The 130,198-nt window shown below is 37.1% G+C and overlaps 7 protein-coding genes across 12 annotated transcripts; 3 read left to right on the top strand and 4 right to left on the bottom strand.

Moving 5' to 3' along the window:
- Positions 1-20,673: 20,673 nt before the first annotated feature.
- Positions 20,674-24,286, top strand: LOC149070481 (uncharacterized). Its single transcript, XM_089249047.1, has 2 exons — positions 20,674-21,284; positions 24,076-24,286. The coding sequence occupies exon 1, from the start codon at positions 20,837-20,839 to the stop codon at positions 21,281-21,283; it is 447 nt and encodes a 148-aa protein (XP_089105173.1). The 5' UTR covers positions 20,674-20,836; the 3' UTR covers position 21,284; positions 24,076-24,286.
- Positions 24,287-27,400: 3,114 nt separating this feature from the next.
- Positions 27,401-45,987, bottom strand: LOC149070480 (uncharacterized). 2 transcript variants are annotated; one of them, XM_089249016.1, is made up of 8 exons: positions 45,943-45,987; positions 44,382-44,566; positions 42,907-43,013; positions 41,209-41,329; positions 37,703-37,752; positions 35,901-35,991; positions 29,756-29,810; positions 27,401-27,571 (listed from the first exon to the last, which is right to left on the bottom strand). In XM_089249016.1, exons 4-8 carry the CDS (start codon positions 41,296-41,298, stop codon positions 27,483-27,485), a joined length of 375 nt encoding a protein of 124 aa, XP_089105142.1. In that variant the 5' UTR covers positions 41,299-41,329; positions 42,907-43,013; positions 44,382-44,566; positions 45,943-45,987; the 3' UTR covers positions 27,401-27,482. The 2 variants fall into 2 exon arrangements, with proteins under 2 accessions (XP_089105142.1, XP_089105143.1); XM_089249017.1 differs by lacking the exons at positions 44,382-44,566; positions 45,943-45,987 and adding an exon at positions 43,957-44,371 and having other exon boundaries at positions 27,422-27,571.
- Positions 44,580-49,169, bottom strand: Ppox (protoporphyrinogen oxidase). The gene is made up of 2 exons (XM_089249015.1): positions 47,670-49,169; positions 44,580-45,984 (listed from the first exon to the last, which is right to left on the bottom strand). Exon 1 carries the CDS (start codon positions 49,098-49,100, stop codon positions 47,670-47,672), a length of 1,431 nt encoding a protein of 476 aa, XP_089105141.1. The 5' UTR covers positions 49,101-49,169; the 3' UTR covers positions 44,580-45,984.
- A 9,173-nt stretch (positions 49,170-58,342) lies between these two features.
- On the top strand, positions 58,343-70,354 carry LOC149070478 (uncharacterized). Its single transcript, XM_089248936.1, has 4 exons — positions 58,343-58,890; positions 59,118-59,238; positions 60,760-60,929; positions 66,484-70,354. The coding sequence occupies exons 1-4, from the start codon at positions 58,807-58,809 to the stop codon at positions 70,093-70,095; spliced, it is 3,987 nt and encodes a 1,328-aa protein (XP_089105062.1). The 5' UTR covers positions 58,343-58,806; the 3' UTR covers positions 70,096-70,354.
- A 1,150-nt stretch (positions 70,355-71,504) lies between these two features.
- Ahcy (adenosylhomocysteinase) lies at positions 71,505-85,716 on the bottom strand. The gene is made up of 9 exons (XM_089248937.1): positions 85,598-85,716; positions 83,736-83,926; positions 81,793-81,921; positions 79,919-80,018; positions 79,519-79,631; positions 76,495-76,702; positions 75,003-75,208; positions 74,652-74,846; positions 71,505-71,751 (listed from the first exon to the last, which is right to left on the bottom strand). Exons 1-9 carry the CDS (start codon positions 85,623-85,625, stop codon positions 71,620-71,622), a joined length of 1,302 nt encoding a protein of 433 aa, XP_089105063.1. The 5' UTR covers positions 85,626-85,716; the 3' UTR covers positions 71,505-71,619.
- Positions 85,717-85,773: 57 nt separating this feature from the next.
- Positions 85,774-100,170, top strand: LOC149070476 (2-oxoglutarate and iron-dependent oxygenase domain-containing protein 2-like). Of its 2 annotated transcripts, XM_089248938.1 has the most exons (7): positions 85,774-86,185; positions 88,622-88,669; positions 90,277-90,387; positions 91,058-91,157; positions 92,949-93,073; positions 97,518-97,709; positions 99,790-100,169. In XM_089248938.1, the coding sequence occupies exons 1-7, from the start codon at positions 86,063-86,065 to the stop codon at positions 100,114-100,116; spliced, it is 1,026 nt and encodes a 341-aa protein (XP_089105064.1). In that variant the 5' UTR covers positions 85,774-86,062; the 3' UTR covers positions 100,117-100,169. The 2 variants fall into 2 exon arrangements, with proteins under 2 accessions (XP_089105064.1, XP_089105065.1); XM_089248939.1 differs by lacking the exon at positions 88,622-88,669 and having other exon boundaries at positions 85,946-86,185; positions 99,790-100,170.
- A 5,532-nt stretch (positions 100,171-105,702) lies between these two features.
- On the bottom strand, positions 105,703-121,717 carry LOC149070475 (uncharacterized). 4 transcript variants are annotated; one of them, XM_089248942.1, is made up of 9 exons: positions 121,484-121,650; positions 117,038-117,174; positions 114,412-114,751; positions 113,927-114,280; positions 111,951-112,183; positions 108,703-108,986; positions 108,323-108,563; positions 107,694-108,119; positions 105,703-107,411 (listed from the first exon to the last, which is right to left on the bottom strand). In XM_089248942.1, the coding sequence occupies exons 3-9, from the start codon at positions 114,731-114,733 to the stop codon at positions 106,701-106,703; spliced, it is 2,571 nt and encodes an 856-aa protein (XP_089105068.1). In that variant the 5' UTR covers positions 114,734-114,751; positions 117,038-117,174; positions 121,484-121,650; the 3' UTR covers positions 105,703-106,700. The 4 variants fall into 4 exon arrangements, with proteins under 4 accessions (XP_089105068.1, XP_089105070.1, XP_089105069.1 ...); XM_089248944.1 differs by having other exon boundaries at positions 106,636-107,411; positions 117,032-117,177; positions 121,484-121,717; XM_089248943.1 differs by having other exon boundaries at positions 106,636-107,411; positions 117,032-117,174.
- Positions 121,718-130,198: the final 8,481 nt, after the last annotated feature.

Here is a 130,198-nt window from a genome sequence, read left to right as displayed (position 1 = left end):
TGATATAAACTTTGAAAGTTCAAATTATTATAAGTTTATTTATTTCATATATAATAAAAATTTTTAATTAAATTGATACTTTTCTTAAAATCACATGTAAAAATCGCAAAATTCCTGATTGGGATTTCGTGAATCACTCAAATATAACGTTGCATTTGCGTTGTTCAACCTTAATTCCTAAGAAACAACTGCTTAATAAAAGGTAGGAATCAGCAACATTTTATGCCTGCAGTTATATGCTAGGTACTTGTACTATGCGTGATAATAATTATGTAGCCGTGTATATACGATTATATAATAATTACGTAATTATATGTATATATATATTCACAATTATATAATAATTACGTAATTATATATATATATATTCACAATTATATAATAATTACGTAATTATAAATATACACGATTATATAATAATTAAGTAATTATATATATACACGATTATATAATAATTATGTAATCGTATATCCCGATATACGATTGAAGGTTCCAGGCGTCATCATTTGCAGCGCTACTGCACAATATGTATACAGTATGTTTCCCAAGTTAGATGGAAATTGTATAAATGTAAGAAATAACTCTTGCCGGTGATTATGCACAATTCTCAAAGGTGTTGTATGTTTGATAAATATCGCTGAATTTATTCCTTTTGAAGGGTGTTTTTCATAGTTTCCGACATGTAGTTCTTTAGTATTGCAATAAATGGAGAGTAATTATCTTTTCAACTCCTGTGATAAAATGTCTTTAAGACAAATGTCTTTAAGACATTTTATTAAGACGTTTTGTAGATTTAAACAAATTTCAATAAAGTGAATTGAAATTCATGTTTGTGCATTTAAATGCAATATTACATACACAATCAAACTTTTTTTCCTAAAAAAAAATTGTAACATCAGAGAGAGAATGAGGTAATAAATATAAAGAATTTTTTATAATGTAACATCTCAATGTAATAATTAGATGTACAGAAACATCAAAAATATTTTTTTTTCTAAAAAAAAATATAGAATTCTCAATTGCTTATATATACAAACATAACAAAAACTGCCCCAACCCTCATTTCGTTGAGGACAGCATCTGAATTTCAGTGAATACAGTTGAAATCTAAAATTTCTTTTCTATTAAACTAACGGTTAAATTTTTTCAATGCAACAACAATGATAGGGCGATTCTCCTTGCTACATTTTACTGGCGAACCGCTGGTATTAGAGTTATACGGTGCTTCCATTTAGAAAAAATTATCCAAATAGCGTGTAGACTTCAGATACCTCATTCACGTTGCGATTAGTTGTATAGTTATTGAATTAAAAAAATTATGAACAGCCTGTGCTTAAAAATCCAATTAGAATGCTGATGACCAAAAAAACTTCCGCGTTTCCAAGTGAAATAAACACTGAGATATTTTAATTGAAATATCGGAGAAAAATTGGGAAAGAACAACATAAACTACCGGACAACGCTTCTTATCTAATCCTTTCTTTTGATATTACTATCTTTCCTGTTCTTTCCCAACTTTCCCCCGTTTTCTGAATTCAAGTGTCGTAGCGAATATTGCAAGCAGAAACGTGGATTTTTTTTTTTCGGTCCCAGGAGAGACAGGGCAACAACTTCCTAATTGTGTTTTTGAGCATAGGGTGTCCGTATAAAAAGTTAATTTTTTTTTATTTTAATAACTACACAAACCCTTACAACGTGAATGACGTATCTGAGATCTACACGTTATTTAGGTAATTTTTTCTAATTGGAAGTATACCTCTAGCATCGATGGTTCGCCAGTAAAATGCGGCAAGGGAAATTGCGGAATCACCCTGTATATCATGTTTAATCTATCATATAGTTTCGCTTTGGGCTATCACCAACGGAGTTCACTGAAAGCTAGAACAAGTTGCTTCACAAAGCAGGACATTCTAGCCAGTGACTCTGAATTCATGAGTCCATACGGACAGGGCCCGGAGGGAGGCCTCATGAGAATGAGATCTAGTTAAAGAGGAGAGAGTGATGTAAATTTGCAGCATGTAAGCATGCAATGTAGTGTAATAAGTAGCATGTAAATTTGCGGCCAGGCATTTCTAGCCTTGTATTGGCTTCAGAAAAACCACTTTGCCTGTGGGCTTATGATGCTCTGAAGCAGCGGTTCTCAACCGTTGCTCCGCGGAGCCCTAAAGGCTTCGTGTGAACTCCCAAGGGGCTCCGCGGCCACTCGAGGAAAATAAATAAAAAAAAACCAGTAAATTTGAAAAAAAATAATTATTAATATATTTAAATAATAAAAATAAGTCAGTAACTTTGATGAATAAATAGAAAATAGGCTTACGGGCTCCGCCATAGAAATTATATACCAGAAAGGGCTCCGTGGGTCAAAAAAGGTTGAGAACCGCTGCTCTAAATTAAGTCTTGATTCAAACAAGACCCTCTTTTTCTCAAACGTCCCTCTTTTTCCATTACACTTGTATAAAAACAGTCCGAAAACAGCTCTCGCAGGAAAAAACCACAACATCCATCTTGAAAATACTATTGTTTGTTTTCAGCGATAGCTAATGATGTACTCGCGCAAAGTCTGTACAGTTTTTTTTTTTCATCATATGCAGTATTATATTAAGATGCTTTGGCATAGAGCTCCTTGAAATAATAGGCTAACTCACCCGAGACCTTTAAGCAAGAGTGCGACGTGTTATTGGTCCAGCCCAGCAATTCCCAAATGGGGACCTGGATTCCCCAGGGGTCTGCAGCTTTTTTACTGAAGATCCACAGCCCAATTGTGGAATTACAAAATAAATTAATAACTAGTGAAAAAAATAAATAAATGACAGATAATTAAATTAAATTTAAATTAAACTTTAATAAATTACTTAAAATGAAAAGTTTCATTTAAATTTACGAGCAAATGGCACAGCTAAAACGTTAGCGGACTGCTGCAGTGATTTAGTTCGTTTGCAGTCTAGTAGATTGCATTGCTATTGCATCACATTTGCCACGTCAAAAGATAGTTTTCATGTTTTAAGTGAATTTTTTTGTCGACAAGCGGACTAGAGCCGCCTCTTTCACTGGACTTGTAACACCAGGAATTTTCTCTATGGGACTATCTCAGAATAATCTTTGAGAAAATACTTCAATAATCCATGCACGATTGATGAACTCAAGACTAACATCATTAGCTACTACTACTACTAAACTAGATATGCACCTCGTCCATATTCCTCTGCTGAACTTCTAACGAATTTTTACGTGTTGGAATGTGTGTGTACGTATAGTGAACCTTCCGTGAAGTTTGTTTCTGTGTAATGCTTGTTATGTGTCGTGCTGCCATCTGCAAAGAATTTTTTTAACTATGAGTTTTTTATCCACTCATAGTGAGTGAAGTGTAATGAATGAATAATTTTACCGCTGTAAGGCTGTTACTCTCTGCGGCGAGACTTGGAGGGGAACCCTCAAACCATGGAGGGGACAGATTCATGAAATAAAAAAGAATAGTTCAATTTTCAACCACCAGGTGAAAAGTGTATTGTTGTTTTTTTTATTACATTTTCCCAAGTTTCAATGAAATACATCTACCAGAACGGGCACTACATAAGTCCAAGTAATTTCTGTATACTGACACTGCTCAGTCGAATGTAGCGCCCGTTCTGGTGGATGTATTCCATTGAAACTTGGTTTATACTCTATATGGTCCACGAGAAAAAAAGGAATATTCAATGAAAAAGTGTCATTTTTTCACCTGGTGGTCACAAATTGAACTTTGCTTTTATTTTATAAATCCCTCTCCTATGGTCTCATTAAGATAGCCTAAAAATTCGGCAGTATTCAGATAAGATATTTTTGAGATAAACCACTCAGAGTACGGGAACTTTAATTATATTCACCCTGTATTTGGGAACGGCTAGTATAATCTGTCATTGTTCCTTGTCTTGATTCTTTTCTTTTTTTTTAAATTCTCGAAACATTACTTGGTGCGGCAAACCTGCTGTTCACTCAAAGATGGACAACGAGTTCTCTTTCTTTATAGGTGTTTTACTGTGAGCAATACCCATCGAAATTCGCAGAGGCAGGTCTGATACTATTTGTTCGTTAGCGATCAGACTTTCTTTTTGGTTTGGTACCTTTACTCATAATGTCTACCGAAATGCTTCTACCAAACCATACATGTAACTCGTAAACATTCCTCTGGGAAATTTCTAACGAACTGTTGCATACCGGTAAGCGTTGTGTGAAAATACGTAGCCCTAATACGTATTCGTGATGTTCGAGTTATGCGAGTTTCGTTTTATACTAGTGCTGCCATCTGCTGATTGCATTGGAAATGAGAGAGGCAGATGTCTGAATTTCATGTAAGTACCGTGTTGAAGGTCTGCCTGCTCTTCGTGGAAAGCCACAAATGCTATCAAAACGTCAAAATATGTTTCATTTCATAAACCATCGTAACATATTAATACAGTACTGTAGGATATTTAGTTCATCAATAAGAAAACAAAATGCAATCCAACCGAGGATTACAGACTGATTCACACAATTGCCAGACATTGTTACCATGCGGTAAGTCCAGTAGTCAGATACAGAAAATAGAATAGACATAGCATATTTTTGTTCGAAAATTGCTGTTGCTCTTGGTTTTCAATCAAGTTTATTGTTTTGGCCGCTGGCCTTTAACAATTGGTGGCAAAAAAAGGCTAGCCTATTGCATAACACGAAATTACATATGAAACACAACGTGAAGTAACTAAGAGAAAAAAAACAAAAGAACTAAAAGACAATTTAAACATGAAATGGAGAGAAAATATAAACAAAACATATGTGAAATCGAGATTATAGTTATTCACAAAGTTTAAGATCAAGGTTTAAGTTTAAGTATTCCTCCAAAACTATATTTGTTTTTAAGAGATACTAACCCCCGGCCCGGCAAACATAGTTCGCCATACGGGGTTCCCCGAAGGGAGCATTTATTTTCTCCACAAAAAAAAACACTATCAACTTTACATCTTGCCCCAGGGAGCAACCATTAACAACTCGCGAGCAGCAATTTAGTGTCCCTGGGGTTTATAATAATTGCTTCACTTAAGTATTATATTTTACATTGTAATTATCACACTGTAGATACACATTCACAAGTGCAGAAATAAGTTATTCTACAGATTATCTAAATAGGTATCAAATCAGTTAATCTGCAGACTAGCTAGGCAATGTGCACATTAACGGCTCTCGAGTTTTATAGCGGTGTGGTGTATATCTAGTGCGGCCTAGAAACAACAAATAGTAGATTGAAGGAGAGATGAATCTGGCAACACGAGGAGTTGGCACTTTTGGCTAGACCACGCTGTACTGATAGGACACTCTTCCATCGCTTTACTAAAAACATGTAATTGTTCTTATATTATGTTAAATTAAAAAAAAAGGTTATAGTAGATATATAATAAAAAGCTGACTTGAGTTCTTTTCCGACTCCGACAAACTCCCATAGCGGTAACATATATATATTTATATATATACATATATGTGCATATATGTTACCGCGATAAATTAACTATATAAATTAATATATATATATATATTACCGCTAAACCTGCCGTTGCTAGTTGGTGGGAAGTACCGAGATCTCGTCTTGTCTTCTCTACTTAGGTAGAGATATTGATCAGTCAATGGCAAAATGGTTGCTTAAAAAGAACCATCGGTGATTTTATTTTTCTTTTTTATATTATATATGACCCTTTATACATAAAATATTCTCACTACTACAAAACAATATCAGGAAACTGATTTACATTGTCAACAGTTTTCAGGGGTTAAAACGTCTTTTACCCCATCAGATTACACATACTTTCAAAAATAAATCTCGAAGATTGCGAATATATTCTCAATATCTACAATTCAGTTTCACTAAAGCTCGAAAGCCGTTAATGTGCACATTACCTAGCTAATCTGCAGATTAACTGATTTGATACCTAGATAATCTGTAGAATAACTGATTTCTGCACTTTAGCGGTAACATATATACTTAGAATCTGAGTTGTGCTCTTGATTTTGTCGTACTGGCAGCGCCATCTATTTAAAAAAAAAGATGAATGGTGTAGACAAAAAAACACGTGTGTGAGTCCGTAATTTAGAGTTGTTAAATCTAGTGATTTTGAATTTCTGGAATGAGGTGTGCATAACTTAAATTCATCTTCCTTGTTTAACAATCCATTGAATACTCAGAAAGGGTATAAGTTTTAAGTAATAAATTGAATAAATTTGTGTGTATTACCCGAGGTTAAATCGGGTGCTAATAAGATGTCAGTTAAATTCTTTCACACTGATGATTTTCGTAACTGTACGAAGCTCTTTAATGAGCTTGGTTTTGAGTATCATACTTTCCAGGTGGACGTTGAACGTCCACTAAGAGTGGTTATCAGAGGGCTTCCAGTAAACATGGAAGTTACTAGCATACAAACGGCTCTTATTAGTGAGGGTCATGATGTTGGGAAAGTAAGCCCAATGAGACACTTCAGAACCAAGAGATTCATGCCCCTGTTCATAATTGAAACGGGAAAAGGAAATAGTGGAATATATAAAATCAAGGAGTTGATGGGGCTTCCAGTCACAATTGAGAAACTTAGGGGTGGCCCTGGAAAATTAATGTGCAGAAAATGTCAGAGGTTTGGCCATTCGGCCCAGACCTGTTTTAATTCTGCAGTCTGTGGCATTTGCGCACAAAAACACAGGGTTCAAGATTGCCCCCAACACACGAACAAAGCGCATAAAAACAAGTGTTCTCGTTGTGGTCTGGAACACAGAAGCTCATTTCAAGGATGTCCGAAGTGGCCCTGGCCTAAACCTAAGACCCTCTCTTTCACTCCTTCGGGTGAAAACGCACCTCAAGTAGAAAAAGAGGTTAATCTCATAGACTTCCAAGATAAAAACAAGGAAACAAACACTCAGCCCAGGGTAAGTTTTTCCGATGTGGCTCAGCCTAAAAAGGTGGTTAACAAAATCCACAAATTTGTGGGAGCGCTGAAGAAACGTCCTATCCCTCATACTTTGAGTGGGGAACATGCTTCAACAATGACCTCAACAACGGAGGCCCAGGACCCACTGGTCCCATCACTGATCGATGTAGAATCACAAGGGCCGTCGAAAAAGGTTGTTGAGAGGAACGAGCACACTATTGAGCATGACGCAAATGACATTGCTACTGCTCTAACAACCATCACAAATACCACCTTCCAAAAGCTTAAGGATACCACTGAAGAGAAAGATAAGCTCGCAGTTATCTGGCAGAGCTTTATAGAGGTTATCCTATTGGCCAAGAAAATCTAATTCACTTATCACTTTCTGCTTTTTGCGAATATCAAACACTAATACGATAACAATTAGTAACACCACTTTTACAACGGCTCCTAAGCCTTTTAGAATCATCAGCTGGAATGCTGACGGAATCCATAATAACCGCCATGAATTGCGTGAAACTATTGATGAATTTGACCCGGATGCGGTTCTCATACAAGAATCGTGGCTTTCACCGGCACGCAACTTCAAAGTCCATAAATATGAATGCCATAGGCTTGACCGCCCCAACCTACCTGGAGGGGGTGTCCTTATTCTTATCAAGAGGAATTTTCATATTGAGACAGTTGATCTTCCTACATCCACAACTTGTGAGGCCATCGCTATTAGGGTACATCACCCAAATCAACAACCGATGGTAATCTGTTCCTTCTACAAGCCACCACGATATCGACTCGATATCACCTTAGTAAAAGCGATATTTAGAAGTAACGGTAATAAGCCCATATTTGTAGCTGGTGATTTCAACTCTAAAAGCCAACTTTTCAATAGCAACACAACAAATCAGGATGGTAGGATGCTCGCAAATTTTTGTCATTCAAATATGATTGATGTTCATGCGCCGCAATCATCTACACATTACCCCTACAACCTTCAGCATAGGCCAGACGTACTTGACTTTGGTTTGACAAAAAACCTTCTACACGGAGTCACCATTGAGGTACTCAGTGCTCTCGGATCTGACCATAATCCGGTACTATTCGAGATTGACAGTGGTATCACTTATGAAATTCCATACATGCTTCGTACAGATTGGACCAACGTCCGTACAACACTGGAAAATGAACCGGTCATTGAGATCAATAGTTTGACAAAAGAGAGCATTGATATAGCAGCAGAAAAAATTACTGAGGTAATTCAAAATGCCGTAAATAATTCGACAAGGCGTATTAAGCCTTTTAAAAATTATGGCATCCCTGAGGAGTTGAAGTGTAAAATTAACTTCAAAAATCAACTCCGAAGACGAGTGCAGCGTACGAGAGATCCCAATCTCCGTAACATGCTGAACCGTATATCCAGAGAAATAAGAAACAGCCTCAAGGAATATCACTCTCAGAAGTGGAATGATTTTCTTGATGAGGCTGATGTATCGGATGGGTCTCTCTGGAAATTAATTAGAATTTGTAAGCCCAGAGCCATCAACATCAACAGAATACATGGTACAAATGGTCTTGTATACACTGATGAAGAGATAGCGGAGTCATTCGCTAATACATATGAAGACCAGTTTTCACCAAATAGTAACCAACCGCCTATTGTAGAAACACACTTTGAACAGGTGGTTAACAACTTTCTACAAAACAACCAGCCACATAACATCGTGACGGCTGCTCCCACTGATCGTGAGGAGATCCTCGAGATAATTAAAGGACTTAAAGAAAAAAAGGCCCCTGGGTTTGATAATATTACTAACACAGCTTTGAAGATACTTCCATATAATATTATCACCACATTAGTAAACATCTTTAATGGTATGTTAAAAATTTGTCATTTTCCGTATAGCTGGAAACATGCCATTATTAAAGTCATTCCAAAAACTAGGGAGATAAGTCTATTTGCGAATGATTTTCGCCCGATCAGCTTGCTTCCGGGATTGTCCAAGATTTTTGAACGAGTTTTTAAGGCGAGATTATCTTTGTATCTCGAGGATAACAGCTTTATCCGAGATGAACAACATGCCTTTCGTAGCGGACATTCTTGTGTAACACAACTGGTCCGTGTTGTGGAGTACATACAGGATGCTTTCATCCACAAGGATTATGTAGCATGTTTTGATTCAGACATACAGAAGGCCTTCGATAAGGTTAAGCACTCAACACTGATTGCCATTATGATACTTAGAAGGTTTCCTTCCCACTTTATACATATGGTTCACAGCTACCTCAGGGATAGGACATTTCAGGTCCGTATCAAAAACGCCCTCTCCACCAGACGTCCACTAAAGGCATCTATTTGTCAAGGGTCGGTAATTGGCCCAATACTCTTCAATATTTTTATTAACGATTTTCCTGCTCCACAAAGAGGAATCTTAGCTTCTTATGCTGACGACTCGAAAATCCTTATGGCATCTAGGGACCCTCAGCAAGCTCTGAGGAACTTGCAAGAAATGGTCCGAAGGGTCGAGATCTGGTGTCAGCTACATGCAGTGGTCTTAAACGAGGGTAAATGCAACTTTATATGGTTTGCAAGGAGACAACTCCCTCCGAACACCACTATCACAGTGGGGCAGACCATATTACAACCCAAGTCTCAGACAAAATATCTTGGTGTTATTTTGGATAAAAAGCTCAGTTTCAAAGCTCACATTCATGAGGCAAAAGTTCGAGCCGCTAAGGCTGCAGGACTTCTAAACAGAGTCTGTTACACACGCTCTGCACTTAGCCTCAAAAACAAAACCATTATGTACAAGTCAGTCATTAGACCAATTATGTGCTATGCAGCACCATGCTTTTCCACAGCGAAACCCTCGGTCATCAAACAATTACAAGTGCAGCAAAATAAAATACTTCGGCGATATACCGGGGCACAATGGTATATCAGAAATCTTGACATAATGAAGGATTTGAACATTGAAACCATACATGACTACTTAGTCAAACTATGTAGAGGATATTTCGATAGAGCTGAAACATCAGAATATCAGCACATAAGAGACATCTCGCCTTATCCTGCGGTAGAGGTGTTGAGGTTTCTTCGACCTAAGAACATACTGGCCTGATATGGCCCAATGAATTGGTTTAGTTTTGTAAAAAGTGTAAATAGTTCTAATTCTCTCTTCATTGATTGGAAGCATAGTGTTGCATATATACTGAACGCCTACCAATATTTATCGCATTTAATCTTGTATCCACATGTAATCATATATATTGTATTCACGCCATTTATTAGAATGAACATATATATATATACTCTTTTGTAACCATTAGGTGCAGTATTCCACTTTTTTGTCAATTATTTGCTGAGATAATTGACTGATTTTGTAATTGTGTATAAAATGCGTTCTTGAATTTTGATACTTCACCTCCTTCGGACATAGCTCTACAAATTTCAAATTTCTGTGATAAGTAAGCCACAACTTACCGAATTCATTTTTTTCTAATATGATCTGAATTAATTTGACGTATACTGACTCTCTGAGTACAGCATGGACTGTAAATTTTATTATCTTTTATTGACACGCCTCTTATACACTTACACTCACACACTCAACTATCACATACAAACAGCTTCTTAACTTCTTCATCCAGCTCGTACGGAGCAGCATCAAACAGGGAAGCTTATGGGAGTCTTTAAGACTCGGTACGCCCTGAGAAAATGTATCTACCTCAGTCAGTCAGTCAGTTTGTGTGTATTAGTTAAACAGTGATGGTTTGGTTATTGTTGTTACTATGCTAAATCTGTGTCTCAGAGACACTGGTATAGGCAGTTATATATATAATATGCGGTGTTTATTTACTTAATTTTTAAGTTAATATTGTGGGGATTAAAATTGTCGTAATGCTGCTTAATACGGCATATTACTATATTAAGCGTCGCGGGCCACGATCGGAAAACTTACATGTAGTGTGATATATACCAAAGCCTCCTAGATGCTATAGTGTCTAGGAGGCTTTGTGTGTATCCCCCATACGGACTAAAATTGAAAAGTGTTTTCTCCATACTAGTTATCATGAAACACGGGTAATTTAGTCGAACTTTTACCTAGAGAGGGCTTTGAATTCCTCCCCTTCTTCATACACTTTTCTGGTTACGTTCTCAGGTAATTTTGATGCATTGTATCAAGCATTAAAAAAAATAGCAGCTTCTTCTACAAGTAATGTCATTCAATACATTTATAACTTGAATTTTGTTTTTCACAGACAAAACCAGATTCATTCTTTTCACGGGGGGGTGGGGGCGTCGGAAGTGTTTGGGACCTGTAAGTACTCGTCTGTGAACTTGTAGGAAATTTTGATTTATATGAATCAATTTTCGGCTTGCTCGGAACTACACATATCACACAGGTACATGAATTCAAGGACATATACAGTCAGTTCGTCAAGTCGAAGTTTTCACTCAGTCCCAGAACTTTTTCTGCATTTTTAATGTTAAAAGTTTCCCGTAACTTGAAGTTTTTTCCCTTTAAGTCGAAGTTTTCGGGAAGAGAGAAATTTAAAAAATAGTATTTCTATACATTTAGCGATAGAATTTAGCAGATTCATTTGTCCGCTGGCAAGAAGTAAATGACTTTCTCGCGAAAGAAGGTCAAAAAATGAGAGAGACAATCATTGCATTTTTGTGACGGAAAATAATCTTGTATATGTTATTGCTAAAGCCCAAAGTGCGACAAATTCGCGAAGGGGACGGACACCGCTCTTGGGCCAAGAGTTTTGGTCGAAGTCCAAATTACAGAAATGATTGAGACTTTGGCCGCCCATTTCGTGAAGTTGCCGCAGATCCCTGTCCAAAGCTCGATGTGGTGATGTAAGATTGTGGTGATGTAAGATTGTGGTGATGTAAGATGGCCCGGTAGGTGCAACATCCATTTTTTTAATTGCCAAGTCTTTATATACCAGCTGTGTTGGGTTAGCTCCATGTGACGAGAGAAAAAAAAGTGAAATTTCAGAGAAAACAATTGAATAAAAATATAGTTTTTCCTGCCAAATTTTAGAGATACACAGATAGATAGAGAACCGCTCACATACACACACAACCCCGGAACGATGCAAAGCACCTTACTTCCGTTACCTCAAAAGAGGCAGAGTTGTGTCGGAAAAGTTAGCAAAGATTAATAGGTGGCTCCCCTTGCCCCGTGCTCGCAAGTTTCGAATCACTCACGTCGTTCTCCCCATGAAGACAGCCATCAACTCGATGCAACGTACTAGCCATTTGACTAAAATGGATAGCTGAACCCAATGACTAGGGAGAAAAATTGCACGTGTTTCCCATGGGCGGAGTTACGGGGGGCGTGGGGGGGAGTCAAAGGAGGAGTCGATGGATCTAATGTATATAGTATATGAAATGACATCATCATCGTGCCCCCCACCCTGACTTCCAAGTCTATCTCCGCCTATGATGCTCCCAGTAGCAAGTAAGGGCCGGAGACCGCATCCTGGGATTTCAAAAGAAGTGCGGAAAAGACTTGTGGCAAGTAAGAAGAATAAGAAGCTGGCATGTTGAAGTGGGGCAGATTTGAGAATGGTGTAAATACACAATGTATATAAATTTATATACAGCGCCTAAACTGCGACGGGGAACGAAGAAACAAAGCCTCCGTCCACACAGTGCTGGGCAGTTCTGTTTCCCCCTTTCTTTTTTCTGGAATATGCAATATACACACACATGAAAACACACAGAGCTTCTACTGCGACGGGAATAATCAAAAAGAGCCTCCGTTGTCAGTGCTGAGTTGAATGACAGAGCACATTTAACATGCTCAAATGACAGTGCAAATTTGAATTACTTCAAATTATGAAGAGAGGAAAAAATTATTACCGCATCGTCTGCGGTTTGATGGGTTGCGATAACTAACATAGACATAATTATCACGAAAAATTATGGCAACTTGACAATGATCCCGAATCATATCTTTTGTTACCGGACTTTGGCTAGGGATAACCGGCCACTTCGTGAACTGTCCGCGGAAATTGGCCGGGTCAATAATTAACGAATTGGGGAAGTTCGCGAAGTGGCCGGCCCCGCGGTTTTCACTTTTTCGTTTGCCGCTGCATATGCGACTTACCGAGATTTGGCAAGACGTAAATTTTTTTTCATGAATGAATATGAGATGAGGGAGGAAAGATCACATAATATGATCTGACGAGTTCGCTCACATTGTGGCCAGGATTACACTACAAAAGTTTGATAAAAGATCTTTCACAAATCTTGAAGAAAAAAAAACTTATCATCCTGTTGCGTTCGTTACATTTGATCGAATGTAACCTCAATGCTTATTGGTTGTTTATTTCAAGTTTTGTTGGAGTTCTTTTATCAAACTTTATGGTGTAATCCCTACCTTTGAATAAGTGACCATATAAAAAATTTTTGGATCAATATTTTGATTAATTTTCGGCATGGGATGGGGGAAATGCAAGTAGATTCAACGAAAATGGATGATTTCAGTTTCAAATTGAGTTTGGTGAGAGTTCTAGAAGACAAGAGCCCAAACTTCATTGTCTCTACCATGAACTTGTAGTTTTTCGTATTCGTGGAAACACCAGCTCCTCTCAAGTACCATTTGGGAGGAGTTTCTGGGAAAAACAAGCAATATTATATGATCGAAAGTAGTTTCTCGAAATCAGTGAATATCCTAAAAAATAACCTATTTTTTAGATATTTTCAGGTTTTGACAAAATATGTTCAGCACCCTTTGTGTTCCAAGGTTGTTGTTTTTTTTTTTTTTCAGTACTTCGAGGGTACCGTTGTTTATAGCACCCCCCCCCCTCCCTGGATGGTGATGGTAGCTTTTCTCGTTTTTGAATAGCTTATCAAGTTCTGCTAAATAGTCAAAATCACTGGGCCCTTCATGTGATCGTAAGGGGGCTGTTGTAACAATATAGTATCGCTTTTCGTTCTGATGTCGATTTCACTTCGACGTAGCATTAATTTCTTAATTATTCCTGTATTTGTTCACATCTGGTAAGTACAGTTTAGCCATGAATATTCGAGTTTCCGGATAGTCGGAGACACGGAATTTTCGAATTTCCTCTCTCTCTCTCTCTCCTTCTTGAGATCCTCTTTTCTCGTTTTTTTTTCCTCTAAGAACTCAACTATTTTATTATTTTTTGCCAGTAGTACCTACGTACTGTACAGTAAATTCAATTTCAAAGGGACTAAGCAGTACCCAGCCCTATAATGAGTATAATTGGTATAATCGACTGCTTTTACAAGGGGACACCAGTATCGATTTGTAAGGGACAATTCTACTACTGCTACTACTTAACCGTACATGCAACTCGTACACATTCCTCTTCGGAATTTCTAACGAATCGGCACTACCCGGAATGTGTGGCCTTAACGTATCTATGTTGTAGAGATGCGCTTGTCTCGTGTTCATGCTGCCATCTGTCTTCCATTTTCTTAAGTAAAGATGAAAATGCTTGAATTTTCACGTTACGTCAGTATCGTGTTGTAGGTCTGCCTGTTCTCTGCGGAGAGACTTTTTTTAATGGGGGACCGGCTCACATTTGCGCCTCAAAGCTGAAAAACCACAGAAAACCAATTTCAGCCGACCACCACTGTGCCGTCAACGGGGTTCGAACCTGGATTTTCAGGACGATCATCCTGCACGATGCCCACGCGACCGCACAGCGGCTAACGGACAATTCTAGGTTGTGGTGTTGCAGGGAGTTTTTCTGTAAGAGGTTTGTTTATAAATGGAATAACTTACCCCCCCCCCACCTCCGGGGAGTAGTAAATTCTAACGCAATTGACACATAAATACGATAACATGTTTGGGTAAACCGAGAAGCTATATCCATACTTGGAATAAGACAACCATTCTTTATGGGCATTGTATAATACTTTATCATGTACAGTAGAATCCCGTTATAGTGAAAATCTCGTTTTAACGAGCTCTTTCCTAATTCGAGATGATTCGAGTTTTTCGATAATCCAAGGTGGCCTCAGTCCAATCCACCTCGGATTATCAAAGCTCTACTAGAGGCGGGTTTACAGTTTCGCCGTCTATGGGTTCACGAATTTTGAAGCCCTTCTTCCATTGTAGTATAACTTTCTATAAAAAAAAAATAGACTACTCTCTCCTCAAATTTGCCACCCTGTGCTATAACCCGCTTGGCCACGACCCTCACTCCTGCAGGTTCACCTGTGTCTTTAAAAGTCACTTTTTTTGGTAACTCCCATGCTCTCAAAGTCAGTCTTTTGGAGTCTCCCATGCTCTCACGCTCTCAAAAAAGTCACTCTTTTAGTCACTCACATGCTTACACACTTTTTTGGTCATTCACATGCTTGCACGCTGTTTAGGTCTTTATATGCTTGCTCGCTCTCGAAGTCACTCTTTCGCTCACTCATGTGCATTCAAAAACTCTGTATGTAAAAAGATTCTCTTACTATCTCGGAAGAGGCAGATTTATTTAATGTTATACAAATCGTGTGTGTGTCTGTGTGTGTGTGTGTGCGCGCGCGCGCGCGTGCGTGCGTGCGTTCGTGTGCCGCCCTTCTCCCATTCTAATAGTTTTTTCTGCCCACTCATTTTGCAAATCTGCCACTCCTCTGAACTTGCCGCCCTGGGTCGCTATATATAAACCGTCCCCCCCCCCCCATAAATACACCACTGGGCTCTACTGTAGGTGCGTGAAATGAATAAAATTTATTTTTTTAGAGCATCACAGAGAGAGAGTACTATACTATATTCGATTTAAATTCGATTCATCGATTAGAAAAATTATCATCAACCAGTTAAAAATTTTAATCGATTCCCAACCCCTAATTTTCATTGAATCGGAATCTCTCCCGTCAAAAAAAAAAAAAATTACCTAACATCTAAAAACTGAAAATTGCTTACATTATTTTGTCATAATTTTATTCATTGACTCAAAGTCCGCGAAAATTGTTGCTTTCGCTGTTTTATCAAGGAAGATTCATAGTACGCATCTGATTCCCGCACTTATTATTGGACCTTGACGTTGTCTTATCTAGTCAGAGAGTAGGAGTATATATTCTATTTTTAATGCGTCGCCGCAGACTGGATTTTTTGGCAAGCAAGGTCGACCAAAGAACGAAAATGAAAGTTTTTTGCCCTTGTCCAATCGCAACCTAATGTTGCGCCTCTTGCACGTGAAGTGCAGATGATATTTTTCTCTCTTTCTCTCACAGTATATACCAGGAAGAGAAGCTGAATAACTTCGTAATGGTTTACCAGAAATTGGCGACTTGTCTCTCTAAAAAAAGTATTCTCCTGCCCGGTTTTTATTTCAATCAATAATAATTCAACTGTATTCGAAAAGCTTATAATCTAGCCGCAGAATATTCTGAATAGTACGTGGCAAGGCCGTAACAGCGATTTATGTGTGTGCGTGTTTTTTTCCACACTAACTCCCTGTAAAACTCCATGAATTTCTAACTGTTTTTGTTCCTACATAAAATTTGCGGGGCAGTCATAGGCGTATATACGCAGAATTTTCTCAAGGTTCAATTTTTTTTTTCTTCTCAGGGGGGAGGGGTTAGGTTTTCAGAATTCTTTATTAAATAAAAATTTCACGTGATTGCACATTGAACAGGGCACATTCCGCTGAAAATCTGAGAGAGATATCGGAACATGATCGCACCACAAAACATTGAAATTCAATATTATTATGGTTAGTTCACACTGTACAGAGTTATGAGGTGTAAAAGATGATCAGGGCTCTCTGGGAATCGATTAAAATTTTTAATTTGGTTAATCAAAAATTTTAACTTGATTCATCTAATTTTAATGAAATATTTTCTCGAAGGCTAAAAATTTATTACAAAGGTAGTATTGGTAACTAAATAATATGAATTGATGCTGTCGATTAATCGGACCAGCCCAAATGCTGATTGAGGTAACGTCGCGTATAGAAATCGAAACTATATGGCTAATTTGTCTATATCACACTTTTTATTAAATATTAAATATTCAACTTGTACCTGTAATTTATTGTATCTTGAAAACCAAGTATTTTGCAGCAAATCTTTTCTTTCTTAATTTCGAAGGGCGAATGCGAGCCGATCTCCCCATTAAAATGTCTCGCCACAGAGAGCACACATCAGGTATACAACGGTACGAATGTTCAATCACTGCACTTCATTCATGATTCGAAAAATAGATTGTACCCCTATAACAATCATTACATAGAAACAAACTTTACGCTAGGTTCACAACACGTACACGCACATTCAAACATGTACCAATTCGTTAGAAGTTCCGCAGAGGAATGTGGACGAGGTGCATGTGTGGTTTAGTAGTAGCAGCAAACTTTTCTATCTAAAATGTAGGACGATTCAAATGCATCAATACTTAATCAATCAGTAGTCTGACCAGTGTATGTTATGAGGAGTTGAGGTAGTTTTATACAGAGTTATTTTTCGCATACATTCTGTAAATCTGCACTATTGTAAGGGGTGTGAAATTTTCAATATTTAGATGTAAATCAGTTTCTATAAGTTTAAATTAATGTTTTCTTTTCTTTTCCATTTTTGTAAATTTAATTTAAATTTAAAATCATTGCATAAAGCCATTTTTTAATCAATATCAAATCGTGATTAATATGATTCTTGAGCGTGTTAAGATTATCACATGAATACATTAATACAGAATCATCGGCATAAGCGATCATGGAACCGTAAAAAATTCTAATTCATGAATATATTTTCATGAACTATAATTCATGAATATCGTAAAAAGCAAAGGACCCTACACATATCTTTGTAGAACTCCTCTATTTATTTAGATACAATTATACTCAAGTTATTCTGTATATTTTGACTTTCTGTCCTCTATCTGATAAATATGAGGTAAATCAATTTAATTTGTGAACTCGAGCACCAGCCGAATCAAGTTTTTGAATGACAAAATCATGTTTCACTGCCAAAAGCCTTTTAAATATCTAAAAAAATTGAAATAGTAAATGCTCTTGTCAACTCCGTTGTGAATAAATTTACCAACGTTCAAAAGGGCATTATCAGTACCTCGTTCTTTTATAAAACCAAATTGGTTTTCAGCCTAAAAATTTGCTGAATACACAAATGATAATATTTCACAACATTCAGGGGAAAAAAATATCATTCATCACGTAACGTGTACATGCAAATTTTGCTCACCAATAATGAAATCTGTAGGAATTTAATGCGTTAGTTATTTACAAATACAAATACAAATACAACGCCACAACAGGCAAATTGCCCAACGAGGTGGCTGACTTAAGAACATCATGGATCCCCGAGCCATTTTTTGGAGGCCCCTACGTACTACTGCTACACCACACATGCACCCCCCCCCCGCCCGCGGAACCCCCCACCGAACCCCTAACGAATCGGTACATGCGGGAATGTGCGTGTACGTGAAGTGCAACCTGACGTAAAGTTTTTTGTTTCTGTGTAATGCTTGTTATGTGTAGTGCTGTCATCTGCCCCCAGTTTTTCTAACTATGAGTGAAGTGTTATGGTTGAATGATTTACCGTTGTAGGACTGTTGCTCTCTGTGGCGAGACTTTTTAACGGGGAGATCGGCTCGCATTTGCGCCTTGAAGTTGGGAACCACAGAAAACCAACTTCAGCCGACCACCACTGTGGGGTTCGAACCCGGATCCTCGCATCACGAGTCCGGCACTATAACCACTCGACCACCACAGCGGCTTTATTATTACAAGTATATTTTTGTAGGAGAAAAAAAATGTCGGTTTTCCTGCATATATCCGTACGCCATCTTAAGTTTTTTAGACAAATTATTTTTTTAACGAATTAAATTTAAAAATTATTCATTTCTACTCCGATCTTTAAGGGAAAGAAACTGCCGACTAATAAATTAGTGATATTCAATTCGCACTTAAAAATACCGGCGTTTTTTGGGGTTGTTTTTTTAATAATGTCCGTTGTTGCCCGAGGAAAATAATATTATGTAGTAAATACATAACAATGTAATGTGTTAGGGCTGTTTGAGCACACATCAGCAGCTACTTCTTTTTCCTTTCGACGGTGTTGTGACAACACAAGACAACAGTTGTGTGTCTCGTGTTTTATATCGAAGTTCACTCATCATTTCGCAGAGATTTGTAAACCAGGCATCTTTAACCCGTTGCTCGCGAGCACCACGATGCTCTCTGAAGCATCCAGAGTGCTTGTGTCCGATTTCGTGCTTGCGAGCACTTCGCCAATGTTTTTTATTTAAAAATATTGTACAAATTGCATTCCAAGACTGAAATCAATCTTGATTTCATGCATTCGTGTATCAAATTTGCTGTAAGAGTGTCCTTTTGTTGATGACTGGTACAGGCAGTGCTCGCGACTAGAAAAAGGTTGAAGGCCTCTGCTCTATACATACATACACTACACAACTTACACACATGCACATACTTGTCCATTTCCTTCGCATACTACCACTGATGATCGTCAGACAGCCTGCAAAGACTAGGAGACGACGGAAAAGTTCAATTCTGATTTTGTCTGGTACCAGGGCCGTAACTAGGATTTTTGCCACCCGGGTCAAACATTATTTTGCCACCCTCCCCACCATTAAAATTATATAATTTTGTAACGGTGTTCTTTGTTGCCACCTAAAACTACCACCCCCCTACATTTTGCCACACTGGGCAGTTGCCCCTTCTTCCCCCCCCCCCCCAGTTACGGCCCTGCATGGGTACAATAATAGAAATTCAGATATTTCGCGTAAACAATTTGCTCTTTCTTGAATATCTTATTTTGTACTCGTAAGTTCTCAAATTGAATCATTTTTAGCGACTATTTTTTGCTTGTAACCTGAATTACTCGCAAGTCGAGACAGTCGTAACTACTGTATTCCATTAATGCAGTGTTCCTAGAAAAAGCTGCGTGATCTGATGGGAAAAAAATCTAAAAAATTTCTGACTAAAACTGCTAATGAAAAGAAAAAAAATTCAAAATCTTAACCTTAAAGATATTTTTTAAGTTAAATTTTTTATCCAGAAAATTTTTCCCCGTCTTCTATTAAATATTTTCATATTCCCTTGAATAGCAAACATTTTAAATTTTTTTTCTGAGAATGTCCCTGACAATTTTTTTGTTTCCCTATTTTTCCTGGTCGTCAGGAGCCCTACAATGAGTCAATATTTTTAATAAATTTGGCATAATTTTTGTTTTGTCTTTGTATGTTTGAATATTATACATTTACACAGGATTGATTGACACCTGGCAGTAGAGTAGTTAGGCACATTACCTCCTATATACAGATCTAGAACCTCTAGGAGGTAATGTTAGAGAGCTAGCCTCTGACTGCGCAGGTCTGGGTTCGAACCCCGATTTGGGACATCGATATCTAATATTGCTAACAAATTCCCTGGACATATCTTTTGAGAATACGTGAGGATCACGTTATTTAAAAATAAAAATCGAAAGTGAATTTCCTTGAAATACCAATGCAAAAAAAAAAAACCTTCATGAATACGTACTCACAGTTAGCTTCACAATGTAAATTTCGGTCAACGTATGAGTGCGTAAATTAATTAATGTAATGCCCATTTCAGGACATAAAATCGAATTTTAAATAGTTTTTTCCTCGATTTTTCTTGGTTCTAAAATATAAGCTTTTGAAACGAGCTTGCCAAAAGCGCCAAATAGCGTCGATATCGACCTTGGAACCCAGCAGACACACGTCTTTTAATAGCTTGCGTGAGTATGGTAACCCCCAGCACAACACAAACACAGACAGTTCTCGGTGTTTGTATCGCATAAACGTAAACTTTAGGAAGCCAAAACACAGCGATTTCCGAAGTTACGATTTAGCTAAATCAAAATATACAACAACAGTTTGTTGAAAACTGAGAAAAGAAATTTTGTGCGAAATTGATATCGAATATTAACGGGAAGAATGATTTTTGCGAATTCTTCCAAATTTTTACCGGTGATTTGCCGTCTTAACGGCTTGACGATGTCCGTCCGTCACCAGTCCGCGAACAGCGAGCCGAGGACGTATACCTACTACACGGCAAAAGACATAGAATTCTGTCCAGGAAGAGCCAAGGATGTCATGCAGAACAATGTCGTGGAGACCTCCGAGCAAGGGAAGGCCGATGAACCTTTCTACCAGGGCAAGAAGTTCGAATTCGAAGATCACATGGCGGACCGTGACCATGCCGAACTCTACAAAACTGATGGATCCGTCAGCCTGTATTCTGTGATGCAGAGCAACGTGCCCGAGCCCTTTGTGTCCAGAGGCAAAGCCCCGATCCACATGAACATGCCCGGTGGAGGATGCAACAGAGATTACAAATACGTGGCTGAAAGATGCCAAATTGCTCATCAGGGCAAACACTAAGGTAAGGAAATTATTTGCAACATCTATAATAGTTTATTAACTTTTTTGTATCACGGACCCCCCCCCCCCCACCAGAGGCGTATTTACAGGCGGGGAGGCTTAGCGGGCTCTAGCCACGGCGGCAAATTCAAGGAATAGAGTGGTCAAGAAATTATACTAGAATGAAAGAAGGCTGCTAAGAATTCTATAGCTCACAGGCTGAAAACCATGAATGCCGAGGGACTAGGTCAGTGAGTGACGAAAAAAATTCACCTAGTGAATTCAGAAGCCTGTGAGTGACCCAGAGAATGAAGGAATGGGTCGTGAGCTGTCATAAGATCGACCAAGTAAGTCTACAGGCACGTCAGTGATCAAAAAAAAAAAAAACCTAGAGAGAGTGAGCATGGAGAGAGTAACCTGGAGAGAGTCGCTAAAAATGTCACCGTGAAAGTGCGCAAGCATGTGATTGCCTAAATAGTAACTTAGCGAAGGATCACGTCCGTGATAAACCAAAAGACTGATCTAGAGATCGAGGGACCAAGTAGGTGAATGACCAAAACGTTGATTTAGGATGTGAAAGCATGTAAGTGACAGACCAGGTCAGTGAGTGACTAAAACAGTGTCATATCACGTGATTGATCAAAAGAGTGACCTAGAGAGCAAAGGACCAGATCAGTGAACCTTACCAAATAAGTGATCAAGTAAGTGTGCAAGCATTTGTTACCAAAAGAGTCACTTAGAGACGGAGACATATTTACGACTAGCGAGGGCTAAGCGGGCGATAGCGTAGGACGGAAAATTTTGAAGAACGAGTGGTCAAGAAAATTAAACCAGAATGGTAGAAGGGTAACACAACCGTCTCTGAGCACCCCCCCCCCTGTAGTGAATGAAGTTCAATGCTCCGCGGACTCCCCAGTAGCGTATCATAAAAAAAAATTGAAGTAACTGAAATGCAATTCAGAGTGGCACTAAATGAGTGAGTCACTCACAAAATGAAAGTACTCACGGATCTCCGGGGTTCCGCGGAAGACAGGTTGCAAAACGCTGGTCTAGAATGTTCCATTAAAATTGCAATATTACGATTGCTATTCACAAACTGATAGAAGTTTTACGGCCTCGACGTAACTCGCTGGGCAAAAAGTTCGTAGAAACTTTAAAAATTAATAAAAACCGGAAAAATAACCGAAATAAAAAACTTTGCAGGGTTAGCATCACTAGGTCATGGGGATTTTTTTTAGACGGGGAAAACTCAAAAAGCAGCCGATAGGTGGCGCTGACGTACACAAGTCAGAAAATATACGCAAATAACGAACAGAACGCATCCAAATCGTTTATTACAGCAGTATATGTTCCACATGAACACCACCACCACACATTGCAGGCGAGTCACAAATCCAGCAATGGCAGAGTGCAGCAGGTCTACATACACGGTTTACAACGGTGAACTGCTGAATGCATTCACTCATACATAACGCAATGCAAAAGGCTTTAACTTGCGGTGTGAATTTCTCCCCAAATTCCATAGCGTCTGTCTTTTTCCTTCGAAATATGGAAAGCAGATGTCACGACGTGACTGTCGACAAAAATACGTTAGTATAGCGCATACACTTGGAATACACATGCCGGCATGTACTTGTTCGTTAGAAATTCTCCAAAGGGAATGTTTACGAGGTGTTGCATGTACAGTAAAATAGAATGTATATAAACCCTTTTTCTCTCTCCCACGTATGCAGTCTTCTACTTACTGTAAACAACTCTGGTGTAACGCCGCCGGGGCAATGTGCTATAACTTTACCTCAGAAAATGTGGCTGTGTCCAGAGGCACGGACATGAAGGAAACGATGGGGGGGGGGGGGTGAAAGTTGCTGGTCGTCCAGTATATCGTTTCTCAAGAGTGTACGCAGTAGAGGGAGGGCACATTGTTTTGGGTTGGGGAAGCTCAAATGACTTCGGCGCCTATGGCTGTGTCAGAATTATTTATTGTAAAATCTAACTTTGCATTTAATGCAAGTTCCGTGGATGGGGTTTCGTCGGAGGTCCTTAACCAGAGGTCCTTGGTGACTGTAACCGGCTCATAGGCCCGAGCTATCACCATCTATAGCAGAAAGCCTCCGCGCGAAGCTTGTGACGTCACTGAAGAGAGGCATCTAACCAATGGCCATTCTACAAAAAAAAGTAAAGATGCGCATGCGTCGGATGGTGCTGCCCCCGCCCCAACATTTACCACCATCTTAAGCATGTATTTCTGTAGGTTCTATTATGATACGTACTGCATATTATTCTGTAAAGGGGGAGGGGGGCGTTCATTTTATTGGTGTAATGTGTTCGTGGCCTCCATTTTCTCCGCATGGGGGTCCATGGACGTCATCTTATTGACACAAAGCGTTAAGAACCTCTGATACATGTGTTTGTGTGCTGCCATCCATCCTAAAGACAAAATTGGCAATGAATGAATATACATATGCGTGTAATTTAAACGTTAGACTACACAGGGAGAGTAAGAGATCTCGTATCAAAAATTTTCTCTACACGATTATAGATTCCAAAATCACACAAACTCTTTCCTTCCTTTTATTACGAATTTTTAACAAATTTCTAGCTATTTATGTATACCGTATTTTTAACGTATGTAAGGACCCCCCCCCCCACCACCATTTTTTGGGCTTAAAACTTAAAGAATATATTTCTATTCAATGTATGTGTATATAAGAAACCCCCCTCCAATTTTTGACAAAAAGGGGTTCCTTATACATATTCTATCCCATCGTTGCAATGTACTCATGCCTTGGTGGTGTTTTCTATTTCATTGGCAGGTTGCTCAAAAAGCTTCAAGCGTGTAATCAAGCTAGTAAGTGGTGATGTGTTCCTACTGTATATGTATTTATACGTATTTATTTACGAGCAATCATTAAAATGAGATGAGTTTCCCTTTCTGTGTGATCTCGTTAGAGATCAGCTAAATATCAATGCAAAATGGTGTTAATATTTTTTTAATTGTATTAATAAACTTTTTGTATATAAAAATCTTGTGAGTAGTAGGACTTTTTATTTCCTTTCAATGCAACACGTACAAGCTTATTAAAATTGGAAAAAACAATAAGCATTTTTTGGAATAACACACAAATATTTGAATGCTGAGTGTTAAAGTGAAACAAAAATTAGCTAGACCAGTGGTTCCCAACCGGAGGTGCGGGAGAGCATTTTTGGGGGTGTGAGACGGGAAAAAAAATACAAAATGTTGACTGATTATTTAGGAAAAGGATAAAAATTGAATTTTTCAATTTCTAAAAAAATATGGATCATACAAATATTTTTACGCCTCATCTTCTGACTTTTTCTCGCAGAAATGTGTTATACGAATTTTGCGTTGTAAAGGTTTCTTTTTGGATTAGCGATCTTTACTTGTTTTCCATTTCGGTTTAAGGGAAAAAATACCATTATTTACCTAAACTATTTCGTGGTTAGTTTACATTGGTACCTCGTGCTATTAGCATGTTGTGCTTACATTTGATATTGTCGTGTACACACGAGTCAGGAAAAACTTCAAAAAATGTTCAAAATTCAGATCAATGTTTCTTTTCCAGTCGCTAGCACTGCCTGTACCCACCATCAAAAGAAGAGCACCCTTACGACAAGTTTAACATACGAATGCATGAAATGACGATTTCAATCTCTGAATGCAATTCCTCCATTGTGTTCAATTGAAACGTTGACCAAGTGCTCGCGAGCACGAAATCGGACACGAGCATCGATCACTCTGGGTACTTTAGGGAGCACCGTGGTGCTCGCGAGCAACGGATTTAAAATGCCTGTTATAGTTGTTGCGGCTGGAATCAATGTGAAGAACTACGTGTTTACAAATCTTATAAAAAAAAAAAAAAGTGTTTTATAGTTTCGTTTTTGAATTAATTTTCAATTTTCCCTTTGGGGGTGCGGAAAGGAAAAAAAGGTTAGGAACCATTGAGCTAGACCATAGGAGTGCGCAAACGTTTTCACGCTATTTACACTATAAACGTTTTATAAAAGAACATTTCTAAAACGTTTATAGCGTAATGCCAGCCTAAAGCCGGGTTCTCCTAGGAGTAGAATTTCTGCGCAGCGTGAAAATGCGGGTTAAAAACCTGAAATTCAGGGTTTTTTTTACCAATCAGCGTTTTCACGCTGCGCGCACTGTAGAAGCCTGCTCCTAGGAAAACGAGGCTTAAGAGCTAAATTTTGATGAAAAACTCGTGAAATAAATTTCAATATGCTGCTTGGTGCAGAGACTGGCAGCTTAAGCGATAGGTTGGAAAGGGCGGCAACCTAGGCATTTGTTTAGACAAAAAAAATTTAATTTTGGAATAATAGAAATTCACAAGAAACCATGCGCTGTCACTCTTTTGAGCCGTGCCTAGATAACGAAGATGTTGAGGGAACAGACGGGGCACGGCTGACTCGACAAAAGGCCAACGGAGCTGGACATCACATGACTTTATCCGTCTGACCTGGGGAATATATCTTTACGAATATGAATATATTTTTTGAAAGCAGTCAAAATAAAGGCAAAGAAAGAATTCACAAATTCTCACTTGTCCAAAGCCTGGAGCGCACAACCACCTTGCACTCCTCTGGTTTCTGTTTCGAGAACCTTAGGGTGGGTATTTTGGCGTTAATGTTTAACTTTATCGTGGAAATGTGAGTTTAATTCAAAACATTCAATCCCCAAAAGAAAAGGAATTATAAATCATAAATAAGCGTTGTAAAGAGAGTAGAAAAAGGAGCAGCCGCTATTGGGAAGAGCAAGCAGGTATGGTGCCTTGGCGCGGATTAGAAAAGGCGGAAATTTCACCCTTCAACCTCTCCTGCAACATTGCAGAAGGTCGCCAGAATGCGTGCTTGCCCAGGCTGACCAAGCATCTAGTTGCGGTCGAGTACATTTTGCTGGGTAAACGATCAGAATTATCCCAGAGTCCCTCTGCACCCGGGCACATAGATGGAGATAGACTCTTGGGGGATAAGCACGATGATGTCAATTTATATATACACATATACATTAAATCAGTCGACTTTACCTTTGACGCTGAGGAGAGGGGGCATTGTACAAAGCATAGGTGGTGATACGGGGGAAGAGCTCCCGTTTCCAACGTCAAAGGATAGCCTTTATCATGTGTCAAATTTGGATGCAATGAAACAATTCTGAGTTGCTTTGGGAAACCAGATGAAATTTTTGAATAGGGTAGAATTTCTGCTCCTTCATTGTTTAGCAGGGTTTCCAGAAAGATCACAGCTTGATCATTTCCCTGACAAAAACTCCTGAAGAAATAAACAGGCAATAAAATTCAAAATCTTAACCTTCCGAATGTTTCTCAAGAGTTTTTTTTTCTCCCTTTTTGTAATTTTCTCTTTTTATGTATAAAATTTCTGCACACACATGCAATAGTTTCCATATTCCAAGGTAAACAGGACCAAGGCTACCTGAGATTACCGAAAACTCAATAGAAAAAAAATTAATAGAAATAGGCTTTCGGGTGTGGGGGGCCTTACAACCTATGTATTAGTACTTACTCCTAAGTTGCAGTTGCTGGAAGAATCAAAGAAAATTGAATGACACACGGTTTTGGTCTGGCAGAAAATAGAGAAAGGTTTAAAAGGAATTTTGAAAAAATCCCAGCACCTTTCCCCACCACTAGGATTATGTGAAATGTCAAACATTCAAAACTCGAATTAATGATACTTTACTGTACTTTCGTACTTTACCAAATATTTGACATTTTCCCTGGCGATTTTTCTGATTTTTCATGTCTCTGAGAAATCTGTTTAAATAAGAGCTTAACGAATTCCAGTTGTCAAGCCACGATGGTGACTAAAAAATTAGAACTAACACCCAAGATTTTGTATATGCCTGATTAATAAATTGGAACCTGAGGATAACACAAAATTTTCCGAATTTATGACGGTGTATTTACTAACAAGGGAAAATGTCACCAGGTCATGGAAAAGCAAAAAAAAGTTATTTTAGACTTTCCTCATAGGTATCCACAGCTAAGACAGGTTTTACTTGTATCACTACAATCCATAGTGGAATAAAACTTTCTGTAGTTCGTGAACAGTAATATCAAACCTGAATGAATAACAAAAACAATGAGATAACAAAAGTTGAAAAACATATAAATGTATAATTTTACTTTAAGAAAATGGTTATTTTTACAAGCATCACAATCCTTGCTGATTCATCCATTTCTCAAGTAGCAGGTACAATAACTATGCAGATGGGGAGTCTGTACAGGTAATATGCTCTCAGTATCGCAAGAATGCAGAGAAGAGATATGCCTGTGGGGGAAAAAAAGGACCTATTTTACATTTTATGCTTTTCAATATTTTGATGGTGAAGGTCAGGGGAGCATAGGTGTGCACCCCCCGCCCTTGCTAAGTCAACCGAAAATTCAATTTTTCAAGATTTTTATTAATAATAATAATAATAATATTGAAAGAAAATTTTTGGTAATTCAAAATTTCTTTGGCTGAAAATTTAATTCAAGAAATTCCTTGGGCTGCCCTTCACCCACCCCCAAATGGGGTTGATCCTGCCATACACTCCTGGTACAAGTGTTCCGAGATATAATTTGTCTGGGTTCAGCTGGATTAGGGTCAACAATACTGTAAAGCAAGTTAGATGAATCTCTCTAACCTTGATTAAGGGATTAATCAACCCTTACAGCAGTAATGACGTGCTATCTCACCTAACTTGATGCCTTGTATTTTGACAATTACGAGATATCTCACGTCTTTAGAACCAATGCATAGCCCAGCTACTGTGTTGTAGTCGTTTTTATGGTCAAACATGTTTTCGACCCCCGCAACTTGTCAGATCAACTGCTAGTGAGCTGCATGGCCCCCATGAGGGTGAGGCTGACAAGATGCCAGCCCTGGGACCGGGAACACACACAATTACCATAATTTTTTTTTTCAAGCTATAAATTCACTATAGAAGGGCCGTAAAAAGTCTGGCTTCGGGGACCTACCCTAGATGGTGCTGTGGTAAGATGCTCGTCTTCCACTATGAAGGTTAACATCAACGTCCACAGGTTCGAATTCGGGCAACAATACCAGAAACAAGTTTTTTGCTTACCTAGCCTAAGGTGACCACCAATAGATGGCACCTTCATATTCTACCCAACTCTACTGGTAGGAAATTGCCGTATGGTGATATATAACCGAAGTTAGATGTGGGTGCCATGGTGTGCAGAGCCAGCTTTTATTTGAAGTTCGATAACAGAAGTAGAGAGAAAATGTGTTTCTTTCCTTTGCTCCAGGGTAGTATAAAAATATGCATACAGTATAAATAATAGAAAAATATACTGTATTTTTCTCCCGTGTTTTTTCATTATTATTATTATTAATATTATTAGTGATGTTTGGAGGAAAGCACTTATCATCTGCACAAAATCAGATGGTTCAAAAAAAATGTGTGGCATTTTGCAGAGGGGGGCCTAGCACCCCCTCTTTCAATTGTGGCAGTTATAATGCGGATCAGGTAAATTTTAAAAAAACGCTTAATGGGTTAATCACTATGTGAGCCCATAGACCTTACAGAGCGAAATGAAGAATTATTCGTTTCTTTTTTGGTACATCGAGAATCTTTGTGAAACATTGATGCAAATTATTCAAGAGATAAGTGTTGAGGTATTGCAAGACCCCCCCCCCCCCCTAAAAAACTTGTCAGATCAAATGTGTGCTGTAATTCAAGCCAAAAGGATTTAAATAACCAAAGCCTTCACTAGTGGTTTACAGAAATTTCGCCCTGACATTTTGGCTACCCTGACTGTGGGAGTGTGACCAAATGAGTGGGTAGGTGAGTGACTGTATGACTAAGTGAATGAGTGAGCGACCATATTAATGAGTGACCAAGCAAGTTGCCACATCAGTGACCAAGTGACTGCATGAGTGACCGTTTTAGTGATCATGTGCGTAACTGTATGAATGACCAAGTGAAGTGACTATATGAGTGATCGAGTGGGTGGGACATTGCGCCCGGACATTTCAGCTGCAACATTTTGCCCTTCGTACAAATATGATGACACACTTGTTTGACCTACTTACTTGGTGATTCATTTACTACACACCATTTGAACATTCATATGGTCATTCACTCACCTATACGGTCACTCACACTCACTCATAAAGTCACTCACTCAGTCATATGGTCACTCATAGACTCACTTGGTTACTCATACAATCACTCAATTACACACTTTGTCACTCAAATGGTCAGGGCAGGTGAAATGTCAGAGGTGCAATTTCTGGATCCCTCACCAGTGTCAGTTGCAAAAAAAGATATACGCTTACACACCAAGAGTTTTGATAAGTTTTTGTTCAGAATTAAAGTACTGGGTGTAATTAGCAAGAGGTGATAAAATCATGAAATAATAAAACTGACGCAAGTTACAATAAATAATATATTTCAACTATTTTATTTCAGTTATTGTAATTAACAAGAAATTGTAATCTACTCACACACATAGCCAGCATACAACGAAACATAATCCTTGGTCATATGGTGCGTGAAGTTCTGCAAAATAACACAAAAGCTGTGAGACTCACAATTAATACATCATTATTGTATTACAAACATTTAAAATGTTACTCTGAGTAATTGTTATTCAGTTCATGTACATATTTATGAATTATAACTTGATTTAACCTTTCATTATGATGGTTAAAAACAATATATAAAAGATGATGAAATAAAAACTTTCACAGACAGCGATGCTTTCACAAGAAACTCTTTGAATTTCAATTCAGCACATTGAGAATATCTGTTTTCCTTTCTTTTTGATGACTTTGACAATAAAAACAAGAATTCTCATATGATTGACAGAAGTAGATTTAGGTTGTTGATGCCCCGAGCGCAGAAGAAAATACTGGGCCTTTCAAATTAGAAAAATGTGTAAAGTTGGGGTTTCTTGGGCCCTTCAGAAGTCTGGGCCCAGGAAGCATGCCCAGTACAACTATTGTTAAGACTGCCTCTGATGATTGGTCTATCATTATTCTATCTATTTAACAATAACTGAATTCCCAGAAAATATGGGTACTATACTGGGGGGTTTTTGTTATCATACATGGTAAATTTAAGTAACTGTGAACAGCCCCTGGTCTGTCATCATAAAAACACTTTTTGCTATCATTTTACCCTTTAAAGAAGTGACTATGTATGAATGAATTAAGGTGCTACTGTGTAGAAGCTTTTAAATAGAAGGCTCATGGTTCAGTAGTATAAGTGCACCTCTGTGAATTTGTGAGGGTATCGCAATGGCCTGTGGTGGTCAGCTAGAATATGTTTTCTGCAGTTTTCAAACTTGGAGGCACTAACATGAGACAGATGACAGCACTATTCAAACACATAATAAACATTCCATGGAAACAGATTTCATGTTAAGTACACAACCCATACACAGCACATTCCGAATTCAGAAGCAACATGGAATGTTATTTTACCTATTTCGTATTATGCCTTAATTTTAAATGTTATAAGTGAGATCGCTCTCTGTGGAGTTTTTTTATGGGTGATAGGCTTGCATTCACACCTCAAACTTGGAAAACTACAGAAAACCAACTTCAACTGACACCCACTCTGCCATCTCTAGGGTTTGAACCTGGATCCCCATGATGCGAGAGTCCATGATGATATCCACACGACTTCACAGCAGTGATATTGAAGTGCTGCCATCAAATTAGAAGTGAGAAACTAAGCAAACTGAGAGATTAATTTCCTGACTAAAATGTAAATGTTTTGAAGTCAGCTACTTGCTGTCATAAGATTTTTTCCAAAGTGGAGACTATCTTGCTTAATGAACTACAAGTACTTCTCAAGGGATTCTCAACTCAATTTGATCTGTGAATGTGTTACATCTCCAAGCTCTGTCTTCACGAAGGTGACACAAGTCCTATTTCCTTCAACTAAAATTTTTTGATTGAGAATGCAATTCTCTGCTCAGTGAAGTCTATATTTGTGATTTCTTTGCAATTCTCTGCTCAGTGAAGTCTATATTTGTGATTTCTTTCACGGTCAGCAGAGCAGTGTCACCAAAATTGATTTGATTTTTTGCTGAATATATTTTAATCATTCGGATATCTTAAAAAATGGAAAAAAAGTTACGGTTCTTTGTGAAACACTACTTTTATCCTGATAAAAATTTAAAAAATGGCTAATAAAAAGAATACCCTGAGGGTTTTGAAATTTTTTAACCTTGTCTTAACCACTTATACTGGTAAATTGACTGGAAAACAAATCGAAATTTTTTTTAAATATCAAGAAACGGTTTAGATCAATGGTTCTCAACATGGAGCTGTATGTGTCCTTTCTCCCCCCCCCCCTGTGGTTCTTAGATATTCTGAGGGAACCATGGGCAAAAAATAAAGTGGAAAGAGAGCCATGACAGATAGTCAAAGGAGCCACAGAGAACTGAGAAAAAAATTAATATGTGAATAAATAAATATACAATTGAACCCCGTTATAGTGAACCATGTGCGGACACAATAAAAGTTCACTATAACCCAAGGTTCAGTATATCTAAATTTGTTGAAACATTGATATTTCTTAGAATTGATAGTGATTTTGTTGGAAACATTAATGCTATGACACAAAATTTACTAATAAATTATTAATCCCTTAAATAGACAATCAAATATAAGAAAGGAAAATTTTTGAAGTTGCATTTCTTACTTTTATTCTTACATCCTATGAGGAAAAATTATTATTTTTGATTGAATATATTTCCATTTTACATAAGGCTCATCAATTTTCTTATCAACAATTACGAAAGCGTTTTCTTTTTTGTTTGTTTACGAAAAAGGTTTTTTTTGTGCACATTTCCCTGTAGGAAAAAAACATTCAGAATATTTGCAGCCGCTTTCACTACAGACCGACGTGGCTTCTTTGCTCCATCCAGATTTTTTCATGAGCAGCGATGATGATGCTGAGATTTTGCTAAATGTTGGAAACTGCAGATTACAATAAGAAAAATTCCTTGCATATTGAAGATTGCTAAATCCAGGGTATAACTAGACTGGGGCAACCAGAAACTGAGCCAAATGGGGGGGTCTCATAAAATATATACACTTACTTTGCATTATTTTTTCCATTTGTCTGCTCTGGGGGCCCTAAGAAGGTACGCTACAGCCCTGATTGGCTCCATCTTCAATACGTTTGATTATTTTTATTTTATCATCAATTGAAAATGCTTTCTTCTTTACGGAATTTGACACTTTTACCGATTTTTTTTAAAGATACTGCTGAGATGGCAAAATTGTGTCATATACGCATATGAAGATAGAAAGGAGGGGAGGACATCAGATGCCTCTAGGCTATTATAGAAACCTTGGCCTCTAGGTCTGTTTCACAGTTATCAAGGGGTGTTTCAAAAGAGTGGGATATTGAAAAAAGACAAGAGAGGATAAAAGACTGGATTTGACAAGGAAGTCAAGAAATGCTGTCTTTCAGGGTCCTAATATGTGTAAGCTTACCTTTGAAAAACTGGAAAAAAATCTGCGGAAGGGACATTTCAGTTCACTATAAGCAGACTTTCATTTTCTCAGCACAGTTCACTACAAGCATTTAAAATAACATTAGTTAAATAGGTGTTCAGTTGGGACCACTGAAAAAGTTCACTATAACCAAGAGGTCACTATAGCCTGGGTTCACTATAGCAAGATTCGACTGCATTGAGAAAAGTATGACTAACTTTCAGAATCTAGCAAGACTGTCTATACAACCACGGCTGTTCCAACGCACAACATGGGCTCATCTGGGCATGGCGCATGGTGTTTCAAGTCCATAGGGGACCTACATAATGGGAGCTAGTGTTATGATTTTTTAAAGTAAGTATATATAAATGTAAGCTTTTTAACTTTTAGCAAGATACAAGGGGTGATCAAATTAAAAGGTACGAAACGACGTAAAAACGTAACAGTTAAATATTGCATATTCCGCCATGGGAGAACGTAGCGAGACATCTCGGGATGCGATTGGAGTCTCTGACTGGGAAAGGAGCATGCGCGGGCGCCCGCATGAGCAGGAGAGAACAGAGGCTCTTATCAAAAGCGCCGTCCAAATGATGCGGCAGTCCGTATGAGGACAAAATGGCGTTCGTGTTGCAAAATTCGACGATTGAGGAGCAGCGAGGTGTTATCCGATTTCTGACAGCGGAAGGTAAGAAACCGGCAGCTATTCATCGCCGGATGGTGACAGTTTACGGGGAGAAATGTGTCTCTGTCAGAAAACGGAGTGCCCGTTTTCGTGCAGGCCGTGAGAGTGTGGGTGATGATCCGAGACCAGGCCAGGCAAACACTGTCATCACAAGCGATCTCATCGACAAGGTGGACGACCTAGTGAGAAGTGATCGGCGTGTCACATTGCGAATGTTGGCGGTGAAGGTGGATGTCAGCTATGGAACCGTGTGGACAATTGTTCACGACAGGTTGCGATATCGGAAGGTGTTTGTGCCGCTTGGGTTCCGAAGCAGCTCACCGACCAGCAAAAGGAACTGCATATGGGGCTAGCACTGCAACATCTGTTTCGGTATCAGGAAGATCCCGCTTTCATGGAGCAGATCATCACAGGTGATGAGACCTGGTGCCATCACTACGAGCCAGAGACAAAGCGGGACAGCATGCAGTGAAAGCATGCGTCGTCACCTCCCCCTAAAAAGTTCAAAGCCATGCCATCAGCAGGCAAGGTGTTGCTCTCCGTCTTTTTCGACGTTCAAGGTCTGCCACTTGTGGAATTCCTCAAGCACAGAAAAACCATTAATTCCGATGTGTACTGTGAGACACTCCTACACCTACGCAGGTCCATCAAGAACAAAAGACCGGGGCTGCTCACGAAGGGTGTGGTTCTGCTCCATGATAACTCGCGTCCACACGTTTCCAAAGTCACACACATGGAACTGGCCAAGTTCAAGTGGGAGCCGTTGGACCATCCGCCCTACAGTCCGGATATGTCGCCCTGCGATTTCCCTGTGTTTGGTCCACTGAAGAAACACATGAAAGGGAAGCGCTTCAACTCGGACGACGTACTCAAGGACGCTGTGAAGGACTGGGTCTCATCACGGCCACAGGAATTCTGGGAACAAGGAATCCTGCGGCTTGTTCATCAGTGAGATCATTGTGCTCAGGCCTATGGTGTATATTTTGAATAAAGTTTACATTTGTACCCCCCGTGTCGTTTCGTACCTTTTCATTTGATCACCCCTTATATGTTCCCCGTTCCAGAAAAGATCACTTCGCTAGGGGGCCCGTGATTTTAAGACAACTTTGCATACAACCAGAGCAAGAGGGAAGCTCTAGCCCAGGGGTCTGGAAATTGATATTATTTTATTCAAAAAATTCACTATAAATTTACTGAAAAAATAAATTTGAGAAATCCAAAGAGACTCGCTTCTGAATGAAGGGATGGAGCCTGTATAAGCCAGGGGTGAAAAATGTTGAGAAACACTGGTCTACATGATTTTCCATGGGTTGAGCCTTTCATAGCATTATCTCCTTCCAAGCAGGTTACCTGTACTTTATTTGTACGATTATAACACTTCTCAACACTGATATTGTTCTCAACCATATTTTAGTGATATTAGGATTTCGAATCTGGCATTGGTTTTGTCAGATTGGTTCTAGTTTTTAAGACAAAGTAGAAACTAAATTTTAATGGTGATAACCTAAGCAGCACAGAAATCACGTTGAGGCTGCATTATAAATAAATACAGTAAGTCATTGGCAAAGATACTTCAGTGATTTTCAGGATACATTAGGGCTGTTGATTTTAAAACTGGTGCTACTTCTGCCGAATCGACTCTAGTTTTTGAGATAAAATGAAAATTTCAATGGTAATATATAAGCAGCGTACAAATCACATTGAAACTGTGAATTATAAATAAATACAGTAAGTCATTGGGAAAGCTACTTCAGTGATTTTTGAGTCATTTTGGGGCATTGATTCGGAATATGGCATCGGTTTTGCCAAATTGGCTCTAGTTTTTGAGGTAATGCATACTCACAACAGTGTGATTTATATGCTGCTTATGTATTACTACTGAAATCTAATTTTCACTTCATCTCAAAAACGAAAGCCAACCTTAAAAAACCAATGCCAGGTTCGGAATCAGCACTTCAAAATGATTCTAAAAGTACTGAAATATCTTTGTAAATGATTTACTACATTTATTTTTAATGCACAATTTCAATGTGATTTGGACGCTGCTTATGTATTGAAAATTTTGCTTCATCTCAAAAATTAGAGCCAATTCAGCAAAGCCAACACCAGTTTCAAAATCAGTAGCCCCAACTATACCCTAAAACTATTAAAATTGCCTTAAGAACATGAAAAAAAAAATTGTTGAGCAGTGTAATTTTATATCTGTATGCCAAAAGGTAAAGAACACTATGTCCATTTGCATCAATATTAGTATAACGCTATTAATTTGCAATACTTTCATTACACTACATATAGATATAGGACTCCTATTCCAATAAATAACAGAGATATTCCCTTCATAAAACAAGTAAGCTACATAGAAAGACATACTATGCAAAATTTCACTTTTGTAACATGCCACCCTTTACCTTTAGCATACTGATATAAGTGCAAGAGGAAGATGGCAATACTCACTATAAAAAGAACTAAAATCAATAGAAGAAGAAGAAACAATAACAGGTGCCCGATTGCACAATATTTCATCCTTTCTCGAGAAGCCGCACATCTGAAAAAAAAAACACATACACCCATTTAAATAAATCAGGGTTACAGGTAGAAACAAAAATTTGGTTTTTTTTGCCCGGACAAGCGTTCATTTTTTTTTATTCTTCCCATAATTATTTATAATTATTATTAATATATGTTTGGTAATTAATATACTGTTTCAAAATATTCTCTCAAGAATAAGCAACAATGCTTGATTTTAAATTCAAATTGCATTACTCCACTGGGAAGAAAATTCCATTTAAATCAAGGGTGCTCAACCTTTCAAAAAGTGTAGGCCACTTCATTGGTTTGGAAACATTTCGTGGGCCATTTAAGTACTCTGGAAATGTGTCGCAAGCTGCTAAGTGATTCGAAACTGGAAATATGCCACTGGCAACTCAAGTGATTTAGAAATATGCCACATGCACTCAAGGTAACTTTAAATAGACTGCAGACAGCTTAGGTGATCTGAGCCACTTAAGCGCTCTGAAATTGCATTGCATTCTACTTGTGATCTGGGAAATGTGTCATTGGTAACTTAAATGATCTGTAAATATGCCAAGGACACAGCTTAGGTAATCTGAAAATGTGCCACTTGCCATGTGAGCGATCCGGGAATGTGGCGCTGGTAGTTTCGGCAATCTTCAAAATGTGCCACGAGCCATTCAAGTGATTTGGAAATGTGCTATGAAAAATAGTCATTGAGAAATTTGAAAATTCTCTCTCATTGAGCCCTCTTAAATACTTTAGGAAGCACCATGGTTCTTTCGAGCAATAGGCTTGTCTTAGTTATTTGTCTCGTCAGGAGTGGTCTAAATTCATTTTTCTAATTTACCTCCACTGAAAAAATTTATTTATATCTAGCTCCCTGGCTAAACCAACCCACCACAAGATCTCATCTTGCTTCTACGTTTCCCCTGATCCGCTACAGTGCCTTTCCCAAAGGGCAATATCACCCATTTCAAGAAACATTCGCCCATCTTCCATAACTCATGGAGCACTTTTACGTGCTGCAGTATTCTGTGAAACTGCAGTTCCCAACTTCGAGACACAAATGTGAGCCGATCTCCCCGTTAAAGTCTTGCCGCAGAGAGCAACAGCCTTACAACAGTACAATTATTCATTCATTACACTTCACTCACTATGAGTTGAGAAAAAAACTTATAGTTTAAAAAATTTATTGCAGATGGGAGCACTACACATAACAAGCATTACACAGAAACAACCTTCATGGAAGGTTATACAAATACAAATACAACAAATACATTCACTATATGTACACACACACATTCCAACAGGCCGCAACTAGGGGGAGCAGGTGAGTCTCTTACCCCGGGCACTAGACGAGAGGGGCAAAAATTTCATTCTGAAACCTCTCCTTCAACATTACAGGGGGGGGGGGCATCAAAATGCGCACTTGCACCGCAGGGCTGCATCTAGTTGCAGCCCTGCATTCCAACATGTACCAATTTGTTAGAAGTTCCACAGAGGAATACAGACGAGGTGCATGCCTGGTTTAGTAGTAGTAGTATTCTGTGAATGAGTTTGTTGTGCAATGCCTTTAGAAAATTATTTTACAGAACACAATTTTTAAAATGAATTTAAGAAAAGTTCGTCTGATAACCTGAAACGTAGTTAATTGAGGCTCAGATTATTGCAGTCCTACCGTGTTACAAAATGGAAAAAAAATGTTTTCAGTCCTATTTTTTCAATAAAGTTCTCAAACTCACCTTTTAGCACACAATGGGCACTTTGCAATTTTCTTATTTCTAACATCGAACTGAAAAATGTATAAGTAGCAAGTAAATAATCGAACAAAAAATTCCAGGACAAATAAAATGCAGTGTGTCTATAAAATTAAAAGTTCACAAGTTTTGAGATGGCTACAACCTTAAGTACCAGGCAGAGCTACCGAGCTTTAGGAAATGTCTCAATAAAGGGATGGGGGAAGAAATCAAGAGTAAAAAAAACCATTCTATTTTATTGCCAGAGAATGTTTGTAATTGTAGTTCATGTAAATTTTGGTGCACATGCAAATTTTTTTGTAAACATGTGGCCAAACTGCTCAAACTTCATGGCAGGGCATCCAAACATCCCCAGAAGAATTTCATTCTTATTTCTTCAGTGAAGAGTATGACAATGAGTTTCCAAGAGAAAACTTTTCTCACAAACATATTGATTTTGCACCAAAACAGCTGCACAGAAATTTTTTCTTTAAAGGGACTTCAGAAATGTTCCCGACCTCTTCATTCAGACATTCTTTAAAATTTTAAAAATTTTTATGATGAGTAGTTGAGGCTGTAAGACAGCTCAGAACATGCCAACTTTAGTCACAAATACCCTATATAAGGGTATTTATCCCATGGCCCACGAGCCAAATGTGACCCTCCAACCATTTTTAGAAAATAGTTATTATACATAGAAAAATAATTAAATTCCACAAAAAAAAATGTTAAAGAGCTCTGGGCCACTGAAATCTGTACTGCTATATTTAGCACTGTGAGATACTTTCTGGATTCAATAGTAATTCTTTCCATTTGATAAATTAAAAGGGCCATCATAACGAATTCAGGGGACCTTGAGTCAAAACAGTTTTTGCACCCAATAATTTCATATAATCTATGCATGTCGAGAGGCCAAGTTCGATATCCAAAAGGTATACATGATTACAGAATTTAACAGAAATGCTAAAAAATGTTTCAATGAAAGTAATAACTGTAGAGTTATTGAAAAAAAATTTCATAATTAATGAAAATTGACAATTAATGAAAAAATAGTTACAGAATTACTGAAAGAAATAATTGCAGAACTACAGATAGAAATAACTTCAGAACTACAGATAGAAATAACTTCAGAATTACTGAAAATAATGTCAGAATTGTTAAAAGTAATAATTCATGGAAAAAATAAATTTTTTGAAAGAATTGATTTTATAATTAATGAAAATTTAAAATGAATTGAAAAAAATAATTTCAAAATTATCAGAACAAATTGCAGATTTGATAAAAGAAATAAGTGATTAAAAGAATTAATTAATTCATAAAGGAAAATATTTGAAAATAAATGAAAATTGAAATTTAATGAAATAAATTCAGTGTATATAAAAATATGTTCAATAAATTTGGAGAACCCTGTTTAATAACAGATAATACAATGGTATGACTTGGTGGCCTGCAAACATTGTGGAAAGTTTAATTTGGCCCACAATGTCTGAAAGGTTGAAGACCCCTTATATTAGACAATGGTGCAGTTCAAAGTCAACAAAATCCGAAGATCTATTTGCCCTGATCTTCATTAGGAAATTTTAAAAAAACCTTTGTTGGGTACAATTAAATAATTGATACAAGTCTCTTTCTCCCCTCTCCCCCCCCCCCCCCAGCCTCCTCATTGGGCATTTTGCCTGCTGTGGCATTTTATTTGTATAAATATCTTGATTTAGCTTCTTTTTTTCATCACTCTCGTTTTTCTGCATAAGAGGATGAATTAACTCTATAATGCCCAGATCGTCCGAAGTCGGCCGAGTAGGTTAATGCCCATAACCGCCTCAAGTCGGCCCAGCTAGGGGGTATGGGTATGTTTGGTGGGCTTTTGTCACCAACGGGGAAGAAGATGAAAGCTCTTGTCAGGGGCGGGAACGGAAAAGACAACTGCAACGCCCTATCAATGGGATTTTAAAAGCTGATGTACTAGAATGTTCCTTGAGAATGGACTAAGGGTACTCAATGCATTTTACAAAGAGGTAATACTGTGAGGAAAGGGGTGTTTTCAGTGTGTGTGTGTGTGTATATATATATATATATATATATATACACACACACACACACACACACACTGAAAACACACACACTGAGATAATTTGTATGTATATATATATATATATACATACAAATTATCTCCCGAAAATCCATTGAAATGAGAGGGTGAACGTCAATGCAAAGGGTGGCATGAATAGAAACTCATGGAGAAAGGGTGGGGAGAGGGAAAGTGGCCGAAATTTGGACGAGTCCACTTCGAACACAAAAAACTTGGTATTTTCACGACCCTCCCAGGTTTTCTATCTGGGCATTAAAGAGTTAAACAGAGAGCCCACAATTCATAGTTGATTCTGAATGCAAGATTCTACAATTTTTTTTCTACTTTCAAGTTTTCCAAGAAGAACTGGAACTGTTCGATGATGGGACTTCCTTTTGATCTATTTCGCTGTGACCTGATTTACTGAACCCCTTTCATCTCAGTAAAAAAAAAATTCAAAAAATGAAGCTCAATGTTTTATTTATAAAAAATGTTCCTAAAATATTTGAGGTTCCCCAGTATAGGGGAACTTCAGTTTAGGAGCATAATTTGTTCTGTGAGTGTGCTCATAATGTGAAACACTCATGCATCAAATCAAACGTTTTCCTAGGGAATGATGGAAACTCAAAAAATTTGTTCTACAGCCATCTGGTTCATGTGCCAACCACAATGCTTTTCAAAGTAAATGTGCGTGTTTATTTATTTTAAATTATTAAATTTTTACTCATTTTATATTGAAAGTCTGGGTATTTCCAGATGATACAAAAGCAACAGAGCAAGGGGTACACTTTCGAATCAGCACTTGCATTAACACCTAACAAGAGGGTGAGATAAACTTTTATAGACTTTGTGCTATGTGCGCCACTCCCATAGTCATTAAAGTAGTCGTAACAAAAATGGGTCCAAATCAAACAAGGGCCTTAAAATGTTGAAGGTTTCATTAATACTCGTATGCATACAATACATATTTTCAATTTTGTCTTTCATTAAAATAATGAAAAAAAGAGCCCAGAAAAGTGCTTTAACTAGGCCTCTTCACTCATCAAGACAGCCTTGCTTACAGTGAGAGAAAGCAAACTGTCAACTTTTTGGTTGTAATCGCGCTTGACAGACAAAGTGAATACATAAAGCCTCATATAGACTAATGCTCACCTATGAGTCACTGGTACCAGTACAACTCATATTGCAAGAACTATCTTGTTTATCAAGTTCAAATCTGTTTAAAAATTTCAAAATTTTTGCTTGTCTCATGAAACAGTGCTCATTAATCAAGTCAAAACTAGTTGAAACATTTGTGATCATCTTGCGAATCATTCATAAACTCAAGTTTTACTGTTTTGAAAATCAAATCATATTGTAATATATGCATTTTTTGGTCTTTTAGATTTTATGGTAATAATATTAATATTGCATATCTTTGTAACTAGTGAAATACAAAACATACAAAGAAATTTCTTCCACAATAAGGACATATGACTCTAGCACTCCCTTGCAAATCTTCACCTTCCGTGGCTTGCATGGAATGTGTGTACATATCAGCTGGAGAAAGAATCAAAATTCTGTGACTAAAAAACAAAAGAAAAAACACAAATCAATAAAAATTTTAATGATATGCATGTCTAAATATAATTTACGTTAGAAGATGAGAAAGTTTTCACATATAAACTAAGTTACCAAGACTTTTTTTCAGGTAACCCTTTATTTGGCAATGTTGCTCTCAAGAACAACATAATTTTCTTATATTTTCAAGTAATGGCTGAAGAGCTCGTTTTGATCACTTGAGTTGCACCACTGTCATTTTCTGCACATGAAGGCTAATTAAACTGGGACCTACAATTTACTGCAGATTCCAAATGGCAGGCTTGTTTTTTATACTCATTGAGAGGTTGGTGCGCTAAGCGCTTGATGGGGGAACTCCCTGCGGTAGCAATCTGAAGAGTTCGTGTCAGCATTGCTGCTTCTTGACAAGCCAAGCAAGAACAATTCTTGGCCATTGCATTTTGGAGAAAAATACCATGTGTGGAGGAGACATATCACTTCAACATGACACAAAAGTAAGTTGGCAAACAATAAATGACATTTTTAGCATATTGAAATTTGTGAGAGTCATATAAATACAGTGTGTGTTCCCCTGAAGTGCAACATCTCATATTTTTTCTAAGTATTGAAAATATATTTTGTTTCTGTTATGTAATGACATTCAGGGTTCCTCATTTGCTTAATATAACCCCCCCCCCCCTGCCCCAAAATGTTTCTCTCCTGGATATTTCTATGCTTGCCAATTGAAGGGTTGAGAGCTTTTTTAGTTTTCAAAAAATTACATAAAATTTCACTATCATGCAATAAGTGAAAGTTGCAATATTTGTCTTCAAAAAAATATAACACAACATAATGTATTTTTTTAAAGTAAATTTAAGAAGCAATAAAACAAGAATGAGACATATGAATTTTATTTGTACAATACATTCAGCGACGTTTCATCCAAGCAATGACTCAGGAATATGAGCTCAAATATATATGTTATGGTAAATGTGATAAATGCAGTTATTATACACAATAACCTGTTATTATGCATACGTATCAAGAACTTTGGTAAGTTTGGTAAATTCTCCTAAATTTATCACTTTTACCACGATTGTGCATAATACCTAAGCATCACGTTGTTGGCACACATGATAAATCGTACTATATGATATACAAATGCAAGGCCACAACAAGTAAAATGCCCAAAGAGATGGCTGAGACCTTGTCATGTATACATGGTAATTCACACGTGTATTGCATCATTATATGGGGGTACAATTGTAAAATTTGCTATCATTATATAGGGATCAGAGTATATTCATCACACATACAAGACTGATTTGTAATTTTTTTCATACTTATCAGTTACCAATTACACTAGGGTATTATGCATAATCACAGATAAAGATGATAAATTTCAAGTATTTATCAAATTTACTAATGGCACTTTGGTATTATGCATATTCATCGGTAAAAGTGATAAACTTATCAAACTTACCAAGACCATTGGTAATAACATAACCGGTTATTAGGTATAATAGTCAATTTATCACATTTACCATAACATATATGCATACAATAATAAATACCAGACCTAATATCTTCAAATATTACGTACCAGTCATCTCTTGGACAAACTATTCTGAGAGCACCTTTCCTACTTATCAGGAGGCATTTGCACACACATCTCACATACTTTTTGTCAGCTGGTGGAGCTCTGATTGGCTGCAAAAATATAATACTTAAAAATTATGAGTCAATATTTGTAATGTATTATGATTATATAGTAATTAATATTTAACTGCAATATGTTCAACTATTTTATTATGATAAGTTGAGCCTAACGTTTGATTCCAATGTTTAATAAAATAATAAAATAACCTCACAAATTTAAGAGGCAACACAGTCAAAAGACAAAATTGTTTTTTGATGTGAGGATGTAGATGACAAAATGCAGATAAAATCTTGAAATCCCCCATCATCAAAACTCTCCAATCAATATCACTTGGAAATGGAAAATCTAGAGTCATAGATAGCCCACCAAACAGCATGAATGAATGAACGCCAGAGCTTTGCCACTTATCCTGTTGCCGAGATCTCTTCCACAGCCCAACTTTCAACCCACCAAACAGTAGCATTCAGCAAAACGAATAGCAGTTTTGTTTTTTTTTTCAATTTTAACACATTCACAATACTAGCTAAATTATAGTCAAAGAGATATCTTAAAGAGACTGGAACTTTCAACGGGTGAAGCTTGTAAATAATAATACTCAAAAGGACCAGAGAAGAGCATCCTTACGGATGGAATATATATATATATATTTATTTATTTATTTATACACAAATACAATATAAACAAATACAGTAGACTCTTGCTATTCTAGTGCATATCAGACCAGAGTGTGCGGAATTATCGAAATCACTGAATTACTGGAAGCAAATCGAAAAAGGCCATTTAAATAATATGAACTTCTGTGCACAGACAAACAGTGACATGTTTTCCTCATCTGTGTTCAAAGAAAGAAAGCCTGCCTAAAAAATTTTGTGTTACTGGATGGGTCAGATTAATGAATGGGCAGTTTGTCAAGAGTCTACTGTGCATACTACATACAAATATATATGCAAATACTATGGTAAGTGTGTGGGACAGAAAATATATGATTCTTACTGTATTTGTGAGAGCTATTTAGAATTCACTGGTTTTTTGAATTGACACATCAAAGTAAAATGAAAAAGCACCCATCAAAGTTGTTGAAAGGCCACAAACATTTTTTTTCAAGGAAATCTAAAAACAAATTTTCTTTTCCAACTTTCATCCATGTTGGCAGACATGAATTTCACCAATTTCGTAGTATCCTCAGGCTCAAATTCTGCAGTCATGCATAGAAAATTTTGGGTAAAAATAACATTTTTAGTCACCATCACTTTGCTCATAAAATCTAAAATAAAACTGTCTGAAACTCAACTAAATTGGGCTACTTCAGATGTAGATTGTCACACAATTTTGATTGATAACCGCTCTTATGAACATTAAAATGGCAAAAAAAAATGCAGTGGCTAGCAAAACATAATAATTTTTTAAAAAATGCTCACAGTGGCTTCATTACACTTGTCACATTTCACCACAAACTGCCGCTCTTTCCCTCTTATATTCACGTCAGAGTTGCAAACAGAACATTTCACAAACACTGGTTCTGTTCCAGCGGTATGTTGGGATATAATAGGAATCTGATCAGCAGTCAGGGTATATATTCTGACTCTTCCTCCTTTTGGTACAGCTATAAAAGCATAGAAAATCCATAAACTTCAAAGTAAATAAAACAAACATAATGAACAAATATTTTTAAACAAAAAAAAAAATAACTTGTTGTGGCAATATTTTCAAGTATATGGTAAATGTTGATTTTTTTAAATATTCAAGGTACTAAAAAGCTACAGTATAACCTCAGTAATTTGATGTAATTGAGACGAGCCTACATGAATAATTGAATATGCATCAAGTTTAATTCAATGATGTTACTGATAGGTATGTTGAATACTCAAAATTTTGTAGAACGTGTAAAAGTTTAATTCTCAAACTCTATTGAGAACTCTGTACACAGTGATATCATATAGTCTATAGGCCCTATAATGCAACCAGCACTGTTAGTGTGAGGGAAAAACATCTCTTCTAGCAAATGAAATATATCAAGCCAAATGGTTGGCACATTGAGAAAAACATATGTTCATATAAATACTAGTACAAACTAGTGTAGTGAGATTGAACAGCCATATGATTAATACTTGATATGAGCTTGGAGTTTAATATGGTTAACTAACACGTTATCTGAGTTATTGGGTAGGCCTACAGATATCGACTATAAATCTACTATGGACAAGACCAACTATAAACTCAAAGGCAATTTCATCATAACGGGCTCACTAGTCCACATGAAGCCTTTGATGATCTTGCATAACAATCAACATCAGTTGCATAAGACTTATATATGGTCCAGGTGCATTGCTTATCCTTGCGGGTAGAGCCTGTATTGCTTTCAAGATGCCTTCACTTGAAAAGTACATCAATAGACTTCTGATTACTCTGGTCATGCACATCCAGTCACTCATTTCTGGTTGCCTCAAGTTTGATTCTTCTTTCCAAAGATAAAACCAGAACATTCTGCCTACTCTCACCAGATGCCTATATTTACAATACTACCTACAATAAGTAGTAGTAATAACGACTACTACATCCCAAATTATGACAAGGACACGTCCTTCAAATCAGAATTTTTAGTCATGAATGTTCCCATTAATTTTTATTCTATGTGCACAGAAATTTTTTTTTCTGTATGTGTGTAGTGAGACAATTTTTTCTATGAACTATGCCAAACATGATTTTGAATGCGCTGAAGAATTTGCACTATGAGACAGCACATGCATGTGGCTTGGACAGAACATTACTGGTCATTCTATGCATGGTTAATAGAAAATGCATGTGGCATAACGAGTGTGATTTTGCAGACTTTTACTTCAAACAACCAGTAAATGCAAAGAAAAAGACTGTGATGTAATTGATGATGATTTGTGCAAATACAAAGAAAAAAAGCATTGTGATACTTGAAATAAATATGAAAGATGTATAATATAGAGTGTATATATAAATATAACTAACCTTAATGAAAACTCTTGCTATGCCAACAGATGACGTGTATGACTGTAATGAATGCAGCGTTAGCATTAAGTGCCATTTAAAATAAATTTATGGTAAACTTTATATAATTAATATGCCCAAAATTATTTTTTATAAATTATAAAAAAACACATTCGACATTTATATATTTTCTTCCATTCAGAAACATTTTGAATATTGTTTCCCTGTCTTATTACGTTTGCAGAATCTCCTTTTATAACTGAGATTGGATATTGCAGCACTCGCAAAAGCTATGGCATCACCGACTGGAATTACTTGTTTAAAAGAAAAACATTTTTTGGAATAGCTCCAGCGAGATCTTCTGTAATCAAATTTGCACTGAATGAGCAAAGGCAGATTTAATGGCAGAAATGCGCCCTATGCCCTGAGGGGCCCCCCTTAAAACCCCAATTTTAAACTTTTTTCGGGAACTCAATATTTTCTTTTACGTCCAGAGCCTCAACCAACCTTAATCAGTCTCTGGGGATAAGGCTAATTACTGAATGAGTATTGAAGCCAAATAAAGATGGGTCCATGCTATGTGTGCATAGCCTTCCTCAAGAATACGCCAAGTTTTTACTTTTTTCTAGCCAAGCACAAACAGGTAGTGATCGCTCCACCAGGAAAAATTTATGAGGCATCGCTCCAGTCTTTTTGATGTACTGGCACTAGATGGATCTTTATGAGCATCCAATTTGCTTCTTGTAAGTTGCCAGTCAGTCCAGATTATGCAAGAGCTAGAGAATTCCAAACAGCTCTCCAGATACATTAAAACTCTTACATAACAATACTATCTCACACACTTCCTTTATTGTTAGTATATTGCAAGACTGGACAAATCCCAGGTCTCCATGGTGGCCAAACTATTGGTATTTGCACCTAAACCTTTCTTTGTGTAGTTACTAAATTGCAGGCTAAGAGCAGTACAAAATGTTTGGAATTTATAGCAGCATATCTGCCAACATGAAAGAGGGTCGCTATGCATTGAAAAAGTCAAAAGAACGTTATTTTGAACTCTTTTTTTTTTTTTTTTTGGCCAAAATTGCTCTAAAGATTTTTTTTTTTTTGTGATTTGTCCAGCTGTGGTCTACGGATGACACAAAAAATTTCTGATTTTGTGCTAGTGTGTATTTCAACATAGAAAGGAGTCATTACGTCTTGGAGAACTCAAATAAACATTTTTTTTCTTCGTTCTTCTTGAGAAAAACTGCTTGGCATCAAAATATTTTTTCTGATTTGTTAAGCGCTGCAATACTCAAATGCTTTAATTACAGTGGAACCTGCACGAGATGGAACATCAAGGGACTGAAATAATATTCTGTTTTAGACAGATTTTCGTTTTATAAAGGTGCAAATAAAAGCACTAATCATTGAACGGACTCTATTTTGATTATGTTTAAGACAGGTTTCCGTCTCATACAGTGTCCATCTTAGACAGGTTTCACTGTAATATGCAGTCAGTTGATATTAATTGAAAAAAAAAGTCTGATTCAAATTTTTTTTAAAAATCACGATTTTTTCATGAACTGATGAGAACACAATCTCTTTCATTTAAATTGATATAAATGGCGTGTTTACAAACAATATCTTCAATGCAAAATGTGTAACATTTGCATTGAATACATGCATTGTTAAATATTCAATTTTCTGGAAAAAAAACATTAATTTTTTACCATTTTCAACAAACAAACTTTTTTTTTATTATTTACTTATCGCTCTCTCCTCAAGTAGTTCTCAACGCTCTTTTTAGCATTCAAAGCTAACTGAGGAACGCCGGCGCCAGAATGATAAGCTCCCAATAACGTCAAAGATAAATTATTCTTCTCTATCTCCTTTGTTGCAAGTTCGATTTTACTGTGATGTCCAATTTCATACTGCGGGATACAGTCCTTGAGAATCTCCACGTGACACCTGGCTGGAGTGGCGCTTATATTCAAATGCTTTTGGATTTCTTGTTTCGCTATGCTCAAAAGTTGTTCGCTCGTTACGGATTCTGGATCGCCAAACAAATTTGTGAACCACTTGCCGCCCATCATGCACGTCAATCTCGTCCTGTTCGGTCCATTGTGTTCAGGAAAGCAGCAGGAATCAAAAACAACGCCGAGAACTTTACTGTCTTCGAACGATGGCGTCAAATACCCAAAACCATCCTCTTTAAGAACGAATCCGGGATACTCCAAGTACACAATCGCCACGCACACTGATGATATGGCTTTCAGAACATCACTCAGAGCCTTATACTGAGGTAGCAGTCTCGATAGGGGTCTTGATGGAAGACAAGAGAAAACGTGGTCGACAGGAATGTTATCACCATCGACCGTCACGGAAGCTTTACCATTCCGGAAGTCAAGTTTCGTGCACTCAGCATTTACATGTATATCACAAACGCCTCGCTCATCTACAGCCGAAGCCAATGTCTCAATGAGTTCAGACATTCCACTCTTCAGGTTCCACATTCGCCATGACTGCTTGCGGGCTAAGCTAACCAATGGGCTGCGAAGGTAACTACTGACAGCACTCTTGTCACTCTTCACCATGTATTTAATGATGGACCCTTGTTTCTGTTCAGCGACAAACATGTCAGGTAACAGTGACCTTAAACTAGTGAGGCGAGCGTCTCCGGCTGTGACACCCCGACACAAGGGATCGAAGACATAGTCGGCTACCTCTCTGCCCAACCGCCTCTCAGCGAATGAATACACAGAGTCATCCTCGCAAGTCTTTTTCGGCACCGTGAGGTCCCTGTACACACACTTGTAAAGACCTTCCGTAAAGGGTGCCGTGGGCACCAGCAGGTGCCTCAAGCTGTTCGGCAGGACGGACAGTTGGTTCTTGACGAGGACGAGGCGCTTCTTGGCCGCGGGGTGGTCCTTGGTGACGCCGAAGATCCGGCTCGTGAGACCGATTTCCTCGGCCATGGTCAGCAGGTTGTAGCCAGCTTCGCCACTGGCACGTAGCGAACGGGGTCCGAGCTCGCAAACAGCACCGTCATCAAATCTCTTGGATTGGATCCATCCGCCGAACTTTGGACCCTTTTCCAATAAGAACAAGTACTTGATGGAGCTCCGTCCGAGACTCTTCAAGTAGTAAGCGCACGAAAGGCCGCTTATGCCTCCGCCTAAAATTGCGACCGTGGCCATTGATTGATAACTTAATTAGCCCTTGGGGAGGTTACACAAACAAAAACCACGACTCGAAACGTAAACAAACCGCCGCTTCGTAGTGGTTGTTGCCACACTGTTGTTGCCAAATTTTGAAATTCAAATATTTGTTGAAAAAAATTTAAATGTATTATATATCTCGTTTTATCAAACATTTTCGAAGATTTTGAAAATGAAATGGGGGATAATTGAAAATTTCAGTCCAATCGTAATCTTGTTAGAGTAGTATTTGATTATAAAACGCTGCAGTTGCTCCTGACATCTGACGAATATCAAGTTAACTACATATCGCGGTATATAGTTTATTTTGAATTTCTTAGATGGCAGTAAGGGTTCTATAAAACTAAGAAATTGTATTTAAAAAAATGCCTTGAAATCAGTAGTGTAACTTTACGCCGACAGATGACAGCAAAATCACTAAGGGCGGGAATTTCAAAAGTTGTTTAAAAAAAACGAATTTTCATCAAAACTGGAATTTTTATCAGTTCTGAATTAATAATTTCATTAATTCTTGATATTCATCAATTCTGGAATTACTTCTCTCATTAATGCCGAATTTTCATCAATTTTTGTTCTAGAACTATTTTTTTTTGTCTGTGGGTTCTAGAACCATTTTTTTTTCATTAATTGCGGAACAATTTCTTTCATCAATTCTTAATTTTCATCAATTTGTTCTCAGAATTATTTCTTTCACCATTTCTAGAATTATTTTTTCATTAATTCTGAATTTCCATCAACTCTGAAATTAATTCTTTCATCAATTCCGAAATAATTTCTTTCATCAATTCCGAAATAATTTCTTTCATTAATTTCCGAATTTTCATCATTAATTCTGAATAAATTTCTGAATTTTCAATATAGCGGTGGAATTATGTCTTCAAATTGTTTTTAATTCATGAATTTCTTTCTCATGAAATTTTTTCATTAGTTTCGGGAACTGTTTCTCATTTAATTTAATTGTTTCTCATCAAATTTTCATTAATTTAATTGTTTCTCATCAAATTTTCATTAATTTAATTGTTTCTCATCAAATTTTCATTTATTTAATTGTTCCTCATCAAATTTTCATCATCAATTCTGAATTAATTTCTGAATTTTCAATATAGCGGTGGAATTATGTCTTCCAATTATTTTTAATTCATGAATTTCTTTCTCATGAAATTTTTTCATTAGTTTCTGGAATTGTTTCTCTCATTAGTTTAAAATTTACCTTCAGTGCTGAAATTTTTCTGTTCGTTATATATAATTGTGTATTTAAAATTTTGTGTATGGATATTTCTCAGTATTCTGTATTCTGTGAAACGATTAATGCCGAATTCCCCAATCCCGTTCCCCACAAAATATATGGAATCGTGGTGATAGAGGGAGTCCTAAACATTTTTCGGTGCCCGAATTCGTTGAGACACAAATCTCGCAACCATTATTTTCGCACGGGGGCCCCGCGTCTGGTAATGGTGGCCCTGGTTGACGTTTTTATTCATGATATTTTTTGACAAATAAATACAATCAATGGGAATCAAATACTGTGTATTATGTCAGGCATCTTCTGCCAGTTGCTCCGTGGTGCTCCCTGAAGCACCTATAATGCTCGATACCAGTCTTCGATTTAGTGCTCGCGAGCACTTAATCAACGGTCCAAATAAACACCTTGTACAAATTGCATCCAGGAATTAAAACCATACTAATTTCATGCATCTGGGCGTCAAACGTGCCGAAAAGGGTGCTCTTCTTTTGATAAAGGATACAGGCATTGCTCGCGATTAGAAAAAGGTTGAAGACCTCTGGTGTATGTGAAGATTTTACTTCTTTGCGATTATGGTGACCGCATTTGATCAAGAAAAATACGCGTAATTAAGATAATTAATATTTCACATCTCAAGATTCTCACCATGTTGCCGATTGTTTGAGAAATTGCCAAATACTGCTTTAAATAACCCTCGTCGAGGAATGAGGTGCTATACAGCAAGTCTGCTGAAGTGTGTTTCACTGAAGAAAAAAAAATTGAACATGACAAATGCATGAGCTGAGTATTTATTGTCATATTCATTATGTCACAATTTATAAATTATGAAAATTTCATCCCCGGTTCTAGTGAAGATTATGTTAATTAACGCAAGCCCCGCTGAAAAAACAGGACATTTTTATGGGAAAGTAGTGGGGAAAGACAAAATATTGGAATGTTTTGTACATGCCCCGCAAGGGTGGTGCTGACAGGGAGGGCTCTAGCCGTGGAACCAAAAACAATTATCATTTTTTATTTTTCATGCTATAAATTCACTACAGAAGGGCCCGTGAAACGTCTAGCTTGAAAGCCCGCCAGAGCTCCCAGTGTAGGAGCCCCCTGCCCTAGATGTGGGGACCATAGTTTTGTGATCATGTCAATTACAAAGTTGGAGCGTCAAACATGTACAGTCATCGATCCCGCTTATAACATTCCCCTTAAAACATTTCCCGCTTAGTACGATTTGTTGTCGTGGTTCGCTCTTCAACTATAGTTCTCATTAACATTTCGCGTTTTAAGCGTTTTCCCGCTTACAACGTTCTTTATGACTTTTTTTTTTTGAGAAACGTTACAAGCGGGATCCACTGCAATACGTATATCTTTTGTTTTTATTTTTTCAAAGTTAGGTACAAACATAACGACAGACGAACATTCCCTGAATGTGATCAGCTCTTAAGATTTAGAATTTCTTGGGAAAACATCATCGTAACGGAAACAAAACCGACGAAAAATTTGTCGTTGAGTTGTTTGCTTCTCAACAACGTTATAAACAAGGTTTTTTAGCTTTATTCTCCGTAGGAGTCAGCCCAGATTTCCAATTACTAGCGTTATAGTGAAAGTGTCGTTACAACCGGGGTCGTTATACCCGAGATTGATTGTATTACAGACTTGTGGTCTTGGCCAAGACGAATTTATGGCTTCGGGTTATTTAAATTTGACCACCTTTCCCTCATTATCATTTAACTTTTTCTTGACCTCCAATCAGTTAAATTTGATTCCTTTCGAACTTGCCTCCTTGGGCCGCTTAGCCCCCCACCCCCATACGGTAAATACGCCTCCGGGCGTGTGGCCTTATGCGTTAAGACGGCGCTAGTTATCACACGATCCATCCAGGGTTCAAACTTACCTTTTCTTTCACACTATAAATTTAATACATAGTGGTTCATGAAAACTTTTGGTTGGGGGGCCCCCACCAAATATCCCATGCCAGGGACCCAGCCAATAGTGTATTTACAGAGGGGCTTAGTGAGCTATAGCCCAGGGCGGCAAGTTCAGAGGGGGTGGCAGATTTAAAGAATAAGCGGTCAAGAAAATTAGAATGGGAGAAGGGCGGAAAAATGTATGCAACCCTCGAAAAATCCGCATCTGCCCTGACAACTAGGGAATAGATCAGTGAGTAACCATAAAAGGTGACCCATAGAGTTTGCAAGCACGTGAGTGAGCAAAAGACAAAGAGGGCGAAGAAGCATGTCAATGACCAAAAGAATGACCTACAGAGTGTGAAAGCATGTGAATGACCAAAAGAGTGATCTAGAGCATGTGCAAACGTGTAAATGAACAGTAGAGTGATCCATAAAGTAAGGAACCACGTCAGTGAGCAATAAAAAGTATGACCTAAAGAGCGTGCGCAAGCATGTGAGTGGCCAAAATAGTGTGCAAGCATGTGAATGACTAGAAGTGACTTAGAATGAAGGAGTGACTTAGACAGTGTGAGCATGGCAGTGATCAAAAGAAAGACTCAGACACACAGGTATACTTGTAGAAGGGGTGGGGAGAGACCAAGCAGGAATTATGTAGCATAGGGTGGCGAATTCGAGGAAAGAGTGTTTAAGAACTTAGACGAGAATGGGGGAATTCGTGTAGTCCACAGGCGGCGAAACCATAAATACGCCTCTAGACCCGGCTACAAGATGCGGGGGTGGGGATCAAGATGCCACCATTGTGCCGCCACCTCAGCAGGCGCTCAGCCAATTCGTGGCCACTTTTCACAAATAAAGAACGTGTTTATTTTGTCTAGATTGAGTAACGAGCTATATATTTTCAGATTTCTCCCTAAGAAACAATCTAAAGCCATGGTGTTCAACCTTGATGTGAACGTGGGCCACTTCGTTTGTTCGAAAACGTGTCGCAGGCCACTTATTTAAGAATTTTGGAACAGCACCGTAGGTTACTCAAATGATCTGCAAATGTGTCGCGGACCGATTAAGTGATCTGGAACTGTGGCGTGAGTCTATTTAGTGATCTGTAAATGTGCCGCGAGCCCTCTCAAGTGATTCGTAAATATATTGCGGGACACTCAAGTGATGTGGAACTGCACCGCAGATCACTTAAGTGAGCAGATACTCGTTGGTGACCTGAAAATGTGCTGTGGGGTCACTCAAGTAATCTAAAAATGCACAAATGGCCACTTAAGCGACACTGACATGCAAATGTGCCACACGTTTACTTGAATGATTTGAGACTATACCACGAGTCACTTAAGTGATTTGGAACTGCATCGCGGTAGACTTGAGTGATCTGGGAATATGCCATGGGCCACTCAGTGGTGTGGAACTGTACAGCGTGGTCACTCAAGTGATCTGTTTATGTGCCACGTAGTTCACTTTTACAAAATAAGGCTTGGGTTACGGGCCACATCAGATGACCTCATTTGGTCAGCGGGCCATGGGTTGAGCATGTATGATGTAGAGCGCAATCTGCGATGGCGGAAATTAAGAAATTTAAGAGCCTTTCACGTAGATAAGGAAGCAAAATTTTTTTCTGAAAATCGAGAGTTTCTATCAGGCCCATAATTAGGCTGGGGGGACCCAGAGCCTCGAGTCAAATGTGGGGCCCACAAAAAATTTATTATCAATAACTTGACATTTGGCCCTTTCAAGAAGGCTCCAGGAAAAAGTCTGCCCCGGTTCCCAAGAAGACACGTTACGGCCCTGGTTTCGAGCCTCATTTTGGGCCCTTCTATGAACCTCCCGAGCCTTGCTCGCGTGGGCCCAATTGTCATGTTAAGGCCCTGTTGTGTACTCTTAATTAATGGAAGATCTCAGTATAAAAATCCAAAAAAAAGAAGAAGCCTTACTTTGAATTGTTGGTTCGTTGTCACTTTTGACGGCGCCACCAAGAGAATTACTTTTTGGATCCGCCTCGTTTTGAGCTTTTGTTTCGGACGGCGATGGCGACTCGTCTTTCTCCGACGACGCATTCATCAGAGGTTTCTGAATCTGCTTGTCCATGCTTCAGGTCATGGCTTTACCTCGCGTTCAGATATAACATCCGTAGGATTAAAAGGTCTCACAAGTCGAGGATGAAGGCATACACATCATCATCGTAAGTCGAAATCATCGACGAAGTTTCGCGAAAAACACTTATAAATGATTGCGAGGGGCTTATAACTTTGCATTCCACGTTGTTGTCGTAGTTTTGTATCTCGTGACTTCAAATGTCAAGTATAAGGTCACCTTTGTGTTGGCTAATCATCATTATTAATTCCCATTAAATATGTTACCTTATTTTTTTTGGCGTTAAAAAAAAAAAACATTTCTCGCCCTCAGCAGTGGCGTATTTACAGGGAAGCTCAGCGTGCCCAGAGCGGCTGCAAATTTTAGGAGTGATTGGTTAGGAAAATTAGTAGAATGGGAGTAGAGTGGCAAAATTTCCATAACACGCCCTCAATAAATCCACCTCTGCCCAGGCAGCTAGTGACCAGGTAAGTGAGTGACTAAAAAAGTGACCTATAGAGTTTGCAAGCAAGTGAGTGAGCAAAAAAATGACTTAGAGCCACACATGAGCAAGCATGTGAATGACAAAAAGGGATAACCTACAGAGCAAGTAACTAGATCAGTGAGAGCCTGGGCCTCGACTGGTCTTAAAGTGAGTGACCTAGAGCTGGTGCAAGCATGTGAATGACTGAAACAGTGACCTAGAGCTGGTGCAAGCATGTGAATGACTGAAACAGTGACCTAGATCTTGTGCAAGCATGTGAATGACTGAAACAGTGACCTAGAGAGTGTGAAAGCATGTAAATGACCAAAATAGTGATCTACACATGGGCGGCGATACACCCCCCGCCCCCGCCGCGTCAAAGGTGGAGTCGACTGATCTAATATATATATATGTATATATCAATTTACATCATCATCATCGTGCCCCCCCCCTAGCAATAATGACCGTGCCCCTCCCCAGTCTTCAAGTCTATCTCCGCCTATGGATCTACAGTGTGTGTGCAACCTTGTGAATGGCCAAAAGTGTACTAAATGCTATGAATGACCAAAATGCTATGAATGGCCAAAATGCATTAGGAGTTTTGTATTTTCCGTATATTTGCCTTATTCATTGGTGATTATTTAGCATTTCAGTCATATACCCTACGTTGTTCTAAAGGAAACAAATCAAGCTTTTCTTGTCTGTTCATATCTTAGGCCTTGCATGCCCGTTTGTGATGTGATGGCGCTTCTTTGCATCCCTTCAACCAAGTTCTTTCTGAAGATAGGGTCTCCAAAACCGTACGGCATACTCTAGGCCAGGACGAATTAAGCCTCAGAAAAGTGGAAGGATGACTCCAGAATAGGAGTCTTCAACCATTTTCTAGTCGCGAGCACTGCCCGTATCCATCAACAAAAGAAGAGCACCCTTACAACGCGTAAGTTACTCGGCAAGTTTGCATACGAATGCATGAAATCAGGATGATTTCAGTCCTTGAATGCAGTTTGTACCAGGTGTTTCATTGTAATGTAAATCAAGTGCTCGCGAACACGAAATCGGACACGAGCTTCGAGCACTCTGGGTTCTTCAGGGATCACCGCGATGCTCGTGAGCAGCGGGTTGAACACAGGGCCATCTTAAGAGCATCATGGGCCCCGGGCCAAGGGGTTTTTCTGAGGCCTTACTAGACAAATTTTCAAAGTTTCAACCAGACCTCATTTTGTGAGGCCCCACTTTTCTTGAAGCCATGCCAGTGCCGTCTCAACGCGTGGGCCCACCCGGGCGTTGCCCAGGGGCCTAAAAAATGGGAACTAATTGAAATTTTCGAGAGTTTTCAAAGTAGGGCTTAAGAAAAACCAATTGGCCAGGGGTGCCGATGATGCTTTTAAGACGGTCCTGGCCGTGCCCGTTGGACCCATGCCTTGAGACGGCGCTGGTTGAAGATGCCTGCTCTAGGAGAACGCGAAAAGACCTTTTTGAGAATCAAACTCCGAGTATTATATTCCATTTTTTGATCACCGAGGAACAATTCATAAAACTTGAGCCACTCGTTCAATGAGAATTCAAAAATTGGTGATTCCAAGATCCATCCGGAATAGTTCTACCACTCAACTCATACATGAAACGTGGGTTGTTCGAACCAAAATGAGCGACCATGCACTTGTTCACACATGGGCAAATGGAGTCATGCTCCATTTGCCCATGTTGCAATCCGATTCAAGTTGTCTGGAGCAATTCCCTATCTCACTTTGATTCCCGACTACACCCATTAATTTAACGTCATTCACGAATTTGCTAACGATCATAAGGGAGGGGACATAGGGAGCTGAGGACATTTCAGCCTCCTTCCGTTAATGGGTATACAATGCACAATCCATCTATCCTCTTCGGCGTACGCGCTCGAGTCCCGTAATATGGGACAATCAGCAACTTTCAGCCCCTCCAATGTTCTCTTCAAGTCGGCCCCTCTGCTAACGATTCCATCGATACCTGATTAGTCAAACACAATAGGTCCAATTAGGACTGACAATGGTCCGTCAAAATGTTTCAGACATTTTGCTAGGCCTTTAGTACAAAAGGTTGAGAAACGCTGCTTTATGCTGTAGGTTGAACTCATTTAATTTAACTATAATTTATCATTTTTATTAAACACCAGTTTAATTCCTCCAAGAAAAAAAAAATAGAGAAGAGAAAAGTACTAGACCACACTAGTATCCTCCATGATAAGCTTTTTTTTGCTACACGACTCAGCTTATAATTCTGAAATCGAAGTTGCATTCGTATACAGTTGAATCCCGTTATAACGAATACCGTTATAGTGAAAATCTCGTTTTAACGAATACCGTTGTAGTGAAAATCTCGTTTTAACGAATACCGTTATAGTGAAAATCTCGTTTTAACGAATAACGTTATAGTGAAAATCTCATTTTAACGAACACTTTTCCAAACCCCCAGATACGTTTACATAGGAGAAATGCCTGGAATTCCTTTATAACGAAATTTCTTGTAACGAAGTGATTCCTTCGGTCTCTTGGAGTTCGTTATAACGGGATTCGACTGTAATTGTTAAGTTTTGCTACACCTATATTACGTGGACACGTCGGATTCTTTAGCTATCATCTGTGCACACAACCTGTAGAAAATTACAATTTCATAGAAGTTAATGACCAAAGATTCACCTTGGCCGATCAATAGATTTTTTCTTTCAATATTCAGGTAATAATCATAATAATCATAGGCATAGGCATACTCGGAATTTTCCTCAAGGAAGGGGGATAATTTTTTTTTTCTTCTGTGGGAGGGTTTAAATTTTTTTTCTGCAAAATGACACTATAATCTCCGCTCGGGAAAGGAGGGTTAGAACAACAAAACCACCCTTTGCGTACGCCAATGATCTCATTGGTCAGTTACAAATTATGGATGTTTTCAGTATGACATGACATGATCGCATCCAAGTTCTCTTTTAGGCGATGAAAAATGGTGTTTACATCTCATAAAGTATAAATTAATTGCCATTGAGTGAAGTGTTTAGCTTATATCGATTAGATACAGATTGAGTGAACTTTTAGGCAATACTTATTTACACAATAAGTATATAAATACCCATTCCGAGATTAACGGTACCGAAAATCACTCATCGTATCAATTAATTGCATGTAAAGGAAACAAAGCCATTACCGACATCCTAATATTTATGTACATCGTATCTCATCGATGCAATTTATCTCACGAGTTTTAATAATGAGCTACTATCTGTACATTCTTCTACTGACAGAAATAAACAAAGATCGATATCTACCGAAAAGTAGTTTTATAATATATATATAATATGAAAATTCTTTCACTTTTATTTTTTACACAAAAAGTTTTCGGTGAAGAAAGGGAAGAGGAAAAAGAAGATAAGAAAAAGGGGCAGAAATGTATGGAAAAAAAATCTCAAACCCGACCAACTTCAGTCTAAGGGTCATGGCTTTCCAAGTGGCCATGATCGTGTTTTAAGTGTCGAGGCCGTGAATAAATTAGATTAGACGAAAAACCATATCCGCAACGGTTTGCCCTCTTATATGGTACTCTGCCTTTTAGCATACACCACTTCTACTTCCCCCCCCCCCCTCCTTTTAAATGAGAAATTTATGTCGTGTAATCCACGAGTACTCCATAAAGTGTCAGTTACCGTGGACAACTGACCAAAGATAATAAGGCTTACATTAAAAAAAAAAAAACCATCACAGAGAGTGCTCTCTTAAACTCCAACGGACACTTTTAAAGGATGAACCTAGAAACATTCATGTTACAACTGGAGTACGAGGAACAGTCATCGTCGACGGATTGGAACCAGTGAAAAGAGAGGATTATTATGATGATAGAGAAAAGAGAACTGTCATAAGAACTTATAAACTTTCTCTTGCAGTAGTTGCTTTTAGATCACCTTGATAAAATATTTTTTTTCCTAGAAGAGAATATCTTAATTAAACTTTAAGGAAAATGGAAATAAGAACTGCAACCAAAACTGCTGTTTACCTATTCATTGCTGTAATTGCTGTGATCGATGCCAATATCGCCAAAAAGGTAAGTCTTAGTTAGTTTTTGAACAAAATATATATATTTTGAGTGAAATTTTGGACTGTGAGGGGACGGTTTAATTTCTATTTTCTGTTCGGCAGATTTTATGATTTTGTATTTTTCATGTAGCCCAACATATAATTTTATCTCTGCAGAAAGATCTCTTCCCATCCACAGAGTCAATAGAACACTACTGCAAAGTCAATTACAAATGTATTTGTTTTCTTTGACAGAGTGGGCCATTCGATCATGCTCTTCGCCGATTGTATTTAACTTCCTCATATTTACCGAGTGGCACTGGAATCTTAGATTCACAATTTCATAGAAGAAGCATTCTACCGCTGATCTACAAGCGTAAGCAGACAATTAAATTACATAGAATTTTATAGTATGTGTGTGTGTGTTTTCATATACATATGTATCTGTATGTAATTTCAAAATTGTGTGGCTTGCCTATCTGGGAAACCACCGAAGCTCTATGAAAAAGACGTACTTTTCGTATTTGTAAAACTATTCGATGACATGTTTTTCCTAGAGCCCCTATCTATCGTGTTAGGGAAAGGAAAAGAATAACATAGCATAGAGTGACGCTCATACGAGTTTTGGAAAATCCAGGAGAGAAGAGCGCCATTCTTTAAATTTGGGGGAAAAAAGGCTTTGTACGTCACAGGGCTGTAGCCAGACGTTTCTTACAGGGGAGAACAAATGGTATTTCGGGGGAAGGAAGACAAAATGTAATAGAACAATAGACTTAACCATGGTATTCCATACATCGCGCATGTATTTATACCTAGTCGAGTGGTCATAGTGACGGACTCGCATCGCGAGGTCCCGGGTTCGAACCTCACTGTCACCGCAGTGCTGGTCGGCTGAAGTTGGTTTTCTGTGGTTCCCACCTTCGAGGTGCTTATGCAAGATCTCCCCATTAAAAAGTCTCACCACAGAGACCAGCAGACCAACAATGATAAAATATTCGAACATTACACTTCACTCATAGTTCAAAAAATATGTGTTAGATGGCAGCACTATAACAAGCATTACACAGAAACAAGCTTCACGTTAGGTTCATAACACAGACATGCACATTTCCCAACATGTACCAATTCGTTAGAAATTCCGCACAGGAATATGGACGAGGTATATGTGTGGTTTTGAAAAATGCAACCAATAAGTGTATGTAACTGTGATTCTCACTACAGCCTTGATAGCCCGCCAAATGCTATTATAGCATGAGGAACGTTTTACGTGCGGTACAACTTATCGCGTCTACAGGGAGAGCGTGTGAAGACAGTGCACAACCATTTACAATATACATGGCACATAGTAACAGCACGCACGGCATTGTACTGCCGAACCATTGGTCTTAGAGGAACACTTTTAATTAGAAAAAGTATCCAAATAACGCGTAGAATAGCAACGAAGACGTAGATACGTCATTCGTATGTGAGGGGTTGTATAGTTATGAAAATAAAAAAATAACATTTTATACGGACACCCTGTGTCCAAAAACCAATTAAAATGTTGTTGCCCTGTCTTTCCTATGCCAGAAAAAAAAAAGTAAGTTAACAAGTGCAACATTGACTGAGATATTCGAATTTGAAAAACGGTCGGAGGAAAGTTGGGAAAAAACAGCATCGAATGCGGGTAAACCGTTTTACCCGCATTTAATGTTATCTATGCACCCTGTGTAAATAAAACATTTTTTTTTTAAAAATTCATATTTTTTCAACATTTCTAAGGACAGAATATCGCCCTTGAGCCGATCTGCTTATCTACCATAAGCACTTTTTTTTGATACGATTTTTAAAAACTAATACTGTATTTTTTGGTGCCGTATTAATTGACAATTTCGATTATAATCCGACTCGTGTACAGGTAGAGCCAAGCGTCAAAGTTCTTCAGACAGAAATAGTGATTTCACACATCATGCTTACGGGCACTATGGTCATCAGAGTACAAATTACGCACACTACGGCCACGACACGCTTGTCCGAGGCGACCCGAATGCAAATGGAGCAAGAACGCAAATTAGCCGCCAATACCAGGTAAAATCATCATATAAACTATACGTGAATATATTTTATTTATATTTTTCACTGCGCAACTCTTTAAACTCATCGCTTTCAGACAAAAATCCATTCCCACTAAGTAAACAACAATAATGAAAATGTTTCTGTGCATAAAGAGCTTGCAACAAGAGAAGAGGAATTAGTTTCATTTTTCTTCAATTTTTTTTGAGTCAACCCATTATTTTTGTCCCTCTTGCTCCGATGGTGTTAGCCCGGGCTTGATAAATCTGAAAAATATTTGGCGCCAGCCTAATAGCATTGAGTGCCCGAGAGGTAAGATGCTCGTCTTCCACTATGAAGGTCCATGTGTTCGAATCCGGGCATAGAACATCAGAAGCAAGTTCTTTACCTACCGGGCCTGGGGCGACCACCGATGGATGGAGTCTTCATTTCCCACCCAACTCCACTGGTTGGAAATTTCCATATGGCGATATATGACCAGAGTTAGTGTGCGGTAAAGTAGCGTAAGCAAAGGAATAATTCTTTTGGTCAACAAAAACCAACAGTCCTAAATAATGTTTTTCCGACTTTTTTGGGAATTTCAATAATTATTTTTCTAGTTAAAAAAAACGTAATGCAATGAAATTGTAAATTTTTGCAACATCCTTATAGGCTTTTAATTTAACAATCACATATAAAGTATTTTAGGCGCCAATGCCGATTTTTCTAGTTGCCGAGGCTATCTGGCGCCTGGGATTTGTCCATCCCTGGTGTTGGTTCTGCCTATTGAGAAACATAGGAACTAATCAGCTGGAATTACCTTCGTCTAGCACCAAACGAAGGAAATATACGGGGAAAGCCCCTTTATCCTGGAATAACTCGTGAACCGTTGATTCTAGAAGCTTAATTCCAATTAGAAAAAGCATCCAAATAACGTATAGATCTCAGGCACATCATTCATATTACAAGAGATTGTGTGGTTATTAAAATAAAGAGAAAAACATTCTATATGGTCACCCTGTCCTAAATACCCAATTGAAAAGTTGTTGCCCTGACTCTTTCCTGGGTCGGAAACCGCCTCCCCCCCCCGTTTTTAAGTGAAATATTCGACGAGATATTTGAATTTAAAAATTGCTGAAAAGGAGGGAAAGAACATCGTATGGGGCCGTTCAAGTATTACGTAAGCAAATTTTTAGCCATTTTTGACCCCCTCCTAACGCATATTGGTAGGATCAGAAACGTACGCGAGAGGAGCACAGAGGCTCTTTTTTTTTAAATTGAAATTTCGGAAAAAATACCTTTACATGGCTATTATAATCGATTTCTGTTAATTTCGATGTCATTTGAAGGGTAAAAGCTCAAAAAATTTATCTTTAACAAATTTATTGCGACCCACCCTTCAAGCCATTATGGTAAACCCTTGACCCGCGGACCAAATGCGGCCCCGAAGGTTATCTGATGTGGCTTGCTTGCTTGCCCCCCCCCCCACCTAATTTTGTAAAATTGAACTAAGCGGCACATTTACAAATCGCTTGAATGACCCGTGGCACAATTCCAGAGCATTTAAGTGGCCCGTGGCACATTTTAAGATCACTGATCAGTAGGCCTCAAAGATCACTTTCACATTCAAAGATCACTTAAGTAGCCCGCGACACAGTTCCAGAACACTTAAACGATCCGTGGCACATTTAAAGATCCCTTGTGACACGTGGCACAGTTTTAGAGCACTTAAGCGGTCTCCAGTGCGGTTCTACATCACTCAAGTTTCCCGCGGAACATTCCCAGATTACTTAGGTGATCCGCGGCGTATAATTACGGATCACTTGAGTGATGCGTGGCACAGTTCCAGAACACTTGAAGGATCCGTGAAACATTTAGAGATCAAGATATACGGAAAACTGGATGTTGTGAAGATATTTATTATTTGAGATGTTAATTTTTTTAAGGAAGGAAAAACTCATCTCTGCCTCTACCTGGAGTCGAACCCGGGTCCCTCGATTGCCGGACGAGTGCTCTTACCACTAAGCTACAGAGGAGAGACAGACGTTCCTTCGCTAGAGCGTATGTAGCCATCTGGTGGCTCGTCGTCCATGAGCTATTAGCTGATCGGTTCACCGTCCATTGCACGGTTCCGTTCGGCATATATACGCTCTAGCGAAGGAAAATCTCTTATCTCCTCAGTAGCTGAGTGGTCAGAGCACTCGCCGGCAATCGAGCGACCCGGGTTCGACTACCGGTAGAGGCAGAGATTAGTTTTTCCTTCCTTAAAAAAATTAAATCTCAAATAATAAATATCTTCACAACATCCAGTTTTCCGTATATCTTGTATTAACAAGTGGAGAGCGACATTCATGTCATTTAGAGATCACTGAAGTGACTCTGTAAGGGACTTACCAATAGGGAGATTGTTAGTTCAGGTGTGTGCGCAATAACTATCGGGAGGGTTTTTTCCCGATTTTGGTGAACCGAATAAGATGCCATTAAGAATGTTTCATATTTTCATAAAGAGTGGTTGATGACGTAAACATCATCCAACCCCCCCCCCCCCAAAGCGCCCCTCATCTATTTCGGAGCAGCAAATTTCAGTTTTGGAGCAGAAATTTTGAAAATGGAGCAGAACTAAAAACGAACTATATCTGCAATATAAGGAGTAATTTTTCTGTGAAATGCCAAAAGTTTTGCCAAAAATGGTTGGAACGAATAATTCTAAATAAATTTCCTTCACAAATTAAAATCCATTTAAATTTTTTCTGAATTATCTTATCTCTGTCACTACTAAAACATGCATTACTGAAATGACGAATAAAAATTATTAGACTCTTTTCAAATTAAACAGCATGCATACTAAAAACCTAGGCAACAAGAATTTCTGCTGCTTGAACACCAAAATCTTATTCATCCTGATATAGCAAAAACAGTACGTGCAGAATATAATAAGGGTTTCTGTGAAAAAAATTAGCTTCTCACAAAATTTAAAGGAATTATTAAATTTAAAAGCAAAATGCAAAAAACGAGAAAAATATAAATACCTTATTTACTTAAACAATTTCTCAACCTAATAGCATGTTAATAGATTACGAATCACGAGTCACTTTCAGAAGTTCAGCATATCAATCACAATTTTTTTCAAATATTTGATGCCCTTGAACATAAGATTTTATATGCCTTATTCCATTAAAGCATTGGATGGACAGATTTTTCAATGCTCGAACAGACTTTTATTTATTTGTTAACAATGAACTCTCTTTCACTGTCTGCGTTACCACGTGCTAAAGATAAAAAAGCCTTCACCAAAACTGGCAAAATTTTGAACTTTGGGCTGCTTTCAAGGTTATAAAGTTTGAATATGTCTGCCCAATATCTATCTATTCTCTGAACTGATTTCACTTCTTGTAATTATTTGCATTGTAGTGCAACCCATTCATCACACATAATTAATAGTTCTGTTGGTGATACAATGTTGAGCAACATCCCAGCAATGCACGAGAGGGAGTGCAAACGTTTCATTCTCTCCAACATGTTTTGGAAAGGTAGGACATTAATATAAAAAAGGTATCTCACAGAAGTTATGTAAAATGAGCACATGCTCCTAGTACAAACTCCTTCCTTTGACTACTGTTAAGAGCATGCCCCTCCCCCACCAATGCAGTGGCGGACCGTGCGGCCATATTGGGCGCCGCTCTAGGAGAGGTGCCAAATGGAATTGCAAGGGTGAAAAAAACTTTGTTTACCAAAAAAAACCGCCATCCGTAGCGCCAAAAAACAGATTCCGCATGGGTAGAAATTGTTTTCCTCGAGCCGCCCCTGTGTTCACCAAATCCGGATTTTCGCAATGTGAAATTGCCACGATCGGCAACTGCCGACGATAATCACACGACCGCATAGTGACTAGATGACAAACTATGAATATTTTAGCTGGAGTTTTAACAGATCCCATTTTTTCCAATGATCTTCGAAAAATGTCGGTAATTTAAACGAGTAAACCAATCCTCTTTTCGATGTATGCGGTCTTTGAACGCAGGTTGGCAGCCGCGAAATTACCGTAATTTTCAGTATATAACCCGCAGGAGAAAAAACGGTCTCCGAAATCAGAAAATTCGGCATATTCATTCAAGGACTTTGAATAGCCCGCCGGTTAACCAATAACAGTATAGGACTTTATACTTATACAAATACAACGCCCCAACAGGCAAATTGCCCAACGAGGTAGCTGACTTAAAACATCATGGATCCCCGAGCCATTTTTTGGAGGCCCTACCTACTACTGCTACACCACACGTGCACCCCGCCCACACAATCCCCCCCCCCCCCCGCGGAACCCCCAACGAATCGGTACATGCGGGAATGTGCGTGTACGTGTAGTGAAACCTGACGTGAAGTTGTTTGTTTCTCTGTAATGCTGCAACAGTCCTACAACGATAAACCATTCAATCATAACACTTCACTCATAGTTAGAAAAACTGGTGGCAGATGGCAGCTCTACGCATTCGCAGCATTACAGAGAAACAAAAAACTTCACGTCAGGTTTCACTACACGTACACGCACATTCCCGCATGTACCGATTCGTTGGGGGTTCCGCGGGGGGGGGATGTGGGCGGGGTGCATGTGTGGTGTAGCAGTAGTAGGTAGGGCCTCCAAAAAGAATGTGTAGAGCTGCCATCTGCCACCAGTTTTTCTAACTATGAGTGAAGTGTTATGATTGAATGATTTATCGTTGTAGGATTGTTGCTCTCTGTGGCGAGACTTTTTAACGGGGAGATCGGCTCGCATTTGCGCCTTGAAGTTGGGAACCACAGAAAACCAACTTCAGCCGACCACCACTGTGGGGTTCGAACCCGGATCCTCGCATCGCGAGTCCGTCACTATAACCACTCGACCACCACTTCAAGGTAGTAGAACTACTTTCCAAGGTCACGACATAACGCGATTGTGGTAGACGGGAAGTGAAAAAAAAATTAAAGTTTCTCCCTCCGTATTTTTTTCCGTGTCTCGGAAAGAACGCGCCCCGTGAACAGAATTTTCATGCTTCTTTTTCCTAAATTCCCGGTATTTGACGCACTACAGTGCATTAGCGGTACCTCCGCGAACCAGAAACAAGAATTGGCGCAAATGCGCAGGGATTCGGCGCAGCTCTTGCACCCCTGATACTGACGTAATACTTGAATGACCCCTATGAAGCGTAGAATGAACTTGTCCATTCACGCGGTTCTTTCCCCTGATTTTCACAATTTTTTTTTTTAATATCTCTGGAAGAATATTGAACTCAAAAACATGGAATTTTCTTTTTGGATCCAGGAGAGACAAGGAAGCAAATTTCCAATTGGGTTTTTTTAGGACAGGGTGAACACATAAAAAATTGCTTTTGATTTTTATAACTATACAAGCTTTACAATATGAATGATGTATCTGAGGTCTGGGATACAGGGACTTTCCTATGCATCCCGTACATATTTTTAAACAAGAAAGTGGACTCAACTCAAAAGTGCCAAAATGGAGCAAACTTTTCCTTGCTACAAGTGTTTCAATTTCACCCTTCAGTTTCATGCACAAAAAATGTTTTCTTCAAAATTTGGTACTACTTTCTTTTAGATGACCAGTTCTAATGGAAATCAAATGCCAAGTTACGCACAAACTGGAGGATTTCCGTCAACGTCAGGCAACATACAGGCTGATACACGAAATTCTGGATCATTTCACACTGGGTCACCAGCTTCGCAAGGACGACAACAAAGCTATAGAGCGATGCTTCCGGGATCTGGTACTTCGGGAAGTAACTTCAACCTACAGGGAGCACAGTACGGGGGCTACAACTTAAATCTACCATTTGGTCTGCAAGCAGGCAGCGGCTACAGGAGTGGCTATGGTGCTGGAGGAAATTATGATCTCCAACAGCCTGGTATGCCACAAGCACCCTGCTGTGGACCCAAACAACCTGGACTCACAGGCTATGACGGGATATCAGGGGTTCCAAGCTCTGCAGATCACGATAGATCACAGCAGCATATGCCAGGAATTCCAAGCGCTGTTTCGCCGCTCAGACGACCCGGTGATTTTCCATCTCCCCTACGCGAAGTCCAGAGAATCGGTTTACCCGGTACGTCCCAAATGGCAGGAACTTCAGGTGATGGCACCTCTGGCTCATCACCTCAGTTTAAACAGCAATTCGCGCCAGGCTCCACCGATGGAATTTTTAGGCCAATTCCACCAGGTCAGCAACCTCTGTCTGGATTTCGAACTTCTGGTGACGGGCACTCTATATCAGATACAACCAGACAGCAATATATGCCAAGCACAGGCATAGGTGGTTCTGTACCACATTCATCAAGACAGCAATATATACCAAGCACAGGAATGGGCGGGTCTCTACCACCTTCATCAGGGCAGCAATACGTACCAAGTACAGGAATAAGCGGTTCTGTACCACCTTCACTAAGACAGCAATACATCCCAAGCACAGGAATAGGTAGTTCTGTACCATCTTCATCAGGACAGCAATTCATACCAGGTTCTATGAAACCTATTGATGGAACCACTTTGGATGGGACACTTTCACCTCAACAGCCATACATGCATGGAGTAAGAGCACCTGATGGTGTTATGTTTGGACCAGATGCGGCCAGACAGCAATATGTACCAGGTTCAAGAATACAAACTGAAGGCATGACTGGTATTTCTGAGCAGCAACAAATGCCAATAGCAAGTGCACCTGGGGATGGTTTTTCTGCACCAGATGCAAGACAACAATACGCACCAGGATCAATGATACCAAGTGATGGAATACGTGGCCCATTTCCACCTCATGCAAGAGTACCTACCGATGTTCGCTCTGTCCCTCTTGCAACGAGACAGCAATACTTACCAGGCTCGATCATACCAGATGACAGGACTCGCGGATCTTTCCCATCGGGTCAAATACTTGGTTCAAGGACAACAGATGGTTCCTCTAACGCAGTTTACCCCTCACAATATATTGCAGGAGAACAAATTCCACGTGGACAACAGTACCCCTATGATTCTCAGACTGCTGGAATTCCAAGAGAAATTGATGGCCAGTCAACAGCGATCAGGGTTAGGGGAGATCAACCCGGTCAGTTGCCAACAGCAGATTCAAAAGACACAGCAGCTTCACAAACTCAAATACAAACTGGTTATGAGGGGACTTCCGCAGAAGCCTCTTCACAAGGAAGATTTCAGCAGCTTGGATCACAAACTCAAGTTCAGGGAGGATACGTAGGAAACGGTTCATTTTCAGCACAAGCTCAATCAGGATTCACAGGGGGTGCAACTCAAAGCCAGGTACGTGGAGGAAGGCAAGGAGGGACTTCTGGATCAAGTGCTCAAGTAGAACGAGTGGGATCGGCTCAGAGCCAACTTCAAGTCGGCCAACCATCAGGTGCTGCCAGTGGAACTGCCCAAGGCAGATTCAGAGGTGGGATGACACAAGTACAAGCTCAAGGAAGTCGATCTGGGAGCAGTGCCGGGGCTCAAGCACAGTCCACTGGCATCAGTAACAGTCAAGCACAAGTTAATGTCAATGGTGAAGCAATCAGCTCTGCAGATGGTTTCCAAGGTTCACTTTCAGCAAATGCACTGGGTGGGCATCAGAGCGGACAAACGCAAACACAGTTGCAAGGGGGATATGATTCAGGGAGGACATATGTTGCGACTGCCCAAAGTGGATTTGATTCATCTTCTGATTATCACGGCTCTATACCTGCACAAGGAACAATACCAGGTACATTGACAGAAATGGAACCAATATTCACTGGCAGACCTAGAACAACAGGACCTCAGCAATTTGAAAGTGGCCTCAGAAGTCCTGAATCACGAGTCTCACCGGGTGAACAAATTTACCCAAGTCAACTAGACTCTCGAGGCCAGGCTGTACAAACTGGATATCCTCAACCAGAGCAAGTTGTACCAGCAAGAAGTCAAACTCCTCAGCATTCATATCCTTCTTTATCACAATCACATCCAGTAAGTTATGATCAATCTCAAGCCTCAGGAATACCTAGGCATCCACCAATAGTGGCTGGTTCAGACATGCAACCAGAGTTACCTCAAACACGTCCTGATGTTTCTGCCTCATTTCCATCTGCTGCAGGTATACCAAGGCAGGTCACATCTCAACAGACAGGAACTCGTTCAGCACACCAACCACCTTTACAACATGGAGCTGCAGCTTTGAGAACACAGGGTCAACCAAGCTTAACTGGAGTCTCCAGATTTCCAATGCCATCTCCCCAACAACCACCACAATTTCAAGTTCCATCTGGAGCTCATCAACAAGGTCATTCAGTATTCTCACCAGGGCAAAGATCAGATTCATCTATGCTTCCTGGAATTCAAGCTCCTGGATCATCATTTCTACCACAACAACCCGGTTTACTGCCCCAAACAATACCCACTGCAATAGGGCCTAGCATGGGAGTACCAAGTCCACCACTCCGACCCGGGATCGAGACATCTGCCAGACAACAACCTGGTTCACCAATGGTGCCCTCTAGTATTCAAGCTTCAGGATTACCATCACAGCTATATCCAGGAAGTCAACGCCCTGGTTTTCATCCTTATACAGGTGCAGCTGCACCAGATATAACAGGACAACAACCAAGCACAGGAATCCCAAGCCAAGCAAGAGAACAAGGTTTACCAACACATCCTTCAGGTTTTCAGCCTCATCCCGCACTGGTTGGAGTAGGCCGCCCACCATCTCAGGAACATGTCAAATCTTCCGATTTTCCAGAAAGACCAATACCTCAATGGAGTGGACAACCACCACAAATAACTCGGACTGATAGAACTCGCCCTGTAACAGGTGTTGTCCAACAACCAGTGCAAATTAGTAGTGGTATACCAGCTGGGCAAGACCAGAGATATGCACTTAGGACAAATGAGAGCATGCCATCACTTGTACAGAGACCAGACAGTCAGCTTTCAACCACTGGTACTCGAAGGGAAGCCAGCTGTTGCCAAGCACTGAGAGATCTTAGGAATAGATGCTGCGATTTCAGAACAAAGTCCCAAACAGCAGCAGGTGAGCCTCCGATGTGCTGCAACAAGCAGCCAAATGTTGATGTCGATTATGATATGGAAGATAATGGTAACTGTAAAGTGGTCAAAGCAATTTGCTACATAGTATATAAACCAGCAGGAAGGGCCAGAATATGTCGTCCAACAAAAGCAAATGCATGTAGGTAAGCTCTAGTGAAAGTAAAAAATAAAGTTGTCAAATGATTATTATCTGGATAAACTTGAATTTTTCTATCGATCTATGGTGCGTGCGGAGGCATAAATGCTGTTTTTATAAAATTTAAAAAAAAAAAATACAGAAAATGTACTTTTGAATGTATTTACAACTGGATAATGAGTATCAAATTGTGAACTTCATGCCATTTTAAATATGTTTCAACAATTTTTTTTCCATGTCCATTGTGAATTAAAATCTTATGAGAATCTTAATGAGAATTTCAATTTTATTTTTGAATTTGAAAACAACCCTATAACACTCGGATGACAACTACAGCTACACCATACCAATTCAAAGAGGCACAAAAAATATTTCATGCAAGATTTCACATTTGTGCTAAATGTCATACATAAAAATTCTGTTTTTTTACACCATTAAAAGCTTTTTCATGTGTGTTCCTGTGTTCTGTAAAAATGTCATATTTCTGACCAATGGAAAGCCCAAGAGAGAGCTGTAAAAATGTATGATGAAAATTTTACAGAACACGGAAACACACGTGAAAAAGCTTTTAGTGACACAAAAAAATTGAGAAGTTTGAGAAATGTCATTTTGCATGAATGTGCTTTTAGTAGCATAAAAAAAATTGAAATCTGATGTACGACATTTTGCATGAATGGCAGCAACATTAAAAAAAAAATATTTAGAAAACATGGTTAGTTGAATGAGAGAGAGTGTTTTATAATGCATTATTATATTTACCTGCATTAAATTTATAATACACACTTCAAAGGAAAAAAGCAACTATACAGGGTTCTCAGCAAAATCTGCTTGATCATTTCCCTGACTAAAACACACACACACACACAAAAATTTCTCTTATTAAGAGTCATATGAAACATCAGACCTTACCAAGCACTTGATCCTTGCGTTAAAAAAACAAAAACACAATGACCTTCTCCGGAGAAAGAAATATAATTCCAAAATCTTAACTTCCCAATTGTTTCCAAGATTTTTTTTTCCCCTTCAGATTTCTTTCCCTCGACTCTTATCAAATATTTTACATTTTTCCTGACTTTCCAAGTTGCTAGAAACCTTGCAATATTAAAAAAAAATGCAATAAAACAAATATGTTTGGCACTTCAAATAAAAAACCTTTATAATTTATAAAAAAAAATGAAAGGAACTAATGCAATGGAATGTATGTAGGAAATGTATGTAGTACAAATGTGTGTGTGTCTAGATTCATCTTATTTTTCTCTTATTTCCGTAGCTTCAAGAACAACCTTTTCTCGATTTGACTTGCTTTAACTTTCAGTATAAAACACTCAATTAGAAATAAGAATGATTTTCCACAGGGATCGGGGGGGGGGGGGGGATAATGTGCAAAAAAGAAAAATGTAAAAAAAACATATCACATTAGTAATAGCAAACCTTAATTTTTTTTATTCACTGCATTTTTTTCAGTAAGTATAAATCAAAATCCTATAAAAAAATAAGATATAATTCAGTTTCAGAGTCTTAATAATACTAATTGATCAGTAACGATAATGTTGGGGTTTGAAAGGCCCATCTTGATTCAAGGACAAATAATCAGCCTGTGTTTTAGTCAGTTTTGTCAGCTTTACTCCCAAGTGGTCAAGGTGCAGAGCAGCAACTTCTTCATCAAGCTACAAGGAGGGAAAAAATAACACATGGCCCAAATTAGAAACATATTGCATCAGTTAAATTTCAGTATCAAGTGAAAAAATAAGAGTAATAAAGGCAAAAATAATAAATAAAATTTTGTCGTTCTCGTAATAAGGCGCCATTAAAACAGAATGCAAACATTTGATATATAGGTTTGAAATGCAGGGTGTCTAAATCAAATGTCTCTACTTTTTAACCAATTCCAACACTTTACAAAAAGTTTAAAAGATGAGAAAAGCATGTAAATCAAAAGTAAAGCTCAAAAAGATTTTGCAAAAAAGTTGGTGCAATTCCATACGTGCTCCCTTTGTTGTCTGAATGATCATACCATGTGGGAGCTCGCACCACACATTGATCTTGAGATTGTTTCTTTCCACTGGAAATTTCATTGGGATTTTCTGAGCCCAAAACTAGGCTTATCAATATACTACTCCGCTTATCCATTCTGTTAGATACATGGAACTTTTCCACATCTGAAAAAATGATCCAGGAGTGGAAATCAGGTTAACCATTCATGTGTGTGTGAGGAGAGCAGAATCTCTCTACAAAACAATATACGCTTTCTCTTATAGTGACACCATTTTTTCCATTTTCATCTTTGCTCAATGGCAGCTTGCATAACGACTTTCACAAAATTTTCTTGTTAAACTCGCAGAGTTGGGCAGCCAAATTTTTCTAATACAGTGAAACCTCAATAACTTAGCACCCTGAGTAACAACTTAAGTGCATGTCAAGTTAGCAAGTTTTCATTTTTTCTCACCCTCACAATTTTTAAACATGATTTATGGCGTGTATAAGCACTTATATATAGCATAGCTGCCAACTTTTGAAAATGCAAATTAGAGAGATTTTCGCGTGAACCCGTATCTTATACTAAAACCACTCCATGATATTTTCCAACCACTCCAAGAGATTTTTCCAAATAAAATAAGGGTTTTCCACACATAAAAGTTAAAGCATAAGGGGTAAAATCCCTACTCAAAAATTGAAGTCAAATAAAATAGGGATTTTACACACATGGAAGTTAAACCCTTGGGAATAAAATCCCTATGCAAAAACAAGTGAAATTGGAGGCCAAAACTTCAGTGGTGATCTAAAAAAAATATATTGTGTTCAATCAGAAACGATTTTTATGTCCATAACACAACATGTACAAAAAGAAAAAGGTCTGTCCTTTTCTAGAACGTTTGATGAAAGGAAATTCATCAGGGAATAAGTATCTTTAAAACTGATTAAATACTTTTTTTGCTTATCAGTGTTCATGTTTTGTTATCGCACGTACAAAACTTCAACAAAAGAGGAAGTTTTGACCACATGCGCATCACTATAATCTATATCTTATCCAGGACTATTAGCTGCTAAGCTATTTTCCTGCACGATAAGACGAACAATTTTTCTTGTTACCATCAGAGGGTTTTATGAAACTTCCTTAAAAAGGGAATTTCCCACTATTTCCCCATTTACGACGTGCAATGTCATTTCGAAAGGGGGGAAAAACAGAGGCAAAAGATTTTTTGCCCCACAAGAAATTCCTTAGGGATTGTTTTCAGAAGCAGGGGTTCTTTTTAAATGAAGTAGGGAATTTTTAAGGACAATTAGGGATTTTTTGTGATTTTCATAAAAATTCTGGAGACTTGGCAGCTATGATATAGTTGAACAATTCCATTTCCTCAATTATAAGTATAAATATATATATGCATATATTCATTTTTTTACGAAAAGTTTCAGAATAATAGTGAATTATGGTGGGAAAAAAGCATAAATGTATCGAAATATGTCATTTGCAAATAAGGAGAGTGACTACTGAAAATTGGAAAACTTTCAATTTAAAAATTCTGATCCAGCTTATTCAATACCATCTCTTGTTCAAAAATTTCAGATAAACATCCAAGCTTATCTGTGACTTTCATAGCCCCCAAGTCAAGTTTTGAAAAAGGAGAAAGTGACCCTACCCTCAAGGTATGAGAAAGGATTTTCGATCAGCAAACAAACAACTTAAAATATACAAAAGAAATGTTGTGGAAATGTATTAATTGGCCAATCCATGGGTGATTTCGAAAAATTAGTTGTGATAATACAGCACTAACCATAGTCAACTTAAGCAGGGTTTGCCATCTTAGGTCGATTTAGAGAAGTTTCTCCACATTAAGTTTAATATTATGCCGATTAAGAATAAAAGAGCTGAAAATCTGAGTTGCTATATCAGAGGTCATGGCATCTTACTGACTTCTAAAGCTAGGACAAACATTATTCTCTATGAGAATCATCTGGGACTGGCACTCATTTTGTGTAGGTAATATTTAGTAATTGAAAGAACTATAATAGAGTTGGACTGTAATTACACAAATAAAATGTGTTCACGATAAAATCTGCTTGATTATTTCCCTGAAAAATCTTGACCTACCAAATTTTTTTTTCATGTTTGTTTTTTCCCTTCATGCAATATTTTTTTGACTTTTGCTAAAAATATTTTCCCTAATCATTTTTCACTTCCTTAACTTTCCATGTTGCTGGGATCTCTCGAATACTTCAAATTTTCTGAAAACTTCTGATTAAATGAATAGGATAATATGAATATGAATTAATGAATATGATAATAGGATCTCAAAGAATTCTTTATCCATTCCTTCAAGAATTCAGTCAAATAAATTTTTGACAGTTCGGAAAAAGTAATGTAACACATTAAAGGTTTTACCCATTCTTCATTGAAAACTAGATTTTGTATAGCACATCAACAATAAAATAAACTTGCTAAATTTAAAATGTATACAAATGTTAGGTTAACAAATTAAGTCTAGTTTTCATTATATTGCATTGTATTAATATGAAGAGTGGCATAATAACACACACACACAAGAAAAACCAATATTTCAAGTCTTACCTTCTTATCTAAAAAGTAGACTCCAATTGGATACTTGTCTGACTTCGTCCACAATTCTATCTGTGCCAAGACCTGGTTAGTGAATGAATTACTCATGACGAAACTGGGATGACCAGTCGCACAGCCTAGATTGACTAATCTGCCTTCTGCAAGCAAAATAATGTGCCTGCCATTAGGTAGCGTATAACGATCAACCTATAGAAAACAAAATGGTTACGAAACTTGAGTGCTTAGTGATAACTCAAATACTGCTAATTACAATGACAAATTACATAAGGAAAAACACTGTTTTGCAATTCAAAACTTTTCTCAAAGATTTATTGTTATAAAAATTTTTTAATAAATATTTACTTGGGGTTTGATGTTTTGCTTCTCAACAGCATTTTCTTCAAGCCATTTCACATCAATTTCAATATCGAAATGACCAATATTACACACAATTGAGTCATCTCTCATGGCCATGAAGTGTTCACCTCGAAGGATGTCCCTACAACCAGTGGTGGTGACAAAAACTGAAGCTTTATGAGAAGCTTCTTCCATTGTTGTCACTTCATACCCTAGAAGGAAAAAGGCATTTCGATTGTCAACTATACATTTTAATAGTATATGCATCTGAAACATTTCTATGCGGAATTTCTAATGAACTGGTACATGGCAGAACTTGTTTTGAATGCAGGCGTGACCGATTATGTTCGAGTTATGTGTTTCATGTTATAGTGGTGTGCCCATCTGGCTTACATACATTGAAGTGAAAATGACAGATGTTTAGTGTTATTTAGGTATCAACTATTCACTACTTTTTCAAAGATGTATGTGTGTGTGAGAGAAAAAAACGCGCACCAATATCTTTGAATACAAAGCTGATTAATTTCATCATGCCAGTCATTTTATACAATCAGAATTAATCCCTCAGATCAAAGCCTACAGTTCAAACCAATTTCAAGTGGAAGAGTAAATAATCCTTTGCCTGATATAACATAGCTACCAACTTTAAGAGAATTAGATACAGTGAAATTTTTGCTCAGATCCATAATCTGTATAAAAATAAATAGGGGATAATGTAGGGATTTTTCATAAATTATAAAATTATTGGGCTCGAAATAGGATTAATAGAATTAAAGGGATATATGGTCAAAGTAGATACAAGTCACTTCACCAATTTGAGATGTCAAAAGGCTGAACCGACGCTGGCTCTTTGGCAAATTTTGTCTTTTCCTCCAAAAATGATACCTTTATTATTTGACGCAATATAGACAATTTTAGATTGCGCTTGCGACATCATTTTGGGGATTAAAAATGAGAGAAACTCCTTTTTCCAAGTAAATTCTTTGGGAATAATTTTTCAACAAAAGTATTTTTTTTACAATCATGGTAGAAATTCGGGAGATAAGAATTTTTTGGGAGTCCGGGAAATGGAGCAGAAATTCAGGAAGCTCCTGGAAAATATATATTTTCCGGAAATGGAAGCTATGATATAATCACAGAAGGAAACCAAAGAAGAAGGCAAATAAACTTAGTTTCTGATTTCGCATATACATACAGGATTTCTCCAAAGAAAATATGCCAATAACTGTGACATGTGTTAGAACAATGTTGAGAAGAAATTCTAAGAAAAGGTGGAAAAAGAACTTTCTGTGTAGAAAATACTATTATGGTAGTTTTTACCACAGAATTTAAGTCAGCTGTAAGCTTGGTGCAGAATCATCTCATATTTTGAAGAAATTCCTTAAAAAAAACCTTAAAGCATTGATGTTAATGTGCGACATAACATTATATAAACTATATTTTACACAAATAGTCAAGCAGTAGTAGGGTGAAATACCTGGTACTAAAAAAATATTACCTTCCATGGCAGCTTGTAATGCATTGATGGGATCAATTTCAGTTACAATGACACGAGCTCCAAATGCCCTCAAAGATGCAGCACTACCTTTACCAACATCCCCAAAGCCAGCCACTGCACAAACTTTGCCAGCAAGCATTATATCAGTTGCACGCTTGATACCATCTGTTAGAGATTCTCTGCAGCCGTACAAGTTGTCAAATTTACTCTAGGTATCAAAAAAGCAATATAAAAGAGTTAATGAAAATTATTTCAAGACTGAAAATTTCTTATCAAATTATATCTCGTGACTTTCACTCGGTAAGGAAACACAATTTTCATGTTATGTATCTGTACTTACCGAATCGGGAAAAAAATTTAGCTGCTAGCTGAATTTCTTAGGGAACAAGTACTTTTTTTTCACTATTGCAGATGTATTTTACAAAACTAACTACGAAATGATACAAGCACCTTGTAAACATTCTCCTAAGGGGAGGTGTTTTTCAAATGTTTGCCATCCATGACAGTTTTGTCCCAGTCAGTGTTTATCTGCATCTCCCAAGAACAGTGTCGAACTCCTCACTGCCTAGCCACACGCCAATATGAATTGCAATGCTCCCAGGAGCTCAATGTATATTTTAAGGAATAATGTTCTAGGGAATTTCTTACAAAATGAAGTATGCTGAAAAAAGTTGTGTGTATATGTACAGTCGATTCCTTTTTTAGTGAGTAATACTATCATAACAAAAATCTTGTTTCAACTAAAACTTTTCCAATCCCTAGATAGAAGCTACAAATGCAACATTAGTAAGTTTTCTTAGCAAGGGAAGGTGCAATGAGACAAATAGAAGCTTCGAATACTCCAACTCAGCGTTTTGTAACCTTCCTGATTGCAAGGACCAGTAACATATTTGAAACAATTCAATGGACCACTAAATTAAAGTACGAGGGATAAGACCATATGTCCTATGGCATTCAAATTCAGGAATAAAGTACTTATTATGCAGAAATGTGCCACATTTTAAGTGATGTTCCTGTATTTTTGGTCATTCTCACTTGTTTCATAGATTTGTCTCATTTTTTTTCAACGAAGCATATTTGGATTTGCACTGTTTACTGAAATTATGAATGAAAATAATTTTATCACTTATGAATTATATAATGATAAATATTCATCTGAACATATTTGTTTTTATCAGTGAACTGCATTTTAATTCACTGCGATTTCCACTAATTCTTCATTACCAGCTCATTGATAATGTTTTAGCAACAGCTGATGATTTTGCCGACTTATGGAAACATTTTTGGTGACAATTGCAGATGTTCCATTTTTTTAAATATTTGAGCTGCCAAGTCATGATGAAATCAAATTCCATTGAAATAAATTATTTTTCACTTAAATTTGCAGCAGCTTTTTACTTCTCCCCTTCAGCAATTTTGATAATTATAATTAGCAAATTTGTCATAAATTACACTTTTTAGCTACAACTATATCCCGTATTCATACAATCACAATTTCCCACATTTTCCTCGTAGAGATATGGTTTCCCTAAGAGTGAAGGTCTAATTTTCCCATTTCAAACTACCAGTATATTACTGTACTTAAATGCATTATAAAAACATGGTTCATATACTTTGAAAGTAAAAAAAATTCAAGGACTATTCAAGCACTTTTCCAAGCAAATTTTTTAATTCAATGACATCATGGGCAGAGATATGGAGGGGCGTGGGGGGCATTGTCCCCCCAGCGTCAAAGGTGGAGTTGAGTGATCTAATGTATATATGAATTGATATCATCATCGTGGCACTCCAGACTTCCAAGTCTATCTCCGCCTATGAATGACATTCATATTGTGGTTGATAAAAATCATGTTTTTAAAAATAAAATTGGATTTTCTTAATTTATATTCATTATTTATGCATTTTCAATTCCGAGTTTGAAATGCTAATTTATTGAAGATATATAATTTTTTTTTAAAAATTAGAGTTCTCATTTCAACTTTAGACAATGTCAAGTTCTAAAGGTCTTGCTTTTAAAAAAAACCCATTGTAGTTTAGTATGCAAATCACATTTAAGCAGAAATCATTTTATGTTTGAAACACTATTGAAATTTGCCTTACATAAAAAAAAAAAAAAAAATTAGAAAGCATGTAATCATATATCCAGGGTGACCATATGACCTGTATTCCCATACTTTCACGTAATTTTGGCCATTCTGAGTTTTTCCTGATAATGTCCAATTACTTTCCTGTATATCGTCAACAAAGCCTATTGAAATTTTTATTCTTTACTGAAATTACTTTCCCAATCCTATATTTAATATCATTATATTATGATAATTCTGACACTAAATATGAGTATTCATCGCATACTGCTTCAATGCAATGTTGCTTCGTTTCCTGCCTTTGGCGTTTCTTGGAAATTTTAGCAATAATTGACAATTGCTTACCTTTGGCATAATTTTTGGTGATAATTGGCAATTTTCCCATACTTTTACCGAGGAAATATGGTCGGCCTACATATATGCAACTGACATCCAATAGTTTAAAATATTTTGAAGCAACATTTTAAGCAAAGTGTTCTGCTGACCGATTTTAGGCAACATCTTTTCAAGCATAGAAATACCTCAGGTAAGCGCCACCATATGTCCTGTTTTGAACACTGTCTCGTAATCATTGTTGCTCTACACATTTTTGCCCTAGTAGAATATGGTTTAGAGGGGGGATTTAGTTGAAGAGGAAACAACAATTGATGGAAGAAATTCACAAAAAAAAATTTTCAAGCACTTATAAGCACTTGAAAATGATTATTTTTTTCAAGTACTTTTAAATACCTGAAAATGAACTTTTTTTCCCAAGGACTTTTAAGGATTTTCAAGGACTATATAAACCCTGAGGAATTCTATAATTTTCCGGTCAGTTAGAATTTAATTACCAAGTCTGCCCGCAGACTTGCCATCATTGTGGACCAGAGTTTGTTCGCAGAAAATAGGTTGAGAAACGCTGCTCTAACTTTATAATTAGGCAACATATTATTATGTTTACCTTTGTGACAGAGTCATTGACATTGATTGCAGGAGTTTTTAGTGTTTCACTCTTCAACATCTGATACAGCTTGTGCACACCAGTTGTTGTTTCCTCAGATATTCCTCGAATGCCTATATCAGTAAAATCCACAGGTAAATTATTTTTACAAGAAATTAAAAAATAGGCCACAAAAAAAGAATTTTTCTTAGCAAAGACAAAAAAATTATTTATTCGGAAGCATTTTATGAAATTAAATTCAGAGAAACAAAAATTTTATATTATCAACCTTTGAATTATTGCAATTTTAATGCACAGCAGCAGAAATGTATTATTTTACCTAACTGGACCCGAGCATCAACAAGTTAGAAAAAATCACAACAATAAAAAAAATAATAAAATAAAACGATGACGAACATACCACTTAAAAACTGGGGATATTTTTCATGTACAATAGCCGTCAAATCACCTCCATCATCAAGAATCAGGTTCAGAGGTTGACCATCAGGAAAGACAAGTGTCTACAAACAATAAAAAAAAAAATTGTAATGGGATTCTACATCAGGATGTTTCACGACAGAATCAACCCAAATACAATATTTATGCATAATGCGAGAGGCTACGCATGAATATTGCATTTGAGCCACCTATACAAGCTTGGATTAACAAGATTCTCAGACTCGTTATCTACTGCCCAGCGAAAACACTTATGTAAGTACAAGATATACGGAAGACTGGATGTTGTGAAGATATTTATTATTTGAGATGTTAATTTTTTAAGGAAGGAAAAAACTCATCTCTGCCTCTACCGGGAGTCGAACCCGGGTCCCTCGATTGCCGGACGAGTGCTCTGACCACTAAGCTACAGAGGAGATAGAGATTTTCCTTCGCTAGAGCGTATATATGCCGAACGGAACCGTGCAATGGACGGTGAAACCGATCAGCTAATAGCTCATGGACGACGAGCCACCAGAGGGCTATATATATGACATGAATGTCGCTCTCCACTTGTTAATACAAGATATACGGAAGACTGGATGTTGTGAAGATATTTATTATTTGAGATGTTAATTTTTTAAGGAAGGAAAAAAACTCATCTCTGCCTCTACCGGGAGTCGAACCCGGGTCCCTCGATTGCCGGACGAGTGCTCTGACTTATGTAAGTCATTATTTTGCTTCAATGTCAAGCAAATGGCCTTTACGCCTTTGAAACAGATTTAAAAAAGAAAATTGGAGCAGCAATGAAATTTAATGCAATTTTTTTCTGACAAAAATTTTTCATGAAAGTTGGGGATCATTCTTTTCTGCCCAGAAATTTGAGAAAAATAATTTGAAGTTCACCAGAGCAGTGGTTACCAAACTTTTTAAAGCACAACACCCTCCCCTCTTTTTGACAAGAATTTTATTGACAACTCCCCTTCCCCCTTTTTTTCAACCTGTTAGAATTTAATTGATAGATGGTGCTGCACCAACACTATTCATATTCGCATACAATCATCTCTGCATTTTCAAATTCTTTGAAAAACCGAGTTTAGTAAAGCAGAAACTCATAGATGCCCCCCCTTTTTTTGCCAAGGATGCCATAACAGGGAAGTGCCTCATCCCCAAAGCAGAATATGCCAAAATTTGTGATGTACGTTGCAGAAAAATCTGGAAGAGTTTTAAGAAAAATGTAGAACACACTAAAACACTATTATGGGAATTTTTACTGCAGGAAATTTCCAGTCAGCCAAGGGCTCGTTCCAGAACAATGTAAAACATTCTGCTTTGGAGTGCTCTATTATATTCAGGTTTTAAAAAAAAACCTTCTTGGGATATAATTCTTTAATCCAACCCTTTGCCTGATGCAAGAGCTGCAAAAAGAGTACCTTATACACAAGAGTACCTGCACAAAGAGTTGTAAATACAGTCGAACCCTATTATAACGAACTCCAAGAGACCGGAGAAATTGCTTCGTTACAACGAAATTTCGTTATAAAGGAATGCCAGGTTTTTGCATTATTCCTGTGTAAACATATCTGGGGGGAATTAGAAAAGTGTTCATTAAAACGAGATTTTTGCTATAACGGAATTTGTTAAAACTGGATTCGACTGTATATCTGTGAGAGCAGTAAGAAAAACTTCCTCCCCTTTTTTCAGTATCGCATATTATCAGAAAGCGATTCAATGGATTGCTACCCATATCTATTTGATATTCATCATGGGAGCAGATTAATGGAGCAGTTGAAAAATAAGCATGAAGGCATAAAAGGATGGGAAGACACCCGAGAGATAATAAAAGAGATTCAAACACACCTGCTCAATGCACCAGATGTATTCTTCGTCAGTTTCCCCTTTCCATGCATAAACATGGACACCACGTTTGGCCATGGCTGCAGCTGCATGATCTTGAGTAGAAAATATGTTACAGCTGGACCATTGCACCTAGAAAACAAAATCTATGTGAGAATCTTGTGCAACAGATGTGAAACTTCTAGGTTTGATATTACTAGATTCACACCGCCTCAGATCTATTTTTTATCTGGTCGCAAGATATCGAAGCGTGGAAACACATATTCCTTTTCACTCTACCCAAACCTAATTTTATTTTCTTCCAAACTGTGTGCATAAATCATCATACTAAGGCTGCGGACACATGGGCATGAAGCGGGAGAGGGAAATAACTGAAAACAAAATGGACAATAGGGGGAATATATTGTACCGATAACACACAACACAGAATTAGCAATTGCATATTCTAGTAAACTGGGTGAATGAATTTTAACTCTTTGGGGCTAGGTGGGTTAAAAACTGTCCCACCTTTCGCTTAGCTTTTTATGCACGGTGGGATATATTTTAACCCACCTTGAAAATTGAAATTACTCATAGTCATACAGTTTAATATTTTATTTAAAGTTTTTCATTCAGTTAGCAATGCTATGCACCAACGGTAAATGCATAAATAAGTGAAAAAAAAATTATACAAATCAAAACGCATCAGTAAGTTGTGTGCGCTGCTGTGATTAAGGTTTTATAATAAAAAAAATTCTGTGCAACTAAGGTTTTTATTTTCTTTAAAATCGTGTGCCTCAAAGAGTTAAATATGAAAATTTACGAGAGCGGGTCAAGTCAAATTTTTGAAAATCTTTAGCAAGTTTACTATATTTATCAATAGTATTGGCAATTTACACAACAGCATATTCTTAAAATTGATGCATTTATATGAACTAATGCTGGAAAGAAGCTAAAATATGCATATGCATTAACATTTGCATATGACCCGGGCTCTAAACTAACCACACTAAGGGATCTCGTACCTTTTAACATGGTGAAAAACTATACTAGTAGATATATCATTAAAAATACCACTAAACCATTGATTTGATCATTTAATCATTTTTGTCGCACCACAGCCATTTTCTGCACACAAGGGCTAATTAGACAGGGACCTACAATTTATTGCAGATTCCGAAAAGCAGGCTTGTTTTTCATACTCATCAAAAGGTTGGCATGCTAATACCTTGATGGGGACTCCCTGCGTTAGCAATTTTTACTGCGGTCACGTCACCGGTTTTTTTTTTGTACCCGTGTCAGGAAAGTTTTTTGACAAGGACGAACCGGGTAACGAACTTGCGACACCTCTAAACATTCTTTGGTACTTTAGGCAAGTATCTTATTGACCTGGGCTACCACCATATTTATCAGATGCGAAGAACAAGTACTAAAGAAAGAGAGAGACTAAAGAGCTAAAGACTAAGACTAAGCTAGAGAGTAAGACTAAAGAGATTAAGCTAGAGACTAAGACTAAAGAGCTTATACATTAGATCACACATCATGTGATGTAAGCATTTGCAATTGATTGTTCAGTAATTTGTACAGTGTTGTGAATAATTCTTGAGCTGTTTGAACTAGACCACCAAGAATGGTTTTTTCAATGAACACAAGGAGGTAAGTTTGTGTACCCACGAACAGATTAGAACCACTGTAGGGGGGGAGGGGCATATACTGCAAGATACGCACACTAATGTATATGTGCTTTAATACAATTTCACTCCTGTTAAAAGATTTGAAGGGGTTTTGAAAATTCATGTTAGCCATCAAATCGAAAACTTTAAATTAGGGAAAAAAAGTTCATACAATATTTTAATTTCATAATGACTACCAAAATTATAAAATTAAATTCAATGGTAACTGAATCAACAAAAAATTTTGATCAATACTTGAGTCTTTCTTCATATTAAATCTATTAGTTTTCTTACTTCGGCTCCAAGCTCCAACAAAGTTTCAATCAAAACAGCAGTCTGTATTGTCATGTGAAGACAGCCGGCAATTCTCGCACCTTTCAATGGCTTCGACAGTCCATATTTCCTTCGTAATGACATCAAGCCAGGCATCTCATTTTCTGCCATTATTATTTCTTTTCTTCCGAAATCAGCGAGGCTGATATCAGCTAGAACATAAAAAAAGTATTAAGCAGATTTGTAATTTACATGGAATTTTTTTTTTCTGAATCAAGTCAAGTATACTTTTTCCCATAATAATATAATCGCTAGAACATTTTCGACAAATAATATAACAAATGCTGCACCATATAACTAACTTACATAATAGCTAGGATTTAATTTCTAAGATCATTTCATGCACACAAGAATTTGTCTTTCAAAACTAAGCAGAACTCTGATCTACCTCCATGAGTAATTTACTACCGAGTGAGTTGTGCTGGAAGTGTGAGCGTGAACTAAGGAGGCAGTTTGGGAGCAACTTAATAGCATTATTTGTACATTCCCCATACCTCGCAATCCCTGGTGTCTATTTTTCAGTGTTTCACTGTCATGTGGAGTTTATGATGTGAGAGGGATCTTGTGTCAATCATTTCTGTATGCACCATGTATATTTCTTACGTCACAAAATATTTTATTTAATGACATAAAAACTTATATTTTAATATAGAATTATTGACTGTTTTAAAAAAAGTTGCCAAAATCGCCAACCTGCTCTAGATGAATAACTTTGACTATAGATGTTTTAGCAATGGTGTGTAATTTTATGTGTATAATATTTATAGTGCATCGTTCTTCCAATTCAGGTGAAGGCCCGTTTCCATACTTATTTATACAACATGCAGGGCCGTTGTTTATTTAAATATACCATTATATTTCATTAATGTTTCATGATATTTTTCATATTTGAATGGGTTTTTATTATTGTTTTCCATGCTAGCTTTTGGTTGGGTCGTCTGACATGTTTGGAGCCGAAAAAAAAGTCGCCAGAAATCGCCAATCTCTGGATTATACAGCACCTGTTCCCCCGTTTACATGCGTTAAGTGATTCAGTAAACTAAATTTTAAGTTGTTAAGTGCTCAAAAAAGTGTCCACGTGTTTAAGTGATTCAGTAAATGCTCACTAGATAATACAAGACCATGCCTACTTAATCAAAAAAATAGATTAGACTCTATTCTACTTAACCACTAAATCACCCGTGTAAACGGCCCTATTCACCTGCTTACATTTTAAAGTACTTGACAACTTAAAGCTTAGTTAACTACTTAATCACTTAACACGTGCAAACAAGCCTTTAGGCTGAATGAACGCCAGAACTTTGCCACTGGACTTATCCCGTTGCTAAGATCTCTTCCAGCACAGCTTCGTGGCAGAATCAGTAACGTAAAAGTAGCTTCAACAGTGTAAAAGTAAAAAATACACTAAGCCGGTTATTAGTTTCTTGTTTTAATCCTTAAATTTGCAGCCCCTCCCACTTTCAGTCCCGCTAAGAGAAACGAATGGTTTCCCCATTGATTTAGATAGATATATCCCATTCATTTCCGCTCTCTCAATTCGGTGCACATAAAGGCCACCAATAAACTGTGCATTTCAATCAAATAATGGGAGTATTAACAGTGACTAGCTCAAAAAAAAAAAAAAAAAATCAGTCATTTCACTCGTTAAATATTCAACAAAATGAAAACTAACGTAAAAGCTTCGTTTCATTGCCTTAAAAAATATTCAATTTGTTTCAATCTTTCTTAGATGTTAAGCATTTTGATCACTTTGACAACAACGGCCTCGTAATGAAAAAGTCTCCTCCGGTTGGATAACATGCAAATAAATAACGTATACTCACCGACTTTGTACGCAGGTTTGCTACTCATCTTCAACAATTAGTTTCCGTTGACTCCAATTGCAAAAAACAATTTGATCACAATATCAAACACGTGCCGGCTGCACAGACAGAGGACCGCTTAGGAAAGGATCGAAACGGCTCGAACAGCACACCTCAAACTCAATAAAAAAAAGAGGAAAATTCAAGTGCGTCATTCGTGACGTTCCTTCAAGTGGCTATTTTATCTCCTCGGAGATTATTCAGCTGTTTTCTCGTTAAATCTAAAAGAGAATATCCAGTTAGATAAGTAGAAAGATCAATATTAAATCTAAAAATGATATATCATTGTTATCAGCGGTGAAATGTGGAAAAGCGAATTTCCCAATCATCTTTATTACCCAAGAATCGCGGTTCGAGACGTATCGATAGCGCGATTTGTTTACTATTTGTATCTCTTTTTATCTATATTATGTGTAAGCTCTCGAAATGAATGCATCGAGGAAATTCTACAGTTGCAAATGCTTCTTTAATCGCAATATTTTCGTTAAGAAATACAAGACTCATTTTGTTTACAAGAATGATGAACAATTTAGAAATGATTACGGAGAGGTTGGTTGGTTGATAGATAAGTTTAAGCTTCAACTAATCTATGAAATCTTGGTGCACATTGATATTTAATTTATTTGAATCGAAGCGGTTGAGTATCTCACGTTGATGTTATTAAATAGAGCGGTGTTTCTCAAACTATGTTCCGCGGACCTGCGAACGCGAGCCGATCTCCCCATTGAAAAGTCTCGCCACAGAGAGCAACAGGCTTACAATGGCACAAATATTCGATCATTACACTTCTAAAATATAGATGGCAGCACTGAAAAAAACAGACATGACAACTATGTATATACATCACAACTCACTCGGTAGTAAATTACCCATGCCGATAGACATAGGCGCACGCAAACGGGGGGGGGGGTTCTAACCCCCTCCGAGCCAAGATTATAGTGTTATTTTGCAGGAAAAAAGTAAACCCCCCCCCTCAGAAAAGAAAAATCTGCGTACGCCTATGGCGATAGACCAGAGCTGTGTGCTCCTTTTGAAAGAAAGGTGGTCCCACGGATCTTTTCTTTCTTAAATGACATCAATCATTCATGATAATGGTGTTTTTGCTAACAAATCTTATGGACTAAGGTGTCTTTAGGAATTAGTTGGCTATTTTTAATTGGTTAATTAATGTAATGTTATATAAATGGTGTGTAATTAATATATCAATCAGTGTCTTAGTTTTAATTAACTGGGCCATGGTTTCTTTAAAGTTGAGAACTGCTGGTCTAGAACGTAGGGCAATTCCTTAATTTTTGTTCTATTGCCCCCTCTTTAGAATTTTTTTTAATTCTTATTGCCCCTCCCACAACTTAAGTCAACCCATAGCATTCCGTCCTATAACTTCTGCTGCCACCATTAAATCTGGCATTAAATCATTCCCAGGAGCGATATTGCCTACTTTGGGAAACGCAACGTGGTTGAAAGCTCTATGACTACCCTGGGGTGGTTATAGGCTGCGCCTCTCCCCCTTGTCAAGAAGAAAATATCACTTGAGGTTGGGATTGAACCGTATGAAAAGAAAAATTTCTTTGTTCTCAAAGGTAGGGAAAAAAAGACAAATAGAAAAATTCGCCGCACCCACAAAAGCCAAAACTTTTCTGTCAAACCTTTTTCAAACCCACCCACTTTGGCTGGAAAACTCCCAATTTGGCAACTTTAAAAGGCAGAGGAAGTTCTTCCCTATAGATTGGCACATATAATAAGCATGATTCACACTGCTGCTTCCCAAAGCAGAATATGCCAATATCTGTGATGTACATCGCAGATCAATCGGTGCTACTGCAAAACAATCGAAGAGTTTTAAGTAAAGTGTAGAAAACATGGTTGTAGACATTTTTATTGCATAACATTTCCAGTCAGCCGAGGCCTCATTGCAGAACAATGCAAAACATTTTGCTTTGGGCTGCTGTTGACTTTGCTGATTTTATGCTGAGAAGCGGCATTAGTTTGTCTGTCTCAATAAAATTTCCAGACCAAAACAGCGATTCCAGTCAACCTAGGACTGGCCACATGTCTCAGTTGATAGAATCTTGATTACTCAAGTCATGGCCCCAACAAAGATGGGGCTGAATGGGCTCCAGAGACAATTCTTGCCATTTTTTTTTATTGCATTTGTTTTGTGCAAAAATTATCAGTATTATTGGTCAGCACCCGAGAGGGATAATGATAAGATGCTCGTCTTCCACCATGAAGGTTACCATCAAGGTCCACGGGTTCCAATCCGGGCAAGAACATCAGAAACAAGTTCTGTGCGTAAAGAGCCTGTGCCACCACCTACAGATTACGCCTTCATTTCCCACCTAACTCTCCTGGTTGGAAATTGCCATGTGACGATATATGCCAGAGTTGGTGTGCGGTAAAGTAGTATCATTGCTACCTTTGTCTTATTCTGAGTGAAAATGGGAGTTTCATTAAACCAATTTTTCTGATTGATAAAGGAAACTATTCTCTATTCTTATAATCGCTCTCATTTTATCAATTTCATCATATTCAATTATCCCTGTCTTCTTGATGGAAGAGGGGGGGGGGGCAAGAGAAAATATTCTTGAGAATATCCTCATAAATTACTGGAGAATATTCTTGTCGAAAATAATGAGAATATCTTCACAAGTTATGTATAATACTAGTCTTTCCAGAGAATAGTCTTGAATATTCTCTTCGATGAGAATATTCTCAAGATTATTCTCGAGAATATTTTCCTAAAGATTATTCTCGAGAATATTTTCCCAAAGATTATTCTCGAGAACTTTACATCTCTACTTATAAGTAGTGGAGAAAAAACTTGAAATGTGTCTCTGCTGCTTACGAAGTATTATCCATGTTGCTTTCTGTAATACTTTTTGAAACATATTACTTTGAAATAGGAGATTATTTTTGAATTACACAGTACATGTGCGAAATTGATATTATATGTGTGTCTTCATCTTTTTTAATTATAAATTTCAGTTTTTGAAGGATCTAAAAGAAAATGATATACACGAGCTGATTCAAGTTGTAAGTTTTCACTCCAACATAATTTTAATTTGCTAAAGTATCAAAATTTCATATAATTTCTGTCTTTAATTATATATGATCTCAAAAAAGTACAGTAACAAAAATTTTATCTCTCTCTCCACCTCCCACATGTGGCAGTGCCTATTGCAGCCCCGAAAAACCATTACATCTCCACCTTTTTGGTTAAAATACCTATCTAAAAATTATTAACAATTTTATTGCATGCTAATACAGTAGGATCAATCGTGATTATCAGAGCTAATGTAGACTGTACTTGAAAGGGGTGGGGGGTGGTTATGCAGGACCTTTCCATCAAATTCTTTGATCATGTGCATAGTACAGCAAAGATTGACAAATCTGAGGTGCCAGGCCAACCAAAAAATTTACATCTGGACCTAATTTTTTATATGCATGATAGTGGAATTAAAATCTGAGGACAGCACGAAATGATATCAGTGGTGTCTGCTAGAATGTGGAAAAAGGCCCCTAACTAAAGGAATACGCTGGAAAACAAAGACCAGTTTTATTGGGGGAAAATTAAATTTAGCTTGGTGTGTGCCCAAGTTTTTTTCTCAATTCGTGACAAGGCTTCTAGTGCCTTTATGGTTCAGTGGCCCGCAGACCTCAAAATGCCGAATGTGGCCTGCCCTATGGTAATGATTGAAAGTGCCTTCTAAAAATTACGCTAATCACTGCTTTACTCTATGTGGCAAGGCTTTCATGGACATTATGCAATACAAAATTCAAAGTTTTCGGTTTTTAGACAGACATGATACAAAGTTTTTATATTTTGAGGTTTCATTCACACTGAGCAAAAATTTTCCAGAAAGTCTCATTCCAGACGGGCTCAGATAGGCCTATGAAGGAGGTGAAGTCTTATGTGTATGGGGGGGGGGGAAGAGAAGCTACTATTTTACAGCTTCTTCTTGCTTGGTTGCACCGATCCATTGGGATTGGTCAATTGAGCAAGAGTTTTTCTATTAGCTGAAATTGTTACAAGGGGGTCTGGATATTATGTGGCTATCACTTTTATCATCTTTAAAAAATCAACAGTGCTTGGTTTCCAGTCTTAGAGATGAAAGTGACTATCCTTTCCCCCCCCCCCCCACATGATCCATACCCCTTGGTAACAACTTCATCAGAGAAAATCTTGCTCACCTGACTAATCCTGATGGATTGACAGGGCTGTCTTAAGAAAATCATAAGCTCCTGGGCCAAGTGATTTTTCTGAGGCCTTATCAGGCAAACTCCCGAAAAATACAAGTACTTCTCATTTTTCTGAGGTGCCCGGGTGGGCCCATGCGCTAAAATAGTACTGTGGATTGGTGCAACCCAAGCAGGGTGAAGACGTAAATAGTAGCTTCTTTCCCACCACATAAGTCTTTCTTGAAAATGTTTGTCGCAAACAAATCGTCAAAAGATAAAAACTTTCTATCATGTTTGTCTAAAAACCCAAAGGATATGAAGTTTGAAAATTTCACTCTTTCTCAAACAATACATACGTGTGAACCCAATTAATTAGGTGAATATTTTAATGAAGTTTGAATAAAAAATATGTTTGTATCAGATATAATGCAAATATTAATTTAAATACTTACTCTTCAAAGATGAAGGATGAAGTGTCCAGGCGTAGAAGAATTCATGATGAATCCAGATTGTGTAAAGATAAGGTGAAAGAATCATATAAACCATTGAATTCGAGAATTTTCAATCTCCAGGTAAATTTGATTTTGTTTATCAACATGACAACACATTTTCAACTGGAAATTGCAAAAGGTGTTTTCCAATTTCTCAAGTATAAACAAAAACTGAAAACATGGTGAGGGTTGTCTTCCAAGCATGAAACACAAAACTGTAATACTAGGAGACATACAAAAATGCAGGACCGGAACTAGAGGGGGCAACTGCCTTGTGTGGAAAAATTTACGGGGGGGGGGGGTGTCAGTTTTGGGGGGGGGGAAACAAAGAACACGTGTAGTTGTGTTAACGGCAAAAATTGTAGTTAAAGACCCGTAAAAATGTTTTCTATTAATTTCAGTGAAATAACAAGAGACATGATGGTGGATGCATTATATCTGATTTAAAAATATCAAGATTCAATTGAACCAAAAACTGTACTGAAACTGATGGTCGATTTGGACTGTACTTCAAAGAATCAAATACAGCGGTTGTTTTACTGAAATATGCTGATGCTCCAAGAAAAAAAATAAATTTCAAATGTTTTCAAAAGTATCATAAACACATGTACATGCTCATAATTACTATTCGTTTTTAACCATCTTTTCTTAAATAGTATTAGCTCTTTTTCTTATATAGTAGAGTTGAAGAAAAATATTTATTATGTATAGGCATAAAAAGCATCTGGATTTTTTTCTTTTTTCACCTCAGGCCGAATTCTTTCAGCCTTCCTTTATTGATCTCTGCCATCAAGCAACAAACTTGACTAGAATGCAGGATATTTTACCGAAGCTTGATGTTATTTCTAAAGGTGGGTTGAAATGTTAAAATATTTACAGGTGTTTATTTTATTATTGTGGTTGGCACGACACAAAAGAGGGAAAAATAATAAAACATAGCTCTGCAGCATATATTATCAGGAATATGGACAAGGTGCATGTCTGGTTCAGCAGTAGCATATATTACGATGAACAGTACATAATCATTTATTTAGAATCTAACCCAGAAAAGATGTAATACAACATCACTTTACACACAGGGTAACACAAACCTCTCTAACCGTCCACCTTATTCGTAGCTTCTTTTATTGGCCCAGTGGAGACATAATTCCTGCATTCTACTCTTCACATTTTATTCGCCTTCTTGACATCAAGAGTATGACTTGATTTGATCTGATGTTGGATGCTATTCTTTTTCTGAATCCAGATATGTGATCATTTACAAAATGTGATGAAACAAACCAGAAAATCCTTCCACAACATATGTCGAAAAAGTTCTTAAAAGAAAACTTCCCACAGGGAGAAAGGAACCCGCAATAGGATAATAAAAATACAGAGAAATTTTTGCATCTGTCAATTCTTACTTTCAATTAAAATAAAACTGGCAGCGCTTTGAGCACATTTGCAACTGAGACATTCATGTAAACATTAGGCAATACAGTCATATACAGACCTGCAACACTTCCCAGCATGCAGCAACTAATTGGAAATTCCTGGCAGAAATGCTTACTAAGGTAGTGCAGACAATGCTCATTATAGTGCATCACATCATTCCACAGAAAAATACTAAAATTATAGTAATTAATTGCATTCACGCAGTTTAATAATATTAGAGTTTTCCAATATCAAAAAACAAGGTCACTCTCGAGGACAAATTTTGAGTTCACCGTTATTTTGGTTGGAAAATAATGTATGATGAGTAGGAAATCATTTAGGATTCATTGTACCAGTCCTTATAATGGAACGGTCCCTATAACAAGAATCAACTGTATAAGTATTAGATGAAGGAAGTTTTTTTCTAAAGAATATTTTACAAAAAAAAAAAAAAAAAATAGCTTATAAGAAATACTAATAGACAAGTTCACAACACAAATGAAGAGCCAATGCTGAAACCATTGGATTGAAATTTCACATCTGTTTACTGGTTTTCCGAAACAACCATACTTATGTATCCAGTCATCTGTACTTTGCATACGTATGTCTAATGCTCCACCTAATTTTTATTTTATGAACACATATCAGTTTCTCTTGTGCTAAGAATGGAAATGTGTCATTCACCTAAGGTTTATTCATGATTTTACATGTGCAGCTGCGAGTAAACAGTGGATATGTGATTATTTTCAAATATTTTCACAAATTTTCATGACTACAAATATCTGTATTTTCAAAGTTTAAGAAGTTGATAAGAGATGCTTCTCCCTGGCAAACAAATTGACTCTGACCTGAAATTACTTCATTATAAGTTTGAAATGATCAAAAGTATTAGTATAATATAATTTTGATAAAAATTGTTTTTTCGGGTTCGAAGACCGTCGTCCGTTTGAGTTTGTTCTCAACGTTTCCCCAACACTAGTGGTTGGCATCTTCAGGAGAATTGATAAACTGGATCAAAGTCTTATTTATCAATTCTCCTGAAGATGCCAACCACTAGTGTTGGGGAAACGTTGAGAACAAACTCAAACGGACGACGGTCTTCGAACCCGAAAAAACAATTTTTATCAAATGATGGCCGCGAAAACCTTATAAACTATAATATAATTTTATTGATATGTTCTTGAATACTAGTGCATATTATATTGAATATAAATTACTTTTCATTTTAGATAAACAGTTGTATGGATTTTCCCTGTTCACTCCCGAGATTTGTGAAGAATTGATATTAGAGCTTGAGAATTTTGAAGCCACACCTTTACCAAAAAACAGGCCAAATTCCATGAATCGATACGGGGTATGTAAAATATCTGCTTTAAATTGTAATTCTGTACAACTGAGTTAAGTCAAAAGAGTACATAATAAATATACATGCATCAAAATTATTGATTGATTATATTAGAATTACATGGTGCTCTCTGTTATGTATTAAACAAAGAAATATTTGTCATATCAGAAGGCATTTATGAGCTTCACTTTTTAATTTTTCTCCACCACCAGTGATTGGAATTTCCAGATCTTGTAGCAGTTTTTTTTTTTTTTTTTTGTGATTTAATCACCTCTGCAGGGCTTGAAAAATCTACCCTGCCAGGTTGCCATGGTGACTAAAAAAATACCATTGGGGCAGAAAGTTTTATGTGTATAGTTATTTAACGTGCCAATTAATTTTTCAGAGTGTTACTTGTGTCACACTTTTTTCATTTTCATGGAAGTTTGAAGCTATTAAAAATTTTTTTTGATTGCAATTTTTTTGAGAACATCAAAACTGAGTTTATCATGTTCTTTGCTGTACATTTAAAATCATTATAAAAACAATAACAATAAAAGTAATTACTAATTAGTGTTCTAAATAGAAATATTGAATTCTTAATTAAATGCAATAACAGCATGAGTTGTTCAAGTTCAAAATGAATACAAGAAAATTATTTCTTGGTGATTCATGTTAAAAAACAATGTATTGAAATTCAAAGACATATATAGAAGATTTTTCCTTTATGTGTTACTAATTATAAGATAGAGAATAAAACAGTTTTTGAAGTCTTGCTGTAGTATTCAGTTTGTGTGTGATATATTCCAAAACATTAGCAAGCCACAAACCATCACAATCAGGGCACCAGTGTTTGGTTTCTTTTCATTTTTTTAGATTTAGAGCACACAACACACCTTTTACAACAGAGCTTTCTTATTGCCATCATCACAGTCAAAACAAAAACAACCAACCAAAAGGCTAAAAATTAATTCGAATGGATCAAATAGAAACAGTTGAATTACAAAATTGCCAACAACCTTAAAATGCTATGCATAAAAACTCTTAAACAAACCGAGGGAAATTTTAACTGAAAAGTCACAAACAAGAAAAGTGCATTTTTATGTGTTTTATATGGTAGAAAGTGTCAGATAGCCCATATGATGCACTGCTAGGAAGAGGGTCCTGTGGAAAAATATAAGCATCGGGAGAATGTGTTGAGACATAATATGACACCCCAGGGGGGGGGGGGGTAGCATGGCCCCTTGGTTGGGATCTTTCACAGGCTTCCCTTTATGATGAATTTATAGCTTGAAAAACAAAAAAAATTATGAGAATCGTCCTGGGTCCCAGGGCTGGAGCATTGTCAGCCCCCACCCTTGTGGGAACCAGGTTCATGATATGTCCTGCGATTTTAAGAAATGCTGCAGATGGATTTATGTGGATCCATCCACATAGTAGTCTGGACCTTTGGTAAAAGATGTATGAGTAATATAAAGCAGATGCTTCTTCACAAGAGAATCCAAAATTGAAGAAAAAAAAACCAGAACAAAAAAAAAATGCTTTGGGATGCAGCCTTGCAAAGCATGACGAAAATAATAATCTCACACCATGAAATATAATTGTTCAACTCCATCTAGTGGTGAGACAATAAAATAGAAGAATGGCTGTGCAGGTGGAAGCAGTTTTATGAGAAATTATTCCATCATATCCAAGTAAAAAAGACTGAAAAATCTGTGTGATGGCAAATGCCATCGCAACCAGCCGACTGGTTAGTTGAAGCATGAGGCTGCACAAGATTTTCAGAAATTCTTCATCTCTGCCAACATGGAAAAGGGTCTGTAAGTCCCCGAAAAGTGGGGGGAAAATTGCAGCAAAACGTCAGTATAATGATATTCTGCAGATGAAGAAAACATAATGTTGTTGAGGAATTATCATTACGCAGAGAGGCAACATTACCATCAAATACAAACACCACAACAGACATTGCTCAACAAGGTGTGACTGAAAAAAAATACCCATAAAAAACATGAATGTCAAATGTAAATGAAATACAGCAACCCAATATAAAAGCACATATCTCAAAAATAATATATAATACGCTGCATATAAAAAGGATTATGGCTGTCTTATCTAAATACGGATAGTTTCTCGATTTATCCCAATATGTTTATCGTACTTCTTTTCAAATCTGTTAATTGTGTTAGAATTCATGATCCACAGAGGTAAGCTATTCCATTTCTCCATGTGCTAGTGCTATAAAACTTATTCCGCTGTTGCCATCTTTTCTAAATTGCACCATTGTTAGTACCACCAAAAAAATATACTTTTAAATACTTATTCGATCATTTTTGTCGCACCACAGTCATTTTATGCACAGGAGGGCTAATTAGACCGGGACCTACAATTTATTGCTGATTCCCGGCAGGCTTGTTTTTATACTCATTGAGAGGTTGGTGCGCTGACTCCTCGATGGGGACTCTCTGCGGTAGCAATTTATATTTATTCGAATAGTGACACCAAAAACAACACTTTTGTAGTGATCAGGTGTAGAGCAGAGCTGTACACAGGGAGGCATAGATAGGGGACTCCTGATCCCCCTAGGCCAACCACGAATTAGAAAAAAATGTAATATTTCTGTAAAAAAATTAAAATATCGAAAGAAAAAATATTTTATATAATATTTTAACCGATTTATAAGTTAAATGCTTTTTGAAGGGCTACAACCCCAAATTTCCTTGGAAGAAAATTTGTGTGCCCCCCTCTGACGGGTACACCGCTAATCGCGCGGGTGGTACAAAATATTAATATTATTAGATCATTAGTCCTCGGGAGAACTAAAATATGTGACGAGTTAAAAAAAATGCATTGAGAGATATTTTTCAAGCGAAATATATGAAATATCTTTGTAGCAGTTTCAAAATCTCCCCAAAAAATACTCTTATAGACGGGTTCATCGTAGTGAAAGATATCATTGTATTGAGGAGTTTAACATTAGACTATAAGCAATTCCAAACAAGATTCGAAAAAGAAAAATGTTGTATAGGCAGAAATGCCAACATTGGCTTGAAGCTTGTCAGTAGTGATGCATGTTCAGTCTTGCCATGGGGGTACCCCCATAGAACACCATAATCATAGTACAATAAAAAATAATCACTCAAAATTTTAATTTTTTTAATTTTAATTCAAAGTTCATTAAATACAGCACCTCATTGACACTGGAACCTACAAGGCTCGGGCCATGGGACTCTCCTCCCGAAGCAATGTTCTGAGTCCCTTAATAATTTGTGAATATTCAATGCAATCCCAACCTTCCTACACCCTTGTGGGAAGTATATATGGACATCTAGCAACCCTAGACCCCATCTTCTTCGTATCAGCACCTATGACGAAACATTACACAAGTTCTGCGAGCTCAACCATGCACTATATAAATAATGTCGGGTTCGGACTCACCATGCTGAACCACAGAAAAACCTGTTTTTAGCCTCCAGGGTGAGGATGGTTTTGACGAAAAAAACAGGTTTTTGCGCATTTGAGTATGGAGTAGTGGTGGGTTTAGATGTTGCTTTACAGATTGCCCTCCACGCACAGACAAAACAGATCATCTCCAAGTTTGACTTCTCTTGATTTCCCTCACATGCAAATAAGATTTCATCGTTATAGTAAAGATAGATGCAATTTAAAAAATAAATAAAAATATTTAAAACGCCGCAAGGAACTCAAAGACCCAATTTTTTTTAAACCGATTTCCATAGTATTGAGAATGTCTCCTGTAGCTCTGTAGTTTATTGCGGCCATCCATAGAAACTACAAACAATCCATAGCAGTTGGCAACTCTGTATAGGGATTTATTGTTATATCTACTATCATTGTAGTGAGGTTTCCCTACATTCAGAATTATTTCTCCCAGACAAGAAATAAATGAAATAATACAGTTGTGGCTCCCCCAACAAAACATTTGATCTACTTAAACAAAACTCACCATAAACTTGTTTCATCAACTGGTATGTTTCCGAGGCACTTTTAAAAAGTTTTGCATTAAGTTCACACAACAGCTCTTTGTTCCACCTTCTTAATTCAGCTTGAAAAAATTGCACACTTCCCTATTGAACGTCTGTATCATTTGAGTTAGTTTAACTAATATGCAAAATTTTTGGTTGCATGCCAGCAGATGGTCAAGGTTTATCACGCATACACTGATGGCACCACAGTAGGCTGGGATAGCCTTGAAAATTCTTCAACCTAGTTTGTATATATACATGATACTCTCATGGCAATATCAATTGTTCGCTTCCTATAATACATAAACATAATATGCTATAATGATAAACATTTGATTTTAAATAGCCATTGAGTAGGCATATATTAACATTGCTGTGCGAAAAAAAAATAAGAGCGAATTTTGGATTATGTACTCATCAATTTGGGAAAACATGCTTATCATGCAATAAATTAATTACATTGTTTTGTAAAATACTGAATACATTTTTAGATATTATTGGAGGAATTGGGACTGTATGAAAACTTTGTAGATCCTCTGCGTGAAAAGTATTTAGCTCCACTTGCAAAGGTCTTATTTCCTGATTGGTGTGGCAAAAGTGGTTTGGACTCGCATAGGGCCTTTACAGTGCATTATGAAATGGGCAAAGATGTTGAGCTAGACTCTCATTATGATAATGCTGAGGTAACTGTTATTATTATTATTAATCTGTATCTGATCATGGCAATAGTTTTAACCTTTTCAATATATGTTTATACAGTCGATGCTCATTATAATGGCCATTACATCAGGTCCCACTTTTTTCATATTTCTATACCGTGCAATTTTTTTATCGAATATAACGTGACTGGTAAATATCATTCAATCCATTACAATGACCAAACTCAGCTCAGCCTCCCGTTTCTTTCTCTCTTTTTTTTTGCAAAGGAATGGATAAAATCCATTGTTGAGTGTGTTGGACTTTGATACTTGGAGAAGGAGAGATAAAGTGTCACTCGTACAAAAAACCCTGTATAGGGTTTTCTGTACACGCGACGAAACAGGGTAACTGTTTCATAGCAAGGTGGACTGCACTCACGTGAGTCGACTGGATGATGCTGATATTCCCCCTCCCCACCGTTTACGTTTGTTTTATTTTCTCACATGTTGGCTCACTCTCACTTCCCACATGATTGATTTCTCACAATTTTACTTGATTTCTCAATGGTAGAATATGCAGGTAACTGAATCCTTTCATTCTGAAAATTATGCATTCAACATTGTTGTCCTAAATAAATGGAATGATCAATCTTTACCAAATTCCCACACATTAGCCGGCTTACTAGGAAACATTGTGGGAGAGTATGATGAAAAATTTGAATCACAAATCCTGGATAATTCTTAAATATCTTTATTATAAAAAATCCATTGAATTGGCTGAATGTATACTGTGATCCTAAAAAAATTCTCTTTTTCCAGCATGGGATCAGAACCCAAAATTTGAAAATCTGCTGTTCCCCGAGTTTGGTGACATACCAGCTAATGTGGAGGGATTTCAAATTGAAAGTTTTGGTGAAAGTTGACTGAAAATGAATGCCGAAAACCAAAATGGCTGAATCATTGAATATTCCTAAGAGTACTTTGTTCATCATAATTAAAAACTGTGACTCAATAGTGAAAGCAGAACAGTTGGGGTTTCTTTCTTCGTGTAGTCAATCAAGAGAAGGGAAATTCCAATTGTTAGAAAAAGCAAAGCAGCTAATTTTTATGATTTCTTGAAAACGTTCAATATAACAACCTCCCCAATATAACGTCCGTTTTCTGTGGAATGAAGAGTGTCGTTATAAAGAGCGTCGACTGTACTTATTTCTGCAATTTTAAGGCACCTCAGAATGCAAACTGATCTAAATGGATGTGTCTAGCACCACACAAGTCTATAAAATAGATGGAATGAAGAGTGTCGTTATAAAGAGCGTCGACTGTACTTATTTTTGTAATTTTAAGGCAACTAAGAATGCATTCTGAATGCAAACTGATCTAAAAGGATGTGTCTAGCACCACACAAGTCTATAAAATAGATAATCTTATTAGATGATCAATATTCATGTTTAAAAAAAAATTTCACATCGAATGACCACGGTTCTATTGTTATTTTATAACTTTACGTTAGCTATTTTTAGAATTTGCATAACACATCCGTGTATAGAGCTACACGTCATGCACAGATTGCAAACTAATGGTTTGTAGCAATTTTTCAAGAAAGGAAAAAGAAATTTTAATTTTTAACGAGGAGTTTAAAAAATAAGTTCCTTTTTCTAACTCATATCGATAAACAAGTGTTTCAATGAATCTTATGTTTTGAAGTGGCAACAAAATCAGAGATGATGATAGATAATCTATTGTTTGAATTATAATTTCTTCACCGTAATCTAGCAGCTGGAAGGTGATCAGTACAGTAGACTTTCGATAATGCAGCAGTGGGCAACTCTAGCCCATCAGCAATCGCTGTTTCTTTCAAGCATAGAGGAGGAAAACACGTCACTGCATGTCTAAGCGTGGAAGTTTATATTATTTAAATAGGCTTTTTAAACTAACTTCCAATAATCATGATTTCAATATAATCCATACTATGTACAGACCTGTACTGGTACTTGGTCTGATATGTGCAGGATTAAAGAAAGTCTAGTGTATATTAAAATTGCATTAAAATGAAAATATTTGTTTGAAATCTTAACTAAAAGTAAAGCCAGTTAGTTTGAATTAAATTTTTTCTTTATTTTTTTAGGTGACATTAAATGTCTGTTTAGGAAAGGATTTTTCTGGCGGAGAGTTGTACTTTGATCGCATGAAGACTGATTTCCCTAGTAATACTCCATATGAAATTGTCCCTCATAAAATTGGATACGGTGTCTTCCACAGAGGACAGCAACTCCATGGAACAATGCCCATAACAAGTGGACAAAGGTACAACTTTATTGTGTGGATGAGGTCATCTAGCATCAGGAACAATTTGTGCCCCATGTGCGATGAAAAACCAGATCTTATAGAAGCTGAATCTTATGGTGATGGTTTTGCCAAGTCAGTTTTGTCTGAAAAATGTTCTGTTCTGTGATAATAATATGTCAATATTTCTGTATAAATTTCTTTTGCTTGATGCAAACAGTTGATCCACAGCATTTTTTTTCTCCCTTTCTTTTATGACTATTAACATAATTCAAAAGGGTCTGTGATTATGGAAGGAAAGATATCCAAGACTTTTGAAAATTAATGAGAATTTATAACTAAGCTTGAATTTTAACAAGGAAGTTGGAGACTATAGAACCTTACTTGTAAAAACATGGGAAAAAAAGAGTTGATCTTGTTAGCCCTTCACCATGGCGCCAAAGCACTGCATATTACCACAGTTTAATTCTATCTTTCACACAAAAAGTAGTCTTATTATTTCATTAAGTTTCATATACAATATCATAAAATTAGAATTTTAAAGAGCACCCAAAACTTGATATAAAATTCTGTAACTAACTTACATCTAGAATTCGTGTTGATGTCCATGAGAAAGATACGAGTATATCCATACAAGATGCCAACCTTTTAAGTTCCACAGTATGAAAACGCTGATGCAGTACTTTAATTACATTTTTATGGTAAAGAACTCATATTTGCTTGTGATGATCTATTTTATTATTCACACTGAATGAACTGAATTTTATCCATAGTTACAAAGGCATATGTGATGAAGAGAAACAAAACAGAACCACAAAAATACAGTATTTTCATGTAATATGTGAATAGTGAAGCATTTTCTAAATAATTTCATTTATAATAAATAAAATACATCTAAGATCATGTGTTTGCTAATGCAGCAAACACATGATTTAAATGAAACGAAATTATGTGGGTAACCGTAAAGAGTATATTTCATCCTCATTAATAACATTGATTCATATTATTTTAATATGCCATTAGTTTTTCACATATGTTTAAATAGAGTCCAGACAGAAGTCACTACATGGATAATTTTGATCATGATTTTAACACAATTTTCTTGATTAAACAGTCACTCCCTTTTCCCTTTTGTTAGATCAGAGTATATATGTTACTGCCAAAGTTGGCCACTTCGCAGCCTAGTTGACCCGGCCAATGTCCAAAATTTGGGTTTTTGCTGGGCCCTATATCAATCTCTATGATTCGGGGTTGTCACTATGTTGGCTTATTTTTTTGTGATAATTATGGTCATTTATAATTAGCCATAGCTAACCATAACAACAATGGTTAGCTATGGCAACCTTAACGATCAAAAGAATCTGAATATCGATATCTTACTGATATATATAGGGATAGACATATAAGGGCCGGTGAAAGTTCAGATTTCGGACATTATAACAAATAAAAATTGACACGAGAACCTCACCAGTACTTATTTTCTGCTTCGTTTTGATTAATCTGTTTATTTTGTAGGAAATAATTAGATTAAGTTCTCAAACGTTCAACTCTAATATAAAACATACTCAACCAATACATAATGAAATTGGTTTTCAAAGATTAATTCACGCGTAAATGATAACGACACTTTCACAAATAAAGTTTCTAAAAAAATAAATCTAAAACAGGGCAATGAACTTTGATCCACAGGAGATAAAAGTTAATACAGTAATACCCCAACAGAGTTCCTGCAAAATTTGTTTGATCATTTCCCTGACGAAAACCTCTCTAGAAGAAATATATTTCAAAATCCTAATTTTCCAAATTTTTGAATTTTGAGTTTTTTGCCTCTTTACAGACCTTTTCCCATCAAATGACTTTCATCAAATATTTCCCATATTTCCCTGACTTCTGCCAAACATTTCACATTTCCCTGGCTTTTGTCAAATATTTCACATTTTTTCTGACTTTCCAGGAGGTCGAAGGAAACCCTTCCCACTTACATTACTCCACATTTTTGTTGTCTAATCTTATCAATTACAATGATACCTCAGCTATTGAAGACAATTAGTTCTGAAATCACATTTGTTAGCGGAAATGTGATTTTCCATAGGTTGATGTGTATTAGCATGGAAAAAGCTGTAATTGAAGATAAAAGCACAAACATCAAACAATAAAAAGGTCTTGTCATCAGAGTATAAAAATAAATATGAACAATCATTAACAGATGCACACTTTCCTGCATTTATTCTAAGTTCATCAGTGTTAACTTCTAATAGGGAAATGATGCCATTAAAGAGAGAAATAAGGGTATCTCTTGAATTTATCAAACAAAAATGTGGCTCTAGGTTCCTGGAAATTACATTAAAATTTTTGGGCAAGTTGTAACCATTTTTCATGCAAAAAAAAATTTTTTTTTCACTCTAAGGCTGTTGATACAATGTCTGATTTTGAGTGGTGGAAGGTGGAATAGTTTTTATAACGTTCCGGGTAAAGATATAATTACAGAGAGCGATATGCGAACATACTAACTACAGTCAAATCATCTATGCCTGTGCTGAAAGGATTTTTTCAAGGTATAGTTCATTCCAAATAGCAAAACAGATTAACAGTAGACAAAGCATCCAAACTAGTGGTTCTAATGAAACAAATGAACAATTATTCACACAGGGTAAAATTAATTAATACTTGCTGTAAGATATCTATTCAAAAAATGTTTTTTTCCCCCTTAATAAAATGTTTCAATATATCATAGCTGCCAAGTCTCCCGAATTTTTCGGGAATCTCCCGAATTTTATCTTCATCGCTCGATCTCCCGAAATGTTCTTAAATCTCCCGAATTTTTACGAAAATCACAAAAATCCCTAATTGTCCCTAAAAGTTCCCTACTTCATTAAAAAAATCCCCGCTTATGAAAACAATCCCTAAGGAATTTCTTGTGGGGCATGAAGCCTCTTTTTTTTTCTCTTTCGAAATGACGTCACACGTCGTAAATGGGGAAATTCCCTTTTTAAGGAAGTTTTACAAGCTCTCTGATGGTAACGAGAAAGTTGTTTGTCTTATCGTGCAGGGAAATGGCTTAGAGGCCAATAGTCCTGGATAATAATTGAAGATTATGGTGATGCACATGTGGTCAAAATTTCTTTTGTTGAAGTTACGTACGTGCGATATAACAAAGCATGAATAATGATAAGCAAAAACATATTTAATCAATTTTAAAGATACTTATTCCGATGAATTTCCTTTCATCAAACGTTCCAGAAGAGGGCTGACTTTTCCTTTTTGTACAAGTTGTGTTACGGACATAAACATCGGTCATGGAAAAACTGCCATCATCAGTCGTGAAGTGAAAAAAAAACATCAAGCAAACGTCACAAAAAGTCAGTGTTCTTCAAAAATTGACGGTGTTTTCCTTCATCTTCCGATGATTTTGGGGTCATTCGCGGAGAATGTTTGTTCACAGCGTTTCTGATTGAACACAATATTTATTTTTACATCATTGAAAAATAATCAAAATTTTGACCTCCAATTTCACTTGTTTTTTGCGTAGGAATTTTATTCCCAAGGGTTTAACTTCCATGTGTGTAAGATCCCTATTTTAATTTGACTTCAGTTTTTGAGTAGAGATTTTATTCCCTACGCTTCAACTTTTATGTTTGGAAAATCCCTATTTTATTTGGAAAAATCCCTATTGTATTTATTAGGGAGTGGTTTTAGCATAAAATACGGGTGTGCGCGAAAATCTCCCGAATTTTCATTTTCAAAAGTTGGCAGCTATGATATATATATTTCACTTTTTTTTTATTCTTTATCTTTAGTTTACAAATATTTTTTAAATAGTCATTTTTGTAAGTTAAAATTTCTTTAATTTTATTTTCTTTAATGAAAGCATAGATTAATGACTAGTGTGTTAGTAATATATATATTTTATATATTTTGTTAAAAAAAATAAATAAAAAAAATAATCTGATTTAAATCAAATAAATCGATTTTTTATGTAAAAACATCAACAACCCGGGTTTGAACTGGACCTATTGGGAATCGGTTTTTTCAATGAATACAAAGGAAGTTTGTGTACCCAAGAATGAATTAGAACTGCTGCGGGGGGTCATATGTTGGAAGATCAACACGATAATGTATATGCACCTTCACACACGTATGCAGATGGAAAAGATAAGTTCCTCGAATACCCAGACTGTTCATTTTACAGTATCCACTGAAATCATTCAAGTCTAAGGCTTTTTTTAATGTATTTTTTCTTAGTTTAACCACTTATTTCACATGAAATGGCTCAAAATCCTTCTGAAAGAGAGGTGGTAAATCTGGAAAAGAGGCAGATCTGGAAAGCAATTCAGAGGAAGAAATAAATTAGTATCACTCGTTACTCATTTTGATCAGCAGGAAAATTTAGCTTACAAAACGGCTGGCTAAAAAAATTTGTAAGCTGAGACATTCGTTAGCAGTGGTATCACTGTATGAGCAAAGCTTGAAGACTCTTGATGTTAGGTTCTTAGAAAGAAAAGCTTTTTTCGGGAGGTGGGTGGAGGAGTCACATAAAAAAAATACATATATAAGGAAGAATAAATAAAATATGCAAATTTACTTTCTGTCCCTTAATGAGGGGGAGGGGCATTACCATTAGAAAAGTTTACCTAAACTTAGGTCATGTAAGTCGAGGTCTTACTGATGTAAGTCGGGGTATCACTGTAAATATTTTTGTCAACTTGGCTGAAAAAAAGACTATACTTCAGCATTCCCTAATATTCCATTAAAACTAGGGTTCTGATAAAATAAAATCAATGGACAGCTATGGCATATAGTCCTAGGATTATCAGGAGGGAGGTCTTTAAAAAAATGTAAATTGCTTCAAAGATTCTGCAAAGGTAAACACCAGAGAAACACTGCTATAAATAAAGTCTTGTTACAAAAAACTTTACCAGTTTTCCAAAATCGATGCATATTTTGTGGTTTGTATCTGAAGTCGTGCAGCTTCATTAAATGGTTAGTATTTGAAGTCTAGACCATAAGTAAAATGGCTGGCCACTTCATGATGACCCTAAATTTTAGACTTTGACTGTTACGCATGCAATATTCTGAACATAAACTCAAACAATTATTTCAAAGCAAGTCATGTTGGAGGACAATCACGATATTTAATTTGATATAGCATAGCTGCCAAGTCTCCCAAATTTTCCGAGAATCTCCCGAATTTTAGCTTCATCCCTCAACCTCCCGAAAAGTTCTTAAATCTCCCAAATTTTTACGAAAATCACAAAAATCCCTAATTGTCCCTGAAAATTCCCTACTTCATTTAAAAAATCCCCACTTTTGAAAAAAATCTCTAAGGAATTTCTTGTGGGCATAACGTCTTTTGCCTATGTTTTTTCCCCTTTCAAAATGACGTCACACGTCATAAACAGGGAAATAGCTTAGCAGCCAATAGTCCTGGGTAATAATTGAAGATTACAGTGACGCGCATGTGGTCAAAATTTCTTTTGTTGAAGTTATGTACATGCGATATAACAAAACACGAATACTGATAAGCAAAAATATATTTAATCAATTAAAGATACTTATTCCCGATGAATTTCCTTTCATCAAACGTTCCAGAAAAGGGCAGACTTTTCCTTTTTCTATAAGTTGTATTACGGACATAAACATCGGTCATGGTGGAAAGACCGACATCACTCATGTGAAATGAAAAAACATCAAGCAAGTGTCACAAAAGTCAGTGTTCTTCAAAAATTGACGCTCTTTTTCCTTCATCTTCCGATGATTTTGGGCTCATTCGCGCAACATGTTTGTTCATATCGTTTCTGATTGAACACAATATTTATTTTTTTAGATCATTATTTTGAAGTTTTCAACCCCAATTTCAATTGTTTTTTGCTTAGGGATTTTATTCCCCACGCTTTAACATTTGTGTGTGGAAAATAAATATTTTATTTGGAGAAATCCCTTTTGTATTTATTAGGGAGTGGTTTTAGCATAAAATACGGGTCAGCGCAAAAATCTCCCTAATTTTCATTTTCAAAAGTTGGCAGCTATTATATAGCATCAAAGAGATTTTTACCAATTTGGAGCAGTATATTTCTTGTATGCTTTGAAGGTAAAGGACACCATATCACAAAAGGGAAATTTTACAGGAGAGCAATTTAACAATTTTTTCAATATGGCTTCCTATGTTTGTAAGGTTTTGTAAAGTGAATATCTGTTATTCATTGAAATATATAGGATTTAGCGTATTATAGCTATATGTAATGTAACAAAAGTACTGCAAATTAATGGTGTTATCACAATATTGACGAAAATAGACATACCTCTGGCATACAGATTTCATGATGGCATTCACAGGTTTGAAGAATTAAAACTCATCATATAAATCTTTGAATTCAAAAATAATATTGTTTTTCATTTTTCTAATTCAATACAAATTTATCATCTTTCTCTTTGAATTTTAAATAGCAATGGAAAAAAAAATCAGCATTAAATCTAAATTCATTGATTTAATGCAGGTGGAGAAAGCGGAAAATTGTGCATTACAATATGTTTTAAAAATTTTTACTTCATCTCACAAACTTCATTAATGATAAAGTTTAAATTAACAGAAATAAATCTAAGAGAACATGATGAAAAACTAATCTCAGAGGAAAAACTCCATTATTGCAGTGATAACGCAAATGAAAAAAAAAATATATATAGTATGAAATATGTGTGATGAACATTTACTTTTTTTTTACATATTGTACATATAACAGGGTAGACTATTTTGTTTCACACATCACAGTGAACCATACTAGACATGCTGGAAGTGTCATTGTGAGCAAACATATTTTCAGATTCAACATGTGCGATGATCAGTGAACTAGACTCATTGGCATCATCATGCTCAGTGTTATTGAATGCACTGGAATCTAAGGACTGGCTGTCAGAGCCTCCTTCTTCGATCACAGTAATTGGATGCAACATTTCGACATCCTCATTTGACTCTATCTTACCGATATTAACCACAGACTGATCGTTTATACTGGAAACAGCATTGGAGTCTTCCACAGTCAGAAAGAACTGCTCACCATTTTCTTGAGACGGTATCTGTATGGTAATTGTCTGTGTGCCATCGCTCATTGATGCGGTCGTAACACCAGGCGGCAGATCAACTGAGCCATTTTCTTGACTAAGTGCATTTAAGCAACTGTAGATGAGCTGAGCAGCTGTCATATTACCTGGTAATATTCCCTCGAGCTGCTGCAAAGTATTATCCGGTATTTGCATTTCTTGAGGTTGCTGCATGCTTTCCGCAACAATACTGCTTGTTGGATTATCTACATCCGCATCTGTACCTCCTGGTATTGCACCACGCCTGTGATCCGACATGTGATTGAAAAAATTGTCTTTACTAACTGATCGGAAAGAGCATAGTGTGCAGGCATAAAGCCCTTCAAGCCCAGGGTGCTTGTTTTTCAGATGAGTTTTATAAGATATCGCCTGCACAGAGAAAATAGAAAAATTGAACACATAGGTGTTATTATGAATTAATAAAAAACATGCAAAAAAATTCAAGTTAATAAAGTAAATTTTTCAAGCATCTTTATACGAAATTTTCTGTCACTATCAATTACATTATGGTAGGGAATCACACTCTTGCCACAAACTCAGGCTGGAAAAGATCTCTGTAATGGGATAAGTCTGGTGTCTGATGGCAGAGTGGTGGTGTCGTGTTTTCAAATATGTAAAGTGATGAAGATATTAAAAATAAATAAATCTTACCTGTATACAAGCATAAGGACAATGTGGACATTTATATGGTTTTAAGCCAGTGTGACGCATACGATGGCGCCTGAGAGAGTTGTGGTCTCCTGTCCTGTAGTCACAATGTTCACAGGTGAATGGCTTTTCCCCAGTGTGCTGTCTCATGTGGAGCTGTAGCATGGCTTTACGAGCACTCATGTGCCCACAATATGTGCATACGAAGGGTTTTAATTTGCTGTGCACTGCTTGTTGGTGCTTTTTAAGGCACTTTGAGTCAGAGAAGGTCCTGTTGCATATCTCACACTTCTGCTCGCTGTACCAACGTTTCTCCACCATGTTCTTTCTGTCTGTGTGAATAACCACATGGTTTCTTAGCTGACTAAGTTGCTTGAATCCCTTACCACAAGTTTTGCAAATGAAATTCCTCTCATCGCTGTGTATTTTCTAATAAAGGAAGGAAATTTCACAATAATTAATCATTTTTATTTTATTTGTGTTGAGCATTAAATACATTAAACATTGTTGTGTATGTATACTAATACATGACAGTTCCACGAATCTGATTAAAATGAAGTGAAAAGTCAAAATAATGCTGTAAATTTAAAGCAGAACCTAAAAACTGGTGCATGTGACCAACAGAAAATTACTTTATGGTTATCCAGCTTGAATAGACTATATGTCTTGTACCCACATTCCTCGCAAGTATACAGATCAACATCTATAGTGTGTTCTTTCCAGAGATGAACAGACAAAGTCCGCCAGTTTTCTGCATTCTCGCCACATTCGGGACAAATGAAACTTCTCTCACTGTAAGGGCTATGACAAGTAGTGTGGTAATGAAGATGTGCAATTGTGCTGAATCGATAACCGCAACCAAGCTCCTCGCACCTAAAGAAACATGAATCTAACTTGACATATGATGGTTTATTCGGAAGTATGAAATTATTTACTTTAGTACCATGCAACACATACAAAAAATGTTATTATTTTAGCACCAATTTTTACAGTAATAACAGATCCTTCTTACTTGTAAGGTTTTTCTGATCCAACATCTCTCATAGCTTTTCTTTTCTTCCCTTCTATATAATAATCTTCTTGCAACACTTTGGGAGGTCGGCACTGTCTTTTCTGTGTACCAGACACTGAACTATCACATGAGCTATCTTTGGAATCATCACCAGCACCCAAATCTTTTCTAGAATTACCAGAATCTTTGGCAGGTATTGAACGAGTCCTTGGGCGACCTCGTTTTCTTGGTACACTTATTACTTTGCCTTTGACTGGACTTCCTTCCAATTTAAGATTATGATCCTAAGTTGATGAAAAACCACCATATTTATTCCAGTCCAATACACATCCAAACAAACAAGTTTGAAAGAAAAAAAAGAATTGGATAGAAGAAAAATTAGATATGGTGTAATAATTGACATAAGATTCAAAATCAATTCAAATATCATCAATTCTGACCAAAAACTCTGAAGGTTTTATATGACATCAGAAAGCACTTATTTTAACCCAATAAGTGACATTACAAATCATTAAATAACTCTATAAAAAACCATATTTTTTCTAATAAGTGGGTTTTTTTTTCCTTCTTCAGATTTTCAGTAGGTGCAAAGTCACAGGCACAGTGTGCCACCCAGAAAGCAACTTTACAAAATATCTGGGCTTGCCAATGCTAAATCAAGAGACTTTTAGGGGGGGGGGGGTTTAGATATCTTGTCGATTTAAATAGTCTTTTCAAATAACTTTCAGTAATTCAACACACCCTGGTCTGATATATGCCATATGAGTGAGAGCCTACTGTATTACTCATTGCTGAAATGGAAACTTGATTGTAGTATGAGGGTCATACCAGGTGTACAAGTATGAAATACGGATTTCAGAAAACAGATGGTGCACCAATGCAGTTTGTGCTATAAAGATTTGACACTGCACCATTTTGTTGTGTCATCAACAAGTGTCAGATGTGCACGAGTGATAAATTGGAAAAGTGTGTGCATAGTGTTGTATTGTTGTGTTCAATATGTCGAAAGTTATACTGAACAAAGAGCATTTGTGGACAGCATTAATTTTTTTGTTTACATTTGAAGAAAACTGCTGCTGAATCATACCGATTACTTCGAGAAGCTTATGGTGAACATGCTCCATCGCAAGATACGTGTGAATGATGGTTTCGGTGTTTCAAAAGTGGCGACTTCGATGCAGACAAGGAACATGGCATTTTGCAGACATTTAAGACATTTTGCAGACATTTGCATGGCATTTAATTTGCAGACAAGGAACATGGAAAACCGCCAAAAAAAAAAGATGATGTGGAATTGGAAGCATTGTTGGACGAAGATGATACTACACAGACACAAAAACAACTCGCAGAGCAATTGGGCGTTAGTCAACAAGCTGTTTTCAATCGCAATGCCCCATGACAATGTGAAATGCTCCTTGACAATGTTCAATAGTCAATGTGCAATGCTCCATCACATACAGCAAAAGCGGTTCGCGGCACGTTGGAAGCACTCAGCTGGAAGTTCTATCCTATGCGGCTTACTCACCAGACTTGGCTCCTTCCGATTACCACTTGTTTGCATTGATGGGTCACACACTTTCTGAGCAACACTTTGGTTCGTACGAAGATGTGAAAAAATAGCTCGATGAATGGTTCGCAGCAAAAAAGGGAAGATTTTTACTGCCGTGGTATTCACAAATTTCAGGAAAGATGGGGGAAATGTATAACAAGCAATGGAGCATACTTTGAATAAAGCACTTTTTATCATTCTTCCAAATTTAACGTGCCTTTTTTGAAAAAAAAAATCCGCATTTCATACTTGTACACCTGGTAAGTTTTGTGAACTGCTTTCAAAGCTTTTATTAATTTCTTCCGACACAATTATCACTATTTTTTAAAAGTTCCTTTGGTGGAATGTTAACAAGATACTTGTTCTGCTATTAAGTATCAAGTCATATTTTGTTGAAGCACAAGAGACACTCTTAAGATGTGCCCCCCCCCCCCCACAGTCAGGTTCTTTGACTTATCTCATATTCTGAATATTGTTTGAAATCACAAAAACCTCTTATTTTTCAAAAATTACAATACTATGACCAGGGCTTGACAAATCAAAAAACATTTTAGGCACCAGCCAAATTTCTTAGGAGTTCGAAAGATTTTAATTTCAGGAAAAAAAATATCCTAAATAATGCCTTTCCAACTTTTCCGGGATATATTTTTTCCCAAATTAAAAAAAGATTGTCATGAAATCAGAAAATTTTATGCCATTCATAGACTTTAATTTAGCAATTACAGACAGAAAATTTTAAGCACCAATACTGATTTTCTAGTTGCCATGGCGATCTGACACCTGAGATTTGTCAAGCCCTGACTATGACTCATTTTTGTGCATTTATAGTGCAAGGTTAAAAAAATTGACATAAAGACATTAACTTCTTTGTGGATGATGTCACACTTCGATATCCACATGAAGGTTTGAACAGCTGTTAAAAACCTTCATATGGATAACAGAGTGATATCATCCTTGGATAAGTCGCCATCTGGTGGCGTTGTCAGCAATTGTGAGCTCTGGCCTGAGTTAGGTTTGACCGTCCATGTATGGTTCTGTTCAGTGCACAAGAGCTCCAAGGAAAGATTGAAATATTTGTGAACTCTGTTAGTCTAGTGGTCTAGCGTTCACCTGGAAAGTGAAAGGATGTGGGTTTAATTCCCAGCAGGGGCAGTTGAATTTTCCTCTCTTTCCAAAAAATATATCTTTGCATCAGCCAGCTGTTAAAAACCTTCGTATTAACTTCTTGCCTATTTTCTGTAGGTTTCAACAGTAGGTTAGAAGACACATCTATTTTCCTGCCATGAAATTTTCACAGCTAGAGTGTAAACCTTCGAATAAAAGGGGAAAAAATATTTCTCTTTTGATTGGGTTTTTTTTTCTCCTCTGGTTGCCTGTGGGACATCAAAATAACACCACAAGATAAAGGATGTAAAAATATACTTTTTTTTATGTCAGTGGCTTTTGCATCCTTGTTTCCTAAATACAAACTAGGGTTCCATTTTCTACAGGAAAAAGGTCGAGACACAATTCACAGAGTGAAGGGAAAAGATGAAACAGGCAAGGAGTGAAAATTTCTATCAGTATAAAAAAATAGCAGTAGAGCAATAATAAATGTTTTGAGTGATGCATTGCTAAATGTGGAATGTGCTAAAATATTTTTCATTTTTACCATTCAGCAATTAATATTTGATGAAATTTTTAAAATCTCAGTACTTACTTTAACCATGTGGTTCTTACAATCTTCCAAGTACTCGAAACCCTCACTGCATTCTCCGCATAAGAAAACATGTTTTTCAACAAGTGGAGTGATGGGAATAGCAGGACCATCTTTAGCCTTGGGAATAAGTGTAGGAGGGTCATCTTCGTCACCAGAGGGAGGGGATTGGGAATATCCGTGTTCCTCCAGCTGTAGCAGTTTTTTGGTGGTCCTTTTCTGAGTACTCTTGGAGTCTATGAAAAATATGATGAAAGTAAGCACATCATAATCTTGTAGCAATTACACAAAACTTGTGCAATTGTTAAATTGATTATTAATGCAAAAAAACTAAAAAATTTCATAATTGTTGCAGCATTTCAATAATTCACTGTGCATCATATATATTCTGTTTTGTTAATAAAATTGGCGTTATTTTTCAAGATCGTTTGACGCTACTATAATTTCATGCTTACCTGTTCATGACATCACTAAAAGAATGAACTGTAAAATTGTAATCTTTTTACACTGAATGTAAGGTTCACTGAAAATTAAAGTTCAAAATGGTATACAGTCGAGTCTCTTGATAATCGGAGGTGAACGAAACTACCTCAGATTACTGATAATCTGAAAAGTAATGGAAAACAACACATCAACAGAGTGTAGGGGTTACACGCTCTTATCTGTCTTGCCCACAATTCAATGGTCTAATTCATTGCACAACTGTCAAAACCTCTTTATAAGGGAGACTGACAGGAGGCTCCTGGGAGGCTTGATATGAATGTTATTTTTTCCCCTTCTTTCACAATATAAATTTATTATGGGGGCTGTGAAAAATTCTGGCAGGAGGGGGGTCCACTGAAGATCCCAATCTATGGATCAAGCGTTCGAGTGTTGCAGTGGTAAGATGCTTGTCTTCCACTATGAAGATTACTGTCGTGGCCCACAGGCTTGAATCCAGGCATAGAACGTCAGAAACAAGTTCTTTACCTACCAAGTCTGAGGAAACCGATAAACGAGTCCTTCATTTCCCACCCAACTTCACTGGTTGCAAACTGCTGTGTGGTGGTATATGGCCGGAGTTGGTGTGCGGCATGATAGTCTAGGAATCAATAGCTCTTCAGACACTGTCAATACCTTTTCAAATTGTAATAACTTTCTTTCATGGGGGAAAAATGTGACACAACTCAATCTTGGCAAAACAAAAAAGATTTTGAGAAAGAATTTTTAAAATTATCCGGAACCTCAAAGCTTCACAACCTGAGTATTACTGAGACTCTACTGTAATTTAATTAGGGTGTGTGTGTTAATTCTATGGAAGACTTAAAGATGATCCAGAAAAGATCCTGTCCTCAGGGATATTGACCACAATCAATTCCAACTTTACTTTGCAATAGTGATCTCTCAGGCATTGGTGAAAGGAAACAGGGAAAATGGAAGCATAAGTAAGACCAGAGTATAAGTCTTACAACTGGAGAGTAATGCATAAGTAAGAGATTACTGTAGTTTCAATATTAAAGAGCACAGACAGAAATGAGCTAGTCTGATCAAAGCTAATAAGGGTTAATGAATCATGATGAATGATTTTGAAGGTTATGACACTTTTCATAAGACACCAAATTCTTAAGAAATAAAAAAAAGTTCTGAATTCAATCAGAAGAACCTCCTTTTTTTCCTTTTCTTGTATTATTTAGAACACAATCTGTATTTGTGAGTGAATTACTCACTTCAATTTGTTTTTAGAGTGTAGTACCAAAAAAAGAAATTTTCTGTATTTTTTCATCCAATTGTAAAGAGCAAGACCCAGTTTTTTGAATTTCAATTGCTGTTTTTCTGTGGTTCAAGCTGCCCAATATTCAATAGATTCCCCTTCCCCCAACCCTTCAAAACTGTGATTCCATAGTTCTCTCACAGTTTGCTAAGAGGTATCAGAAAAGTGTAGGAGATGAATGAGGGAGATCAGAATACAAACTATAGTGCAGAGCGACTTTGCAACATACCTAAGGCATAGTTGTGAACTTCTGTCTCAGAACCATTTCCTTTTTTAGCAGCTTCAATATGACAATTTCTGATGTGTGACATCAGTCCAGATCTCCATGGACATGAGAAACGACAAAATTTACACTTATATGTTGTGACAACATCCATGAAGTCTTCCAACCTGGTAGTGGTCTCCAGAGTGTGCAAATCCAACTGATGTTTCAGGGATTCTGCTTCAGACGCAAGCTTCTTAGCATCTGAGATTTCGTTGGACAAGTTTGCAGATTTCTTCGCCTCAGACAGAAACATGACTTTCTTCATGTATTGAGGAGGGTTAAGTAATTTGATGTTTTGTGTTTCGACTTCTTCTATGGCTTTTGAAAAACAAGAAATGGACGCAAAATTAGAAGATACAACATTTCAAAACAAAATCAATGATTTACATACTTCCTAGAATTTTGTTACCCAAGTGTTTTTGATAGAAACGATCACAATTACAACTCACCATTAACAGATTTTGAGCCTGACAAGTCAGTTTTACAATCATCACCTTCACAGATAATAACTTTAGGACTCTTGTTCTCAACGAAATTCGACAGCAAAATCTCTGCACCATCATCATCATCTTCATTCCCAGTTTCATCAGACTCAGGTAGAACTAAGGTTATCGGCATAGTAAACCCGTCAGGCACACTCGAAGAAGTCGACGAAGGATCATTTGTTATCCCATTGTTTAAACACATAGTTTCGATATATTCTCCAGTCAAAGGCAGCTCACAATAAGCTTCGTCAAGCAATTCATCTGATACTCCGTTCTGATCATCCATTTTCTTTTAATTACCAATCTGGGGGGAAAAAATGAAGACTTCACATTAGCCCATAACATTAAGAATTATTCCAACAATCACTGAAGCAGAACGTCTCTAAAATTATAACTCTTCTTGAAGGGGTGTTATTACCTGGAGCTCTCAATTATTACATATTCATGATCTACCTTTTACATCACATAGCAAATCAGATTTCTAGAGGAAAGTCATTATGGTTATTATTGTTTTTCGGTGAGTACTTGAGCCTTATTTATTTTTCAAGGCAGACTCAAAAGAGCAAGTCTGCATCAAGTTCTGTTTTCCTCTGCCGTAGTGGTTCCGAAAATGTGTTCTATGGCAGAGGCTCCCAAAGTGTGAGTCCTAGCTCCTTCGGCAGCCATCAACCATTGTCAGGAGTACCGTGTGAGCTTTCTTTATTAATGTGTGGCTATTCAATACAATGAAGTGGTCCTTTGTTGGACTATTCTGGGGAGCCGTGAATACATGCCTACTAGGGCAAGAGACATGTGGAAGACAAACGTTTGAAAAAAAACCACTGCTCTATAGCACAGCTCCTCAACTAGTGTTCAGCAGAAACCTGGGGTTCCACAGGATCAAACATTGCAGATGCTCAAAAATCCCAAAACCTGGGCAGAATTTAATTTTAAAAAAACCTTCATATTACTGGTGCTTGTAAATTATGTGGGGGCTGGGGGCTTTGCCCACCCCTTGCAATTAAAACTTTCATTTTGAATTTTGACCAATGGTATCATTTAAATTAATTCAGACTATTTGGATGACTAAACAACTGAAAAATTTTGATTCCAGTAGCTTTCTCTTCGAACCTTGTCGGTCAGGGGAATGGCAACATTTGAGTCATAGAAATAATTCAAGAAAAGACATTGCACTGTAATTTCCTTCCCCCCCCCCAAAAAAAATCATTGTTTCATTTAAAATTTGTTGGATTTTTTTACAATGAATTTTCAAAACAGAAGCTGGTTTGAAGTCCATGTGACAGTAAAATATTATAAATGTTATTTTCAATTTAATCTGATTTTTTTGGAAAACATTGGTTCAAATCCTAAAACACCAGTTGCCACCTATCACATTTTGTGTTGAAAAGATTAAGAAAAATTTAACCATCACTTGGACTTCCTTTTATATCAATTAGGATTGTAAATTAATTCACAAATTATATTTATTCAGCAAAAAAACGAGGTGAATGTTTTCATTAAATGCCCTTCTCTTCGCTACTTTTTTTTATGAGAAATATATATCTAAAAATTAGTTCAAATTTACCTCATGTTTCAGTTTAAAGACTTCTATTGTTACTTAGAAGCATGTTGTCAACTTTCATAGTTTTTCATCAGTGTTGCAAAACATGTAAAAATATCTTTCTTCTCGCATTGGGTAACCAGAAGAAAGGTTTGATAACAAAAGTTAAGGGGGGGATAAAAGTAAAAGAAAAATCCAGGTTGCAACACGAAGCTGCAGTAATGTTTCATCTAAAGACTCTGCTTTGAGAATGTAACTTATGCTCTAGCAAAATAAACACAAATTAGCAATCTGTTGCCCTCATAAAATTGAAGGGAAAAAGGAGAGAGAAACACAAGTTAAAAAGAAATAAAAATTCAATGGACAAAACAATATATATATCCAGAGTATCAGCGCTTGTCCAAGCTAACAATAAACTACCAAAAACATATGAAACATATTGAGAGTGTCAAGCCTAAATATGAAGCACTGAAATAGGCGAAATGTCACGTAAGATTTGCCTATCTCTTAACACAGATAAACTTCAATGAATTTTTTTAACCATTAATTTTGAACAAACTTCGCTGCTGGCTATATTATATTTATTAGCAGGTAAATAAGTGTCCCTATGATTTTTTTTCTTGGATTTTTTGGTTGATTATTATTTTTAAAATTTTTTTGTCCAATTTTGTGAGAATGACTCATAAAAGTTGCAAAAACATTTTTTCCCCCTTGGAAAAGTTCTCATTCACTAGAAGTGAGGTTTCTCTTGAACCACACAACTTGCATAAACTTTAAGGGACACCCTGTGCATTAGGGAACTATTCAAAATTCGTTTGGGTTGTACAGAACAGCTTCATAATCATCAAGGAATCTGTGAGAGCTTTTACGTCGGAAAACAATGTTCTATGCAGTCCTTGAAGTTCTACGTGTACTTCCCAGTCACCCCACGACCACTCCAAAGAAAATGAAACAATAAATTTAGTAAATATACTTTTACAAAAAGACTCAATGGGCTCCATCATAGAAACAATAACATTTATGCAAAAAGAAATTAAAACACACTCTCACCATCAGACAGACACAAATTCAGAATCAAGCTCTTTTCTCCTGAGAATTATAACTTCCAATCAGAATGTGTGATGACATACTCTGGAAAGAATTCCTCTATCATTTAAACTATAGCTTTGATCCAACCTTCCATGAATCTGCTGAAGAGACAGAAATCCTTAATCATTGCAGTTAAACTCCTATAACTTGCATTTTCGATACAGTACCTCAATAATTTTACTCGCCAGTGAGACATATCTTCTGTGAATCATGTTTCTGAACTAAATAAGTTATTTTAGTAGGAATTTATCAATGCACAATGACATTTCATAGCAGAACATTTTCAATCAGCTGAAAACTTGTTATAGAACAATGTAGAAGATTCTGCTTTAGGGGAACTTGGCAATACCCTAACTTACGTCATCCCGCATTAATCTCACCCCCTTGTCTTTTTTTCTTTTTTTAATTTCACATGTTTTTTTTATTTCTTTAAATAACACATACTTTGAGCAAAGCTTGAGTAATTTTGACGGTCAAAACTAATTTCGACTGTGCCGCTGGCTAAAAGTGATTTTAATTAGCCAAAACTAGAGATGGGATGAATATTTGGCCGCTATTCTGCCCTTTTACCAAATATTCAGTTCGCCCAAATATCTACATAGCATTACAAATCTAAGCGTAACACTAATTTAAAAAAAATCATTTTGATTAGAATTTTTTGCATAAATTAACAATATATATATATATACTGATTATATTTCATTGTGTGGTGCATACCTATCGGTTCATGTGCAAGTGGTTATATCAGATTGAATTTCTGGGATAAGTAAAATGTGAAAATACAGTATTATCCTACCGCAACAACGAGGAAGTGAGCATGAATTACAGAAGTTCACTAATTGAAGGACGTATCTAGACAAGAAATGTATTGAGCTACTGAAAGGGCAGAGAGCATCTAAAGTCAGAAAATAAGTCAAATTCTATGGTGCACATTAATATTTGAGAGTAAATAATTAGATATAAAATTGTAACAAGTGTTGAAAAAAAATTGATTCTGTAACTACAGTAACACTTCGACTAACAAACGCCTTGTGGCTTACGCATTTTCCTTCAAACAAAGATTTTTTTTCATGATTTTTTTGCTAACAAATAAAGATTCAGCTAACAAACATATTTGATGATATGAATGCAAGCAACAACAAAATATCCTTATCGTGAGCTGGTATACCTCAGAATCTTTTTCCAGATGTGCCTACACTTTTCTTTCCGAGATTCTTTGAACTATTTCAGATAAAAATGAAAGACTCAGCCGAAAAAAGAAATGTACTGAAAAAAAAGTAGCTGATGTTTTTAGAGCATACATTTTTCAGTGTAAGACTCTTAGCATCAAGATGAACAGTCTGAGAGATTATCTTCTCCGTTTGTATGTATTAGACAAAGAAATGAGCTGGCTGGTTCACAAATGGATGGGGACACGAATGAACTCGATTGGATTGTGTCAATATCAGTTTTATAGTAGACTACTGCTGGTGTTGGCTGTGTAGATAATGTGAAGTAAATAAGATCTTCAGCGCCTCTCTTCTTCCTGTAGATTCTCATTTATACAATTTTGAAGCCGTTCATTTTAGCTTTCAATTAATTCTTGTCTTTTTTCATAGCATTACTTGGTGTTTTAAAAAAACTTTTTTTTAAATTTTTGGCAGAACCTGAAACAAATCATTTTCCACAGAAACCTATGGGAAATCCTGTTTCAGCTAACGAACATGATTCTAGAATGAACCATCTTCATTAGCCGCAATATTAAAATACAATATATCATCGTTCAATTTCAATGTCAGTATCATGGCAATAAAAATCTTTCACACAGCTGCCAGTTTTTTAATATTTATTTAAATGATATAAATTGCATAATTTTATTTTATTTTCAATCAAAGATGGCAATTTTATTTCTAATTGAGATGAATTTCAAGGAAATCGGGAACAGATGAAGTATAATCCAGATCCCCTTGGATACTTTTTTTTTTTCGGTGCCAAACAGTCAAATAGTCTGATGAAAAGTTGCCAAGGCCATAACTGACTTTGACCATTGAAGACCGAACACACCCCGCTTCCCATCTCATAGAGATATTGAAGCGTTCCCGGAAGATGGGTGTATCCGGAAAGTTTTATTATAAAAAAAAAAAACATTGTCACCTCATACGAAGGCAACCAAAAAAAAAATATATATATATATATATATGAAGACGATCCTCAATCTAAAATCATATAACAAGTGATTAAAATCGAAACAACAAACGCCAATAGACAATCAAAATTGTAAACAACATTATACGATGATAGCCCTTGATGGCACATACATGGGGTCGGTGCCTCCTCTTGATTCACATGCTCCTCTAGTTTTGTTGTGCATATGGTGAACGTTCTGCTCCAGAAACCTGACAAGACCTATGAGGCGGTGAAAGTTTGTAAGACTACGAAGGGTCCTTATCTTCCACGCTAAGATATAAGACTCTGGCATCTTACCAAAGTGGAACTGAGCCGTCATTGGACACTGCGTTGAGTAGTGCCAGAGAGATCCAGAAGCTCCACAATTACAAGTAGAGTGAGTTGAGCGCTTAAACCGTTCGAAATAGACCAGAAATGGACCGTGCTCTGTTACCACTATTTTTCTTTGGGCCAAACATAATGGTGCCAATGGACCCGTCGTTGGACTTTATAGGCGTCTTTGGCCGCATTAGAATTCCAACTACATTGCCACGTCTTCAACAGACCCTCATGCAATAAGCGTTTACCAAAACTCCTTGGCCATGGGTGTTCACCTGGAGTTTTCACTGACTGCAGACGCATAGAAACCATAACAAAAGCAGAAACTAACAATATTATAAATAATAGTATAAACAGAAAAATAATCTCAGTATATAAATGTAAAACTCTAACTCTCCTTGAAATAATAAACCGATCAGGGTAAGTCTATCAGGGTATCTAGACTTGGCAACCTAGCACCATTATGCCGGCCTTGGTGACACGCCCTCTTTACCATTAGAACAGCATTGACGACTTATAGCACTCTTGGCGATCTGGATTATATTGCATGTGTTTCAAAAATCGATATTTGGTCGACAAATATTCGGTACTTGGCCAAATCACTATTTGTCCCATCCCTAGCAAAACTATTGAAATACACTGAAAAGGTATTAAAACAGATGCAGTGATAGTTCGAAATGTTTCTTTCATATCAAATTTAAATCGATTTCCCTTTTTAACAAGCATCAGGATATTGTTGCTTAGAAAAACAGGTATGCATTCATACGACTAGGGTTGGTTTCAGCCATGCATGCCCCAAAGCAGAATGTTTTGCATTGTTCTGCAACAAGGCCTAAGTTGACTGGAAATGGTCTGAGATAAACATTACCATAATAGTGTGTTTTCTATACTTTGCTTAAAATTCGTCCAGACTGTTCTGCAGAAGCACTGGTTATTCTGCAGCGTACGTTGTCCCCTGTATCTCAGAAACTAGATGCTCGGTTAGCCAGGGCAAGCACACATTCTGGCGCCCCCCTGCAATGTTCAAGGGTGAATTTTGTGCCCCCGCCCAACTTTGGTCTGTCACCTGGGACATCGGATACCAACTACTCCCTCGTAATTACGTCCTTTCTCAGAGGCCCTTGCAAATCATCAAATTATGTTTGGAATCCAACACTCGAGTCCCTGGCTGCAAGTGGATTTTCGTGGCCCCTCTCTTGGATGCAATGTTCAAGGTTGAAATTTGTGCCCCCCCCCACAACTTGGGAGCAAAGTGTGGATTGGAACCCATGGCTCAAGAGCATGGTGGTGTTATTGGATTTGAACGACCCTTCACAGAAGCCCTGCTAATCAAGTATAAGTTGTTACTCACAGCTCAAGACTCCCTGGCCATTGGTGGATTTTTACGACCCCTATCCGGAACCCTATGAATCAAGTGTGGGTCGGGACCCCCCCCCCCCCCCATAGTTGTTAGTGGATTTGAATGACCCATCTCGGAAGACCCTGCGACCCAAGTTTTGGTCGCGACCGAAGAACCCCCCCCCCCCCCGATGGTAATTATACCAATAATCAATCAAGATTACCACATTGAAAATCATATATGCCATACCGTTTTAATGTCAACATTGAAAATTATCCATCACTGGTACACGGTGTACTTCGTCAACGACGAGCACATATCAAAACGAGTATTTTTATTAGGCCTACCCTCATACAAAATAAAAAGGCATCACATTATAATAACCCCGCGAGGATGTGTACATTTATAGTTTGTGACTGTTTTGACAGCAGCAGCCCCCACGTTTGTTTACAATTTCCGAGTGAGAAATGGTCGAGGTTAACTCAGCATCAAACCAACAGCTGATAGGAAAGAGACTGAGGGGTCTGAGATTATTATCATTTTTACTATGTTTATACTCTTCAAATAGAGAAATGGACACTGACCAGCTATCGAGTCCCCATCCGTCGCACGAGATTAATTAATTAATCACGTCCACACGATGGCGAGCGTTTCATTGCGCGGCTCCGTTTATCACTCAAGGATATTGTGATTTGCAGTAATAAATAAAAATAGCCTTGACCAAGCCGCCATCAGAGTTACAGCTCAAGATGTCGCGCGCAAGGAGAAAAGAAGGATGCTGTGTCGTCACTCTTATTGCAACTTTGAGGGGAGACAGACAAAAAAAATAAATAAATTTAACTGACCATATTTTATTGAATAAAATATGGGTCATAGTTTAGTTTAGTTTAGAACCAAGCACACCCAGGCTCTGTCGCTTTTGCGATATAAGATCATTGATCGTGAGCGTGCCAAAGAAAACTCAAACCGGCAAGCTGGCCGGGAAAGTACACCCGATTCGGCCAACCCCCAATCCTCGGGCACATCACCGCTCAACAAAGTCAGGACAGCACCGCGAGTGCAATTCTCCCCTCCGTCCCGACACCCGTGACAAGGCCACGCCGGCGCGGTCCACAGCACCCCAACACGCCCCGCGAAGGGAGAACCCCCGACCACCCAAGAACTTCTATTGTGGATATGAGAGAACAATTTGTTACAGGACGAGAACATCGCTTCTCATCAAGAAAAACATCGAACGCCTCGCGACAACAGCCTCAATCGGCGCGTTATTCTTGACTACGTATGAAGTTATTTGATTTGTCGAGAACGGGACATAGTTGATTGCTATCAAAAAAAGAAACATTTTTTCCCCGTTTCTTTCTTTCAAACAGAGCACAACTCTAGTCTATTTCCACGGACAATTTGCTATCGATTGCGTTGTGAGTGTGAGTGTGTGTACCTAACAGTTTGAGTCGTGTTAGTGTCGTGCGTGCATTTTTAGTGCTGCCATCTATATTTTAAATTGTGGGTGAAATGTAATGATTGAATATTTGTACCGTTGTAGGCCTGTTGCTCTCGGTGGAGAGATTTTTTTTAACGGGGAGATCGGCTCGCATTCGCTCCTCGAAGTTGAGAGCCATAGAAAATCAACTTTAGCCGAACCACCACTGTGGCATCAAAACAATTGCCAATCAAGGGAAAAAGGAGTTTGATTCCCAACTGGTGAGTGCCAAATTGGTGAGTTTTCCGATGCTTGGAAGAGCGATTGGCTTTGTAACTGCGTTGAACCGGCGGCGTGCGTATCAACTCACACACACTTAGTACAAATGTATTTTTCAAAAGCCGCTTTGTTTGGTTGAAAAACAATTGTTGTTCTTTATTGACGCCATATACATATTCGGGTACACGAGTACGCATTTTCATTTCCAGTTATTTGAAACTGGCCTACAGGCAAGAAACATAGCTTCGTTGAAACCCCTGCTGCCTAGTGCCGTCTTGAAGCGGCTGGCCCAGCCTAGTTACGGGCCTGGTCATTATCTCAGTTATATTTTTGAGTTTTTGGGAAATTTAAAAAAGTATTTCCGATACGCCGATTGTGGAATGATAAAACTCAATGGCTATTGGAGATTTTACTGCACCCATGATCACCCACCACGATATACATATAATTTGTTTTAAATTTTTTAGATGGCGTCAAGAGTTCCAGTGTAAAATGAATAAATTCACTTTTTTTTAAATTGGAGACAGCTATGCGATGGAACTCCTGCTGCCACCTATAAAAAAAAACCAAATTTTTCATGGTTCTTCAGATTAAAATTGAATGCCTGTTTTCAACCGGTTTTTTGTATGCGGTTGTGCAGCATGCCACAGTGGTGATTGAGTGGTCATAGCGACGTACTCGCATCGCGAGTACCCGAGTTCAAACCCCAACGGCACCACAGTGATGGTCGGCTGAAGTTGGTTTTCTGTGGTTCCCAACCGATCTGCCCGTTAAAAAGTCTCACCACAGAGAGCAACAGGCCTACAACTGTACAGGTATTCATTCGTTATACTTAGCTCATAGTTCAAAATATATATGGCACCACTGACAACAAGCTTTACAGAAACAAATTTCACGTTTGGTTCACATACACGCTCAGCTTCCGGTATGACCCAGGTCTTCGATCACCTATTTATATTTCTTTATTGAGACAGGACATTGGGATCCATAATCTGGTTAGAGAGGAGGGGGTTGTGCCGCATAAAAATGACCACTATGTAAATGATGTCAATATAAATTTCGGGTTTCATAACACCAGTTATGATTTAAGTTCACCAGAAAATTTACTTCCGGATTGGGGATTTTGAAATACAGTCGATGCCGCTTAATGTGATCGGGACTCTGGATTTTCGATAACAATAATAAGCTAATAACTACATCCAAAAAGTCCCAGTTGCTAGTAATATGACCGTACGTCCCGTTTAAAATCAGATGATCTGTTTTTCCCTCGTCTTAGGGCCTCACATGAAGGTACTTATGAAATCAAACTCGGAGTCTCGACTTTCGAGTTGAGTTGACTTGAACGAATCGCGTTGCCCTTTCTCTCTCCCACGGCGCTACTAGAAAAAGATCTCAATGCCGGGACGAATGAGTAAAAACGACACAGCGTTTAGTTTACCTTCTTTTCCTGCACCTCATAAACCGGAATAGAAAAAAAAAAGAAGTGAAATTTCTAGTGATTGTAGCAACGATGAAGATGATATTATTATTATTATTATTTTAAATAATTGTTATCTTACACTATTATCTCCGCTATAAAAGACAAATTAGAAGGAAATTATAGAAAAATCCGTACATTGAAAAGAATATTCATTGTAGACTACTCCTATTAGCACAGGGCCGTTTTAAAAGGATCGTGGGCCCCTGGCGAATTGATTTTTATGAGCCCCCCGCACACCCGGCTAGAAACCTATCTACAGATTCACATGCTCCCTCTCCAAAATTTGATCCAGATTTAATTTTCATGAGGCCCCCGGGCAGTGCCCATGCAGTAAGAGACGACACTGTTTCGGCCACAGAATTGCGAGAATCGTATTCCAGTTTCATCGCATTCTACGGAATGAGGAAATAAGAAACACATTTACCCGAAATTATCTCCTGACTTACGTACATTGCAGTTCGATCATTTTAATCTTTTTTGCCTCACCACGGTCGTTTTCTGCACACGAGGGCTAATTAGACCGGGACCTACAATTTATTGCCGATTCAGAACGGCAGCTGTTTTTATGCTCACCGAGAGGTCGGTGCATTAACTTCTCGGCAAGGCCGCAACTTGGGGGGGGGGGGAGCTGGCGGGTCTCGTGTCCCGCCCTCTCTCGCTAGACACGAGGGGGCGAAAATTCCATTCTGAAACCTCTCCTTCAACATTACAAGGGGACGTCAAAATGCACGCTCGCCTCGGGTGACCAAGCATCTAGTTGCGACCCTGCTCCTCGGTGTGAGACTCCCTGCGGTAGCAATCTTTTTCTGTGGTCATGTCGCCGTATCTGTTGTACCCTTGTGTCGGGAAAGTTTCTGACAAGGATGAAGCGGGTATCGAACTCGCGACACCTCTAGATATCCTTTGGTACTTTAGGCGAGTATCTTATTGACCTAGGCTAACGCGCCCCCCTACATTAGAGACATAGCAATTTAAGGAATGAGTGGGCCCTGATGAGCGAGTGATTACCAAGAAGTAAGTTATATTCACGTAGTAAATGCCCATCACTTTATGTGAGTAGTAGTTCTATAAGTTTAAGAAGCTTTATTTCAATAAGAGCAGACCATGTTATTAACCATACCGAGAGAAAAAATAAAATTGTGTTTATCTTGGAGGGGGAATGTGTGTGTGTGGAATTTTCGTTATCTCCTCCCATACGCACGTGTGCATGTGTCCTGTATTTAAATTATACGCATTCAGTCGAGGGAGATTATGTAGGGCTGCATCAGGGAGCATGTCTTTTAAAAATACAAGTTGAATCAAACTTGTAGTCACTCCATCGTACAACCTAGACTGACGAAAATATGAAGAAATACTGTGGAGTCGTACTACAAATATTTCTTTTGACTAGCACTCCAGTAACTCCGTCGCGTTGAATATTCCGTCACCAATACACCAATATCCTAGTGTGAGGAGCTCCATCGAAATATACGTGTTCGATCCTCTGGATACGGAGTCTCCCACCAGTTGCCGCACTTTAGTATCTCCATGTGAGGAAACCCTTACATTTCAACGCCGCGTCTTTTTGAAAAATGAACGATTATGAATATAGCATATTATCCTTCATCATATCGATATTACAGAAATCAGTAACTGGCGTATATCTGCAATCTAACATTTGAGTATATTTCACCAAACCAGTTCAGAATAAATTCGTCACCATGAATTTCATTCTCAGCTTTAGCGATGTTTCCCCAAGGGGGGAAAAAAAGCGTGGTTCAGCCTCAGCTTCAAAAAGCGCAAAAAATACCCCAGGGGAAAAATAAAAACGTGAGATAGAAAACAAAGTTGATAACATAAACTGAAATCCTGTTAACTTTTTTTAAACAAAATTTTCCCATGTTATGGGTATTACTCCCTTCCTTGCGAAAGTGATAACAAAACCCGAATGATAATTATACCAGCAGAGCTGACTGTAGTGAAAAGCACACAAGAAAAAATTGGATATTTTACTATAGACAGCCCACAAAGATATGCAGTTTCTTTTATATTTTTTAGATGGAAGGAAGGATTTTTAAGCGTAACATCAATAAATACAGTACTATACTTTATGAGTTGCGATGAGTCCCATATTGCCACTTACCAAATAGGAGTGGAATTATTTGTTATAATTCTTCATGTGAAATTGTATCTAGGACGAGCCAGTGGGGTCCAGTTGCAAGGTCTCGCAGGCCATTTTTTAAGTTCTAACTGGTGGGCCACTCTGTAAAAGGCACGCACTCGAAGACAGAAGCGTACGTAGAGGGTGCAATCCCTCTATCTCCACAAGACCCAAAACTTATTAGTTTTTTAAAATTGTCGTTAAAAAAATAAAATATCGAAAGAAAAAAAATACCCTTTATATGCTTTTAAATCAGTTTCTGTCAATTTAAATATATTTCTTGAAGTTTATAAGAAGTTTCTTTCGAAGAAAAGTTCTTTATGCTGCTCCCCACCAAAATATTGATCCTGCGTATGCCTCTGTTCTGAAGAATGGACTTCGGTGTATTTGTAAAAATGTGAATGAAGGGTGAATGTATCAAATTTTATGAACTAATTGATTAGACTTTAATTTTTTTCAGCACTTGATTACTCAAATTAAAATATTTTGATTAAATTATCATTGTGTGGGATAATTTTAAATAATCTATTTAAATAAAAAAATTATTATTCAAACATCAAGTTATTATCAAATATTTCCAAATATTTAAAATGTTATAATTAAATTAAATTATAATTAAATTTCTTAATAAGGAATTTAATTAATACTAAATCAAACTATTAATTAAACTAACTATCAATGCATTAAATTTTATCATTTTAAATATTCTAATTAAAATTATCGTTGAGCGAAAAATTATTTATGTAACGGTATCATAATTATATGAATCATTTGAATAACCGTAATCATATATGAAAATTATGTGCAATTCGGTTAAGAATTGCCAGTGATTATATGTTGATATACGCCTCACTAGAAAAATGTTTTCACTTGCGTCATCTGCTGTTGATTTAAACTACTAATTTGTAATTTGATGCATATTTTTAAAATATGTGCACTTTTCTTTTGGGAAAAATTTACGTAATGAGTTAATATTTTGATAAAATTTATTACAACTAAAATTAATTAAAGTGAAATTTGATAAAATCAAATATTGGTTAAAACAATTTAAACTTACTTTTTTTCTGATAATTGGAATTATTTATCATTATTGTATTAATATACGTTTCGAAAACTGTTTCCGTTAATTGGGCGTGTTGATCCAATCTAGTTTTGGTTTCGCTAGAGACATCTGTTGTAAATTTTAGGTAACAATTTATGTGTACGTGAACGATATTTTTCTTTCCTTTTTTTTTTCTGAGAAACAATTTAAAAAAAAAATTTGGTAGTATTATACTTATTATTTCAACAACGTTTAAGAAAGTTAAGTTCGCTTACAACTAAATCGGTTATACTGAAATATCGGTTAATATGATTTTCTCTTCCAACTTCGTGAACCTGAAGCCATGAAATGAAACGTGCCAAGATAAATTTGTATTGTTTTCTAGCGTCATCTACGAGACTTTAAATAGCACTTTCTGATTTTGCACGCGTGATTTTTTCTGATATCTTTTCGTTTTCTAACGTCTTTTTCATCCCGAAAAAAAGTAATTTCTCAAAAATATACAGAAAACTTTTTCATTAATTTATTATATTAAACTTAATTATTATTCTAAACTTATAAAAACTTGACATTATTCATTGTATATAAATTATATAAAAGTCACGGAAAATAATCGGATATAGTGAAATGTAGCGGTAATGTGTAAAATGTCCCTTCTGTCTTCATGAGCGTCAACCATTGAAATATAATATATAACGTTTAAAAGCTTGATGTGTCCGTTGTAAATGTATTTCCTATTGCTTTATTTATTATGTTTTGAAAGTAGGAGCCAGGGCTGTGGATGAATCTACTATTGTCCAACATGCCCGCGGCAAGTAAAAAATTTGACCGGGCGTGAATTTTATTGTATATGTATGCTTATACATTCAAAGAATATATATTCTCAATTTTTAATGGTGATATTTTCAGAATGACGAGAAACGTACTGTGGAAAAAAACAATATTATATTGGCACGGGGGGGGGGGGGTTTACATTCGCGCCCGTTTACTATACACACCCCTAGTGATTCGTTCCCCCTCCCCATTCGAAGAACCTGTATCCACTTATGCGGAAAACGTACTCTAGAAAAAATACATGTATAGTGAATCATCGACATAATAATACTCTACGGATCAATATATATTGTTGTAGAGGAGTTACGTTATATCGAGAGTTATCATTATTATCAGTAACCGATAAATTTATGCCGTTGTTGGCAACTCTTCTGCGTTAGTGCTTTTACTACCACCATAAAATAAATTTTTATCAGTATTTATTTGCAACAAAAAATTGCAAATTGTTTAGTTGATTAATAAAATTCAGTTGATTGTTTCCCGTTGTCAAGTTGTTTTGTTGCACATACTTTTGTGCACTATATAGAAAGTCGCTTCTTGTCAACTATTAACACATTCAAAGGGTAGATTACTCAAAATTCCGGTGTCATTAGACACCCTCAAAAGAATAAAAACCTGGTGAGAAATTTAAAAATATATTGAAGGTGATTTGGAAAAAAATATAAAAAATATACCGTTGTAGCAGAGAGTTATAAAATTTCAAAAAATATCGTTATACAGGGATTCATCGTGCTAAAGGATATTGTTGTATCAAGAGGAGTTTAACATTTAGACTACAGGCAATTCTAAACAAGGCATGAAAAAATATCTTCATGGAGGGATTTATCATTTGTATGGAGTATCGTTGCAATGAGGATTCACTATATTTGACTTGTGTTTCGTACTTCACACAATGCGGGAGACCTACATTTTTCTAAATGATTTCCGATTTTTTTTTAATATGAAGAATTGTTATGAATTAAGTAAAATCTCCTCTTTTTCTGTTGTCACTTTTTATATTGATGATGGGCTCAATATTGAACTCCAGCTTGATCAGACGCTAAAGAAACATTTCTGTTACATTATAAGTAAGGCTCGTCCGATTAATCGGGTCGGGAAACCGATCAATTGTTAATCGCAGTTAAAAATTTTAGTTGAGTTAATCGATTCGATCAATTCAATTAAAATTTTTATTAAAAGTTTGTGAATTAACTTGATTTTTTTGAAAAAAAAACCCGATTAGATGTCATAAATCATGTTTTATACAGAACATCTTGTATAAGTAACCATATTTAAAATATTTGAATCATTATTTTCATGAAATTAGATTCAACGGAACTTGATGATTTCAGTTTTAAATTGAGTTTGATGAGAATTTTAGAAGACAAAACCAAATTTCATTGTTTTCACTATGAACAGACATTTTTCCGTATTCTTGGAAGCATCAACTCATCTCCTCACAAGTACCATTCGAGAGAAGTTTCTAGGCAAACACATGTAACAGTATAATTGAAAGTAATTTCGAAATCAGTGAATAATAATTGAAATTAACCGATTTCTTTTTAAAAAAACGGCACGATCTAAGTGAATAAATTACAGGTTTTGGCAATTATGTTTAGCATATTAAATTGCTTGAAGCGGGCAGCCTTAATTTCTTAACCTATTCCTATATTTGTTTATATGTATAGAATATGTGAGTTGATACCACAATAAAATATATTTTTATACCATCTTACTATTATCTCACAAAAAATATTCGATTAATCGATTAAATTTTTTTGATTAACCAGTTAAACATTTTAATCGATTCCCAGCCCTAATTATAAGCCCTTGACCTTTAAAATTCAGATAACGACGATAAGAAAAAAAATTTCAATGTTTAGTTGCAGGAGATGTGGCAGGTTTTTTACTTCTCATTCCATAAATGTAAAAGACGATCCTACCTTAATACAAATGAAATGTGAAAAACATTCGCAAAAGTAAGAAGACAAACAATCCGAACAAGTAATTTCAGACGAGCATTTGCAAATATTTAATTTTTCTGAATAAAATTCCTGTAGTTTTCATTACAGGCTTCAGCATGACTCACCAAGCAATATATCTTTGGTCTTGATTGATAATTTTT

The sequence above is a fragment of the Pholcus phalangioides genome, unplaced genomic scaffold (genome assembly GCF_987345545.1).
Source record: "Pholcus phalangioides strain wild (caught in Gottingen) unplaced genomic scaffold, Ppha-v1.0 ptg000021l_1, whole genome shotgun sequence".
NCBI classification, from domain to species: domain Eukaryota; kingdom Metazoa; phylum Arthropoda; class Arachnida; order Araneae; family Pholcidae; genus Pholcus; species Pholcus phalangioides.
The sequence above is the reverse complement of the archived record's forward strand: the minus strand, read 5'-3'. Positions and strand labels throughout refer to the sequence as shown.

Coding starts and splice junctions, on each gene's coding strand:
- LOC149070481 (XM_089249047.1), top strand. CDS start 20,837: ATGATTTTTGCGAATTCTTCCAAATTTTTACCGGTGATTTGCCGTCTT.
- LOC149070476 (XM_089248938.1), top strand. CDS start 86,063: ATGAATGCATCGAGGAAATTCTACAGTTGCAAATGCTTCTTTAATCGC. Junction 88,670..90,276: donor TACACGAGCTGATTCAAGTT/GTAAGTTTTCAC, acceptor TACTCTTCAAAG/ATGAAGGATGAAGTGTCCAG. Junction 90,388..91,057: donor CGAGAATTTTCAATCTCCAG/GTAAATTTGATT, acceptor TTTTCACCTCAG/GCCGAATTCTTTCAGCCTTC.
- Ppox (XM_089249015.1), bottom strand. CDS start 49,100: ATGGCCACGGTCGCAATTTTAGGCGGAGGCATAAGCGGCCTTTCGTGC.
- LOC149070478 (XM_089248936.1), top strand. CDS start 58,807: ATGGAAATAAGAACTGCAACCAAAACTGCTGTTTACCTATTCATTGCT. Junction 58,891..59,117: donor ATGCCAATATCGCCAAAAAG/GTAAGTCTTAGT, acceptor TTTCTTTGACAG/AGTGGGCCATTCGATCATGC. Junction 60,930..66,483: donor AAATTAGCCGCCAATACCAG/GTAAAATCATCA, acceptor ACTTTCTTTTAG/ATGACCAGTTCTAATGGAAA.
- Ahcy (XM_089248937.1), bottom strand. CDS start 85,625: ATGAGTAGCAAACCTGCGTACAAAGTCG. Junction 83,927..85,597: donor CAAACCTGCGTACAAAGTCG/GTGAGTATACGT, acceptor TTTATGTTCTAG/CTGATATCAGCCTCGCTGAT. Junction 75,209..76,494: donor ATTACAAGCTGCCATGGAAG/GTAATATTTTTT, acceptor TTTTCCTTCTAG/GGTATGAAGTGACAACAATG.
- LOC149070475 (XM_089248944.1), bottom strand. CDS start 114,733: ATGGATGATCAGAACGGAGTATCAGATGAATTGCTTGACGAAGCTTAT. Junction 112,184..113,926: donor AGTTCACAACTATGCCTTAG/GTATGTTGCAAA, acceptor TATTTTTCATAG/ACTCCAAGAGTACTCAGAAA. Junction 107,412..107,693: donor GTCCTTATGCTTGTATACAG/GTAAGATTTATT, acceptor TTCTCTGTGCAG/GCGATATCTTATAAAACTCA.
- LOC149070480 (XM_089249016.1), bottom strand. CDS start 41,298: ATGTACACACATTCCATGCAAGCCACGGAAGGTGAAGATTTGCAAGGG. Junction 37,753..41,208: donor ATTGTGGAAGAAATTTCTTT/GTATGTTTTGTA, acceptor TACATTTTTCAG/TTCGATGTTAGAAATAAGAA. Junction 29,811..35,900: donor TGATTTTAGTTCTTTTTATA/GTGAGTATTGCC, acceptor GTTATTTTGCAG/AACTTCACGCACCATATGAC.